Below are 121896 nucleotides of genomic sequence, written 5' to 3' on the forward strand. Positions count from 1 at the left end.
GTTTGAAGTCTTTAGACTGAATTGAAACAGCGAAGTTTTGGCGTTTAACACCATTGGCTGCAATAAATCTTGCTGTGAAAGTAAATTTTGTAATGTTACTTCTAAAGAAGAAGAACAAGAAAATTTATTAATCACATTAATTTCAAAAATCGAAAACGATGAGTTAAAAGATGAATATCTTAAAAAACTCAAGAAAACAATGAAACATGATTTTCAAAAACCTGTTAAACCCAAAATCTCTCTTGATGAAACTTTGGAAAGATTTTCAAAACAAAAGTCCAAAGTTATTTCTATCTCAGATTTGCAGCATGAGATAAGTAATATCAAGAAAGATAGCAGCAAAGGAATTTCTTCCTTCATTTATGGATAAGGGTCTTTCAACCCTTGGGTTGCCGAAACTAATTTTGATAGATCCATCCATGTATTGTTGGATGTAGTCAACATTAGCATCGTCTTGGGTTACTTTGGCTGGTTATATATATAATAATAATAATAATAATAATAATAATAATAATAATAAAGGCGGTTAGCGATTATAACCGTTAACCGCCTTTGTAAAAACCGCTAACCGCCTTTGTAGGGCGGTTACCGGTTACCGATTTTTTAGACGGTTTTAATGGTTTTGCGGTTATGGTCGGTTAGCAGGCTGTTATTTTCACCCCTAGTGAGAAGTTTGTAGGGGTGCCAATTTCTCTATTGGTGCTATCTTCCTTCTAGTGGGGCTTCCGGTGATATCCTGCTGATGTGGGATAGGAGGATTATGGAAAAGATTGAGGTGTGTGTGGGGGAGTATGTTGTGGCTTGCCTTTTAAGAAATATTGAAGACAACTTAACTTGGGCTTTTGCCGGGGTCTACGATCCTAATCCCGATAGTCATTGAAGTTCTTTATGGGACGAATTGGCTAGCTTGCTCAATTGGTGGGATTTACCTTGGTGGATTGGTGGTGATTTCAATGTCATCCGCTTTCCCTGCGAAAGATTAGGAGTGACTCGCCTTTCAACCGCGATGATGGAGTTTTCTGATTTAATTCAGAGCAAGGTCTCATGGACCTTCCCCTTGCAAGAGGGTCGTTCACGTGGTCCAATAATTCCTCTTAGTCTAGGCTTGACAGGTTTCTTGTTTCTTCGGATTGGGAAGCTAGATATCTTGGGCTCTTCCAAAAGAGGGTTCCTCGTTTGTGCTTTGACCACTTTCCTATCCTCCTTGTCTGTGGCGGCATCCAAGGGGGTGGGGGGAAAAGACTTTTTAAGTTTGAGAATATGTGGCTGCAGGAAGAAGGGTTTGTGAATAGGATGAGGCTTTAATGGGCGTCTTATACCTTTCAAGGATTCCCTAGTTTTGTCCTTGCTCAAAAATTGAAGGCTTTAAAGGTCAATCTCAAATTTTGGAACAAACAGGTGTTTGGAAATGTGGACTCTCTTTAAGAAGCTCGTCTTGAAGATTTGCGCATGCTTGATAGGCTTGAGGAAGAGAGAGGTTTAGACTCTAAAGAGTTATTGAGGAAAAGCCCGATTGTTAGTAATTTGGAAAGAATTATTCTTCAAGAAGAAATTAGTTGGAGACAAAAATCCAGTGTCCTTTTGCTAAAAGGTGACAAATGCACAAAGTTCTTTCATCGGATTGCAAACTAGGACAGGAGATCCAACTCCATAGAATCATTGTCTATTAACGACTCAATTTCTTCAGAACAACTGTCCATCAGAGAACATATTGTTCAATTTTATGAGTCCTTATTTTTAGAGCAATACAACTGCTGGCCTAGGTTGGATGGCCTTGCTTTCAACTTCTTTAGCTACGGAGGAGACCTCTCGGTTGGAGCTTCCTTTTAAGGAAAGGAAGGTCCTAGAGGTGGTGAAAGGTATGAATCGAGATAAGGTTCCAGGTCCCGATGGCTTTCCCATGGCTTTTTTCCAAGACTGTTGGGACATGATCAAATCTGATATCATAAGGGTCTTTTTGATTTTCATGCTCATAGTAAATTTGTGAAAAGCCCCAACGCCAGTACAACTGGAGGCCTAGGTTGGATGGTCTTACTTTCAACTCTTTAGCTACAGAGGCCTCTCGGTTGGAGCTTCCTTTTGAGGAAAGGGAGGTCCTAGAGGTGGTGAAAGGTATGAACCGAGAAAAGGCTCCAAGTCTAGCTTCCCAATGGCTTTTTTCCAAGATTCCTGGGGCGTGATCAAATCTGATATCATGGGGGTCTTTTTGATTTTCATGCTCATAGTAAATTTGTGAAAAGCCTCAATGCCTCATTCATTTCCTTAATCCTCAAGACTCCTGGGCCGATTGATCTCGCAGACTTTTAACCTATTAGGCTCGTGAGTGGTGTTTATAAGATCATTGCTAAAGTCCTTGCTAATAGAATGAGTCGTCTTATGGAATAGAACCTCAAAGCCTCAAAACGCTTTTGTTAAAGGTAGACATATTTTGGACTCGATCCTCATAGCCAGCAAATGTTTGAATAGTCGTATCAAGTTTGGTATTCCAGGAGTGCTTTGCAAGCTAGATATTACGAAGGCTTTTGATCACATCAACTGGAAGTTCTTATTGTACATGCTGAAAAGATACGTTTTTGGGGGAAAATTGGTCTCTTTGATATCACACTGCATTTCTTCGGTGCCCTTCTTTGTTTTGGTTAATAGTTCTCCATCTGGCTTCTTCAATAGTTTTAGAGGGCTGAGACAGGGCGATTCTCTATCTCCTCTTCTGTTTGTAGTCGTCATGGAAGCTTTGAGCAAAATAATTTCTGTTACTGTTGACAGTGGTCGTCTCTCATGCTTTTATGTGGCTTCTAGGCTTCTCATGGTTAACATCTCATACTTGTTGTTTGCGGATGATACCTTGGTCTTCTGTGAGGCTAACCCTAGCCACCTCTGCTACCTGCGTGTTCTCTTATTATGTTTCGAAGTTGTCTCTGTCTTAAAGTTCAATCTGGCCAAATCCCTCTTGGGCTGTAGGACTTCCTCGTTGCCCCTAAAGTACCTTGGTATGCCGCTTGGCCAGTTGGAAAAGGTTGTATTTGTCCAAGGGTGGCAGGGTAAACGTACATGTATAAAAATAAGTTTTATAAATATAAGATTCTATAATTGTAGTGTATAAATATAAATATAATAAACATAATATATGTAATACTACAAACATTCCATTTAGAACGTGAAATATAGATCAAAGTTAAAATTTTGATATAAAATAAGTTTTAGGTGATCCTCTCTCACTCTCTCTCCCCCTTCACCTTCAACACTGTTGCATCTCCATCAACCACTGGCAATCGGTGGCAAACCATCACGGGAGCCCCCGCCACAACACTTTTAGACACCTCTTTCCTCAGATCCCTTGCTCATTTTTTGTTTCCTGGACATCCTTAGTTTGCATTGTGTGTCTCTGGAACCATGGGTAGCCTACGACACCATAGCTAGCGGCTATGTGAGTCGTAACGTGGTGGCGTAGGTGTCATGTCCCTTTTCGGGGGTTGCCGTGTGAGGTTGGGGATGGAGAGTCGTTTCTTTGTGGAGGCTAAATCTTTCCTCTACTCAGTGGTGAATGGGTTAGATGAGCTAAGGGTGGTGGAAAAGAGGAAAGGATTTTCTGGGTCTCTTTTGTTGGGCTCACGTTGCACTGCTTGGTTGTTTCCATTGTAGAAGAGGTGTTGCGTGATACTATTTTTGAGGATTTTGTTAAATCTTGTAGAGGGTTCGAAGGTGAAAATCATCCAGAGAGGTGGGAATAGATTCAGTTGGTTTTTGGAGGTGGTGCTCTACGTTGTGGGACTTAGAACGTGAAATATAGATCAAAGTTAAAATTTTACTTAGTTTTAATATTAATTTTTTTTTAAGTAAAAAATATTATAAAACCTCAATCGAGCTCAAGCCGCTCGAGATCAATTGGAGGCTCAGCTTGATAAGTTAGCCAAGTTCGAACTTGGCTATGCTTTTAACAAGCTAAATTCGAACAACCCTTCGAAACTTGGCTCAAGCTCGAGCCCATTTTCTATGTATTTGAGCCAAATCCGACAGCCCCAAGCTTGGCTCGGAATATAGCCCTAGATGTAGGAGTGGAAGTGGAAGAGAATTTTGGAGGAAAGGCAATGAGAAATAAAGGATGTTTTGTTTTGTTGTTTGTTTGGCAATAGGGACAGGGTGTAAACGAGCCGATCTTGAGAGTAGTGCTTACTCGAGCTCGGCTCGTTTGATTTTTCCTCAAGCTCGAACTCGAGCTCAAAATGAGCCTTATTTTTCTGTTTGAGTTCGGCTTGTCGAGGTGGATCATTATACGAGCTCGAGCCCGAGTACTCGGGGGGTCGAGCTTAGCTTGAGTCGGATTATTAAACCTTTTTTTATTTAAGTATAAAATAAAATTAAAAACAAAAAAAATTAAATTAAATTAATTCTATTGATGATAATTTCTATAAAATCACTACACAAGAAACGAACATGACGAACATCATAAAAAATCAATCTTCACAACATCAAGTCGATCCTCTCTCTCCTCGTAACTGCCTATTCCCGCCATGCTCCATCACCAAGTTGACCAGCATCTCGTCCTTGTTGTCTGTGAACATAGTCATGACCACCGCTGCATGAAGCGGAGTTGGGTGGGCTACAAGTAGAGTTCAAAGAAGGAGACATGATGAGGAGACGGAATTCAGAGAAGGTTATGGAAGAGAGTAGCAATGGATTTTAGGGTTTAAAACAAATGAAGGGTGAGGATTTTGTCTTGATATCTAATGGTTGGAAAAAGGCTTTTGGAAAATGGAAGGTTAGACATGAAATTCTGTTAGTTTTCTTTACGGCAGATGGATGGAGGTACTATTTGGGTATATGCCCATAAGCGAGGTACCACCTGTGATTGAAAGTAAAACCGACGTGGAAAAAAAAAATATAAAGTTGTTAAAACACAATGGCCAAAAAGATATTTAATCCTTTTAATAATTATTGCAGGTTTACTTTCAAATTTAGGAGTAATCAGATTATCAATTTCTGTTTTCATAATTGTAATTTGCTCTTTATGGTATAGTGATTGGCTGAAAGCTTCCTGTGGTAAGTAAATAACACAAATAGGTATCAACATCTAACTTCTATCCAATTTTTTTATAAAAACTTTTATATCATATTGTGACTTGCCTCACATAAATAAAAGAATTTAAAATTTAAAAATATGAAATATAAAATACATAAAGAAAGAAAAAAAAAAAATCATCGTACCCCTTCAAACTATTACTCGATTGTTATTGTTCCTCCAAACTATAGATTGCGTAAATGTCCTAGCTGGGGATATCACACCCAACCTCATGTGAATTCACTAAGTGTAGAAGATGACCCATACCTAAACACACCATGAACAACACCAATGCAAATCACTAAGCTTAAACATCTAAAGCTGACTTTAAACAAGATAAAATCAATGAGACTAATTGAATTCAAGACTAAGTGAAGTACATCCTAAAAACATGAGTAACCAACTGACTCTCATGCAATACTAAGTAAAGAAGGATGCAAATCATGAACATGATGATCCTAAACGACTCCAAATGTATGAGATAATACAAAGGAATGCAATTGATGCAAAGTGATGAAAGAAAAATGACTAACTTTTCATTGAAGCATTTTATCAAACAAATGGAGTGCATTGTGAAGAGTGAAAGATGCAAAATTATATAAATTATGCAAAACATTCTCAAATACATGAGGGAAATGAATAATGTAACACAACCTAATATTTTCAAAGTAAATACTCAAGTTGTTCATGTGAAAATTTTAAGGAAAGAGATGCAATGCACATGAAATACCAAAACTCAAAATACGCATAAAAAACTTGAGCAAAACATAAAATTCTCATACATTGTGAATTGGGAAGCTGACTTTAAACAAGGTAAAATCGATGAGACTAATGCAATCCAAGACTAAGTGAAGCACATCCTAAAACATGAGTAAACAAGTGACACTCATGCAATGCTAGGTGAAGAAGGATGCAAATCATGAACATGATGATCCTAAACGACTCCAAATGTATGAGATAAGACAAAGGATTGCAATTGATGCAAAGTGATGAAAGAAAAATGACTAACTTTTCATTGAAGCATTTTATCAAACAAATGGTGTGCATTGTGAAGAGTGAAAGATGCAAAATTATATAAATTATGCAAAACATTCTCAAATACATGAGGGAAATGAATAATGTAACACAACCCAACATTTTCAAAGTAAATACTCAAGTTGATCATGCAAAAATTTTAAGGGAAAAGATGAAATGCACATGAAATACCAAAACTCAAAATACGCATAAAAAACTTGAGCAAAACGTAAAATTCTCATACATTGTGAACTGGGAAGATGAAAAATTTAGAGGAAAGATGGGTTTGAAGTAAAAAATTCAAAGAATGATATCTAAACAAAAAAAAAAAAATCGAAGAATGATGAAATTTGAGTATTTTTTAAGATCACTAATTTGGTGTTCGAACTTGTGAACAAGGGGGTGGTAATGGTCGGATTTAAGAATTCACTTAAAAACGTGACCTTTTGATCCCGTTCGAACACACAATATGGCTGTTCGAACGCGATACCAAAAAATTTGTGGCAAGCAGTGTAAAAAATTTGAAAATCAACACTCATTTCCACAAAATTTTAAGGCACTAAAATAATCCCTACATGATATATCAAAATAATTTTTCACACCATGGAATACATCACAAGACATTTGATACATAATAAAACTAAATCATGTACGTGGAAGATCAAATTGTGTTTCAAATGCATTAAGGGTCCAAAAGTTTGATGGATTTCAATTCACACACAACGCAATCATTTTGTTTAACAATTAAACAATGTGCATGATGTGTGTGAGCAATTTCCAACAAGACCTAAAATTTGTGAGGAGGTCTAGCTTTTCACCATAGGTGCATGATAAATACATTTTAAAGTCCAAAAGTCCAACCAAAGTCTAGTGCCTAGGAGCACTTCAAATGTTCTCCCCTAACTGCACCAAGCACTATAAATGGTGATCCTAGTCCATTTTGATTGTTCGATTTTTTCTGCAATGAATGAAGAATGACTATTTCTATAAGGACATAAGGATTTGATCCATTTGAATCTTTGATATTTAGTTCACTTTTTGGTGCTTTTTCGGTTTTTCACCTTTCGGTTCTTTTTATACTGCATGTGTGCCATAGTGATTAGGCTAACATTAAATTAAGCCCTAGGTTCAACTAGGTCTGATCAATTTTGTCTTTAAAAATGTATTATCCCTACCAATGATTGCCTACCCAGCACTCACAAAATGACAAATTAACATGTCGGAATTAATAGGTGCACAAAAATTGCAAGCATAGAAAAGAAGAAGAAGCCAAGGTTTTTTTTTTTTTTTTTTTGGTGCAAAATAACGAAAGTTATGCAATAAAAGATAAAGATGCAACATGTAAAACAACATACAAAAAAAATTTTAATCATTCAAGAGATTTGTTCTCTTTTTATTTCAATTTTAATTTCTAGTTTTGAAAAAAAGAAACCAAAACTAAAATGAAAAATACATAGATGCAAACGCAGACAAACCAAAAAACAAGCAAACATGCAAAATGATAAAAAGAGAACGATAAATGTATGTAGCAAAAGAATTAAACTTTTATATTTCCTCCTCGGACTGATTGCACCTGAGGAGGCGAGCCTTTTTTTCTTGCCTTCAACTCTTCGAATTCTGCATCGACTAGTTTATCAAACCTATCCAAGGACATCTGATCGTCTCTGCACTGGTGAGCAAAATGTACCGAGATAACTGCACCAAAACATAAAAGAGCCAAAAAGACCCATTACTTGAGAAGTCTAAAATAGGTTCTAAAAAGAGGCACGAAAGAAGCTCAAACACTAAAGAGTCCAAAGGGCCCATTACTTGAAAAGTAGTTAGCGGTTAATAACATGCATTCAATAATTGCTTAACTACCGGTTGCGGTTAACTACTAACCGACTTAGCAGTTGCTGTTACTTAAAAATGATAACCCCCAGGTTGGGAGGAGACAATTACTACACCAAGTCAAGATGAAAAACCTTACCAAGACAATATGTAGGATAACTTGCTCCTCACGTGCCTCAACTCTAACTCCTTAGTTGGTCTTTCTTCAGAGAGTGACCTCCTTACCGATCACCACTAGTAGTGTTTAGTTGTAACTTTGATTGTGTAGTCACAACATGTTGACTTGAATCCCAGTCCAAAAATCTTCACACAAACAAGTTCTTGGAATAGGGGTGTAAACCCAGAGCCCGTTCCAAGCTATTGGGTAATAATCGGGAACAGGCTCTGGAACCGGGTACCCCGGGTGAAACCGGTTACCCTGATTGGGTAGTATTTTTTTAAAAAAATAATAATAATTTTTGGGTCTATTATTGAGTGAAGTGCCACTCATAATGTCCATATTCTCGGCCAATGGCCAACTTCGTGCACCGAATCCAAACTTACCAAAACAATTCATTAAGCAATTTAATGCTTGACGACCATTTTTCCCACAGGTTTGGCATGGAGGCTTGGTAGGAAAATGAGAATTTTTCGTTGCTGGTGGTTGAGCTGGAGAGCTATCCCGTGGAACAGGTGAGCCATTTGGTAGTTGTTGCATACTCTGCTTTGAAGAATCAAGGAAACTTATTCTTTCCCGAGTTCTGCTTTGCAAAGCTTCCTGTTTCAGATTCACATTGCTGTCAATGGTTGGTGGTCAGCATTTCAAAGTTTGGAAGCTCAATTTGAAACTTATCAAAAGAAAGCACAGCAGTGACATAAGATCAAAATTAAGTCATCATCATTGACTGGCTGGATTTGGCGAGTTGAGCAACTCTGGAACATGGTATTGGTTGAGAGCAAATCGCGATGAGAGATAGCTCCAGACTTGCTTAGAGGCTAGATGTATTGAGACCATAAACAGATGACAATTAATACACTATCATCAACAAGTACTGGTCTTTCATTTTCCACAGAACAAATTCTAGATTTAAGCTAGTCGTAGGTTTGTCCTGATCATCTATATATATACACCCGGAGTCGGTTACCTGGTTATAATCGGGTGTCTAAAAAATTAATAACCGGCTCTGGCTCCAGGTACTTGGTTACTCGGTTATATATAACCGGGTATCAAACCAGTTTTTCGGTTACCCAGAGCCGGTTAGTGCCCGGAGCCGGTTTCCCGGCCGGTTATAACCGGTCCGAAATTACACCCCTATGGAGCAACACTCAAGAACCTTATGTTGTATTTCTTGTTACAAGACTCTCAATATTCTCTATGGAAGCTCTGAAAAGTGTGTATGAGAGATGTATAAAAGATTGAGACAATGGAGTTGTCTTTCTCATTTTGAAGTTTCAAAGGCCTTGACAATCTGAACTTCATATTCTGAAGCAGCAAACAAGAGAAACAACAACCTGTATACATTCTAAAAACGAAGAGACTCTTTAAAAAAAAAAACGAAGAGAGGCTGAGGAAGAGTCTGGAAGCTGAAAAAAAGGAGGGATTTTTTTTCACTCAAAAGTCGCGTCGACCAGCACGTTTTCGGGGATTTCAAAATGCAATAACCATAGTCATCCAATTAAAAGTGCTCGAAATTCTAACCGTTGGATTCGAAGGTGGATGACAGCTAGAATGCATGACCTAGGTTGTGTTAATCCAGTGCTTCGCATTCCACATGAGCTCACCACTTAATTGACGCGATTTGAGATTAAAAAAATAGTAATCGTAATCAATGGTCATGATGATTTTCGATGCAGAGATGGCACCGGTTTCAGCCATAGCTCACCGCCACACGCGCAGAGGATCATTTTTTTTAAACCTAAGCATCGTCTCAGAAAAGCCTTTTGCCGACAGCCTCATTAATTGTTCTCTTCAGTCGTCTTCTTTAATGCTTGATCTAAGCCGTTGAAATGAATTGGTTTTATCAAAAAACCAATCAAGCAGTGAGAAAGGAGAAAATCTTATCAAAAAAACCCTACCATCGCTCGATTCACTTTGTAAGCATTAATGGCAGTCAAGCGAAAATTGAATGTTCTCATTCAATTTTCCCAACAACCCATTCCTCAAATTTCTCCATCCACCATTAATGAACAATCGAGGAGAAAATCCATTGGCAAATATATTTTTCCAATCTTCCATTTTGTTCTGGGGAATTTTTGTTCTTTAATCTCGTCGGGTTCAAACCAAAAAAGGGCAATGATCAATCTGCCATGCCATCCCATCCTATCCCGATCCCTCCAAAGGCTCCCAAGCCTCACATCTCACACTCGCAGCCAGAAGCCCTAAATGATCTTATGGATTTGTTACTACTACTAGACACTCTCCCTCTGTGCATTTTATTTTATTTTTGGTTGTTCTTTATTTCTCTAATGCTCCCATATGATATATCATACTCGCTCTTGCTCACGGCTTTGAGTGTTTTTATTTGGTTGTTCATCCTTTCCCGAATCCCCCAATATGATACATCCCCCCATATTTGGTTGTTCATTCTTGCACCCTGGGTCTATGATTTGAGTTTCAAATACTTGAAGGCTGAAGCTGACTACATCTACGTCTACAAGTATAGAACTTGGGTATGTAATCCTTGCTTTGCTTTGTTTGTTTTTTACAATATTTTTTTTTTTTAGTTTTAGTTAGTTATCAATTCTAATCTTAATGTTTGGATTTGTTTCACCTTTCAGGTGATAGAATCACGGATTTGTTTTCAAATCTGGAAAGAAAAAACCCTATTAGAACAATATCCGGTTCAAGGTTTGTTTGAAATCTGTAATCTATTATATTTGCTTTATTTGAGCAACTAAGTTCTTTAATCTATTATGCTTTGGTTTGTTAGCAGTCTGTAATCTATTATGCTTTGCTTTGTTCTATTAACTGAGTTCTTTAATCTATTATGCTTTGATTTGTTAAAAATCTGTAATCTAATATGCCTTGCTTTGTTTGAGCAACTGAGTTCTTTAATCTATTATGCTTTGCTTTGTTAGGATTCTATAATCTATTATGCTTTTCTTTGTTCTATTAACGAAGTTCTTTAATCTATTGTGCTTCAATTTGTTAGAAATCTGTATTCTATTATGCTTTGTTTTGTTTGAGTAATTGACTTCTTTAATCTATTATGCTTTGCTTTGTTAGCAATCTATAATATATTATGCTTTGCTTTGTTCTATTAACTGAGTTCTTTAATCTATTATACGTTGATTTGTTAGAAATCTGTAATATAATATGCTTTGCTTTATTAGCAATCTGTAATCTATTATGCTTTGTTAGACTGTTTAGTTAACAGCCATAGAATCTGCAATTCTCGTTGATAGTCCACATTCTATAATCTTAAACGCTAAACCCTAAGAGATTCCCACTTTCCTATAACTCTAATACAGTAAAACCCTCAATCCCTAAATCCTGAAGCCCTATAACTCTAAAACCCTAATAATCCCTAAAAAACTTTAAAACCCTAAATCCCGAAGCCCCATAACTCTAAAACCCTAATAATCCCTAAAATTCTCTAGAACCCTAAACCTTAAAACCCTAAATCCCGAAGCCCTATAACTCTAAAACCCTAATAATCCCTAAAAAACTCTAAAAAAAACCCTAAATCCCGAAGCCCTATAACTCTAAAACCCTAATAATCCCTAAAAAACTCTAATACCCTATAAACTTAAAACCCTAAATACTAATATCATAGAACTCTCACGTTTCAGTCTATCATGAGTGCCTAAGTTAGACCTTTGGTAATGGGACTTGCATTTTAAGAGATCCTCATTTGCTTCCTATGCCTTGTGAACTTTAGTCTTGCCGAGCAAAGTGTGTTATATATAACACACTTTGCTTGGCAACACTAAAGTTCACAAGCATAGGAGGCAAATGAAAATCTCTTACATGCAAGTCCCATTACCAAAGGGCATAGGCCTAAGCTAGGCACTAATGAGAAGACTAAAATGTGAGAATCTAAAATCTGTTCTGCAATTTATTTTATCCCTAATAGTCCTATAATATAATCTAGTCTTTGTTAGTTAACAACCCTGAAATCTGACATGATCTTTAGTTAACAGCTCTAGTTTTGTTATAAAGAAAAAAGTCTAATATAATTTATAACTTATAAAAGTTATGGAGAACAGAACTCAACCTATGGAAGTCAATGAAGTTGAATTAGTCAATGAAGTTGAGTTAGGTGATGATACAATTACTCCTTCCATTGCCTCTGGAGTTGGTGGCAGTAAAAATGCACCCGATCAACCTCTAACTATTGATACTCCTCCTTCGGATCCCCCAACTTTGGGTACTATTCCTGCTGATTCTCAAACTTTGGGTAGTGCTCCTACTCCTGCTGATGTTAGTAGTGGTACTAGTGCATATGAAAAGAAGCATAGGCAAAAGACTTCTAAAGTTTGGGATGACTTTTCACAAATAGAAGTTTGTGGTGTTAAAAAATCACAGTGTAATTGGTGTAAGAGGCTGTTTGTTGTTTCCAAATCAAGTTCTACCTCAACACTTGGTAGTCATTTGGGTGCTTGTGTGAAATATGTGGAGTCCAACAACAAAAAACAAAAGATTCTCACCTTTGATAAAAGTGATGGGTGGGGGGCTACTTTGTCAAATTTTTCGTATATGAGAAGAAGGTTAGGGAACTTGCTGCCCACATGGTGCTCTTCCATGAATACCCTTTTAATAAGATGGAACATGAACTTTTTAACAAGTTTATAAGGGCATGCACGCCTTATTGGAAAAAGATTAGTCGTGCTACTTTGAAAAATGATTTCACAGCTACATACGTTAATGAAAAGAAGAAGATGAAAACAATGCTTAGCGGGGTTGACAAGGTAAACATAACCATTGATATGTGGACATCTTCGTAGAGGGTGTCATATATGGTGGTTATTGGCCACTTGTGGATTCAGATTGGTTCCATCAAAAGCGAATTTTGAACTTTTTTAACGTACCTCCTTCGCATGGTGGTGTTGTCATTGCCGATGCCATAAAGAAGTGTTTCATAGAATAGCATTGAGGATAAGGTATTTATGATAACAGTGGATAATGCAAAAGCAAATGATTCCACTATTAGAATCATTAAAGATTATTTTGAATTGAGGAATGAGTTGGCTGTTGGGGGTCAGTTATTCCATGTTTGATGTTGTGCACATGTTACTAATTTGTTGGTGCAACCAGGGTTTGCTGAAATTGGGGACATTATTGATTGTGTGGGGCAGGGAATCAAGTATGCGGTTGCTTCAGAGGGTTAGCTCAAGGAGTTTTGTGATATAGCAAAACAATTGCATTAGCCATCGAAGAAGCTGGTTTTAGATGTCCCCACACATTGGAACAACACCTACTTAATGTTGGCCACTGCAATAGGGTTCAGAGAAGTGTCCCAATGTATCATCAAGTTGATCAAGCATTTCAGTGGGTTGTGAGTCCTAAACAATGGAACAAGGTTGAGAATGTTAATCAGGTTTTGTCTATTTTCAGTGAAGTCACGAACATGGTATCCGAAAGTGATTACCCTACCTCAAATTTGTTTCTACTTAAGGTATGGAGAATGAAAGAAATTCTGAATTTGAAGTGTGTGGATAGGAATGAATACATAAGATCAATGGCAAGTAAAATGGCTCTGAAATTTGATAAGTATTAGGGTGAATGCAATTTGTTGATGTCCATAGCTATTGTCTTGGATCCGAGGTACAAGATGAAGTTGATCAATTTATGTTTTCCACTTATTTACCCTGAACCTGAATCTTTTATGCACATAAAAGAGGTGTTGTCCATTGTGCATGAGTTGTATGAAGTGTATGTCACCGCTCATAATTCTTCTGTTTTGAAACAAATTGCTAATGAGCAGGCGGCAAGTGTTTCAACTGTTTCTACCCCACATGTTTCCAAAGTTTCCACGGCTTGATCAAGGTATCGGGATCACGTTAGAAGTACTGACATCATTCAGCCCCTTAAATCTGATTTGGGTATTTATCTTAAAGAGGATGTCTACATATGCAAGAAGGATCACAATGGAGAAGATATTGATACAGAATTTGAGGCTTTAGCGTGGTGAAAATTCAATGCCTTGAAGTACCACATCGTGTCTAAGATGGCAAAGGACATTCTAGTTGTACCCATCACTATAGTTGCTTTTGAATCTTCATTCAATGCAGGTGGTAGAGTTATTGATCTACACCGAGTATCCTTATCAACTGAAACCGTTTAAATGCTATTGTGTGGCTCCGATTGGGTGAAAGCAATACATGGAATCAAGAAAAAATCTTCAGAAACTGTAAGTGCATTTTTATCACGTAATTTACATAAAATTACATGTGTTTAGGTATAAACTAACTTTATTAACTTTGTCTTTATGCTTATTTTTGTAGAAACTGGTTGAAGTTGACTTGCCAACAACATTTTCATGAATGTGATTCAGATATTCAGACTTTATTAAATCCTGTAGGGGGGTTCGAAGGTGACAATCATCCAAAGCGGTGGGAATAGATTCAATTGGTTTTTGAAGGTGGCGGTCTACGTTGTGGGACTTAGAACGTGAAATATAGATCAAAGTTAAAATTTTACTGAGTTTTAATATTAATTTTTTTAAGTAAAAAATATTATAAAACTCCAATCGAGCTCAAGCCACTCAAGCTCAATTGGAGGCTCAGCTTGTTAAGTTAGCCAAGTTCGAACTTGGCTATGCTTTTAACAAGCTAAATTCGAACAACCCTTCAAAACTTGGCTCAAGCTCGAGCCCATTTTCTATATATTTGAGCCAAATCTGACAGCCCCAAGCTCAGCTCAGAATATAGCCCTAGATGTGGGAGTGGAAGTGGAAGAGAATTTTGGAGGAAAGGCAATGAGAAATAAAGAATGTTTTGTTTTGTTGTTTGTTTGGCAATAGGCTCAGTGTGTAAACGAGCCGATCTTGAGAGTAGTGCTTACTCAGCTCGGCTCGTTTGATTTTTCTTCAAGCTCGAACTCGAGCTTGACATGAGCCTTATTTTTCTGTTTGAGTTCGGCTTGTCGAGGTGGATCATTGTGCGAGCTCGAGCCCGAGTACTCGGCGGGCTCGAGCTTAGCTTGAGTCGGATTATTAAACCTTTTTTTATTTAAGTATAAAATAAAATTTAAAAAAAAAAAAAAAAAAAAACAAATTAAATTAATTTTATTGATGATAATTTCTATAAAATCACTACACAAGAAACGAACATGACGAACATCATAACAAAGAGAAATTTAATAATATGCACATCCTATATTAACATACAGATAAATCAAAATTCAGCTTGGAGATTGGAGCTTCAGCCAATAATAAGGGAAAGATTCACTTTTTATCAAATGAAGTTGATAGATGAACTTAACTATGGTGTAACGAGAAAAGATAAAAGTTAAGCAGTTGTTAGCAAACTGGGAAAAAAAAAAAAAGAGAGAGAGAGAGAGAAATCAAATCCTAGAAAAGGTTTCGAGTTCCAATGAACTGTAGGGAGCAAAAATAAAGTATTTAAATCACATGGGGCAAAAATGTATTTGACCCTTATTTTTATAAAGCAGAGGGCGATTTGTAATTTAGTCCAACTCAAGTACCGATTTTGCATTTAGCACTTTAATTAATCAAGTAATTTTATATATTCTATCACTTGAATCTCACACTTTTATTTTGCAACTCTTTTGATATTCATTGCTTTATTCTTGACCAGCATTATTTTTGTGACAAAACTCACTCTCCATGCAAGTAGCATGAATTATAGAAATCATATCAATGGTGCTTCCCTTCTATTCCATTGATTTACATGACTATATGCTATTTAAGAACTTGATATTCATTTATATGGTTGAAAAGAACAAGTACTTTGAATTTTCTTCCATACTTTAAAATTTTAGATAAAACCTAAAAACGGCTATCTTCTTCACATGTTCATTCTTGTATTTTTCTTCAATTACTTAATCTAATTCTTTACCGTGTCTTCTTATGTAGTCTCTATCTTATTAGGGGTAAAAGCAAGCTCTCTCTTCAAAAATATATAAATATTATAAAGACAATCTATTGAAATAGTGGAGGAAACCAACAAAAAAATGCAAAATAAGTTGGAAGAAAAGCAAGTTCGTCTTCTCTCACAGCTGCATCTTCTCCGACTGCCACGGCTGGTCACTCTTGGTGGTTTGTATTGGTGATTTAATGTAAATATTCAACACCATTATGCACACAGCATACATATCCATCACAAAAAGTATTCATCATGCATAAGTCACACAAAATGAACTCACATGTGATTTAAAAAAAAATTAAGCACAAACCACTTACACATGCAAAATGATAAAAACCAAATTAAAACAAGCAAATTAAAATGATAAAAACCAAATTAAAAACAAGCAAAATGATAGAACAAGATTCCAAGAACTCCCCAAGCTTCTTCTCTCTCAGCCCCGGCCCCCATATAGACCTTTGGGACCCCAACTCAAAAACAACAGATTTGCGAGTCTGAGGCTCTGGCTCTAGCTCCGGCTTCGTATTAGATATACGGACACACCTCACGGTAACCATGCGCAATAAGGCCAGTTTCCAATCAATTCTACAGATAATCTCAATGAAGGTCATGATTCTGAGACAACCAAACTTCAAGGCAAAACAAGTGCTGACAACAAGAAACGTGGGAGATCATCTCTTCCTAATTCCAAGACATGCCATTTCGCAAATCTGCATGACATTCCTTGTTGTAGCTAATGTGTTCTATTTATCTGTAATTAACGTGTTGTATCCTCTGTAGTTAACGTGTCTCATAGTTAATGGCTGTATTTTATTTATTCTCCTCCTCTGTATATTAACTTCTATAAATAGTGAACAAGTGTGCTCAGTTCATGCATGCCCCTAGTGATCTCTACTAGACAGCCGTCAAGCGTATCCTACACTACTAAAAGTTCTCTATTTCACATGGTCTGCTCATTCGGCCCTGTGCATCATTTCATCTTGCTGCCTTCTCAGATGTAGATTGGGCGGGTTGCCCTGATGACCGCAAATCCACCTCTGGCTATTGCACATTACTTGGCCCCAATATTTTCTCTTGGACTTCAAAGAAATAATCCACTGTTTCCTGCTCCAGCACTGAAGCTGAATACAAAGACCTTGCTAATGCCGTTGCAAAATTACAATGGATCAAATATCTGCTTCACGAACTTGGTGTTTATCTTTCTCATCCGCCTACACTGTTTTGTGACAACATTGGTGCTACCTATTTGTCTTCTAATCCAGTACTTCATGCTCGTACAAAACACATTGAAATTGATTATCATTTTGTTAGGGAATGTGTGGCTCTCCAAGCTCTCATTGTTAAATTTCTGTCCAGCAAAGGTCAACTTGCTGATATCTTGACAAAGCCCCTTGTCTCCTCCATACTCACTTCTCTTCGCACCAATCTCACTATCAGTACCAGCTCGTTTCAATTGCGGGGGAATTTTAGATATCTGGACACACCTCACGGTAACCACGCGCAATAAGATCAGCCTCCAATCAATTTTGTAGATAATCTCAGTGAAGGTCATGATTCTGATACAACCAAACTTCAAGGCAAACAAGTGCTGACAACAAGAAACGTGGGAGATCATCTCTTCCTGATTCCAAGACGTGCCATTCCGCAAATCTGCATGCCATTCCCTGCTGTAGCTAACATGTTTTGTTTCTCTGTAATTAATGTGTTGTATCCTTTGTAGTTAACGTATCTCACATTTAATGGTTGTATTTTATTTATTCTCCTTTTCTGTATATTAACTCCTATAAATAGTGAACAAGTGTGTGCGCTCAGTAAGGCAATTTACAACCAATCATTATTGTCTTCAAACTCTAATACTTCGCAACAGCAACGGAGTTCCTCTCCCACTCCCATCGTCTTTCTGAATGTCGCTTGATGACCGAGACCAAAACATCATGAGAGAGAGAGAGAGAGAGAGAGAGAGAGAGAGAGGGAGATGTTTTGTCAAGGGGTGATTGGTCGAGGAAGAGGTGAGGCAAACGTGGAGGAAAGGTGTGGAAGAGATTGACTTTTAGACTAAAAAGATTTTACGGCTTCTGATTTGACCTAAATGGAGTAGTTTGGGCCGTCAGATCCTCATTTAGGTCGATGATGTGGATTTATAATTGGGATGGTCATGGGACTGCGTTAAAGAAGGGATACAGGATGACGTCCATTTAAGTCTTTTGCCCTTTGAAAAAAAAATATATAATTCTTATAATTTATTAGGCCTCCCAATTTTCAACACATTTGATAAATTTGACAAGAATTCGACCCGAAATTAATAAATTAAAATATTATATAATCGAATTTTTGTGAATTCAGATTGACTTGATTTAACCCTTTCACATGAATTCAAGTTACCACACCTAATATATATATATATACATAGTAAATACATTGTCATGTTATTTAAATTTTTTAAATAACATGGCATGATATAAACTATTAGATGTCACAACATAAAATATGAATCATTCCTATTTCACTTGAAATGAAGATCCTATTCCTTATCCCTCATGTGCATTCGTCGTTCATTTTCTTCAATAAGTTAAAGTATTAGGTAATTAAATGCTTGTTACTAAAGGTGAAAATGCGAGCGGATAATAAACATCTGCATCTGCTATCCGCACCTAATTGCTATCAACACATGCGAATGATATATATATATATATAATTAAATTCACTAAAACGACATCGTTTTTTGTTTGGTAAGTTTAAAACTTTTAGGTTATGTTAAGCTTTTTGCACTATCATTTCAAAGTCATACGTCATTCATTTTCTTTCTTTTCTTTTCTTTGGTAATCCAAATCTCAATTATTCTATGAGACAATAACCCTCTATAGCTGATAATCACAAATTGTGTTACAAGTTAAATCTTTATTTATTTAAACTTGCATATAGTAATAAACACATTATTTAATCTTACATATAGATTTAGATAGTAGTCCAAAATGCTCATTACCTCATATGCGGATAGCGGATAATAACCGTATTTAATAACTACAATAACCACTCGGATGGGGATAGTAATCATATAATGCGAATGCAGATATTTAAAAGTGATCACCGCATTTTGCATATGCGGATATTGCTAATGACCACATCCGCTTCCGCATTTTCACCCTTACTTGTTACTACAATTTTTCCTATAATTCCTTTACAAATTCACATAACAATTTACATTTTATAAAAATGAGTGTCGCATGGACTACTATGTAATAGTCCATATTTTAATGTTTAATGCTATAAGTAGAACTCATGTCTCCCTTTTTCCCCCTAAAGATGATGTGCCTTTTAAAATCACGTTAGATCAAAATTCATAGTGATCTATTCCAAATTCAATGGTGATTTTAAAAGCTCACATCACATTTGAAGGGATAAAAAGGGGACATGGGTCCTACTTACAGTATTACTCTTATTTTAATAGTTGACGTGGTAAATACCACGTAAATTGTCACATCAGTTTGTAAACATGTAATTGGTAAGTACCGTGTTGACTGCCATTAGACATTTCACATTTAGTGGATAATGTAATAAATGATACATGGATTATCGCATCATTTTGTAATATATTTGGCATTTTAGTGATTAACATAATAAATGTCACATATATCAATGAAAATGTTGTGCGGGGTACACTGTTGATACAATGAACGCTTTCCTAACTTCCTAAACATTTCTTCTGGGCCACCTCTGGAGGGCCCAAAGTCCTTCCCCTTCTTCTCCTAATATGTGAATTTGCTCGATCCTGAACTCTATAGGCTTTGAGAGTGTCCTTTGCATACATAAACTTTTTATTCTTATCAATCAACTCTTACAAAGTGCTTGGCATGCCCATTGATAAGGCTTGCATGAAAGAGTTGTTCGACCAATTTCCTCTTATGCTTCGTTTGTTTTGACGTAAAATGATTTTCGTCATAAAATATTTTCGGATAAATCATTTTCAGAAAAAATGATTTTCTTGAAAATATTTTTCGGCATTTGGCTCACACAAAAAAATTACGAAAGGCGAAAATTAAAGTCTGGCAACTGTCGCCAGAATCCGGCAACATCCGGTCGCTGTTGCCGGATTTCGGCAAGTAGGTTTGGCCTGATTCCGGCCGGATCCCAGCCATTTTGGCCAGATCTGCCGAATCCGTCGAGATTTGGCCAGATCCGGTCGGATTAATGGCCGGATCCGGCTAGAGCTGGTCGGATTCCGACCTTTTTCGCCAGATCTGATTGGCTTCTGACCATGGCCGGAATCTGGTCCGCCAGTGACGATGACCGGATTCCGGCGTCGGCAGGATTCTGGTGGCCAAATATTGCCGGATTCTAGCGCGGCTGAATTCCGACTACCGACTATTGCCAGATTCTGACAATTGGATATCAAACGTGCATGCAAGGACGAAGAATTTAATTTCGAAAAACAAAAAATTGTAAATCGTTTTCCAAAATGTAAAGAAGCTTTTATGGTCAAACTGAAAATGATTTCCGTTGACTATTTTTTTCGCCCCTACCAAACACCATAAAATGCCGAAATCATTTTTCAGAAATCATTTTACGCCGAAACAAACGGAGCATTAGCCAAACTGACAAAATCAACTTCTCGCCCTGGTTATCCATCAACAATTTCTCTCAATTTAATCGAGATATGAACTCTTTGAGCGTTTATGTTTCTCATTTTTTCAGTGTTGGTAGGTACACACATGGTCTCTTGTATGTTCTCCCACTAATGAATCGTTTGGATAGCTCTATGAAAGAGTCAATCATTCTCAACTGCAAGTTTCCGAACTAGTGGCATGCGGATCCTTTTAGAGTGGTTGGGAAGGCGCTGCACATAATTTCAACAGGGACCGTTTGCAAGTGCATATGGGCCTTATAAGTCTTAAGATGGTCCAATAGCCAGGTCTTTTGAGCAGTTGTACCTCTATCCAGGGCATTTTAAACTTCAAAATAAGGGGAAGTTGCATCACCTTGGCTGAGAAGGGTAAGTTCGTTCCCTAGACCACGCCCTCAATGACAAAGGTCCATTTTCCGTTGAGTGTCTTCATAACACTATCTATCTTGGCTTATGAAACGTCAAGACACGCCTCTGTAAGGCTATCTGCATCAGGATGTTCTATGTGTTTCTCTTTTAGATTGTATTCAACTAAGACTTCTCTTGATTTCTATCGCTCCAGTTCGGAATTGCACTCTCTAACCACGTCATTTTCTTCACCGTCAAGATGCGTGCTCGGTCTCCACTCACTGTGATAGGATGTCTCTGCGTTACGCATGTTGAATTGCATTGACAAGGCGTGATTATGATGCATCATTTGATTCATGTCTTGCACTGTTTGTTTCAGCTGAAGCTCGATCACAGGAATCCGCTCATCTTAAGGATTCCGCTGAATTGATGGTTTGCGTCATCTATAGTATCCCGAACTAACACGTGACAATTTATAAAGAAAAATTAACAACACATATAGTAATACCCCAGAAAATCTTAAGTTTGTAGAAATGATAATTCAGGCAAAGAAATTACTTGATTATGAAGAACTAATAATTAAAATAGAAACAAAGAAAAGAGACCTTAAAACAAATAAAGGCTTAGAAACACTTAAAATGTCAAGATTCAAATTCGTCGTTCGAATAGTTCAAAAAAAGTTTGAACGATGACACATTAGAGCGTGAGAACTCTTGGACTGCTGTTCTGACGAACCGCTTCAGCAACCTAATTTGGATCGACAGTATTAGTGGAACGTGAACCGTTCAAATGATGACATCCTGCATGCGAAAATAATACATCCAAAAACTTAGCAAACACGGGGGAACTCTCTTTAAAAGCCCCTATAAACCCTAGCTAAGCCATTCTCTCGTCCACCCAGCAGGAGAGAGTGAGAATAGGCATTTTTAAATTGTTTTGAAACTAAAGAGTAGAGATCTACACCACCAAAGGTAAGAACACTAAACTCTTAACTTCTATTTCGTGCTAATATTTATGCTTAAGTATGTTTCGTTAATAAGTATTTTTAGCATATTAAAAGGGTACGTAGATCAAGTTATATATAGTTGAGTCTTTTTTCAAGAAAGGTTTTAACTTTATGAGCTACACGAGATTTTAGAGCAAGATGACCTGTTATTTGGACTAAAGCAGTATATTCTTATGGACTCTTAACCATTGTGTAGACCATTTGTTGTTGGGAGTAAAAATGAGTATGAAAGTGAAAAACTTTTAAGTGTTTCTTTTTTTTTTTTCTTTTTTCTTTTTTTAATGTAAATTTATGGGTTTTAAGACTTCAACAGCATTGAGGCTTTTAAAGTAGGTAACTTTGTGACTTTAGGACACTTAGAAAACAAGTATGAGGTAAAATATTGGACCTTGGACGGAGAAAAGCTCCGAAATAGCATTATGTGCAATCATCATTAGAATGGTACCACCCCTATTTTGACGATACATGTGGACCGTTATAACGCTCTCTAGTAATGTTCGAACGATCTAGGTCAAAATGTCGGACTAAGGGTTTTAAGTCATAATTAGGGTTTTAATGACTTAGAAGCTTGATTAATGAGTTAAAAATGCAGATTTAGAAGCAGGAGTTCATATTTGAAATTTGTATCCAAGGTAAGTAATCACCCATAAGAACACCTAGACATTTAATTGTCGAGCATGATTATTTTCAATACTATGAAGGTGCACTTCGAACATGCATGAAACCTTTTTAATTATATGTTATGAGCCCCGTACTTTTAGAGAAACTTGTTAACTAAATTGCATTATTTATTACTTATTTCCTTCAAGAAATAATTTTATGTGAAATTGAAAATAATAATAATGGTATTACATGCCGCCAAGGGAAGAAGGAATGAAGCATGTTTATACAAACTTGATTCTATGACCCAGTTGTTGAGATGAGTGAATGATTTACCTATATTCAAGGGCTATTGTGATTGGCGCAACCACCTATGGGTGGGGTCACCAATTGCGGTATCACTAGTTGAGTGTCATCTATGGTATCAGCTCGGTCGAGCAACTAGGAGGTGGCTGCCTATGTGAATCTCTCATTAGCCGTGGAATTGTACCAGAGGTCCTACAGGACGCGCAAGCCTTATCGTAATTGGGTTAAGGACACATATAAACCATATAGAGAATAATTATGGCTGTTGATAAATGTATTAGTACTATAATGTGCACTTCCTCTACATGATTTTTTTTAGTATAAAATTGTGAATATTTTGCGAAACACATTGCTCATATTTAACAAAGATCAAAGTGTTGTTTCCCTTTAGCATAACTTGTTAAATTATTATGTATTTTAGCCTTATTTATGTTATAGTATGACTTGTATTTCTCAAGTCAGACCCATCAACATTAGAAGAGACATTTTCTATTGATAACTCATGTAATGTAGTTCTAGTTGCTTTTGAAATTTTTTTCCTTATAAGAGTGGTATTAGGACTTGGACTTTGACTACTTCTTCAAGTTGGATTAGGAGTTGGTTTTGCTCCTTATAAAAGGAGTGGTGCCCAACATATTGTTAGATATACCAAGGGCAAAGGGATTTCTTTGTTCTCTTATAGTTTTGTGTGCTAAAGCACTTGAAAAAAAAAAAAAAAAAAAAAAAAAAAAAAAAAAAAAAAAAAGAGTTTTATTTTGTTATTCTCTTTTCTATGAGTGAGATTTGGGTGTATTGGGGTTTTGGGCTTTGAGTGATTTTCTCCTCGTAACCGTCTTCATAGTGAATTTCTTTGTGATTGCTTCCTCCAGTAGACGTATCTCATATTAAGGGAACCATTTAAATCTTGGTGCCGTGTGTGATTGATTTAATTTTGTTGTCTTCTTATTTTTTGCATCTCACGGGTACGGAGAAATAGGATAAATTTCCTAACAATTTATGCAATTGTTGAATAACTTCCTACTATGTTTTTTGCGCATATTTACATGTCTAATCTCCTAATACCGACACAAAATGCGCTCACTACAAGGACTAAGATTTGTTTCCAATTTACGTATAAAATCATGGACTTACACAAAATAATCTTGTTTAACATATTAGCTGACGATAGTATTCAGAGAGAAGGCTAAATGTAATTACAGGATTCCAAGGCCGCAAAGCGATGTCATGTAGATGTAAAGTTAAAATGTTTATAAATGTATTGCTTTGTAAATTTGAGAGACAAATGCAAAGTTGTAACGGAAAATGTACTCAGAGGCTCTTGTGTCGTATTAATGATAATAGTAAAATTAGATTTGTTGTGGGGAATGGTTTCAATATTGGTTTTTTTGCATGATTTGTAGTGTGAGGACACGACTCTTAAAGTAGCTTTTCCAGCTTTATTTGGTTTTGCCAGTGTAAAGGACACTGCTGTTGCGGATAATTTGAAATTTTTGGGCGATTCCAACCAATGGAACGTGAGCTTCACTAAGGAGGCTCACAATTGAGAGGTGAACGACTTTGTTTCTTTCTTCCAGGTGTTGCACTCAATCAAAGTGAGCAGAGGTAACGAAAATAAGTTGTGATTGGTCTCCTCCAAAAAAAAGGTTTGTTCAAGGTTAAGTCCTTCTTTTACTCCTTAGCTTGCTCTGGAAGTAGTCGCTTTCCCTGAAAAAGTGTTTGCCGCACTCAAGCTCCCTCAAGGGTTGCCTTCTTTGTGTGGTCCGCGGCTCTCGACAAGATCCTCACCCTAGATAACCTTAGGAAGCAACATGTTATCATGATAAACAAATGCTATATGTGTAAGAAGATTAAGAAGTTCGTGGATCATCTCCTTCACAGTGATGTAGCTTCTGCTTTGTGGAATTCTCTTTTCAGTCTTTTTCAGAATGTCTTGGGTTATGCCCAGATGGGTTATCAACTTACTTACTTGTTGGTGGTCCTCCAAGACGCGTCACGATTTGAAAATTTGCGCCTATTTGACTCTTTTGATGCTTATGGAGGGAAAGCAACAATAAAAACTTTAAGGATTTGGAAAGTACCTTGGAAGAGATTATTTCCTTGTTCTACCTTACTTTGTACTTTCGGACTATGGCTTATGTCCACCCTTTGTCTTTTACTTCTGTTAACTTTCTCACTCGCTTTTCTCTTTATAATTAGGTGTTTCCTTGTATACTCTTAGTGTACTAAGGTAGGCCTTACGCTTTTTTAGTGAGATTGGTTTCTTACTTATCGAAAAGAAAATATACGAGCGAGCTAACGATTATGTCTCATTTAATAAACAAGCAGATTATTGCGTTCACGAACAAGTCATTTATTTTTCGAACTGAGACCGAATCGAGTTTAAGCAAGTCGATCGAACCGAGTTCACGAGCAGCTGAGCTCATCTAACACCCCTACCCCATCCTCTGAAAAACCAAAAACAGAAAGAATGGTTGGTGACTACATCATCTCTCACCGACTTTCTCCAATTTTTGTCCAGGGAATGACACTATCATGAAGGCAGCCTAATTTTCTTGGCAACAAGAGGTTCAACTCGAACAGGCCAAGGTCGATCACGCAGCCTTCCAAAGCTCAAGTACAAACCAAAAACATATATAGCTGAGGAACCCATCTCCAAGATGCATTTTTCCATAGTTGTCATTCAAAACAACCACAAAAACACAGCAGAATATGTGGCTTCCAAGAAACAGCATGTAGGAGCAGTTTATTACTACAATCTTTAGATTTGGAAGAGCCCAAACCTGCCACTAAGTATTCTCCTCCTGCTAACCTCTGATTAAAACAGTACTATGATCACAATTCATAAGATGCTTCCCAAAAACAAACACCCATTTGAAGGATCCTGTATGGCAATGGAGACCAAACAGAATTCGTAAATAAAGAACATTGGATTACCAAAGACCTCATTCAAGCTATTCAACATACAATTATTCTTTCTTCTTGAACTAGATAAGAAACTCAGACCCATAAATAAAGAACATTGGTTTACTATCTTAATCATAATTTGACATATCAGTAACTGATCCATTGTTGGGAAACAGTCAAGATGATTGAACATAAAAAGAATTTCACTGCTTATTCTTCTAGCAAACGTAGCTCAAGCTAAACCAGAAAATAATCCATCTACTTAAAGTGATACAAATTTTCCTTTTCTGCTTTTTCCAATAAGACAACATATAGAAGAAAAACTGCATGCAAGCAGAGAAACGTGCTAGATCAAGGACACAACAACCGGTACAAGTACAAAATATAACATATACATAACATTTCATAGGTCACAAGATCGTCAATTGATCAACGGCAAAACACAATTCCACATATTGCAATAAAAAGCTAAAAACTACTCCCATGTTCAGAACTATTAGCAGCTAATACACATCGTCAACTAGAAAGTAGAACTCTGGAAGATATGTACAGGAGTGGGAGGCCTGCTTGAAATATGGATAAATCGTGCATTATACAGGAGGTATGTTGGAGAAAGAGAAGCCTTTGTATCCCTTATAAGCATAGTATGCAATTCGTGTATAGTAAAACCCTGGAATGAACAAGATCGCACCCAGTATTGCAAAGAAGATCCCTAATCAATCATCACCAAAACGAAATCAGTCTCAGAGCCAAAAGCCACAAACAGAAAACCCTACTCTTAGTTCAATTAGAGTGAGTTTGACATTCTGATTTCACATGCTAGAAGTGCAACTTTAAACTAAATTGCAAAAAATGTCTTGTTTGGAAACGCACCCCTTGCTTACGATTCTAAAGGTCAGATTTGACTAAACACTTAACCGTATTTTTTAAAATCGCGTTTTCGAATCACACATTTTGAAATCACTCGCATGTTTTGTACTAATATCCCCTCATTTTCAACAGCCCAACAGATCCAAATTACACAAGAACCTCCACAAAAAGCATTACTTCGCTTTGGGATCTGTTTCGCTGCAAAAACTCAAAAGTTTTGTTTTATTTTCTTCCTTTTATTTAATATCATTCCCAGTAATTTCTCATCAAACCCAAGCCTTAGCGTAGGATGTCTTTGTGACATTATACCAGGCTTTAAGCTCAATTTCCCAGTTTTCTTATTCTATCATTTCCATTTTCCACTAATTAAGCATCAAACGAACGAAGCAGAACTAAAGCGAGAAACCACAATCTAAAACCCTGTTTCACCAAACAAAAAAGAAAAATTCAAACCATACCCTCGGATCAGGGTCCGCTCAATTGCCTAGAATAATAGCAAGAACAATATAGAAAAAGAAGCAGTATGTTACCGTGAGCACGGTCGCCGCCAACGTGGTTGAAGGCCATGACGAGGCCGATGACGATGCCGAAGGCACCGAAGACGAGGAGCGCGACAGCGAGAGCGATCTCCTTGATGGGAGGCCTGTCGTTCACCGCATAAGACGTCTCCATCATTATGTCCTCGTCCGTTATCGAGAACGCGTGGTCCACGTAAGCCATCCCTTCCTTCCTCCGATCTCTCTGCTAGATCTTCGATTGGCGCACAGGTTAAGGTTTTCTTAGATAGGGTTGAAGAATTGAGCGATTGAATCAGGTGGTCAGAGGTTTTCTTGGAGTTGAAGATCTGGGTAGAGGAAATGCTTTCCAATGGGTTAAGAGATCCTTTTTTGATTGAAGTTCAAGCTAGGCTAGGTCGCCCAAAGACTTTCCTTCCTCTTTGCCGTGTGCGCCCAACTTCCTGCTCCCTCCGCTCCGTAGTTTGTTGAAAATGTCAGTCGGTTTTATTGGATAAGTAGTTGATAAAATTATAATATTTAGTATTATAAATAAAAATAGCGTCCGAAACTTCTAGATAGAGAGAGAGAGAGCGCTTAGTGTGAGATGTTTTTCGCCCGGAAGGGGAGGCGTTTTTCGCTGGAGGGCGCCTCCCCCTCCCGGCGCTGGTCTTTCCCCTAGCCTCTGTGGGCTACGGTGGCTTTTGTCCCTCTGACTTGTTTCCGGTTATGATTTTTGTCCCCCAAGAGCTAGATTCGATAGTGGTTATTGGTTTTTCTTTGTTTTTGTTGTTGTGTGTTGGTGCAAATAGGAGATTTTCTAGTCCAAGTCCGTGGAGAACGGCGGGTGTTGGTGGTTTCTAGTAGAGATGTTGTCAAAACTAGATCTACAAGACTCGGTTGGAATTTCTTCAACAATGATCTTTCTATTGCAGTCGCCGACCTTCTCCGGTCATGATGGGTGTGGTTCGCTCATGTTCAGCGCGTGACTTATCTCTCCATTGTCTTGCGCATGTGGGTCACTGTTTGCTTCTCCGGTCTCTGAAGGTGACGATCTGGACTCCTAAAGGTCATCCGACGCAAGGGGGTTCCCGAAGAAGGCACGTGCTCTACACGCGCCGACTCCGGCGATAATTTTTCCGATGCTTGTTTCCGGGAGTTTTCTATTTGTATTTGATTGTATATTCTTATATTTGATTACAGTCTACCGTAATGATAGTTGCTTTAAGCTAGATTTTCTAGCTTTGTAGGTAGAGAATCTTTTTCTCTAATCACTCCTATGGCCTTCGGGCTTTGTTGTTCTTCACCAATGGACGTTTGTAGCCTTGTATTTGGTACTTTGTTTTCTCTATATTGGTTTCCAGATTGTATTAGTTGTATTACCTCTTTGGAGTGGATTCTCAATAATGAAGACGGCACTATGTTTCAAAAAGAAAAAGAAAAAAAAAAACAAAGGTATTATAAATATTTGAGATAGGTTATTTGGTATTTTTTGTCCTTTTTAATTTTTATTTTTTTTAATATGACATTGTTAATTCATTTTTGGATCGATCTTAATTAAAAAATAATAATAATAATAATAGTAAATTAACAATGACATATAACAAAAAAGAATGGGATAATGACAAGAGAATATAAAACAGCATTTTTTATTATATTTTTATTTTACAATTGTTCAACTATATTAATGCGACACTTTAAATTAAGAAAAATTGTATTTTTATTTTTATTTTCTTGTTCTTCTCCCATTTGATGTAGCATTTTCAATTCACCATTATTATTTTTTTCTTTTTCAATTAAGATTGATGTAAAGGTAAATTGAAAATGCCACATCAAAAAAAAAAATTATAGGAGAATGACAAAAAGAATATTGAGTAGCATATATCTTAAATTAATCATTGAATTTTTTTTAATTTAATAAAATTTAATTCAATAATTAATTAAAAATGCGAAGTCAACCTTATTAAATCGAATTATAGTTTATCTCCTAGTATTCTTTTTGAATCATCCAAAATCCAAGCCTTATTTTTCCTTTTCTGCGTGCTGGTCAAAAGTCCAATTCCAAACCTCACACGTCTACAGGCAATGGGCCAAAATGTTAGTTCTTTGATGAAGTATTCTATGTTCTTTTAAGATACAAAATTAGTAAACTAAAAATTTGTTCTGTATATTTTTCAAAGTTTATCAAATTGAATAAATAATCGGTCGTGTAAAACAATCAATATCGAGTAATACACACAAAATGTTCATTCACCTCTTACTAGCTATACCTAGTTTTTTCATTTTCTCTTGCAAAAACTAATGCAGTTGTGTAATATTCCGAATATTTATTAGGGTTAAATAAACCTTAATCAATGTTAATATAGGAGTAGGATTAGATAAAGAGGTAATTTTTTGTTTTCCGTCTTGGTCAAACGTTTGACAAGGTATACTAAGCGTTTGATATCATGGTACATCGAACGTTCAATCATTTGACGTATGTCACTGTTTATGTATTAGCTTTGTCTCAGAAGATACACCGAGCGTTCAATCAGGGACCCCGAACGTTCGATTTGACCTAAAACCGCTAGGTAATACAGTACACCGAATGTTCGATGTTCTGCAAAGTTGTGTAATAACCAACTCATTCTTACCCACAGTTGGCCCAAGTCTATAAACACCCACCCCTACGCCCCTTCAACTTACTACCCACCATTTTCCTCAGCCTAACCCTTGTCAATGTGTGAAAGGTGTTTTGAAGGAACTATGAGCTCTTTTCATCCTAGGAATGTAACCTTCATTACCTAGTTCATTTTTTGTGTAGTTGTTATATTACTTGTTTACCATTTAGGCCATCTCTTTAGCTGGTTATGCATCGTCGCTTAAGTTTTGACCTTAATGATGGTTTAGCACCGAATTGGTGTTGTGTTTAACATATCAAGTTATGCATACCAGTGTTATTGTGGTTTAGGACTCTGTTAAGGACCATCTTAACGCCTTAATACTTGCTTAGAAATAGTTGTGTGGCTTTGAGGTTCAAAAATGTAATTCTGCCCCAGCGCCGAACATTCGACCCTACACTGGACGAATGCTCGATGTCGATGCCGAACATTTGAACCCTCATGTTCGAACGTTTGACACTCGGAAAGTAAGCCTATTTTGAGCTTTTAGGGTTAAGATTTAGGTTTAAAACTAATATTAGGTCTTTTCTCAGATTTCAATAAGCCTCATGAGAATTTTGTGGAGGCACCCTACGACTTAAGTGAGTAAAAACTTACATAAATACTTGTTATTAATTTTCCTGCATAGCATGATTATTTTGTGTATCAAGATAATATTACAATTAACATTGGTGATGTATTTATGTTATGATGCTTGTGGTTTTAATTGCTATTTATATGCTTTAAGTAAAAAGTTTTCCATTGTAGACTTTCTCCATAGATGAAGAGATCCCTATGGTCTTATTTTTCCTCGAATAAGAATGGGAGACGAACCATAAAGTTAACTACCAATTAGTTAATTTTATCGGGTCAGTACAAGCTCACACACATCAGACAAAGCACTTTCTTCTGCTGTTTTAGTTTTCTTTCGCTTTCTTGAACACTCATATACAACCCATGTTTTCTACACCCTCTCTTTCAAATGTAACTCTTCCTTCAATTACTTTTGTCCTTTTGCCACTTCAGCTAATTTCTTTGTAGTAATTATCTATTCATATTTGTTGCAAAACAAAAGAGCTTTGTCACGTGACCATGTATTTTAGCTTATGCCACGCGTGCTACTCTCTCCAACATTGCATATGGCAGTTTTTCATTTGCTTTTTCTTTTTTTAACAAAACTGGCAAGGCCAGCAAATTCCATAACTGGAAAAAAGATCGTAGTAAATTGAGATACAGTATCTGTAACGATCAAAGAAAAAGCGCTAGTCACATCTGCACTATCACCCTAAAAGGATTAGTCAATTTGGAGCTTTCCTAGAATCCATTATAAAGCTCAATCTCACTTAATAACTAAGCAATGTGAGACTTAGTACTCATGATTGTCTTTATAAACTACCCACTCTATGTGGGCTAATCATCTTCTCAATATGGGACCGAGGTGTTACAAACTTTCCTCTTAAACTTATTGCGTCCTCATCAGGACCACATCATGCAGGGTTCTAGTACCACATGGCCTAACGTTACTAGGTGGCTCTGATACCATTTGTAACGATCTAAGGAAAAGTGCTAGCCATATTTGCGATATCACTCCAAAAGAACTAGTCAATTTGGAGCTTTCCTAGAATCCATTATAATAGAATCCATTATAAGGACTAGTCAATATAGGTGAAAAATAGACGACTTCTAATTTAACAAGTGTGTGTAAACAGTGTGCAACAAAATATTAAATGCGGAAATTAAAGGAGACAAATATTTTGTTGACGAAGTGAAAACTCAATAAAGAGAAAAACCACTCCGGGGCAATCAAACCCAGGATATACACTATTTAGAAGACAAAGCTAGTTACAAAGCAATAGCACTCACATACGCCCGATGCAGTGGTTGTACTATGAACTCTGACGTGTAACCCAACACGAACGCCTCCCAACCAGGTCTCCTAACTGAAGTGATCTTCAATGGAATCATTTACCTTAGGGCCAACCCCTAAGATAGACTTCACAGCTGATCAAATCACACACTGGCAAAAGCTAGAGAGCTAGCAGATCTTCAATATCTCCTTAAACGCCCTATATGAGCTATAAGGAATTTACTACCGAATTCTGTACAAAGTGCATGCCTAGAGCCTTTTATTTATAGGCTTTAGAAGCCCTAATTCTAGTCAGAATCGAAGTCTCTGGCACGCGCGTCTGGATGGCAGACTTGGGTGTCCGGACGGTCAACTGTTTCTGTGTTTGAAAAACAATTCTGAAAACTTCTCGAATTTTGGCGGGCCGTCCAGACATTTCTATTGGCCGTCCAGACCATTAAGTTACAACATTTTTTGTTATCTTTCCAATGACGTCAATTTCGTCCCAATCCGATATTTGAATAAAAAGTTATGATCAAAATACCAGAGAGTGTCCGGACGGTGTTGCCCTAGCGTCCAAATGATTGCACTTTTGCTGCACACAATTTTCATAATAAGGTCTAAGTGTCCAGACCATGGAGTTTAATGTCTGGACGGCTGAGCTTCTTCTACATGACTTGCCTTATTAAGGATAGCGTCCGGACGGGAACACACATCGTCCGGACGATTGTAGCTATCTTCCCATATCTGTGTCTGAGAGAAACCCTATTACTTGTCGAACACTGAATGGCGTCCGGACGGTATTGCCACGTTGTCCGGACGGATGCACTTGAACGCTGGATTCTTCTCGAACTCTGAATAGCGGCCGGACAATTTTCCATTACGTCCGGACGGATGCAATCTTGAACAGTTCGAAGTTTCTAGACACTGATAGGCGTCCGGACAAAAAGTTCTCATTGTCCGAACGGATGTTGCTGACTGATGAGCGTTCGGATGGAATACCACGTTGTCCGGACGGATGCAAGGGAACTGAACTGACTGATTTGAATTCTGCACAGAGTCTTCTTGAAGCTCATAACTGAAGTGTAGACTCTGAATAAAACAGCATCCCTGTGAAAGCAGCAACATTACATAGAAATGATTTTGTCCAACAAAATGCAGCCAACACAAAAACTAACAGTAGGATTTAGCACTGATAAGTCTTGAATTATTCGATTCAAGACCCCTTAATTTGCATTTGTTAGACCTAGTTCGTATTGTATATATAACGTTTTGTTGTAGTTTTTGTGTTTTATCTTATTTTCAGGTCTTAGTTGAAATCTAATTCAAAACTCTTGAATTAGACCTGGAAATACATCAAGGGCATTTTGGTCACTTCCAGAGTTCGAGACTGACCCTGAAAAGATGGAAAATCTTCCAAGGCATTTCGATCAATCTACTATTTGTACAGACAATAATTCGATCGATCGACTCTTCGATCGATCGACATATTTTCGATCGATCGAATTCGCCGACTTCCAGAAAATCAGATATTTCCAGATCTTTGCATTCTTTATGCAATTCAAATCATAAGTTGGATTTTGTGGACAGAAATGGACGCCGACCAGCTCTGTTTGTGTGGCTAGGATTAGCTCTTGATGTTCTTTTGTAAATCCAATTCTCTATATATATGAGATTAAGGTTTTAGGTTAGAACATGCATCTTTTGGGGTTTATTCGGATTTGCTCAGGTGTATCACTTCAATTTCTTGTATTTTCATTCACTTAGATGCTACTCTCTGGACCAAAATCCAGAGAGTTTGTTTCCTTGTTGTTTTCCTTTGTTCTTCATATTCTAGTTAGTTTTCTTCTTCCTCTATTGTAATCCGAATTTCTTTAAGTTTAATAGAGTTGATTTCAATTCATTTCTCCTTTGTTCCTTTACTGTTTTCATTCATTTCCATGCTTAGATTAGTTTAAATTCATGTCTAGCTAATTTAGTCTTAGGGTTTGATCCAAATCCAATCCAAAAACCATGAAGTGTTCTTGAGGTTTTTAGGGTTCTCTTTAGATGTTTGATGATTGCTAAGGGCTAGAGAATATCAAAATTCATGCTAAAAGGTTTTGATATCAATATTCCAATCCAATTATTTATGAAAAATAGATTAACTTGTCTATGAGTTTTTCTTGAAGTCTTGAGTAAAACCAACATTCTTGGAAACAAGAATGATGTCTTTTGCAATGATGCTATTTGATATGATGTATGATTTCTCATTAGGGTCACCTTATAGGGTATGCTAGGGAACACCAATCAATTCACCCCTTTGGTAGTCTAATTGTTTTTCAATTGTAGTTTAACTTTATGTGGAATGAGTTGGTGTGAAACTAGATATCTTATCATTGTGGACTAATTAGGGTTTTCATGTATTGTATATACTCATTAGGATGTGTTATAGAGTAGTAAGTTAGGGAATATTAGTCACTCCACCCCTTGGGTAGTCTAAATGTTTTTCAATTATAGTTTAGTATTTATGTGGAGTAGATTAATGTAAATCTAGGTGCTTTATGATTACGTCTTAACTAAAGTGTTTTCATGTCGAGATCGTCGTAGTGGTTGACGCCCATTACGCGCTCATATCAAGCATGTTAGGAGGGTCCATATAGACTTTAAGCATTTCATTGGTTGAGGATTGGATAGGATCAACACCCTAAGTTTTCTTTACATTTATTTTCATTTCCGCTTTTACTTATCACCTTGTCGTTGTAGCTTCAATTCTACAACTTTTGCTTTTACTTTTGTTGATAAATTAAGTTAGATACGCTCTTTAGATATTCCATTATGCAAAACAACCAATAATCCTTGTGGTTCGATCACCCTTACTATAATACAATCGATACGTACTATTGCGAGTGGTAAAACATATATAAATTTAAAATCCACGTGTAGCCGGTTAGTCCCGAGCTATCACCAAGCACTTATGACTATCTTTATAAACTACCCATTCTATGTAGGGTACTCATCTTCCCAATATAAGACCGGAGTATTACAGAATCCCCACACACAAAGCCAGAAAAAATCCTGACTTAAAGCAGATACCAAAATAATAAACAAACATTACAAGAACAACCATTTGAGCCTCTCCTTACAATAAAGCACATTCTATCTAAAGAAATGAGAGCCGATCTAGCTCCCAAGCCATCTGAATGTTCAAGTAAAATCTAATCATTATAATGGTAGACTGTGAAAAGAGACCAAGAATATACAAAACGACATGGAAACCACTAAGCAACCGGAGTAAAGAAAATCGTTGCCGGAGCCAGCGCATGTGAAACACGCGCCCTCTCCGGGAAACCTCCAAGTAGCAGATAGCCTCCATAACCACGATCCTCACTAGCCAAGACCGGAATGTATAAGCCGTGGCCCACACGCGCTGGTCCAGGGAGGAAAAACTCCTCGGCGCGTGTAGTCCACGCGCTGATTAGGACAGAGAAGCACAACCATGTCTTGAGCTTACCGGATCGGAGCACATCGACGACCAACACAAGGAGGCGCGTGTCGATAAAAACCTAGTCAAAGCGCATAGATCTAACACCAAGAAAAAACACTCGAAGCAAGCACAGCTAGATAAACTTTGTCGGAGACACACCCACAACCAACCATCCTTACAAACCAGAAACAGAGAAGTCTTCTGCCAAAAGATAAACAACAAAGAAAAGAAAACAGAAAACAACTCCATAGCCAAAGCTAGGAGAAAAGCCAGCCTCTACCGGAACAAGCCGGGAAGAACAAAATCCACAAACAACCTTATTGGCTGAGAGCCTCCACTGGAGCAAGACCAGGGAGGAAACAAAACACCCTTATCCTAGAAGGCAAAGGGTAAACCAATATCGGGAGGGGGAGGCGTGAAGCCTCCCCCCTAGCGGCAAAACTAGCTCCCCGAACTCTTTATCTCTCTAAAGCTCTGGAGACTCTCTCTCTCTCTCTCTAGACTAAAGAGAGTCTTGAACTTCTTGCATCAATAGATTCAATACAGTATTTTCACTTGAAGATTATAATTAGACAATTAATACTCCACAATTAACTGTAAAATGTAAGAATTTGTATAAAATTAAGTATGATAATGCTTATTTTATTATTTTTTTTAAAAATGTACATTTAACTTATTATCACTTACGCAGTTACTTTCTTCCACTTGTGGAACACTTCGATGATTTGCAGTTTAGTAGGTTGCCAGGTTGTAGAGTGAAAAATTTGTCGGGATGAAGATGTCAAGCAAATAAATCGCATTGTCGGGTTTGCTTGGATAAAAGTTAGTTGTTAATGTTATATAATTTATTTTCGCTTTTCGCTATAGTATACTCTAATATATTAGTGTTGTGTAGTGAATTCGGCTAATTAGTTGAAAGGCACTACGAGTAACACATCAAGTTAAGTAAATTTAAGGAAAAATTACAATTTAGCCCATAAACTGCCAACCGTTTTACAAGTAGTCCTACAAACTATTAACGCTTGGATTTTAATCCCCCAAACTACCAAAACGTTTCAAAAATGCCAATTTTGTCGAAATATGCCTATAATACTCCTGCTACGTGTCATTTTTCAATAGGTGTTTTAGCAGCCACCCCCCTTGGGGAGAGAGGTTGGCCTGCGTGCCACGTACCCCGAGAGGTGGCCGCGCGGCCACCCCTAGAGGTCAGGGGGTGGCGTTGGCCACCTCTAGGGGTGGCTCGTAAGCCACCGAGCCACCCCCTCTAACACCCATTTTCTTTTTTCTTTTTAAAAGTTTTTTTAATTCTTTTTCAATTGAAAAATGACATGTGTCAAGGGTATTATAGAAATATTTTGTCATAATATTCATTTTTGAAACTTTTGGTAGTTTGTGAGGTTAGAATCCAAGTATTAGTAGTTCGAGGGACTATTTGCAAAACGGCTGGTAGTTTGAGGGGCTAAATTGTAATTTTTTCTAAATTTAATTATTTAATTTTGAAGACGTTACAAAATCATCAATAGTGTGGTGATATTTGAAGAATTACTTTGCTCTGGATTCCCATCCCGAGGGATCTCCATCATCATAGCTTGGGAAATCCAATTTCATACATGGAGCTCCATACTATTGCTATGTTCGAAATTAAATTTTTGGTGACTCTCGATTTTGGTCTGACCTAGCGTCTAGCCCCTTTCGTAATCGAACTTCTGATGACTCTCGATTTTTATATGATCTAGAGTTCACCCCTTAACTGTCTAGGGCTTATTTGATCGTTCTTGCAACAAAAAAATATATTAATTCCTTTAAATGTACAACAAATTCTGGATTCATTTTCGATTCCAACGACACCTCCTTTAGTGGAATGTTGCTACTGGAAGCTATAGCGTATTGACTTAAGTTGGTAATGCCAAGTTCTCTCTTTTGACTTCATGGGAAGCAGGGACAGAACTAAGGGGGGCCGGTAGGGGCAATCCCTCGGCCCCGCCCCTACTCCCTCAATTCCAAAACAAAAAAAAAAAAAAAAAAAAAATAGGTAAAAAAAAAAAAATTAGCCCACTGGCACTTACCAACAATGTTTTTTAGCCATTGTTCATTGTCTATAAGAGCTTCTGACTCCGTCATTGATGTGAAAGGCATTAAGGTAAAAAAAAAAAAAAAAAAAAAAATAGCCCACTGGCCCTTACCAACAAGATGAATGCTAGACATCCAAACACTTTTTTTTATAATTTGGTTATAACCTGATGTGTCATAATCCCATGAGATCTATCATTTTAAGAAGTGTGCCACAATCTCATAGGATTGTGACACATCAGGTTGGAACCAAATTCTGAAAAAAAGTGTTGAGATATCTAGCATTTCTCTACCAACAATATTTTTTAACTCTGGCTCCTGCCTATAAGAGCTTCCGGCTCCGTCTATGATGAGAATGGCATAAATCTTTTTTTGCCCTTTGTCTTGATAGGAGAAACTCATAATACAGTAAACTAAAACAACAGCTATCTTAAACATGCTACCAAACAATCAGAAATTCTAATACCAAGATGGAGTAAGAGAATATCCGTATGGGAATAAATCTATTCGTGCACTAGAATAGGAACTCCACCAAGTGCTGCAACCAAACAACCATCTTCTTCCAAAAAAAAAGAAAAAACCCGAACGCACAACTCACAAATTCTCAAAACAAAATTGCAACTCTACGGTTGTTTCCGACGGCTGCACACCGCCACGCTTCTCACCTCGCAACCGTTCACCGGAGAAACAACACCCATCGCACCACCGGAGTAGCACTGCACGCTGTTCAAAGCGGGTCTAGCCCCAAAAGAGCGTCCAAAAGAACAATCCTTCACTTCCTTCCCCTTCTTCCTCTCCACCGTGGAAGCCTCATCAAAGAGTAGCGACCCAGACGTGACTTGTAGAAGATTCACCAACTTTTTTTTTTTTTTTTTTAATGACTAAGAAAATAAATAAGGAGTTTAACATAAATAAACTGTATTTATTAAATTAGATAGAACTAAATTTTAAGTAATCATGATTATACAATTGAAATAATAAGGGTTTAAAGTAATGTAATAAGATTAGAATAATATTTCCAGTGATACTTTTAAGTTTATTAACATTTTTTTTTTTTTTTGTTAAGTAAGTTTATTAACATTTTTATTTACTTTATTTATATTAAAATTGAAAAGAAGTAATTATAGGATTGGTGTGGTAAAATCACACTAGAGTATTTTTCTTCTTTCTCCTTTCTTTCCCCCACGTTCTCATCTCCCTCTCCTTTCTTTTGCCCAGCCGAGCGACAACCCGTGAGAGAGAGAGACGCTGAGTTTGAGAAGAAGATGCAACCGGTTGATGGGTGAATTCATGGGTTCCGGCCATGGGTTGTTTGTGAGGTAAAATCTCTAGCTTTTCTTTGTGATTTTGCTATACCCATTGTGTATTGAGCATGAAATCCATGCGGGTCATTAGAGATTTCACTGAGGTCCGAATTTAGGTTAAAATGGAGTTGGGTTTGTTTTGATTAAACCATTTCATGGGTATTGTTGTTTTGAAATGGGTTTCGATTTTGTGAAGATTATAGTTGATTTTTTGAGTGGTTTATTAAGGGATTTAATCCATGGAAACTAGAAGGGTAAGGTTTGAAGCTTTTCTTTGTAAATTCATTATACCCATTGGATTTGTAGCTTGAAATCATATTGATTTATGGAACTTCTAATTGGGTTCGAAATTAGGGTTTATGTTTGGGAATTTTTGGGGTTTCCATGATGTGCTAGCCAAATGGGTATGTGTATGAAGCTTGGGTATTTGATTGGATATAATGGATGACTTTTGGATAATGTAGTTTTGGTTATGTTTTCTTGTATAGATTGTTAGTTGTGTTGCTGATGGAAGAGATTGAATTTATTTGTGTTGGGTTGATTATGAATTGTTATGAAGTTGAATGGATATTGCTATGTGATTTTGTAGAAAAACTATTGGTGTCCCCACTTGGGAATAAGGAATCATTTCGGTATTTAGGGATGGAATGTTATGTAGTTTGTTAATGGATTATTGGTGATTGTTGTTATGATATTCTAGTGGGAGAAATGTGGGCAAATTCCATTTAATAAATGGGTTGATTTTAATATGCAAATGAAGATTTTAAAGTATTCATTGATTTTAATATAATGAAAGAATAAATCAATGAATTGGTAAAGTGATTAAATAAATAGATTATGGGATTTTAGTCTAATATAATTAAAGATATTAAGATAACCTTTAGAGTATAAATAGTTAAGGCTCTAGGTTGAATAAAAGTTTGTGGTAGCTACTCAAGTAGGACGATAAGTTAAGGGTTAGATCGTGACACGTTACTAGTACTAAGATGGATAACGGTGCTTGTCTAATCTTTGGGAAAGTGAGAAATGCTACATGAGAACGGGTGGGTAGTTTTATGTGAAATGGGGTCTAGGGTTTGATAGTTTGACCGAGTCTAACAATGCAATAATTGCATGTACAAAACATGGGATTGAAGGCTTAGGACTGAAACTAGTCCTCTAATGTATCGTACAAGGTAATTGGATCAATGGAGATTTTCGAGTTGAGCAAATGAATGTGAATATTTAAGTTGTGAGTCCTTCACATTCTACAAAGGTAAGTATAATTACTTGCTGAGAATGATACTATCTCTTTTAAATGCTTTAAGGATTTAAATGTTTTATAAATGAAATGCTTATTGAAAAGAGAATGTGTTTGACATGCTTTATATGTGATGTGAGACGTGTCAAAAATAAGTTAAAGAAAAATGTTGGATGTGGTATGATTGTGAAAGTAAAGAATGATTTCTTTTAATAAATGGCATGATGTTGCATATGATTGTTGAAATGTGAATGTAATGTATGATGAGAATGTGATTAGAAATGATGATGAAACAAGAACGCAAAACAAGAAGTTAAGACTACGTAAACGAGAATAAGAGACAAATGCATTGGGACTGCGGACCCCAACATGTGTGGAGTATGGGCCACAGTTTTGTTAACTTAATATTAATATTGGGTGCATGGACCCTAGACTGGGGAGTACGGGCCCCAGTGCCGTAATAAAAGTGATAAAGATAATCGTGGGGAGTACGAGCCCCATTAGCCGTAAACGCAGAGGAGTACCAGCCTCTGGTAAGCGAGCCCTTATGTGAGAAAATAAAGAAACATAACGAGAGAGAATGAGAAGAATAAATGAAAGCATTGCATATGTTATGTGTTCATATATTATGGAATGGTTTTCATGAGATAGAGATTGATGTTTATGAATTGTTCTTGCTTAGATGTGCACATATGCTAGTGTTTCGCTCAAGGATGTAGAATGCATGGTATAGGTGTATAGCTGAGTTATATGTTATATTTTTATGACTAAGGTAATATGTGAAAGATTAATTTCTCTACAGTGTTTACTTTATTAGTTATGGTGTGCTTTCATGAAACATAAAACCTAGTGTAGCTATTATTGTAAACTCACAGTAGAAAACTTAAAAACGGCTTATTGTTTAAGGTTAGTAAGTTCTTATACTGCTGAGAAATGTGGACTCATACATCCGCCTATGTTAGTGTGGTAACCCTACAATTGTATAGATGTTGCTTTGATTGCAGGTGTTTGTCTTTTGATGTTGTAGACCGAGTGCGTGCTTAGATGTCATCGAAGGGAGTACTTCGAGTTGCTTGTTGGCAAGGTACTGACTTAGACTAAGTCAGTCTCTCCTTATGTTGTATTGATGCCTAGTGCGTCATGTTTTAGTGACTTATACATAGTGATTGTATTTATGTTGTATTGTCGCTGAGTAATGATATAGAAGCTTTGGTTAGTTTTAATGATATGTTTATAAAGGTCAATTTATAGGTAAAATTTATTATCAGTTTTTCTACTTCGTTGATTTATTTATAATATAGAAGTAGCGTCTTGTGGTTAATTGAGAAAATTTTCAGTTACGACTTGTTATTAAGACGGGGCATTACATTTCTCAACTCATCCGCAACTTGCCTCCAACCCCGCCCATCACAACACTCAATGCTTTAGGATTCAGTGATGGGAATCAGTAAAACGGAAGTGAACTTGAGGAGGTTGCTTGCAGCTGCACCTCAGCAACAAAATCAAGAAAAGCTTGTACATGTATGTCTAAACATCTCTGGAATGAAGTTTTAATCTGGTTATATTTCTTTTTCTTTGGGCTGTAAAGTTTCTGAGGTCTTGTCTTTAGACCTAGGAGTTCTAATTATGGTGAAATAATTTATGGATGGTATGAATCATGTGACTTTACAGTATGTTGGCACATTACGAGAACAATTAGAACAACTGGCTGAAGAGAGAACTCCTGAAGGCTTACCAAGGTCAATAAACTCATTTTTGTTCCCTTTTCATTTCTTTGCTTCTGCTCTTAGTTCCTTGTAGCATTGATGTACTAGTCTATGTGCTCATTTTTAGAGGTTCTATTATTTCTGCCTATTTTTTCCTAACTAACTCCAGAGTTTTGATAAAGTTGATCAAAGTGTCAAAAGTCTTTTTGAAATGCTATGTTTGAAGGGAAATGTGATGTTAAACTATGTGTAAATTTGGATAATTTGTTTTGACATATCAGCAGCCAGTTTATTTTTCTCCTTAATTAGGAGTCTCTCTTGTATACTTACCATGGACTTGGGTTGTGCTCCTTTGCGCTTTAATGAGATTGAATTACTTATCAGAAAACATATCAATAGCCAGATTTTGGGTGTTTTGAGTTGTTGACTAGAGAGGCCTAACTAGGTGAATGATGGGATCTCATCAACTTGCACATCTCTCTCTCTCTGGCTCTCTCTGGGGGGTTGATAAAGCTGAAAATCTTTCTTTAGGGTGTATTTGAAGTTGGGGATTGCAACCTCTTTGCAATACCATGGCCGTCAAGGATATTTAGAAGATTAATTCTTCTATAGCTTTGAGTCATGTATCTCTCTGTCTCTCTCTCTTAGAGTAAATGGTCATTCAGCTGTGTAAAGCATAGTAAATTATAACTAGACTTGGACTTTCTTAATCGGTATTTTTATGTACCTTTGGAATTTTTTTGACTCATGTAAAAGGTCGTTGATGAGGTTGGTGATGCCAGCGATGGTAAAAGGTTGGCTATCCCACATGCTTCTTTAGTAGCTCTTATATTTTGAGGCAAGGGAACCCTTTGTCTCCTTTGTTGTTTGTAATAGTGATAGAGGTGTTGGGTAGGAATGTAGGATGATTTCATTGCAGTGAGTGGAAGTTTTTGTCCAGCTTTTATGTGGGGACATGGACTGATATCTCCCATATTCTGTTTGCTAATGATGCCTTGCTTTTCTGTGGGGCTGACCCAAATCATCTACGCAATTTACGGAGCTTATTCTTATGTTTTGAAGCTGTGTCGGGTTTGAAGACGAACTTAGCCAAGTCGAAATTGGTTCTCGTGGGAAATGTAGATAATGTGGCTAGGTTGGCTGGAATTCTGGGGTGTGGGGTCGCGTCTTTGCCGTTGATGTATCTTGGTCTTCATTTGGGGGCATCCTATAAGGCCAAGCATATATGGGACAGATGTGTTATTAAGAAGATAGAACGTCGGTTGGCTAGTTGGAAAATGTTGTATTTATATTTGGGTGGTAGGATTACCCTTATCAATAACACCCTATCCAACTTACCTACTTCATGCCTCCCTATGATTGATGCAAACCCTATTGAGAAGCTCCAACATGATTTCTTTTCCGGTAGGCTAGGTGAAGAGTTCAAATATCACCTGGTAAGATGGTCCAAGGTTTGTACGCCAATCTTTGAGGGAGGGTTTGGGGTTAGGAACTTGTTGAGGTTCAATCATGCTCTCTTAGGTAAATGGCTTTGGCGCTATGGATTTGAATGAGAGGCTTGGTAGAGAGTGGTGGTGGACTCTAAATATAGAAGTTCATGGGGAAAGTGGTGTACTAGTGAACTTATCGGGGTGTATGGGATGAGTTTATGAAAGAATATTAGGAGGGGTTGGGGAAGTTTTGTAGTCATACTAGATTTGAGATAGGAGATGGATCAAAGGTTAGATTCTGGCATGATCTTTGGTGTGAGTATATGGCCCTTAAGGAAGCCATATATTTGTTGGTGGACTGCGGGTAGGATTGGCAATTTTTAACATAACCCACAAATCCGATACGAACACGACACGAAGTTATAGGATTTTGGGTTTAGGCTAAACGGGTTCGGGTCATAGACGGGTTGAACTGTTTATGACATGTTTATAAACGGGTCAACCTGTTTATGACTCGTTTAACTAATTGTGTCGGGGCTGGGGTTGGCCTAAACGGGTTGGTGTGTCAACCAGGTCGATCTGAACCCGATTCGGCAACCCGTTTTGCCAATCCTAACTGCCGGCATCACTTAGAGTGTTGTTGTGTGGAAGATAATGCTCTCGTGCCTTTTGTTGTGTCTATGGAGAGAAATGAATGATAGAAATTTTGAGGAGCGTGAGAAGACTTTGGAGGATATTAAGTCTTTATTTTTAAACACATTATATCTTTGGACAGCTACTTTTATTTCTCATTTGGTGATTAGTTATCATGATTTTCTTATTCTTTTTGCTCCTGCTAGCTAAGTGGCTGCTCTTGTATACTTCTTGTGTACTTGGGAGAGCCTTATGCTTTTAATGATATCTCGATTAGTTTTATATAAAAAAGAAGGAATACCTATAAAAAAAAATATAAAAAAGAAGGAATAAATATTATTTGGGAAAAGTACACATACCCCCTCAAACTACAACCCCATTATCAATATCTTCCCAAACTACCAATTATATCAATGTTCCCCTTAAACTACCAAAAATGTCCTATAATGACAAAAATACCCTTAATTAAAAAAATCTTTAAAAAAAAAAAAAAAAAAAAAAAAACCAAGGGGTGGCTAAACCACCCCCAACACCTAGGGGTGGTTGGACCATTCCACCTCCCAGGTGGTTTGGTGTGGCTGATCCCCCAGACACTAGGGGCGGTTTTCAAACGACCTTTTTTTTTCAGTTTTTAGTTTTTCTTTTCTTCTTCTTTTTTCTTTTATCTTCTTTCCTTCTTTCTTTCTTCTTCTTCTTCTTCTTCTTCTTTTTTTTTTTTTTTTTTTTTTTTCGAATTTATAAGGGTATTTTTTTTTTTATCAAAAAAAAAAAATTAGGGTCATTTTTTTTGACACTTCAGGGTCATTACTGCAACGATTTCTTTAATAGAAAATGCTACTTCATAAGATTTTAACACTTCTATCTTGTGATGACTTGTCTTCCTTTTCATAATGGTTGATTCTTCATTGTTAGTTGTCCTAGATCCAAGCAAAACACTGTTGTTCAACAAGCATTGTTTCGGAATTGACCGACTTTGAATTGGTAGTTATCTTCACTCTTGATTATTGGGATGTGCTGGTTCAGACGTTCTACTGTTGATTTTTTAGTGCTTAGGGTGTGCTTTTATTTGTAATGAGAATATCTCTTGAACATGTTTGTACAGGGTTTCAAAGGCTATGGTGAATGATTATTCGGAGAAGATTGAATCAATTGCTTCCAAATTAGCTGCTCCACTGGTGCGTGCATATTATTTAGCAAGCTACTTGTTGGTTTCCATGGTACCTAAGATTATGGAAGTCTAAAGAGGTTATTGTTTAATTACTGATATTTTTTGTGCCACCCCTAGAGTTCCTACTTATCAAAAAAAAATTACTGATATTTTTTTAGGTCTCATTTTTTTGTTGTGAGTTTAGATAAAACTTTGCTTGCGTGACTTAAATTAATTTTGCTAATAACAGATTGGATTTGTAAATCTGAAATTTTTATGACAAATAATGAGGTAAATTGTTTTATTTTTTTATTTTACTTCATACATTATAATTGGAAACGTATTTGTTAATACCAGGTTTAAGTTTTCAATTCATATGAACCTAGTGGGCCCTGAACCGAGTATTTTCTTGTATTTGCTGCTATCCATTTCTATTAACTGGTGTGAAATCATGGCTCTGATCAGTATTATTTGATATAAGTTTGCATCTAGGTGGTTGGTCTATCTCTGTCTCTCTATCTTTGTTTCTTTCTCCTTCTTGAGGTAGTGTTGTATATCTCTTCTGAAATGTTGTTCTTGCTTGACCAGACTTGGATAAAGAATCTAATATATATATATTTTTGGTACGTGTCTGATCCAGTGATTTCTCATCGTTTTCTCTCTCTATTTCTGTCTATAATCTCAATTTTATGAGATTACCTTGCTTCTTTGTTTGTATGGCAAATATACATGTTACACATCGAGGATTCTTATACTTTAACCCCTAAAACTTTTTACAGATTACTAAGCGTGATACACAAGTATCTGAGGAGCCCTTTGCAAAGACTACCATAAATGAAAGCCGTTCTAAAACAGAAGCTGAAAATCATGTTCTCCCTACTCCTGGACTAAGAAAAAGATTTGTGTATGTGAATATTGTAGTTGGAATTAATATGATTTGGTGAGCTAATCAAGGCTGACTCCTTGGCTCTTTTCTGTGTCATGATTTGTTAACTTTAGATGGTATGGTTCATTGACCAGGCCTGCATCAAATAGTCAGGATAGAATTCCTGACAGTACTGAAACTGCTTCATTGGCGCCTGTCAAACTCGATGCTGAAGCACAAGCACACATTGAAAAGCACAGGTAAATTTGTAAATTTTTCTTGTTATGCAATTATGAAGATGTTCAAACATTAGAAGTCATTACATGGTTCTGGTTTTGCCAGAGCAGTGTCCAAAAATGCAATTTTTTTGTATTATTGTTCGAGTCAGTGAGGTAAAACGAAAGCTGAGTTTACCTAGGCCCTTGGGCAAGCGCAGTACCATTTTATGGATTTAGTCAAGGAGACTTTAGTGAGATGCTTGCATTTTTGTGCCTAGTGAGCGACTTGACCAAGGTTACTGCCACTAGAAGTGTACCTCATTAAACTAACGACTCTTACGGTCTTGTCTCTAATTTACTATAATCACCCTAAATTTATAAAATAGGATTTCTCATTAAATTATATTGGACTTTCCAAAAAACACTATATGCATGTAGTGCTTGCAAAATGAAGACTTTAGACCTAGGTCAAAATATAAGCTTTAAGAAAGACATTGTTGTACTGTACATTCATCTGGCCTTTTTAGACAGTCCTCTCAAGTTAATTTTTCCCTTTATTTTTTTTTTATTTTTTTTTAGAGGCTAATCTGCTTACATTATTTTATTCATTTTGTTCAAGATGTGCTTATGCTCTGTTCTAAACTTTATTATTTGCAATAAAAAGGTTAAGAGAGTGAAAAAAATTTGTTTTTGTTGATGATAATGATGATAAGTTTGTGAATATTGTTGTACTTGATCGCTTTCTGCGTTTTAATGAATTTTCTCTTACTTATCAAATATATATATATATATATATATATATATATATATATATATATTGTTTATTGTATATATGACATACGTTTAATCCTATTTGAGGCACCTTTTGCCTTGGCTTCCTTGCTGCAAATATGTTCATTTTTTTGTTTAAAAAAAGCTTCTTTCTGCACAAGATGAACTGAGGACATTATTGGGTGACTTGGTTGGGGTTTGAAAATTGTTGTCAACTCAAAAACCTTATGCTAGTGGTTTTATTGCTCACTTCCCTTAGAGATTTTTGTAATGCTAGGGAATTGTGTGCCAAACTGGATAACTTTACAACTGCAAGGATTGTTATTGGCCTTCAACCTATTTGAGGGTTGAACCAAAGTGGCAATGAGCTTGAATTCAATTATGAGTGAAATTTTACTTGAGTATCGTACTTCAAATATTGATAATAAAATTAAAACTTTTTGCCCTTTCAAGTTCTATCCTAGTGCAAAGTTACCTGCTGTGAATCTGGAGGGTAAAATATCCCCTTTATACTGTCCTTTTGCTATCCTAGGAACTCTGATCACTGGTTGAGCCATCCATCAATAAGCGTGTGTTTCTCGGGGAAATTAACTCTTTTCCTGTTTGGGAAATTAACTTTCCTCTTCAGAGAACAACCCTTGATAGCCACTGCATGGCTTACTTAATTTTAATTTAAAATATGTTCTTTTAATTTTAATTTTCTGCTTTGCTGGTTATATGGAAGAAAATTAATGTTCGATGGATGTCTGAATTGAATTTGAAAAACTGGACAAATGCTCAGATTTGAATGTGAATCAAGAAATTTTCTTTATTCAGAGATTTATCATAAAAATATATTATTTTTTTGGAGAATTAAACGTTTGATCTGGAAGGGAAAATGGGAAATAAATAATTCATCAAGTTTGTTCTACTTTGGAGAATGAAGTGGTGTGGAAAATATTAAAGCTGAGTCTTTTTTTGGTTAAAAGAGTTTGCTTTTCTGGTTGTATTTCCTTTGCTTTTCTTTGTTACGGTGAAAGGAAGAATTTATCCCTAATTGGGATGCAGAACTATCAGTTTCACAAATTTATTGGGTTATCATTGCATTCAGCTTTAGGATGTTCCATAGTCATTAGGTTGTTGGTTCGTTTTGCATGTTGATTGTGTAAACTAACTAGTAAAGGTATATACTACTATTGCTTGTGGAAATTTGAGAAATGCTTTGGAGTAGAGCTGAAAAATCTTTGATGTCAGTAATATCGATTATTCCACATATTTTTCTGTTTTATATCTTTTTTAATTTTTCTCTCCTGCCATAGAAACCTTCAGGAGGACTTGACTGATGACATGGTTGGGCTGGCACAGCAACTTAAGGAGCGTAGTCTGATGATAAGCCAGTCCCTGCAAAACACTGAAAAAGTAAGAATCCATATTTTTTGTCAAAGTCTTGCATCACGTCGAATATTTGTAGTTGAAATACATGAGATGCATTGTTTCATTACTTGTTTAAGGAGAATTTTGGAAGAATTGATCTTGCTTGTTCTGTAGGAGGGGGTGGGCTGGTAATTCATTGTTCACTTGTGGACAACGTAGGCAATGTTGCGATTATTCCCAGAAATCTATAATTTTTTTTTTTAAAAAAAAAAAATTGCTTTTAGAAACTTTTTATCTTTTAATATGCAATGGGGGTTAAGGAGCTTTTCTCTTCGACAACAATAAATTGCAAGTTGATGTGAAGCCAGACAATTGTTCACTTTTTAGGTAGGGAGGGAGGGAGGTCAAGGGCTACAAAATCCATGCACAACCCATCAAACAAGTAAACAGCACTTTGAAACCCACCGAAACAACTGTTTTTTTTTTTTTTTTTTTTTTTTTTCTTTTTTCTTTTTTCTTTTTTTCTTTTCTTTTGATGAATAAGAAAGCTTTCATTCAACAAAACTAAACCAATACAAACAAAATAGCATTAAAGCTGAAAGACAACAGGAACCACAAAAACAAAGCAGAGAAAAGATTGTTTTCAAAACCCCTCAAAACAAAACACAGAAGCTAACCAACACTAGCATCAAGCCAGTATATCAACCAGTTTTGATAAAGAGTAAGATTTGCCCGAGTCATTTAAAATCTACCCTTACCCAAAAGCCTAGAGCGCACCTCCCAAAAAATAATCTTTAGGATTTGCTCCTCTGTTTTAGGATGGCCATTATGTTTGATATCATTTCTAGAGCGCCGGAGATTGTACACAGTGGAGCTCAACACTAATCTGCACAAAACATAACTCATGGATTTTGACTTCCAATCCTTGCAATCGTCACTAATCAAATCATTCCAGTGGAAAATTAGAGAGTCCACGCTGCAGCATTTCATACCTGCCTTCCAAGTGTGAGAGCTAAAACTACATTAAAAAAAAAGGTGGTCCTGGCTTTCTATACAACTCCAAGCCCCTTCTTTCTTAGGAAAACACACATCTTTCCAAGCCACTTTTGCCTTAGCAACACCAACATCTTTCCCATTCTACAGAAACCGATTGAATTTCTGCTCAATAGCCTTAATAATCTGCTTTGGAAGAATGAAAATTCCAGACCATAAAACTTGAAAACTATAAAGAACAGAAGACAAAAAGCTGAAGCCTCCTAGCAAAAAAAGAAAATACTTTGAAGTCCAAGAATCAATGCGGCTCATAATCTTATCCAACAACATAGTACAATCCGCAGAAGACAATCTAGAAGGGATAGGGGAAACCCTAGGTAACAAGCAGGGAGATGCCCCTCCTTCCTCTGCAACTTAAATTTATGCGTGTCATCCTTGCTCAGGGGCCATGCTAATCTTCTCTATATCGTTCCTATTTTATCTAATTAACTTCGTACTTTATGAACATAATGTTATTGCAACTCTACTACTCAAGTCATTTGTGTACATCAAAAGTTGCCACATATGACATACTGAAATACTAGAACTTAAAACTATTAAACCTGACTTCAAATATGTCAGCCCTTCCAAAAAGTGGAGGCTGAATTTTCGTTGACGCGCGTCATGTTCGAACGGGACACTCCCCGTTCGAATGAGAATCTTTTCTTAGCTGTTTAGTAAGTTTGACGCATATTCCGTTCGAATGCAATCAACCCAGTTCAAACTAAAAGGTCAATTTTGCACACAAGTTAGTAAATTGGTCATAACTTTTGTTACAAGTGTCAGAATTGTGCATATGATCTCAATCTGTAAAGCTCTCTTCGGCACACACGCCGTGGTCATCAGCTACGCTCAGTGAGCATATTTTCGAGCTCAAAATCTATTGTTTTCACGTCCAAATACCTCATTTTCTTCCATACTTGATCTCAAAGTGTTTTTAAGGAGTATTTTATGCATTTTATTATACTCAATTATTATATTGTGTTTTATTTTCTTGGGCGTTATAACACCGGCAGCAAAGGACATAGTCTACTAATAGTAAAATAATTGAACATTCTCACCAACCTTTCTATGCTTGCTTTGATCATTCATAATACTTGCTTTGATCATTTATAAAAACTCTGATCAACTATTAGTTTTTGATTTGGATTCTATTGGGGTATCAAGTATCAGTTATTCCTTCAGGAATCACACCACAAGAAGTACCCTTGCTCATCATGATTACATCACATTTCTGATGAAAGTTTTATAGCATGATAATATGATGATCCTTGTAGAAGTTGGTTGACTCTAAAGTTTTACTTTTCAATATTGGTCTTAGCAAAAGTAGAAGACATTTCTCCATTACTGTCGTAAGAAAGAATACATTTTCCCTTAATAGTAATGTTATATTACTAACCGAAGAAATGATGGCGTAATGATATAGAGAACTGTCCAGGAAATCAATTTATTACACAATAGTTATTAAACTCCCATATAGTGATTTGCAGTGCATACTATTGTTGAAACTTTTAATTTTACATAAAAGTATCACTTTTATGACCATCACAGTTCTGCTCTGCATTTATGCCCCTCGGTTAACTTCCTGCCTCCACAACCTCACCTATTTCACTGCATCGTTGCTACCATCACTATGCATAAGCTAACAAATGGGTACATGTGATCATGCATCATTGCCGCCAAAACCATCAATTCCACCATTTCCAAAACAACTATGTCAAGCTTATGAATGGTACTCAATTAATATTGGATATTATTGCCTTGGCCTCGGTAGAACTTCAACCATTGCCTCCACTGACGTACAGTCACTACAGCAATTGCCACCACTGCACAACACTACTAAAAGTCTAAAACAAAAGCCATATAGACCATCCTAAACACCTTTGTTTCAACTAATGAAGCTCAAATAGAACTTCCTGCCGGCATAAAAGTAGGATGGAAGGTGAGGTCATAGAAAATTACTTTCTTAGCCTAATAATTTAAACAGTAATGATTGGATTCTTAAAAAATTGTTAAATAGCTTCTACTTTTGTCTTTTTCATGCTTTTGGTGTTTGACTGATAAGGCTCAATTGTGGTTGAGTGCAGATACTTGATTCTACTGAGAAGGCTGTTGAGGATAGCTTGGCAGGCACTGGCCGCGCCAATGTACGGGCCATGAAGATATACTCTGAGAGTTCTAGGACTACCTGCTTCCAATGGCTAGTGATCTTTGTAATGACATGTATTTTCATCATGGTTGTGCTTCTAATTCGCGTCACCTGAAGCTTCTTGAGTCAGTTGTGCTCATCTTTCTTCCCAAGGTTTGCTCTACCATCTTGGAGATGATATTGAAGACCACTCCGGATGTGTAAGACTTCCACATATGTATGTCAAAATAGAGCGTTGTGCAGCAAGCAGCTAATTTTAAGTTTTCCTTTGGCACATCAAAGGAAAAGAAAATAAAACAAAATAAGAATCAAGTTTCAGCATAGTTACAGATCACCATTACATTTAATCTTGGAATATCTCAATCCATTCGACTGTGAGACTTTGAAAGTGATATTCTTTTTGCTTGTCCTTTTCTTTTTCCTATATCATCGTTACAATGCCAAAGCTTCTATAATATATTGTTCCTTGCAATTTGCCTTTATCTCTCAATTTACAAGTACATCAATAAACAATAGACTACAACTACGAGATTCTGAAATCCCGCGAAAGCAATATTATTTTATGGATGAAAGAAAAAAACATTTGAGTCTACAACTTAATAAGTAAATTACAACAAAGGTTAGCCTATGCAATTTGCATTGGTAATAGGTGGTGTGACTATAAAAGTAAAAAACTAATGGAGTGTCATTAAAAATGGTCTTAAGCGGGAAATGATTGTTGGGGGACGGTAAACCGTCCTCCAACCGGTTTTTTTAATAAAAAAAATAATTTTTTTTATAAAACAGCAACTTTTGATGTGACATTAGAAATTATTTTTTGATTAAAAAAAAAAAAAAAACTCCCTTTAATTGAAAAGGGGCGGGCAGGGCGGGCAGGGACGGTGCCGATCATTGCTCGTCTAAAGCATGTGGGAGGTGCATATGCATTTTGTCCTAAAAGAAAAGCATGAGATTATAAATTTATAAGCATATCCTTCTAAAAGAATCCCAAACCCCTTTAGCTATTGGATCCATCTTCTTTCAGGCCAGATCAAGCCCAGTAATAAGCTGTCACAGATATTGGCCCAAGTTTCCATTTATCCATTCCTTTTCACAATTCCAATTCCTTGATCCAAACTTAAGCTTTAAATTCAGCCCAAAAGTGCTACTAAAATTAAGCATCTCCAAGCAGTTGCACTAAATCACAACATTTTTTTACTAATGTTTAGCCACTCTTATCTAATACACTCCCCCTAAGTCACAACATTTTTTTCTTTTAAGGTCCGTTAGTGATCGTCTCTTTCTGCAATGAATTGATCAATTTTGAATTCCCTGAACGTGTATATACTATTCTCATTTAGGCTATCAAGTCTAATGGCATATAAATTTGACAAAATTTTGTTTGGAAATCATCTAGTAAATGGAAATAACAAAAAATATATAAAAATGCCAAACAGTTTTCTATTTTCTTCTTAAGTGAAAATTGTTTTGAAAACAATCACCTAGAACGCCGATGAAGGATGGCCTAGTAGAGGGTGGTCGACTGTTGAGAGGGAAGCCGCCAAGAGAGACGGGGATGACCGACGAGCGAGTGAGCATGAGAGAGAGAGAGGGGGTGGCAGTTTCGGAAGGAGTAGACAAAATGTCGGTGAAGCGGCGAGACATACTTGATTATGACCGGGCTACGACCAAGCTGATGTGGCACTGCAAAGTGCCACATCAGCTCAATTTGCATTGGTAATAGGTGGCATGACTATAAAAGTTAAAAACTAATGGAGTGCCATTAAAAATGGTCTAAAGCATATGGGAGGTGCATGCGCATTTTGTCCTAAAAGAAAAGCATGAGAGATTATAAATTTATAAGCACATCCTTCTCAAAGAATCCCAAACCCCTTTAGCTAGCGGAATCATCTTCTTTCAGGCCCGATCAAGCCCAATAATAAGCTGTCACAAATATTGGCCCAAGTTTCCATTTATCCTCATCCAAACTGAAGTTTAAATAAGCATCTCCAGGTAGCCGTACTAAGTCTTCCTTGTATTTAGTTAATGTGAGGCAAAAATTATGTCTAGTAGGCTAGTAGCTTATATTTAGCTTATGAAAAATACCTCTTCTTTTTTCTTTTCTTTTTTTTCTTTTTTTTTATGCTGCATTAATTAGTAATCTTTGGGCAATCACTACAGCAAAATGTTCGTTTATTTTATTAATCCTCAACAACTCTTTTTGGTTAATTTATTGTTTCTCTTCTCTACAACACATAATGAGAGCATGAACGATAAAACGAGCCCGGTGGATAGATGTCCTGTGAATGAAAATGAGTAAGACCTTGCCCTGCATCTTCTCATCAGCTGGGTTTTCACTTCTAAAATGTTTAAATAAAAGACATTTTATTTAAACAACGATGCAAGTTAGCTGGGTCAGATATTTTTGTTCTTGAAAGTTGGAAATTTTTTGTTGTGAATTATGTGTTCATTCGTGTTCTCTACTTGAAGCTTATACTATACGCCCATCTCATTAGCTTAGATGGGTTTGTATTTTTTGGATTATGTATTTTGGGAATTGGGTTTGAATTCAATACAATTTTGATTTTTGAGCCTTTAAGCTTACATCGGTTGTTGATGGTGAAAACCCACAAACCAAAAAGCCTGAGAACGGAAGACAATGGACGGTCAAAGTTACTGTCGATGGCGAACCCAGAAGCAAAACCCAAAAACCTGGTATTTGATGGTTGTCGACAGTGAAGAACAAACGGTAGTAACTTATTGACGATAGAGAACGGACGTGAAAGTTAGGGATTTTGAATCTAAATGGAGGCTAGGAAAAACGAAAAAGAGGGAGAAGAATGAGAGTTACTAGGATTCTGAATCTCAACAAATGTTTTCAGGTTTTTTTTTTTTTTTTCGTTTTCCCTCTTCTAATCTCAAATGCTTTCAGATTCTTTTTCCTTTTCCCCCTTTTTTTCTTTCTTTATTTTTATTTCCACATTTTTTTTTAATTCGCTGACGTGGAACGATGCCACATCAGCAGGGTCGTAGGACGGTTTACAAAATACGGACTCTCTCTCTCTTTTATTTTTTTTAATATTAACAAGTAAACAGACCGCTTTCGCCTTTCACAGTCTCTCTCGCTCTCGCTCTCGCTCTCGCTCTCTCTCTCTCTCTCTGTGTTCAGGGTTCAGGTGACCATGTATTCTCTGATCAAATCGCTGTTCAAGTTCTTGGACGGAGTCCATCCCAAGAATCCTTTCGAACGGCTCGGCAAGGCCGAGAAGGCGAAAGCCGTTCCAGTTCCGAAAGGCCATGTGCCGATGTATGTGGGCAAAGAAGAGAAGCTGTATGAAGTTCCGGTGAAATTTCTGTCGTTCCGATCATTCCAAGACCTGTTGGCCCGCTCACAGCCGGTCGTCGACGATCTTGATATTAAGAATGACGGCCCAATCGTGCTTACGTGCAGTACTGACGTCTTCGATCGGTTACTTAGGGAGGCTAGGCGTAGTGTCGAAATTGATGATAATTTGTATTTTTATTTCCTCCACCCGCTCTAATTTTATTCTTTTCTTCAAGAAAAGCCTAAAGATCGCCCCCAAACATTTTCTTTATGATCTTTACCTAATTCATTTAAAGATCGCACCAGCAGCCCCGCCGAACGGCGTTCCCGCAGAGGCCGAGCCGCCTTTCAGGTGCGATCTGTCCGACGAAGTAATAGAAAAGTTTAATTCATTTATTATTTTGCATGTGTTTTTGTTTGTTTGTTTAATTACTTCCATTAAGTTGTAAACTTCTTCCCTAATTCTCGATCGATTAATTGCAGTATCATTTGTGAAATGAGTTGATTTACCGTGTGTTCGTGAAAGCAAAACATGGAAAGGGTTGTGCTTCAGCGGCTCAAAATGTCTTCGATCAGTTACATTTTTTATGATCTCAGCCAACGCCAAGATCGCCTAAAGATCGCAGCCTAACAGTTTCTTTATGATCTCCATGCAGTCTTTAATCTTTATTAACATTTTTTTGTCATTTTTCATGTGTTTTTGCTTGTTTTGTTATCATTTTAATTCGCATGTTGGCTTGTTTTTTGGTTTTTTCAGATAAGATGAGAAGTTACTTACAACTTGAAAAAGTATGGTGGTACTTTTCGTTTTGCATTTCTTTTTACTTTTTACTCTATCGTTTTCTTCCAAAAGTTTTAGTTCTATTTTCAACGATTCTTTTACATGGTCCAGGTCTTTCTTTTAGAGTATTTTCTTTATCATCTCTGATCTCCGTGCAGTCTTTGTTAACATTTTCTTTATGATGTTTATGTAATTCATTTAATGTTGCCTTTTTGTTGTAGGAAAAACGTCTATTTTGGCACGTGATAATTCTCAGGTGCAATCTCTCTTATCATTCTCTTTTTATAGTTTTGCATGTGTTTTTAACTTGCTTTTTATCATTTTAATTCGCATGTTTGTTTGTTTTTTTTTTTTTTTTTTGTTTTTGGTTTAATTGTCTGCATATGTTATTTGTCATTTCAGTTTTGTTTTTTTTTTTTTAAAAAAAAAAAAAAAAAAAAAAAAAAGAGAAGAAAAAACCTCTTCAATGACTAAAATCTTCTTTTTTAGTAAAAAAAATATTGTATTTGTATTTTGCAAAAAAAAAAAAACCCTTGGGTTCTTTTTTTTTTTGAGTTTTTGTTTTTATTTACTAAAAAAATTGGGGGTCTTTGGTAGGGGTGGGCAACACCCGCCCGCACCAGCTTGTTATAATTTTGCATGTGTTTTTAATTTGCTTTTTATCCTTTTAATTCGCATGTTTGGTTTTTTTATTTTATTTTATTTTTGCTTTTTGCTTTTTGCTTTTTGTTTTTTTGTTTTTGTTTTTATCATTTTAATTCACATGTTTGGTTGTTTTTAATTTGGTATTTCTCATTTTGCATTTTTTTTTTTTTTTTGGTTTAATTGTCTGCATATGTTATTTGTCATTTCAGTTTTATTTTTTTAAAAAATAAAAAAAAATAAAAAAATAAAAAAATAAAAAGAGAAGAAAAAACCTCTTCAATAACTAAAATCTTTTTTTTTTTTAATTTTTTTTTATTTTAAATATTGTCTTTGTATTTTGAAAAAAAAAAAATTCTTTTAAAAAAATAATTAAAAATAATTGTCTGCATATGTTATTTGTCATTTCAGTTTTATTTTTTAAAAAATTAAAAATTAAAAATTAAAAATAAAAAGAGAAGAAAAAACCTCTTCAATGACTAAAATCTTTTAATTTTTTATTTTATTTTAAATATCGTATTTGTATTTTGCAAAAAAAAAAAAAAAAAAAACCCTTGGGTTCTTTTTTTTGAGTTTCTGTTTTTATTTACTAAAAAAATTAGGGGTCTTTGGTAGGGGTGGGCAACACCCACCCGCACCTGCTTGTTATAATTTTGCATGTGTTTTTAATTTGCTTTTTATCCTTTTAATTCGCATGTTTGCTTTTTTTTTTTTTTTTTTTTGCTTTTTGTTTTTGTTTTTATCATTTTAATTCACATGTTTGGTTGTTTTTAATTTGGTATTTCTCATTTTGCATTTTTTTTTTTTTGGTTTAATTGTCTGCATATGTTATTTGTCATTTCAGTTTTATTTTTTTAAAAAATAAAAAATAAAAAATAAAAATAAAAAGAGAAGAGAAAACCTCTTCAATGACTAAAATCTTCTCTTTTTTTTTTAATTTTTTTTTTATTTTAAATATTGTCTTTGTATTTTGCAAAAAAAAAAAAATAATAATTAAAAATAATTGCCTGCATATGTTATTTGTCATTTCAGTTTTATTTTTTAAAAAAATTAAAAATTAAAAATTAAAATTAAAATTAAAAAGAGAAGAAAAAACCTCTTCAATGACTAAAATCTTTTTTTTTTTTTTTTTTAATTTTAAATATTGTATTTGTATTTTGCAAAAAAAAAAAAAAAACCCTTGGGTTCTTTTTTTTGAGTTTCTGTTTTTATTTACTAAAAAAATTGGGGGTCTTTGGTAGGGGTGGGCAACACCCGCCCGCACCTGCGAAACCGCCCCGATCCGTGAATAACAAATTTAAGATGATTTTTGAAATGTGCGGATCCTAAATACTGCAACCCGTGTTTTATGGGGCAGGTTGCGGGATTAAAATTTTCCCCACCCGCCCCGCCCTACAATAGCTATACTTCTAATACCCATTAAAATTTCCTCGAAAAAACCCTAAGAGTCACAAACTATCTCATATTCTAGTGAAAGTGTGAAACCCTTCGAGTTTGAAAATTGCAATGCGCCTTTGAAGATCAAGCAGCTGCAGGCAGCGTGAATCGCGTGATTTATTGATTTTGATTTGCTTTTTGGTGTGTCTGTCCAGTTTGTGACTCTGATTTGGTGATTTGCTGTAGTTTCTCCCATGGGTATTTTATGTTCTGGATTCGAGGGTTATGTTGTTTGTCATGGATTTGGAGAGTGAATTCTTGGGGGAGTTTTGCTTTAGTTTTTGTGTGTAATATGTTGTTTTTGTCTTTTTTTTCGTTGCCAATGAGCTGATGACTTAGACTAACTATGAAATTGTCTGGCATGGGTTACAGAGTAGAATGTATATGGATTTTAACAAGTTAATTTATTTAACTATTCACTTGCTCTATATATCAATTTGAATTTTGATTGTAATTGTAATTGTGATTTTTTTTTTTTCATTCTCCTTTGTATAACTTTGAAGAAAATCAACATTTTGCTTGATGATGATTAGTTTTTTTTTTTTTTAAAAAAAACAAATGGAATACCCGAACCCGTAGAATCCGCTCCCGATCCATGCTACCCGAGGTCCAGTGGATTGACCATTCACCATGCGGGTTGCGGATCCTGATTTTCTAACCCGTTCACTATAGGGTAGGTTGTGGAAAACATGTAAATCTGGCCCAATCCGACCCGCGCCCACCCCTAGTCTTTGGTGTTTTGGTTGTTTTTATTTTGTTTGTGTTTTATTTTTTTTAACAAAAATAAAAATAAAAAATGGAGATGCAGTACAATTTTTTTTCTTCTTCTTTTGTTTTGCTTTTCAGATATCTTATGTGTTTTTAACTGATATCTCAATCATTGTGCATTGAGGAAATATTCTTATATATAATTGAGATTTCTTTGTCTAATATGTGCTGAGTTTCTCTACTGCATCTAAAAGCTAGATAGTTTATTCCTCTCATGCGATGAATCTGTGCACTATCCAAAGCTCCCTTAAGGTAAATTCTTTTATCTTTGGTTTTTGACACTGAAGATTTTATTAAGAGATAAATTTTTGCCTAGATGGTTAAATTGACCAACTCGCTAGTTGAACCTAGAACCTATAAATTCTGGCATTCTTTCTAGGTTGCAGCACCAAGTATTCAAAAGCAAATAAATTCTCAGAAAATAAGGATAAATAAAAAAAATCCACTGCTGATTGAGATGTTAAACTATTCTTATACCTGTCCCTATAGAAAGAGTCAGTGATCAAATCATTGCGGAAAGAGACGATCACTAACGGACTAAGTAAGAGAAAAAGAAAAGGTGTTGTAACTTAGGGGGCAGTGTATCAGATGAGGGTGGCTAGGCCCTAGTAAGATAAGGTTTGACTTTTGACTAATCAAGCAATAATTTTCTCTTTTTAGAAAATTCAGTTGTCTTAAACCTTATCAGTGAACATGTTGCCTTATTGAGAAAGCTTTCACACACGACACGCATGGCATGAGTTGAGTAAATTGTTTAAATTTCTTATCAGCGGTGAAATTTGTAGCTCATAAATTACTTGACTCTCAGTTATATGTTTGCATATTTTTTATTTGCTATTTGGCTGCTTTATCAGTTTTAAATACATGCGTGATTTGGAGCTGACATTAGGAAAAATTCTTTTTCTGCATTTTTCTCCAAAAAATTCAGTTTCTATGTGATGCGTGATTTGGGGCTCTCATTGAAAAAGTTCACTCTGTTTTTCTGCCCTTAATTTTTTTTTTTTTTTTTTTTGGTGTGTGTGTGGTGTGCCTGGCCGGCTGTTTAGTGTGTCAGTTTTTTTTAAAAAAAAATTGCCCATTTTCTTCTTTAACTTGTTTTTGCTGTGTCCGTTTTCTTGGATATTGGATCTTACATTGAAGTGCTCCTAGGTCCTAGAGTTTGGTTGGACTTTTGGACTTTAAAATGTATTTATCATGGACTTGTGGTGAAATGCTTAACCCCATCGCAAATTTAAGGTCTTGTTGGAAATTGCTCACACGCATTAAGCAAGCATTGTTTAATTGTTAACACTATGATTGCACTATGTGTGATATGAAATCCATCCAAATTCTGACCCTTATTGCATTTGAAACACAAATTGATCTTCCACATGATTTAATTTCATTATGTATCGAATGTCTTGTGATGTATTCCATAGTGTGAAAAATTATTTTGATATATCATGTAAGAGGAGAAATTATTTTAGTGCCTTAAAGTTTGTGGAAAGGAGTGTTTGATTTTCAATTTTTTTTTTTGCGCTGCTTTTCACAAATTTTTTGGTATCACGTTCGAACGGCCATATTGTGTGTTCATACGGGATCAAAAGGTCATGTTTTTAAGTAACAATTCTTAAATCCGACCGTTACCACCCCCTTGTTCACAAGATCAAACACCAAATTAGTAATAATTTTAAAAAATACTCAAATTTCATTATTTTTTGAACTTTTTACTTCAAACCCATATTGACCTTAAAGTTTTCATCTCCAGAGTTCACAATGTCTGAGAATTTTACATTTTGCTCAAGTTTTTTATGCGTATTTTGAGTTTTGGTATTTCATGCGCATTGCATCTTTTTCCATAAAATTTTCGTATGATCAACTTGAGTATTTGCTTTGAAAATATTGGGTTGTGTTATATTATTCATTTCCCTGATGTATTTGAGAATGTTTTGCATAATTTACATAATTTTTCATCTTTCACTCTTCATAATGCACAACACTTGTTTGATAAAAAGCTCAAATGAAAAGTTAGTCATGTTTCTTTCATCACTTTACATCAATTGCATTCCTTTGTATTGTCTATACATTTGGAGTCGTTTAGGATCATCACGTTCACGATTTGCATCCTTCTTCACTTGGCATTGCATGAGTGTCAATTGGCTCCTCATGTTTTTAGGATGTGCTTCACTTAGTCTTGAATTGCATTAGTCTCATCAATTTTGCCTTATTTAAAGTCAGCTTTAGATGTTTAAGGTTAGTGATTTGCATTGGTGTTGTTCATGGTTTGTTTAGGCATAGGTCATCTTCTACACTTAGTTGCATTAACATGAGGTTGGGAATGATACCCTAGCTAGTAATTATAAGAGTTAAGTTAGAACTATATGGATTAAAAGATTTAATGCATGATCTCTTTTGCTAGATGGAAAGAATAGTTAATTTTGGTTGCTAAAAATGTTTAAAAGTATGGTGCTAAGATTTGATGAAATAAGTTGATTATAAAAAAAGTATCAATAAATGACCATAGAAATTGCTAAATTTTTTGTAGCTAGTATGAGTATTGAAGTATGTAAATTCTGATAGAATATCAAAATCTCTTATTAACACTTGAGTTTTGGCCAATTAGGTGATAAAATTTTCAGATAAAATTTTTGTTAAGTGATGATAAGCAATATATGATTGATTATAAAGTTAATAGATGAAAATTTTTACTGTATGGAAATTATATTGAGTGGTAGTTTTGGCCATTGAAGTATTTAGCAAAAGAGACCAAAGGAACTTTTTTTATATTAATTTATTTTGAGGTTGAAGTTGTATAGGTATGAACAATGTTACGGTTTGAGGTAATTAGTAAGAAATATTACTATTGGACAACAATGGAAATTTCAGCTTGAGTGTTTAATGGAACTAAGTGTGGCCAAACACTAGAGATTTGATCAATTCTTTATCAAAGGTCAAAATATTGATTCAAAGATAAATTGTGATTTGTAAACTGTCATTATTAAAGTACAGAGAAGGCTTTGTAGGTTTGAATTGAGGTATACTATAGTTGAATGATTTGATTAACACCTTAGAAATTTGGTAGGGAACTTCTTATTGGTGTTTGGGAAGCCTTTTAAAATTGAGGAAAAAAATATTTTATGACATGATAGGAACGAGTAAAGAGCTCCATTGACAAAAGAGAAAATTTAAGCATGGATACATGGTGACGCTTAGAGTTTTTTTTATTAATATAATCTAAATTGCAAGATTGTGAGGAATTATAGGATTGCGATTATTGAAGTGTTGGAATCCCAAATTGATATGTACACTTCAGGTATGAAAACATAGGCAGTAACTTTTGAGGATGGTAAATTTTGGAATATTTGAAATTTTATGATTTAATTCGATGGTGACAAAGCAAGAATATTAAAGGGACAAAAAGTTTCAATTTGGTTCCCCATGTTATTAGGATGTGTTGCACTTAGACTTAGATTGCATTAGTCTCATCTATATTTCCTCATTTAAACTCAGGTTTAGATGCTTTTAAGGTTGGTGATTTGCATGCTCATTTTCTACACTTAGTTGCATTGACTTATGGTTGAGAGGTTACACTTTGTGTCGTACACTTAGGAACTGAAGTAAGTAATGTAAGGGAGTAAAAAAAAAAACTTGCCAAAATCCTTTTCAGTATGTATACAGGTTGTTGTTTCTCTTGTTTGCTGCTTCAAAATGTGAAGTTCAGATTACCATTAAGGATCTTAAATCAATCTTGTGTTATTATCAAACCTCCCTTGACATGTTTACCAAGGTAAGAGAACCAAAGTAAATAATGCAAGGGAGTAAAAAAAAAACTTAACAAAATCTTTTTTATTTTGTATACAGGTTGTTTCTCTTGTTTGCTACCTCAGAATGTGAAGTTCAGATTGTCAAGGCCTTTGAAACTTCAAAATGAGAAAGACTGCACCATTGTCTTAGTCTTTTATACATCTCTCAGACGCGATTTTCAGAACCTCCATAGAAAATATTGAGAGACCAGTAACAAGAAATACAACACAAGGCTCTTGAGTGTTGTATGGTGGTACTTTTCGTTTTGCATTCCTTTTTGCTTTTTACTCCATCGTTTTCTTCCAAAAGTTCCTGTACCTGTTTGTTTGTATGTTTTTTTTTTTTTTTTAATGCATAGTAACTCGACGGTTCTCTCAAAAAGTTGATACAAAATTTAATTAATATTTTTTACGAGCTTGATTTAATTTAATTTATCTGTTTAGTTCTATTTTCAACAATTCTTTTACATGGTTCAGGTTTTTCTTTGAGAGTATTTTCTTTATGATCTCCGTGGAGTCTTTATTAACATTTTTTTTAATCATTTTGCATGTGTTTTTGCTTCCTTTTTATTTATTTTTTGTATCATTTTAATTCGCATGTTTGCTCTAATTTTATTCTTTTTTTCTTTCTTTGATTATCTTGTTTCTTTTTCAAGAAAAGCCAAAAAATCGCCCCCAAACATTTTCCTTATGATGTTTACGTAATTCATTAATTAATGTTGCATTTTTGTTGTAGGAAAAACGTCTATTTTGTAACGCGGTAATTCTCTGGTGCAATCTGTCATATCATTTTCTTTTTATCATTTTGCATGTGTTTTTGCTTGTTTTTAATTTACTTTTTATCATTTTAATTCGCATGTTTGCTCTTTCTTTTTTCTTTTTTTTTTTTAGTTTTTATCATTTTAAGTCGCGTGTTTGCTTGTTTTTAATTTGGTATTTCTCATTTTGCTTGTTTGCTTGTTTTTTACGTTTAATTGTCTGCGTATTATTTGTCATTTCAGTTTTTTTTTTAAAAAAAAAAATATATATATATATATATATTAAAAATTAAAATTAAAAATATTATTTTAAATTTTTCATCTTCAGAGTTCACAACGTTTGTGAATTTTACATTTTGCTCAAGTTTTTTATGCGTATTTTGAGTTTTGGTATTTCATGTGCCTTGCATCTTTTTCCTTAAAATTTTCACATGATCAACTTGAGTATTTGCTTTGAAAATAAAGTTAATCATTTTTCTTTCATCACTTTCAATTGCATTCCTTAGTATTGTCTCATACATTTGGATTCGTTTAGGATCATCATGTTCATGATTTGTATCATTCTTCACTTAGCATTGCATGAGTGTCAATTGATTACTTGTGTTTTTAGGATGTGCTTCACTTAGTCTTGGATTGCATTAGTCTTAAAGTTAGCTTTAGATGTTTAAGGTTAGTGAATTGCATTGGTTTTGTTCATTGTGTGTTTAGGTATAGGTCATCTTCTACACTTAGTTGCATTAATATTAGGTTGGGTGTGATACCCCGCTAGTAATTATAAAAGTTAAGTTAGAACTATATGGATTTAAAGATTTAATGCATGAGCTGTTTTGCTAGATAGACAGAATAGTTAATGTTGGTTGCTAAAAATGTTTAAAAAGTAGGGTGCTAGGATTTGATTAAAGTACTTAATTTGTTTATCAAAAAAGTATCAATTAATGACCATAGAAATGGATGGATGTTTTGTAGCTAGTATGAGTATTGAAGTGTGTAAATTCTGATAGAATATCAATATCCCTTATGAACACTTGAGTTTCAGCCAATTAGGTGATAAAATTTTTAAGATAGAAATTTTGTTAAGTGATGATAAGCAATATGTGATTTTTAGAATTTAATTATTGATTATAAAGTTAATAGATAGAAATTTTTACTGTATGGAAATTACATTTAATGGTAGTTTTGGCCATTCAAGTGTTTAGCAAAAGAAGACCTAAGGAACTTTTGCTACATTAATTTATTTCGAGGTTGAAGTTGTTTAGGTATGAACAATGTTACTGTTTGAGGTAATTAGTAAGAAATATTACTATTGGACAACAATGGAAATTTCAGCTTAAGTGTTTAATATCACTAAGGATAACCAAACGCTAGAGATTTGATCAATTCTTTATCAAAGGTCAAAAGATGTGATTTGTAAACTGTCAATATTAGAGTACACAAAAGGCTTTGTAAGTATGAATTGAGGTATACTATAGTCGAATGATTTGATTAACACCTTAGAAATTTTGTAAGGAACTTGTTATTGGTGTTTGGGAGCCTTCCAAAATTGAGAAAAAAATATTTTATGACATGATAAGAACGAGTAAAGAGCTCTATTGACAAAAGAGAAAATTTAGACATGGATACATGGTGACACCTAGATTTTTTTTATACGATTTAAATTGCAAGATTGTGAGGAATTATAGGATTACGATTATTGAAGCGTTGGAATCCCAAATTGATATGTACACTTGAGGTATGAAAACATAGGTGGTAAATTTTGGGATATTTGAATATTTATGATTTAGCTTGATGGTGACAGTGTAAGAGTATTAAAAAGACATAAAGTTTCAATTGATTCCCCATGTTATTAGGATGTGCTGCACTTAGACTTAGATTGCATTAGTCTCATCTATATTTTCTCATTTAAACTCAGGTTTAGATGCTTTTAAGGTTGGTGATTTGCATGCTCATTTTCTACACTTAGTTGCATTGACTTATGATTGAGAGGTTACACTTTGTGTCGTACACTTAGGATTATCGTCCCTTAGTATTCACATTAAGTTGTGTCTCATCATTAAGGATCTTCAATCTTGTGTTATTATCAAACCTCTCTTGACATGTTTACCAAGGTAAGAGAACTAAAGTAAATAATGCAAGGGAGTAAAAACAAAAAAACTTAACAAAATCTTTTTTAGCATGTATACAGGTTGTTGTTTCTCTTGTTTGCTGCTTCAGAATGTGAAGTTCAGATTGTCAAGGCCTTTGAAACTTCAAAATGAGAAAGATGGCTCCATTGTCTCAGTCTTTTATGCATCTCTCATACACGATTTTCAGAGCTTCCATAAAGAGTATTGAGAGACTAGTAACAAGAAATACAACACAAGGTTCTTGAGTATTGTTCCAAGAACTTGTTTGTCTGAAGATTTTTGGATTGGGATTCAAGCCATCATGTTGCGACTACACAATCAAAGTTCCAACTAAACACTATTGGTGGTGATCGATAAGGAGTTTATTCTCTAAAGAACGACCAACTGAGGAGTTAGAGTTGAAGTACGTGAGGAGCGAGTTATCCTACATATTGTCTTGGTAAGGTTTTTCATCTTGATTTGGTGTAGTAATTGTCTCCTCACTATAACGGCGGGGTGTACAAGCGTTTCATAACCGCAACCGCTTTAGGTGGCCGATTATCATTTTTAAGTAACAGCAACTGCTAAGTCGGCTCGTAGTTAACCGCAACCGGCAGTTATGCAATTGTTAAATGCATGTTATTAATGGTTAACTGCTTTTCAAGTAATGGGCCCTTTGGACTCTTTTAGTGTTTGAGCTTCTTTCGTGCCTCTTTTTAGAACCTATTTTAGACTTTTCAAGTAATGGTCTTTTGTAAACTAAAATGAGAAATAGGGTAAAATGCCTTTAGCACTTGATGCTAAGGTATTGTATTAGAATTGTATATATATTGTTTTTACAGAGGCTGTGTATCTTAGTATTCTATAATTACATAGGTTAGATATGGTAAGTAGGATTCTGTCCTATAAGGTAATATAGCCGTTGGGGTGTATATGAGGAATGAAGTTAATGAGAGGAACTAGAGGTATGTAAGGTATGCTAGTTGTAGGTGATGTGCGAGTATTCTATTGAGGAGAGATTCCTTGAATCACGGCTGTAATTTCTGGATGCTGCTTGCTGTCATTCGGTGAGAGCACTGCTGGAGTAATAGCTTGATTTGCTGAGTAGGATCCGGGTGTGTTGGGTGAGTTTACTATCTTATCCTTAACATCCCCCACAAACTGATGGGAGGGACGACTGGAAGTTTTTCACACAAGTAGCAGAAGCGATCGGCGGTGAGGCCTTTGGTGAAGAGGTCAGCAACTTGATCAAGTGTGGAAAGGTAGCGGAGCTTGATATCTTTGTTGAGAACTTTTTCTTGAATGAAATGAACGTCGACTTCGATGTGCTTAGTGCGAGCATGGGATACGAGATTTGTTGTTAGGGCTAGAGCACCAGAATTATCACACCAAATTGTGGGTAGAGAAGGTAGTGAAAGCTGTAATTCCCGGAAGAGCATGCGGAGCCAGTAGAGGTTGGCAGTGGCGAGGGACATGGCGCGGTATTCTGCTTCGGTGCTGAACCTGGAGATGACATGCTGTTTCTTGGCGGACTAGGAGATGAGGTTAGGACTGAAGAAGGTACTGTACCCCGTGGTGGAGCGGCGATCGTTAGGATTGCCAGCCCAATCTAAGTCGCAGAATCCTGTGAGGGTGAAGGAGCCTTTTGTGTAGAGGAGGCTTGAGTTGGCGATTCCTTTCAAGTACTAAAGAACCCATTTGGCTGTTGTCCAATGAACTAAAGTAGGGGTGTACATGTACTGGTAAAGCTGATTGACGGAGTAGGCGATGCCCGGACGAATGAGTGTGACGTATTGGAGAGCACTGACGATGTGGCGATATTTTGTGGGATTGGGGAGAACTTCACCGGCAAACTTGGACATTTTGGAACCAGAAATGCAAGGTGTGCGGTAGGGCTTGGAGTCCGCCATTCCAACATGGAGGAGGAGGTCTTGTATGTATATTGATTGCCGGAGATGGAGGCTAGTGGAGTACCAAATTGTTTGAATGCCAAGGAAGTAGGAGAGAGGGCCAAGATCCTTCATGGCGAAGTCACCCTGAAGTTTGACAATGAGGGACTGCATGGTGGCTGCATTGTTACCTATGACAATTATATCATTGACGTAGACTAAAATAAAGACGTGAGAGCCGTTAGTATGATAAACAAATAATGAAGGATCAACTTGAGAGCTAGAAAAACCAAGTTCAAGTAAAGAGTGAGAGAGACGTGTGAACCAGGCCTGAGGAGCCTATTTCAAACCATAAAGAGCTTTGTGCAATTTACACACATGGTTAGGAAAGTTAGGATCCACAAACCCTTGGGGTTGTTCCATGTAGACATCTTCATCAAGGAAACCGTGAAGAAAAGCATTGGAGACGTCCAATTGCTTGATGGTCCAGTCAACTTGGACATCCAATGTTAAAAGTAACCAGATTGTAACCGGTTTAATAACAGGGTTGAAAGTGTCATGATAATCAATCCCACAAAGTTGGTCAAAGCCTTTGGCTACTAAACGAGCTTTGTATCGCTCAATACTTCCATCGGGGTTTTGTTTAATTTTGAAGACCCATTTGTTGCGAACGACATTGTGGTTGGGAGGGCGAGGGCGAGGGCAAAGGGACCAGGTTTGGTTGGAGAGGAGAGCTTCGAATTCTGTTGTCATGGCTGCAATCCATTTTGGTGTGGATGGTGCCTGGTGGTATGTGGAGGGTTCAGGGGGAAGGAGGACATTGTTGTAGGTAAGGATGGGATACTTGTTGGCAAGGAAGGTGGTGAAGTCGGGGAAAGAGCGTGGTTTGGAGGAGCCGGTTTGGGAGCGAGTGACGGGACGATTGTTGGGAGTAACAAGGTGGGTAGGGAGGGCTGGGATTATCAGGGGTAGTTTGTGCGGGAGGGACAGGTGGGGGGAGGTCTGGAGAGGAATTAAAGGAAGGAGAACCTAGAACTTAGCCAAGTCGGAATTGGTTCTCATGGGAAATGCTAATAATGTGGCTAGGTTGACTGGAATTCTGGGTCGTGGGATTGTGTCATTGCTGTTGAAATATCTTGGTCTTCATTTGGGGGCATCCTATAAGGCCAAGCATATATGGGATGGACGTGTTATTGAAAAGATAGAATGTCGGTTGGCTAGTTGGAAAATGTTGTATTTGTTTATGGGTGGTAGGATTTCCCTTATCAAGAGCACCTCATCCAACCTACCTACATACTTCATGTCATTTTTCCCCTCTCTACGAGTGTTGCAATCCGTATTGAGAAGTTCTAACATGATTTCTTATCCGGTAGGCTAGGTGAAGAGTTCAAATATCACCCGGTGAGATAATCCAAGGTTTGCATGCCAATCTTTGAGGGAGGGTTTGGGGTTAGGAACTTGTTGAGGTTCAATCATGCTCTCTTAGGTAAATAGCTTTGGCGCTATGAATTTGAAAGAGGGGCTTTGTAGAGAGTGGTGGTAGACTCTAAATATGGAAGTTCATAGGGAAAGTGGTGAGTTTATGGAAGAATATTAGGAGGGGTTGGGGAAGTTTTGTAGTCATACTAGATTTTCTCATTAAATTATATTGGACTTTCCAAAAAACACTATATGCATGTAGTGCTTGCAAAATGAAGACTTTAGACCTAGGTCAAAATATAAGCTTTAAGAAAGACACTGTTGTACTGTACATTCATCTGGCCCTTTTAGACAGTCCTCTCAAGTTAATTTTTCCTTTAATTTTTAATTTTATTTTTTTAGAGGCTAATCTGCTTACATTATTTTATTCATTTTGTTCAAGATGTGCTTATGCTCTGTTCTAAACTTTATTATTTGCAATAAAAAGGCTAAGAGAGTGAAAAAATTTAGTTTTTGTTGATGATAATGATGATAAGTTTGTGAATATTGTTTATTGTATATATTAATATACGTTTAATCCTATTTGAGGCACCTTCTGCCTTGGCTACCTTGCTTCAAATATGTTCATTTTTTTGTTTTAAAAAAGCTTCTTTCTGCACAAGATGAACTGCGGACATTATTGGGTGATTTGGTTGGGGTTTGAAAATTGTTGTCAACTCAAAAACCTTATGCTAGTGGTTTTAGTGCTCACTTCCCTTAGAGATTTTTGTAACTCTAGGGAATTGTGTGCCAAACTGGATAACTTTACAACTGCAAGGATTGGTATTGGCCTTCAACCTATTTGAGGGTTAAACCAAAGTGGCAATGAGCTTGAATTCAATTATTTGTGTCGTACTTCAAATATTGATAATAGAATTAAAACTTTTTGCCCTTTCAAGTTCTATCCTAGTGCAAAGTTACCTGCTGTGAATCTGGAGGGTAAAATATCCCCTTCATGCTCTGTCATTTTGCTATCCTAGGAACTCTGTTCACTGGTTGAGCCATCCATCAGTAAGCGTGTGTTTCTCGGGGAAATTAACTCTCATCCTGCTTGGGAAATTAACTCTCCTCTTTAGAGAACAACCCTTGATAGCCACTGCATGGCTGGCTTAATTTTAATTTTCTGCTTTGCTGGTTATATGGAAGAAAATTAATGTTCGATGGATGTCTGAATTGAATTTGAAAAACTGGAGAAATGCTCATATTTGAATGTGAATCAAGAAATTATCTTTATTCAGAGATTTATCATAAAAATATATTATTTTTTTGGAGAATGAAACGTTTGATCTGGAAGGGAAAATGGGAAATAAATAATTCATCAAGTTTGTTCTACTTTGGAGAATGAAGTGGTATTTACTACTATTGCTTGAGGAAATTTGGGAAATGCTTTGGAGTAGAGCTGAAAAATCTTTGATGTCAACAATATCTATTCTTCCACATATTTTTCTGTTTTATATCTTTTTTAATTTTTCTCTCCAGCCACAGAAACCTTCAAGATGGCTTGACTGATGACATGGTTGGGCTGGCACAGCAACTTAGGGAGCGTAGTCTGATGATAAGCCAGTCCCTGCAAAACATTGAAAAAGTAAGTATCCTTATTTTATGGTATCCAATTTGGGACACAGAGAGTTAAGAAGCTTTGGGGGTTGAGGTGTCCACACTCATTATCATTGTTTGCTTATAACACCGTTTTTTTTTTTTTTTGAATAATAATTTATTAGGAATTTATTAGAGAAGGTGAATAAATAGGTAGCTCCAGCTTTCTGGTACATGGACATAAATTTTGGATTCATTGTTATAAAACCATTTCTTTGTCCTGCAATTCTCTGTTGGCAATATTTACCCAGTTCCCCGTGAAAATTAATCTTTGTAATGACATGTATATTCATCATGGTTGTGCTTCTAATTCGCGTCACCTGAAGCTTCTTCAGTCAGTTATGCTCATCTTTCTTCCCGATCGGAGATGATATTGAAGACCACTCTGGATGCGCAAGACTACCATATATGTATGTCAAAATAGAGCGTTGTTACCGATAATGAAGAAAATCTGGGAGAATGTTTTGGACATTTAGTTGGAAATTTCATGTTGTCAAATCTTTTATTTTATTTTGAGAGTAGAACACTACAACTAGACACAGTAAACTGTATTCTAAAATAGTATTCTTTTATTTTATTGTAGTTTTTTGTGGTCATGATTATGAAGGTAGAATTGATAAAAGGCATCATTAAAATGGTAATTGCTCATCTGTTGTCTAATGGTGATACCTTAAAACGACATTAGAAACATCTTAAACGTTGGCCAGGGTGAAGAAGATGGAGAACTTTCTTTTGTTCTTTATTAGTGAATCCTTCGATGCAACCAACATGTTCCGACGGTCAGTGTGTATGTATGTAGCTCTTGGATAGGAGTTATGTTAACAGATCGACAATATTTTGACGAGATTAGTAGAAGAAATTAAAGGTCAACAAAAGAACTTCTCCCCCTTGGTTGTTTGCTCTATGTGATCATCTGATTCATATTGTATATGTAGAATTCCAAACTACCATTCTATTTATTGATGTTTTCTTCCTCCAACACCAGTATTGTACCACCCTCATATTTGGTATAAGTTTAATAAGAGTTTTAGAAGGTTTTAAAAGAATAATAACGCTAAAAGTCCAAACTTGTGTCCATTCAAAAATGAAGTAACTTTTAAAATTAACATTGAGCGTGTGATTAATCACTATTAAATTTTGATCAAATTGTGATTTTAAAAGTCATCTCATTTTTTTATGGATACAAAATGGGCATTTAGAATTACTCCTAAAAGAGATCATGAAAAATGATTGATTTTATAATTTAATGTTTGATTCATATCATATGGCATATAGAATAATTAATAGGCAATAAAACCTTATAATTTTTCTTGTAGCATAATCTTTTATTAATTAAGTGTATTTCCTACCTTCAATCATACTTAATTAAGGAAAAGTCTTGCTAATTAATTAGTCTTGGTAACACCAACTCCTTTTTTTTTTTTTTTGAAATGCAAATGACCACCTTGCCTATGTTGTAGATCCTTTAAGCCCATAATTCCGGAATGGGATGGTCTTGGACTCTTGGTGGGATTTTCCCAACAAGTTTCAACTAATGTTATGTTTGTTTAGGCGTAAAATATTTTTTGAAGTTTGGTGTAGCCGAAAATAATGGTCAACGGAAATCATTTTCCATTTATACTCCGTTTGTTTCGGCGTAAAATGATTTCTGAAAAATGATTTTGACATTTTACGGGGTTTGGTAGGGGCGAAAATAATGGTCAACAAAAATTATTTTCGGTTTAACCGTAAAACCTTCTTTAATTTTTGGAAAACGAAACCGTAAATCATTTTCCGAAATTAAACTCTCCATCCTTGCATGCACGTTTGATATCCAATTGCCGGAATCCGGCAATGGTCGGTTGTCAGAATCCAAGCGGTACCAAAATCCGGCAACATTTGGCCACCGAAAAATTGCCGGCGCCAGAATTCGGCGACATTCGGCCACCATCGCCGATGCCGGCAGACTAGATTCCGGCCGAATCTAGCTAGAATTCGGCCATGGTCAGAAGTCGGCCAGATCTGGCCAAATTGGCCGGAATCCGGCAACGGCAGCCGGACGTTGCCAGATTCCAGCGACAGTTGCATTTTCTCCTTTAGTAATTTTTTCGTGCAAATCAAACGCAAAAAAATATTTTCGAGAAAATTATTTTTTTTGAAAATGATTTCGTCGAAAATATTTTACGACGAAAACTATTTTACGTCGAAACAAACGGAGTATTAACTGTAAAACTTCTTTAATTTTTGGAAAACATTTTTTGGATTTAAACTCTTCATTCTTGCAGACAAGTTTGTGGGAATTCGCCACCATCAAGCATTAGAGTTTGTTGGTAGCCCGAATCTACCGCCGAAGGTCCTTGAATTTTGGTATCCCATTGCCGGATTCCGACAAAACATGTCGGAATCCGAAACTAATTCGCCAGAATCCGGTGACGTTCGACATTGTCGTTGGATTTCGATTAGTTTGGCCGAAATCCAGCAAAAATGACCAGATTCCGGCCAAGCCAGGTTCCTGCTAGTATGGCCGAAATATGGTTGTATTTTATCAGATTCTAGCCAGTTTGCTGGAATTCGGTGAATGTGGCTGGAATCCTGTCGGCTAGTGACAGAATCTTGTCACCGGTTATTTTTTGCCGTTGGTGATTTTTTCGTGCAAGCCAAATGCTGAAAAATATTTTTAGGGAAATCATTTTTTAAATTTCGTTGAAAATATTTTATGATGGAAAATATTTTGCGTTGAAACAAACGGAGCATAAGCCTAACAATTTTTTATACTTACTGCGAACTCGATACAAACTCAACACAAAATTAACAACATGGCTTAAACCCAACATTTAGGACTGACAATTTTTTATACATATTTATCGACATGGCTTAAACCCAATATTTAGAATTGACAATTTTTTATATGACCCGCAAATTTAACATCAACCAAATATGAAATTAGTAGGTTAATGTTGATAAGTTTAACTCGTTTAATTAAATGAGTTAAATTAAAATTAACGTATATAATCTTATACCAATAGCTCAACGCAACCTAAATCCAACCCACAAATACAATTGTTATCCCTAATTTCAACCTAAAATTTATGTGGCCTCAATACCATCATCCTTTCTCTCCAAATCCGTTTGTATTAACAGACAGCACAAAAGACCATGCGTTTTAGGGCAGAGGCGATAAGGGAACGACGCCGCTTACTTATAATGCTTCCTGCATCAGCACATATACAAAACGTGACAAAATTACCCTCTTATCCCACCAAAATGACACTCCCACCCTCCAAGTACAACCACCCAAAGCACAATATCCCATATCCAAGACCTATATAACCCCAAACACAAAATTAGGGTTTTTGTGCTGCTTATAAGGTTTGCTCTCCATAGCCGTCGTCGCTCCCTCACCTCCCCAAGCTCCTCTCACCTCCTGCAACCATGGCCGTCGGGTACTCTCTCTCTTGGTCTATATGTACATATGTGTGTTTGTGTGTAAAATGGCATACATGGATTTATGAGACACTGATACATTGGTGTGTTTGTATGGAACAGAAAGAACAAGAGGATTTCCAAGGGGAAGAAGGGAGGCAAGAAGAAGGCGTGAGTATTATCTTCTTATTTTTGATTCGTTTTCGTTTTTCGTGGTATATATTTATTTGTATGTGTGTATCTACAGGACTGATCCGTTCGCCAAGAAGGACTGGTATGATATCAAGGCCCCTTCAGTGTTCCAAGTGAAAAACGTGGGCAAAACCCTTGTTACACGCACTCAGGGTACCAAGGTGAGTTTTTTTTTTTTTTTTTTTTTTTTATCCATTTGTTTGTTTGTTTGTTTTCATTTTATGGGTTTTGTAAGTTGTTTGGTTGCCGAGAAAAAGTCAGAAATTTAGTTGAAATTTGAATCTGGGGTTTCTCCGCTGTGTCTTGTTAAAGCTTTTTCTGGTGCTGAAGATTGAATCTTATTTGGGTTAGACGGGGATCGTTACTTGAACCTTTAATTGTTAAAATGGCCCAGATTGATTGATTAGATCTCTGCAAGTGTGGTCTTTGTGCTAGATTTTTACGTAAGACACAGTTTTGTGTGCGATTAAAGGCTCTGGAATGTATCGAAGAAAACCCTGTTTCCTATTTTCTGTGCTGTCCGGTTGTCAGTTTCATTCAATTGCTTGGTGGAGGTTCTTGATTTCTCTGTTCCGAAGGGTGAACTTTTTGAGTTGCTTTCGAAGACCTTTGTACTTTTTTCTTATCAACCAAGGTTAATCATATTTTTAAATTTAGTTCTAACAAAAAAATCATTATTTTTAAATTTTGTAGTTTTGTGACAATTGCATTTCGCATGTGAGCCCTTGCATCGGTAATGTTTTAGTAGAGTGCATCTTGAATTTTTTCTTGAGATGTTCACAACTTGTATAATGTTTCATTGTTTGTAATCCTATTTGCCTTTTCATTATAAAACTATGAGATTCTTCGAATATGGAAGTACCAATTTGCAGTGCCAAGAACACTTGCTGTTTTCCTTTCCAGTGTCAGTTTTTATTACCTTCTATTGTTTCTTGCACTTTAATAATTTAATTTTGCCCATTACATCTGTGCCCTATGTCTTCGATTCTGTGACCACTTTTGCTTTTGATACTTTGTGAAGTTATGGAACGATGTCAATAAATCAATGTGATGCTGCTCCCTAATGTGATTTTGCAGCGATTCTGTTGTCTTTTTTATTATGCTTGTTGATGGTGAGTGGATGTTTACTTGTGTATGCGTTGAAATATATGACCTCTGTTGTTTCTCTAACAGATTGCTTCAGAAGGACTCAAACATAGAGTCTTTGAGATATCAATGGCTGACCTTCAGGAAGATGAGGATCACGCTTACAGAAAGATCAGATTGAGAGCTGAAGATGTTCAAGGGAGGAATGTTCTGACAAATTTCTGGGTATGATTGCATTATATTGTTGCATCTGCTGCCAACATTGTTTGTTTGATGTTTCTAATGAAAATCAATCACACCTGCTTTTTTCATATTTTCTCAAAAATTTCAGGGAATGGATTTTACGACAGACAAGTTGAGGTCTTTGGTAAGGAAATGGCAGACCATGATTGAAGCTCATGTGGATGTGAAGACTACTGACAATTACAGTTTGCGGATGTTCTGCATTGGATTCACTAAGAGGCGTCAAAACCAGGTCAAGAGGACCAGTTATGCCCAGTCCAGCCAAATTAGACAGGTGATATTATAGTATCATGTTTTGGCGAACTAAATATTTATGACATTATTTTCAGCTGCTTGGTTTAGTATCACTTCCACTGTTTTGTTCTGTAGAGATTTGATTGTGTTTGTTTCTTGTAATTTCTGATTTTTCTGTCTTTACTGACAGAATCAAGAGCAATGTATTTTGGATTAAATGGTTTGTTCCGATGTTATACTTCTTGATTAATGTAATAACAGAGAATATAAAAAAATTAGTAATTGAGCCAAATGAATCTCATCCTTGGCTTATATCCCAAGTAATATGTTGCTCAATGTCCATTTGCTTTACATTAAAATTGGTTTTGAACTCTCCATTTGGTTGAACTGCAAAGTATTTTGATGATTGTCTCATCATCTGAATGCCATATTTTGATATATCTTTACCTGCATAATACAAATAATGTTGCTTCTGTTGTTAGATCCGTCGCAAGATGAGGGAGATAATGATAAACCAGGCTTCGTCGTGTGATCTGAAGGAGTTGGTTCGCAAGTTTATTCCTGAGTCAATTGGCAAAGAGATTGAGAAGGCAACAACCGGCATCTATCCTCTACAAAATGTGTTTATTCGGAAAGTCAAGATCTTGAAAGCTCCAAAATTTGATCTTGGAAAGTTGATGGAGGTAAGACTCTCCCTCCCTTTCCTCCAAAATGTTTAGTATGTGTACAACATCAAACCAGTTAATAAGTTACACTCTGGGGCTTTCGAATTTTTGTCGTTTGCAATTTCAAGCTTTTGCAAATTAAAAACACTATGCAATGAAGGTTATCAAATCGTTCATAAAAGTTTTCACCCTGTGAAGACAGAGCATCTTAAATTTAGGTTCTGAAGTTGTGAGGATGGTCGGATTTAGTTAACTCAGCACATTTTGAATTAAGAAGTTGCCTTCATGAAGCTACTTAGAATCCCTGTACTTGTGGTTTTATATCTTCTTCTGAAGTTTTTGAGCTCCATCAAGTTTCTGTATCCTGCATTCATTATCTCTCCATGTTTTTGGACCTGTTGTGGTCTGTGTATGTAGGTTCATGGTGACTACTCTGATGATGTTGGTGTCAAGGTGGAGAGGCCTGCTGACGAGACAATGGCCGAGGTGCCTGCTGAACCAGTTGGAGCTTGAATGAGGGATTCTATTGCATTTTAGCTTTCCCTTTTTTTTTTTTAAGTCAGTTTTGAAAGTTGTTTTTCTCGGTTTTGTTTATGAAGAATGGTTACTATCGGTTTTGTTCATGTGTCTCATTCGAGAATTAGAATGGTTATTAAAAAAACACATTTGTCTGTTTATTTAAGACTTCTACCCGAATACAACATAACGAAGATATGTGTTGGTCTTTTTCTCATCCTCTTACTTTTGACAATTACAATTGGATCCTGAAGTTCATTTAAAAAAAAAAAAAACCCAGAAAACCAAACTTCTAACCAATAAACCCAACAACATAAAGTAACAAAAAATAATTACCAACATACTCAATCCAAACTTGTATTAGCTTTTAATCTTGGACCCGTAACAGGTGCAAGGAATGGAAGCATAAAATTAAATGTTTTCGGATTTTTATATCCCAATTTGATTCTAAATTCAACTCGATCGAAATTACAAATAAACAGCATATGAAAACATTATCCTCAAGCACAAACATGTGGGAAAGTTTAGTCTTCAAATAGGAAAGCTCAATTTTCATTATTGTCATTTCAGAACTAAAATCTAAGTTAGGCTTTTTTTTCATCCCTTCATAACTATCAGAACTAAAAATTGTGGTTTGATGACTCATTGGATAAGAATTAGGCAATTGTGGTGGACAATGGGGATGTTGGGATAAATAGAATTTTGAGCTTGGTTATACTTATATGAATTACTATAAAAGTTTTTTATTCCTTACGAAGAAATAATGGATTTTGGTTATAAAGGATGGAGAGTCATGCAAAATCCACAGTCCTTGGTGGCAACGGTCCTGAAGGAAAAATATATTCCTAATGGCTCCTTTCTGTCTGCCTCTCTTGGGAGAAACCCATCTTATGTGTGGAGGAGCATTATGAAGGCGAAGGACCTATTGGAGAGAGGATTGGTTTGGAGGGTTGGAAATGGAGAACAGATAGCTATTTGGGGGGATAGGTGGCTTTCCAAACCCACCCTCTAACCAGGTGCATTCTTCGGTTGGCCAACTGCATAGGGGATCAAAGTGTCTGCTTTGATAGATCACTCCACTGGTACATGAGATTATCCTCTAATCCAATCCAGTTTCGTGAAATATGAAGCCGATATAATTTGTAGCCTACCTCTTCGTTCTCTTTCTCAACCGGACCGGTTAATTTGGTCAGGAACTAAACATGGATGTTTTTCGGTTAAAAGTGCATACCATATGGAAGTGACTAACCGATCCCAAGAAAGGGGGGAGAGTTCGAATGCCAATGAGCTGAAAGTTTTTTGGAAGAGGATCTGGAAGTTGGAAGTCCCTGCAGTGGTGAAGAACTTTGTTTGGAAGTTGGGGAACAATTTGCTCCCTACAAAGGAACTCTTGGTCCAGAAGCATATAGGTCAAGATCCCTACTGTCCTTTTTACTTGAGCAATACGGAATCAGCTAGTCGCATTATTTGGGAGTGTCAATCTTCCAAGGGGGTCTGGCAGGAATGTAGCAGGAGAGTTCAAAAGTTATCTATGCAGGTCAGTGATGGTTTTGATTTCCTTTTTCAGCTTTTTTCCAAATTAGAAGATGAGGCAATTGTGGAGGTAGTTACAGTGGCAAGGTTGATTTGGATCGTCGGAATTCCTTTGTCTTTCTCAATGAGTTCTCTACCCCCAATCAGATTGTTAGTGTGGCAAAGGAGCAGATGGAGTCTTACAAACAGTCCATAGAGAGGGAGACCCTGGATGGAAATTCAACTAAACCTCCGTGCTCTCCACCGTCCCATGTTGGCTGGCATAGACCACCTTCTGGTTGGTTTAAATGTAATTGGGGGACAACCTTTTCAAAGGAAAATAACACGTGGGGTTTGGGAGTGGTTGTGCGTGACAGTGAAGGACTGGTGGCAGCAGCGATGTTGAGCTCTGGCCTTTTTCCACAGGACTCTGATATTGCAGCAGCACTAGCAGTGTGGTGAGCAATTGGGTTTTGTAAGGAAATGGGATTCTCCCAGATGATCTTTGAAGGGGATGCTTTAGTGGTGATCAAAGCTCTCAACTCTGATGCTGTTTGCTGGAGCAGGTATGGTCATGTTATGGATGATTCCAAGATCCTGTTGAAAGACTTTTCACAGGTTTCAGTGCAACATGTGGGCCGAAGTGCCAATCGAGCAGCTCTTTTGTTAGCTAAGTATGCTTTGAGTTCTCCGTCTGATTTGTTTTGGGTGGAGGATAATCCTCCTATTATTCAATTTGTAATCCTTGCTGAGCAAGGTTCTATTGCTTGATCAATAAGATTGCCTATTTTTACCCAAAAAAAAAAAAAGGATTTTGGTTATAGAATTTGTTTCATCATATGGGTCAGCAGAAAACGGGTTCCAGAAGAAAAAAAAAAGGGGGGGGGGGGGGGGGAGGGGGTTCACTTTACTGACAATGATTGGTTGTTGAGAAAATCTGAGACAATGTTTTGGACATTTATTTGGAAATTTCACGCTGTCAATCTTTTATTTTATTTCATTCTCAAAATTTAAACTTTGTTTTATGGGAGTATAACTAGACACGGTAAACTGTATTCTAAAATAATAATAAAATTATAATTGTTTATTGATAGTTTCTCTTTCAAATAAAAGAACAGTTTCATAGAGAAATATAAGTCTCTACTTGACCCCAAGGAAAGAATACATCACTATGGGTTTTGCAATTTTTTGTGGTCGTGATTATAAAGGTAGAATTGATAAAAGTTGTTGGGAATAATCCCACTCGGCCCATTATGAAAATTACGAGCCCCTGAGTCCACATTGGCTCGCTGGCGATTGGCTCCAAATCCACCCAGTATGAGCCCACAGGTATAAATTTAGATATCTTGGAGCCTTGGGAACCAATATAGCAAACTAGGGGTGTGCACGGGGCGGGACGAATTTCCTCCCTTTTTGCCCCTACCCGCACCCCTACGGGGGATGAAAATTGCACCCACGAATCGCACAAAAAATGGAGAATCCGTGCAATGCGAGGTGATGTGGGGTGGGGGTGTGGGTTGTGCAGGGCGTGACGAGTTCCAAAGAAAGCCTAGATCTAGAAACATGAGAATGAGAAACCAAAGCCAGATTTTCTCAGAAACCAAACAAAGGATAGAGAAATCACAAACAATGAAACAAATCAACGATTTTCGCAACAACCAAACCAAATAAAAATGAACAAAATTTTAAAAAACACTCACCTTAATCACCATCGTGCTCACCCCTAATTGCGTAAGAAAGTCCCTGGTTGGCTTTGTTTTTGTAATTCGGTCTGCAATCCTTTTTATGATCTGTAACCTGTGGTATAAATGGACCAGGGGAAAACGAAGAAGATGAAGCGTGTAACGACCCACTTTTTACAAAAATGCGTAAATGAAAATTTCGATTTCCATATGTCATTACGACGTCATCAGAGTTAAATAATTGGCAGCGGAATATATTTTTCTTTAAAAACTTAGGAACATAATACTTAAGAGCTGACTGAAATACCTCATTATATTAAATACGGACCATATGTTCTAATATAATAATTACACTTAAAGCAGTAACATATGTGCCACATATGGCACTTAATAATAAATAATCATTGTTTTAACCAACATATAAATATCACAAAAAGCCTTAGCCTAAAACATAAATACTAATAGTTGCACCATTCCTTTTATCTGCAAAAACTTGTATGTGATTGCGGTTAATACCACAATCTCATACTGTCGGAACAGTGAGTCAATTGTTTCCAATAACATAATGAAATACTGAATCATTTAAAAGTACATCACACAATATTATGATGACAGTTATATGTATGCATAATTCCTATACTCATTTTTTCCTCAAGACTTAAACCCTTAGCCTTTGTCTTAGGATTTTAACCTGCAATCTTATTCTTACTTATTGCCTCAAGATTTAAGCCGTTGGTCTTAATCTTGATTAGTGCTAGAGGACTCTGACCTTGGTCTTCTCATTATTGGTGATTACTGATCAGTGCCTGAGGACTCTAATCACCTTTGGTCTTATTTGAACCAATGATTCGAATCAGCACTGCCATGGGACTCCAACCCATCGGTCTTTCGCCATGGGACATTAACCTTCAGTTTTCAGCGATTGATTGATACCTTGGGACTCTAACCCGTAGTCTATGATCCATTAGTGCCTTAGGATGTTAACCATTGGTCTTTCTTATTAACGAGTTCATATTTTCTCATAGTAAATATACAATGATAATTTATCAGCGTGTTCATCTTACATAACAATAAAATATGTATAATAACCCAAACAAAACATGTAAAATGCCAAACAACTTATATACAATTAAATAAAACAAAATTCAAAACGTCATCAAAGAGCACCACGTATCATCCCCAATGAGTAAGAAATGCTCACAGTTATTTTTTTGCTTAAGAAAAATGTCCACACAATTATTAACTGCAGTATAATTTAATACCAATAACAGTGAATTAGTACAATCCACTAATAAACTCATGTTAATACTATTTTCATTTTCATTCTTTAAACCTTAACATAATCCCTAACATTATTTAGACATAATAACGATATATAAAATGATTTGATTATAATGCCATATATTTCATGTAAACATTATAACCGTATTTTTAGATTATGACTAAAATGGCCTTTTACATTAAAATGGTTAGCTACATATTATTAACATAATATCCTTTATAAAAATAGACATAATATTTTCATTAATATAATATTTAAAGCAGGTACTGTTTCAGTTATTTTAACTGAAACAGTGAGATACCAAAATAATTTTAAACCATCTATGGCTTATTTTTTATATCAAATTAATTTAATAACATCATTAATATAATTAATGAGTTTTATATTCTAAAAACAAGTGAATAGAATATTAACATAAAATAACCTTATTTTAATCTTTATAAAATTAGGCAGAATAACGGCATTAGTATTAACAATGCCCAAAATACTATTAAAATGTTTTGGCGGTGCAACATAAAATATATCATTTTTACTCGGGCATCACAACGACGTATTTATTAACTAAATACTCCGCTTTGAAAACCTTGTTTTCAACACAACATTAAAATGTTAGATAACTTAACTAATAACTCATAAAATCACAAATATTAAACAACATTTTATTTAAATATCCTTTTCCTTTTACTTATTCCTTACTTTTTCTTCTCTTTTCTTTCTTTTATCTATTTCTTATTTTCTTTTCTTCATCTGTATCTTTTCTTTTTATTGTCTTTCCTTTCTTTTCTCTTTTCCTTCTTCCTACTTGCACCGACTGAGAGATAGAGAGGGAGAGAAAGAGAGCTCGGGGGAGAGAGAGAGAGAAAGAGAGAGAGAGAGAGGCTTACCCACAGAGAGAAAGAGAGCTTCTATTATGATCTTCTTCTTCCTTTTCTGTTCTTCTTCTACTTGGATGGAGCTACTCGCGAGTGATAAATAGAGGGGAAAGAGTTTATTTCCTCTAGTTTTATGCTTACTGCCGAGAGAAACGAGAGAATTGAGAGGGTTTGAGAGAGAGAAGTTTATTTTGCTGTAGAACTGGATCAAGAGAAACAAAAAGATGAAGCTAGGGTGTTTTCTTCTTGTTGAAAAACCAGGAAAAACAGAGAAAAGAGAGCTAGAGAGGAACCGAGAGAGAAAATGGAGAATTGTGAAGAAAGAGATGCGTGAGAATTGAACTGAGGGAGTGGGTTTGTTTTATAACAATTTGGATGGTCAAGATTGCTTGATTTTGAACAAGCACCCCGTGCTTGGTTTATCCGCTTATCTCAGACATTGCTGGAGCTTGGGTTGTTAGAATATATAAACATATTATGCTCAACTAACATGCGCAGCAGAAAATAAAAGACAAGGATCTAAGCTTACCTCTAGCCATATTTGCTCAAGTGTTTTCATGATCTATCTGAAGAGCAAGAAAAAGTTATCTGAGGGATCTTCTAACCTATGCCTATGACTGTATTGCCGTACTGATGGTGTATACAGGCTATTAATTTATAGGCTAGGTCAGGAACCCTCAAATATGGTAAACACCATATTGTTCCTCTCATCAAGGAAACAATATTATTAATTGATTTTAAATCAATTAAACGATTTCATTACGGTAATCTAAATTAATAGAAATTACCATAACCATAATACCGTATATTATATTTATTTATTAAAATATAATTAAATATAATAGACACCGTAATATGTGATATAAAGTCCACATAAGGGAATAATATTTTATATTCTCCCACTTGGCCTTTGTGACACATAACCTTATAGTATTAGGTTCTTTAGTTTGGTCAATCACTTATGGAATCCTCCCACTCAGATAATAAATGTTACGCATGAATCATGGTGGTAAAACCATTACAAAAGAATGTCGTTCTTTCCATGTATCACAATGTAAAACACTCCTTACATGAATACTTTATGGATAGTAAAGCTTTATGAATGAATTTCCCATAAGTCATTCGGGTCCAACTTTATTTATCCTCATGGATAAAATAACAAATGTGCACAAAATATTTATTATAATAACTTTATGTCTATAAACCAAAAAGAGACAAAACAAGCATAACAAATGAATTAATGAGTTTCATATATTCCGCATGACTTTATACTTTCTTTACCAGTAAACTTTAAGTCATGGGATCCGCAATCATTAATTCAGTACTTATTTGCTCAATAGACCCTTTATGTCTCTTAATGTTATCTCTCGTACTGAGATACTTGATTTCGATTTACTTATGCTTCTACTCTTTATTCTTATAAAAGAAAATTATAGTAGAATTACCATAAAGTATCTTTATGGTCTAACTGTAAAATCGACAATATTGAGACTTTTAACAAAATGTCTCATCCATCATGCTTGTGTACCAAATTCATAGCATGTAAGAATTTTAGCTTTCTTGGTAGACGTAGCAGTTATAGTCTGCTTACTGCATCTCTAGGATATATCCCTCAAGAAGAAAATATATACCCTAAAGTGGACTTTCTACTATCTACACAATCAGCAAAACTCAAATCTGAACAACTAACCACCTCCAAATGGAAAGTATATCTTTACGTTAAGTTGTACTTCTTGGTTCTTTGCGTATACCACAAGACTTTATTTACAGCACTTTATTGACCCAGTATTCTTACTGTCAGTCCATTGGTTGAGTCTAGTGCAAGCCTACGCTTGCTTTAGGTTACAGATGCTTACAAAAGACTTTTCATCTGCCCTTGTTCCAATACATTTTGGGACACTGATAAGTCTTGAATTACTCAATTCAAGACCCCTTAATTTGCATTTGTTAGACCTAGTTTGTGTTATATATATAACGTTTTGTTATAGTTTTATTTTATGTCTTATTTTCAGGTCTTAGTTGAAATCTAGTTCAAAACACTTGAATTAGACCTGAAAATACATCAAGGGTAATTTGGTCATTTCTAGAGTTCAAGGCTGATCCTGAAAAGATGAAAAATTGACCAAGGCAAATCGATCGATCGATTATTTCTTCAGTAAAGAAATCAATGATCGCATTATCAGTCGAAGAAAATCAATCGATCCAAAGTCGATCGATCGATTATTTATGCAGCCACGAAGTCGATCGATCGAACTTGGATATTTTCTGAGAAAATCTTCGGATGTCGACATGCTTTGTGTGGATGAAATTAATCCAATTTGGACGGTTCACAGAAGATGTCGACAATATTTTGTGCGGCAAAAAATCGATCTTTGATGTCGCCTTTGTAAATTAAATCTTTATATATATGAGATTAGGATTTAGGGTTTAAACATGCATCTTTTGGGGATTTCGGATTTGCTCAGATGTATCAACTTAATTTATTGTATTTTTAGTTTCCTTTGATGCAACTCTCTGGACCGAAATTCAGAAAGCTTAATTCCTTTGTATTTCTTCCTTAAATTTCATGTTCTTAGCTTAGTTTGTTTTTCTTTTCCTTTCTTTTCTTGTAATCCGAATTTTATAAGTTTTAATCTACTGTTTTAGTTCATTTTTTTATTGTTTCTTTACTGTTTTTCATAGATTACATGCTTAGATTAGTTTACTTCATGTCTAGCTAAATTAGTTATTAGGGTTTGATCAAAATCTTTTCTAAAACCATGAGGTGTTCTTAATGTTCTTAGGATTTTCTAGATGTGTTTGATGATTGTGAAGGGCTAGATGATTGCAAAACCCATGCTAAAAGGTTTTGTCTTCAAGATTCCAATCCATTTATTCATGAAAAAGGGATTTGCTTGTATATGAGTTTTCTTTGATTCATGAGTAAAATCAACGTTCTTGAAAGAGAACGATGTCTTTTGCAATGGTTCTATTTGATATGATGTGTGTTTACCTATTGGAGTCACCTTATAGTGTAAAATGTCTTTCCATTGTAGTTTAAATTTTACATAGAATAGATCGGTGTGAAACTAGGTACCTTATCATTGTGGCCTAATTAGGGTTTTCATGTATCGTGTATGCTTATTAGAATGTTTTATAAAGTAGTAAACTAGGGAGCATCAATCCCCCACACCTTTGGTAGTATAAACGTTTTTTAATTATAAATTAATTTTTACGTGGTAAGTGTTTGATGTGAAACTAGGTGCTTTATAACTACGTCCTAACGAAAGTATTTTCATGTCGAGGTCGTCGTAATGGTTGACGCTCATTATGCGCTCATATCATGCATGTTGGGAAGATCCATATAGACTTTAAGCATTTCATTGGTTGAGGACTAGATGAGATCAATACCCTAAGTTTCTTTTAAGTTTGTTTTCAATTTACGCTTTCCTTTACTTTACTTGTTGTAGCTTCAATTCTACAACCTTTACTTTTGTTTTCTTTTCCAAAGTCAAGTTACATACACTCTTTAAGTATCCCGTTACGCAAAACAACCCACAATCTATGTGGTTCGATAACCCTTACTATAGTACAATTGATTCGTACCATTGCGAAGTTGTAAAACTTATAAATTTAAAATCCACGTAGTCGAGCTGACTACTAGACACTAATCTGCATTGAATTGGTCCCTCGTAATTGCTACTGAAGGTGCAAAATCCTTCATTCTAAATCTTCCTAAAACTTTTTTAATATGAGCCTTCCAAGACAATGTTAATATTCTTTATATCTATGTGAATCTCTATGTCAAAAGACATAAGAGGTTTCACCCAAATCCTTCATTTCAAAGTTTTGTGAAAGAAATTTCATGTAGCAAACCTGAATCACCACTTGCAAAAACAATATCTACATATGGGCCTAGAAGATTACTTTACTCCCACTGACCTTAAGGTATATATACTAATTAATAAGGTTTTCAATAAACAATGAAGGAATAACCTTGTAAAAAGTATATCACCAATGAGAGATCTGTTACAACCCATAAATAGAATTCTTTAATTTGTATGCTTTCTGACTGTTATTTATAAAACCTTTTAGCTATTTCATGTAAACCTCTTACTTAAAATTCTCATTCAGGAAAGTTGTTCTCACATCCATTTGATGTAGCTCTAGGTCAAAATGAGCAACTAATGCTATGACTATCTTGATGAACCATTCTTAGACACTGGAAAGAATGTTTCATGATAATCAATGCTTTCCTTATGAATAAAACCATTGGCTACGAGTCTAGTTTGACTTTTGAGCCATGGATTTATCTCTTACTTCATGGCATTGAACCACAATGTGGAGTATGGTCATTTCACCAAAAGAGAAAAAAATATCTCTGACCATTTAGGCAATGAGTATGAAAAGGTCAACATCTTTCAATGTGCATGATCTCAAAAATCTCAAAAGGCTCTTTTCGGCACCTTTAGTGGTCTTGTTAATATGCTTTCTCTTATGCAGTCCACACAAGTACCAAAGTTAATAAATTACCGACTTTTATTTTCTATATGAAGATGTATTTCAATCTCCAAAGCCATAACAAGAGCATTTTAAAATTCACAAAGACTCTACTTTACATCAACAACAGTATGCAGAAATAAACAAATAATTTTGTTTCAAAAGTTGGGCCCTAGGTCAATTTTAAATAGACTTTAAATAAACCCCCAACCAATATTCAACCCAAAATAAGAAAAATTGCAAGTTTAAAATAAAATTGAAATTTTTAACAAACTAAACTAGAAAAATAAATTTGTAAAAGATTATGGAATATAAAATATTTTGAGGTTAAAAATATAATTGAATTTTAAAATTAACCTATAGATCCCAACAACCTCCAACTATAAAAATACACGTGTTCTGCATTTGTTGACAATGTGGATTGTTAAACCATAATCAATCCACAACATATTTGAATAAGTCACTAAGAGAGATTCACGACACACTAGATATATGAGATTATCTTTATTTTTAAGTCATTTCTCATACTTTATGCAATCTTTCTTTATATGCTCTCAGTTTTCCTTATTGTAGAAGAAATAAGTGTCTTGATTGCCATAGTATTTCTTGGCACCTTATTCTTATGCTTTAACTGATGAACATGATTGCATTTATTGGTATTTTTCTGGATGATAATGTGAACACTTTATGGATTCTCTCATCTTCTTAAACACACATAGTTAGAAGTTCATTTACTAACCATTTATCTTTATGTGTGTTAAAAGATAAAATTCTACACTTGGAAGAGAAAATTCAAAAAATGAAATAGACCAATAAGAACTCAAAAAATCTCAACATTTAGGGACTTAAGCTAAGCTATAATATCCTTCATTCCCATAATGAGATTAGAAACACTTTAGAAACTGTAAAAGGTTTATCTTTAAAGCTTTTTCTATTAGGGTGCAAGCCAAGTTTTGTTTGAACTTACTAAATGTTCATAAACAACCTTTATAAACTTTGACCCTAAAACATTCAGGAATAAATCTCTGATGACTTTAGTGACATGAGATTTCATGAACATCTAACTTAGGTGATTAAATCACTTCCACCGTTCATACTTAATAATCTTACGTGGCGTACTTAATTCTGAGGGAGTAGGTGGTTTGACCACACGGAGCACCAAATTTTTAACACCCCCAAGTGAAAAAGCATATTAATATTTTTCCAGTCAGAAAAAATATTACTTTAAAATATTAGAACATAAAACTACCAAAAGTAGAGTAATATGAATAGCTGCAATGACCAATAAAATAAAATAAATACTTTAATACTATGAAATAACTTTATTTTAAATTCGCCAATGCCAATTTAAACAGTAAATTTCAATCTACCTTTGGGCAAATGTTGCATCACGCATGAAATTTACTATTTATTAATAAGACTAATAAACTTAAATATTAATAAATAAAATTCTCCGTACCTTTGGGCAACCGAGAGAAATTTTACTTTTAATACTAAATTTGTTATCTCATTCTAATCAAGTCATAAAAATAAAAACTTCCCTTTGAGGATAAGTAATTAAATTTATGAATTAATTACAACACGATGTTAATTTTTCTATATGAAGTTCGTGTGTACAATCTTTATGCAATTATTATAAAAATTAGGATGCTTTGGCTTTCCCAAAATCATAATAATCACGCTGTAATTTATGAACATTTAATAAAATTCTTTATGAGGTTCATGAGTGTAATCCTGATGTAATTATCATTAAAAAATGGGATGCTTTAGCTCTCCCATAATTATTATGATAATTACGTGAGTGATAAGTACCAAATATTGTATATGTGGACCCCTTAATTTGCATTTACTAAACCTTTAGTTTTGTTATTTTTTAATATTTTTTGTTAGTTTTAGTATTTTAGTATTTTGCAGGTCATTGAGAGATAGGGGTGTGCAAAACCCACCCGCACCCGCGAACCCGCCCCGCCCCGCACCAACCCGCCCCGTCAATAACGGATATAAGACATTTCTAAAAAAATGCGGGCCCTAAATATGCCAACCCGTGATTTATGGGGCGGGTTGCGGTATTAAATTTTTTCTCACCCGCACACCCGCCCCGCCCTGCAATCCCTTTATACTCATACCATCAAATTTTCCCCAAAAAAATTATAAGAATCATGACTAGGGAAGTGCCTTTGATTTCATCAAATTTTCTCCAAAAAAATTATAAGAGTCACGAATTGCCCAAATTGTGTACCTTTGATTTCATTCAATTCTGCACTATCCATTTCATCTCTATTCTTATTACATTCTTATATACACTTTCATCTCTACATTCTCACATACACATACCCATTCAATCTATAATCACATAAAAGAATAAAAAAGTTCTTTACAGTTCGGTTTGTTGGTAATTCTGGTTCTTTCTTCTTGTTATTGTTTGCTGGTGAGTTTGATTCAATTGGGATTTTCAAATTTTAAATTGGGTTAACAAGATTGTGAATTATATTTCTAGTTTTGGGCCCAGAAAAAAATAATAAAAAAATACCCGAACCCGCATGAACCCATCCCGATCCGCACTACCCAAGGCCCAGTGGGTTGACCATTCACTATGCGGGTTACGGATCTTGAATTTCAAACCCGTTCACTGCGGGGCGGGTTGTGGAAAACATGCAAATCCGGCCCAATCCAGCCCGCGCCCACCCTTATTGAGAGAAAACAATAGCTTTTAAGGTAAAAGAAAGCACACATTGAGAAGACCTAAATGATGTGGTTATGTTCAACCAAATCAAGGAGATGACTAAACTGAAATTTCTCTAATTGGAGTCAAAATCAGATTGGATTATAATTCAAATTCTGCACATGTTACAGTATTTTGGCCATAACTTTCAGCTTAAGTATTAGATTAAGGTGAATCGAGTGACATAGGAAAGCTAACTCAAATTTATACAAATCATTGTGAAATACGATTTCCCTAATTCAGATGTATACTATACCAAAATTACTCTGTAATAAAAGACCGCAAATCTGGACGAATTTGGAATCATTTTCCTTCTTGGATTGAGTTTTGAGTCTCCGACTCAAACTAGAAGACTAACCTCCGATTTTACTAGAAATTATAGGGCTTCTAGGGTTTGTTTTCTCCCTATAAATAGACCTCTAAGCTTCAAGAAAAAAATATGTGTGAAGCTAGAGAGCAAATTTTCTTGTAGTTCATGCGTCTCCCTTCTTGATGTTTTTAATTAAAGTTAGCTTATTATTTTTAGTCATGAGAGGCTAAACCCTCAACTAAGGTTGAGGATGAAGCCTCACTTATGATTATCAACATTATTCTCATGTGATGTAATATTTTTCAATTTTAATGAGTATGATTTTTCAATTGTTTTACTTCAATTCAATTTTGTGGAATGAGTCTTGAATATCTTTTGTGATTCAAGAATACATTTGATGTTTTAAGATAGTTTCATAAAAATTTTTGTGCTTGGTTTTCTTTGTTTAAAAAAATTGGATATCCCTTGTAATTTATTCTACGGATACAATTAATGTTTTGATTTATATTGGATATCTTACTGTGATTTACGGATACACTTGATGATTTGATTTAAATTGGATTTCTTTTGTGATTTGTGTAAAGAATGGATACATGAGATGGTTTTGATTAAATGTTTGAAGCAAAAGTAAAACATACTTAAGATTTTATTGTGAGAACTTTGAGAAATATTATTGATCATGGGAATATATGTTGCTATGAGTTTATAAGTGTGGGTTTCGATACCTTAGTGCTTTTTTTTATTTGATTGCATTCACTCTAGTTAATTTTGTTTATGCTTTTGATTTTTATTCACAAAAACAATCTCTTAATTTTTGGAACTAGGTTAGGATTAGATTAATTTAGTCATAAATTGTGTTTTCAAAAACACAATTCCCTGTGGGATCGACCTCGCACTTGCAATCCATTAACTGCAAACGATTCGTACACTTGCGAGTACAATTAAAATTCACATCAGTGAATACAATCCTGATGCAATTATTATTCAAAAATTGGGATGCTTTAGCTCTCTCAAAATTATCATAATAATTACGATTTCATTAACATCTAACAACTTTATAGATGCCCACAAATGGCCCCAAGAATATAACAAACCAATACCTAAATGGGGTAAACAACATTTTTCCAAGGTGCAACCAGGTGAGTTCCTAGGAAAGTAAGGGGGGCTACTTGGACACACTTAAATTCCAAGACTTTCTTAACCAGAACTTTTCTAGATATTGCATTCTTGGATATTACTATAATCACACCAGCATATATGGTATTGTTAATTATTCTTAGGTCTAGGCGTTAAGCAATTTATATTTAAACAATATTTCAACAATTAAAAATATATTCCCAAACTCATGTATTAAAGAAATAATAATATTAATACAGAACACTGTAAATAATAAAGGGAATAAAACCTTAATATGAAAGCATAAAATTAGGTCTATCTTGGTGGTTTGAAACTTGTCACTTAATGGACTCAAATGTCCCAAGCTCAAATCCCTACCTAAGCCCAATTTTTGCCTTATTTTTCACAAAATTCGAAACGGGTCACTGTATTGGGCTTATGGGTCTTTTTATAATGCTGGCTCAAACCGGGCCAACCCACTTAAATGAGTCCCTTTTTTTTTTTTTTTTTTTTTTTTTATTTTACAAACTGAATAGGGCCTCTTGGACTGACCCAAATGGATCAGCTCCTTGGTTCCTGGATTGGGCTAACCTATTTGTCAGCCCACTTGATATCCGGTTGGGCTAATGGGTTTTAAACCCTACCCGATGCCCAATCCCCTCGACCCGAAAACTGCAGCCGTCTCATTCTTTAGTTACAGCCCTTAATGAAGTAGGAGACATGCCTTCTCCTCTATGTCTCTAGCAACGATACCGAGAGAGAAGACATAATTGTGTTTCAAACTAAACACGTTGACAAGCTCCACAATAAACCAACATATTTACGTTTTAGGCACTCATAAGCAACAGTACAATAAACCATTCACGAAAATGCACCATATTTTTCCATTTCCCGAAACCCACTTTTTAGCATATAAAATAGATTGTTTTGGTATCAAATAGGTGCAGGAGACGAAAAGACTTAACAAAAATTATGAATAGAAAATACTCATATGCTTTTCAACAGTATGTGAACAATAGACATAATTTTAAATAAACTATGTTCACAAATAACATATTGGATTCAATATTATAACGCATAGCAAAACTTAACGCTAAACAAAATGGCATAAAAGTGGATCTGATACCACATGTTAGAACATATAAACATATTATGCTCAACTAACATGCGCAGCGGGAAATAAAAGACAAGGATCTAGGCTTACCTCTAGCCATATTTGCTCAAGCGTTTCCACGATCCATCTGAAGAACAAGAAAAAGTTATCTGAGAGATCTTCTAACCTATGTCTATGACTGTATTGCCGTACTGATGGTGTACACAGTCTATTAATTTATAGGCTAGGTTAGAGACCCTCAAATATGGTAAACACCGTATTGTTCCTCCCATCAAGGAAACAATATTATTAATTGATTTTAAATCAATTAAACGATTCCATTATGGTAATCTAAATTAATAGAAATTACCATAACCATAACACCGTATAATATATTTATTTATTAAAATATAATAAATACCGTAATATGTGATATAAAGACCACATAAGGGAATAATATCTTACATGGGTTTGTTTCTTCCAATGTTGATATCTCTTTATTTGTGTTTCATCAAGGAAGTATGCATCTTTACTTCTTGATATATGTAAATGATATCCAGTTCATTGGCACATCTACCTCCCATATTGCCTCAGTTATTGCTCAGCTTCAACATGTATTTAAACTCAAAGATCTCGGCAACTTGAATTTCTTCTTAGGCATCTAAGCTGTTCGGTCCTCTCAAGATTTACATATGAGGCAAGCTAAATACATTTCATACCTGCTGTCCAGGTTAAAAACATTGGGTGCTACGCCCTTTTCTTCCCCCTGCCTTACTGGTTCCAATATGTCAACTGCAGATGGTGATCCTTTATCTCCAATTGACATTACTACATATCGTCAAACAGTAGGTGCGTTGCAATATTGCACCTTAAAACGTCCATATTTTCCTTTTTTGTAAACCAGTTATGTCAACACATGCATAATCCTTTTATACTTCATTGGACAATGGCAAAATGAGTTCGTTATTTTAAAGGTACCATTGACCACGACTTATGATACACCAAAGGTCCCTTGATTCTTCATGCATTTTATGACTCTAACTGGGCAGGTAATCCGGATGATTGTCATTCTACAACTGGTATTGGTATCGTTTTGGGATCCTCTCTCATTTCTTAGACTGCCAAGAAACAATCAGTGATTGCATGTTCTAGTACAGAGGCTGAATATCGTGCCATGGCCCTTGCCACCACTAATCTCTCTTTGTTGCGAATGCTATTTAAGGATCTTGGTGTTCCTTTACTTTCTACTTATCATCTATGGTGTGATAACATTGACGTTCTTGCCCTTGTTTCTAACCCCGTTTATCATGTTAGGACTAAGCATAGTGAAGTCGACTATCATTTCATTCATGAGAATGTGCTTAATGATGATATCTCCATCAAGTATATTAGCACTCATGATCAGCTTGCCGACATCTTCACTAAGGTTCTAAGTTCAGCTCGGTTTATGTTTTTGCGTGACAAGCTTATGGTGTTTTTCGTCCCCATTAGCTTGCGGGAGCTTGTAAACAATATCATTGCCACCTCATCAACTACACGTGCAGATATAGCCTCACGTCCAAATTCAGTCTCATGTCTAGATATGTTTGAAGACTCCTCTTTAGTGCAGAACACTTCTCACTGTCCAACAACTTCAATCTACTCAGATAACAGAATCCTGACTAATAGATAGTATATAGAGATAGGATTAGGGTTGTCAATTTTTAACATGACCCGCGAATCCAACACGTACACAATACAAAATTATAAGGTTAGGGTTTAGGTTAAACGAGTTGATAGGTCAACCTGCCAACCCATTTAGTTTTCGGGTCAATCATCAACTCGCGGGTTGACTCGTCAACTCATTTACTTAATTTTTTTTTTTTTTTTAAAAGTTACTTGACTTACTTTTTCTTTCTTTCTTTCTTTCTTTTTTTTTTAAAAAAAAGAAAGTAAATATCTTAAAACAAAAGCCATAATTCCCCGACATCTAGGAAAAGAAAAAAAGGTAAAAATCTTTAAAAACAATTTTTTTTTTTAAAAGGAAAAAATTCATTTAAAAAGGTCAGATCATGTTAGGTCGACATGACCCATTAACTTAATCGTATTGTGTCGAGTTCAAGTTGACATAATCGGGTTGATTGTCAACCCGCTTAACCCGAACCTAACTCAATAACCTGAATTGCCGACCCTAGTAGGATTCTGTAATTTAAATTAAGATAGATACAACTCTGTTTTTTATGTTTGTAAACTCAAACTCTAGAGGTAGGTATTCCTCTGTTTATACGCTATTATACATATTGAATTTCAAAATCTATTATATTTAAGCCCACACACAAAATTAGGGTTTTTGTGCTGTAGCCGTCGCTCACTCACCCTCCCCAAGCTCCTCTCACCTTCTGCAACCATGGCCGTCGGGTACTCTCTCCTCTCGCTCTATTTGTACATATTTGTGTTTGTGTAAAATGGCATACATGGATTTATGAGACACTGATACATTGGTGTGTTTGTATGGAACAGAAAGAACAAGAGGATTTCCAAGGGGAAGAAGGGAGGCAAGAAGAAGGCGTGAGTATTATCTTCTTATTTTTCATTCGTTTTCGTTTTCGTTTTTCGTGGTATATATTTATTTGTGTGTGTGTGTATCTACAGGGCTGATCCGTTCGCCAAGAAGGACTGGTATGATATCAAGGCCCCTTCAGTGTTCCAAGTGAAAAACGTGGGCAAAACCCTTGTTACTCGCACTCAGGGTACCAAGGTGAGTTTTTTTTTTTTTTTTTTTTTTCATTTGTTTGTTTGTTTTCATTTTCTGGGTTCAGTAAGTTGTTTGGTTGCCGAGAAAATGTCAGAAATTTAGTTGAAATTTGAATCTGGGGTTTCTCCGTCGTGTCTTGTTAAGCTTTCTCTGGAGCTGAAGATTCAATCTTATTTGGGTTAGACGGGGATCGTTACTTGAGCCTTTAATTGTTAAAATGGCCCAGATTGATTGATTAGATCTCTGCAAATGTGGTCTTTGTGCTAGATTTTTACGTAAGACAGTTTTGTGTGCGATTAAAGGCTCTGGAATGTATCGTTGAAAACCAAGGCTTCCTATTTTCTGTGCTGTCCGGTTGTCAGTTTCATGCAATTGCTTGGTGGAGGTTCTTGATTTCTCTGTTCCGAAGGGTGAACTTTTTACTATTTAGAGTAGCTTTCGAAGACATTTGCACCTTTTTCTCATCAACCAAGGGTAATCATATTTTTAAATTTTTTTCTAACAAAAAAATCATTATGTTTAAATTTTGTAGTTTTGGGACATTTGCATTTCGCATGTGAGCCCTTGCATCGGTAATGTTTTAATTGAGTGCCTCTTGAATTTTTTCTTGAGGTGTTCACAACTTGTATGATGTTTCATAGTTTGTAATCCTATTTGCCTTTTCATTATAAAACTATGAGATTCCTTTCCAGTGTTAGTCTTTATTACCTTCTATTGTTTCTTGCGATTTTATAATTTACTTTTGACGCTTAAATCTGTGGCCTATGTCTTTGATTCTGTGACCACTTTTGCTTTTGATACTTTGTGAAGTTATGGAACGATGTCAATAAATCAATGTGATGCTGCTCCCTAATGTGATTTTGCAGCGATTCTGTTTTCTTTTTTATTATGCTTGTTGATGGTGAGTGGATGTTTACTTGTGTATGCGTGGAAATATATGACCTCTGTTGTTTCTCTAACAGATTGCTTCAGAAGGACTCAAACATAGAGTCTTTGAGATATCAATGGCTGACCTTCAGGATGACGAGGATCACGCTTACAGAAAGATCAGATTGAGAGCTGAAGATGTTCAAGGGAGGAATGTTCTGACAAATTTCTGGGTATGATTGCATTATATTGTGTCATCTGCTGCCAACATTGTTTGTTTGATGTTTCTAATGAAAATCAGTCACACCTGCTTTTTTCATATTTTCTCAAAAATTTCAGGGAATGGATTTTACAACAGACAAGTTGAGATCTTTGGTAAGGAAATGGCAGACCATGATTGAAGCTCATGTGGATGTGAAGACTACTGACAATTACAGTTTGCGGATGTTCTGCATTGGATTCACTAAGAGGCGCCAAAACCAGGTCAAGAGGACCAGTTATGCCCAGTCCAGCCAAATTAGACAGGTGATATTATATTATCATGTTTTGGCGAACTAAATAGTTATTTAACATTTTTTTTTCAGCTGCTAAGTTTTAGCATCACTTCCACTGTTTTGTTCTGTAAAGATGTGATTGTGTTTGTTTCTTGTAATTTCTGATTTTTCTGTCTTTACTGACAGAATCAAGAGCAATGTATTTTGGGTTAAATGGTTTGTTCCGGTGTTATACTTCTTGATTAATGCAATAACAGAGAATATACAAAATTTAGTAATTTAGCCAAATGAATCTCATCCTTGGCTTATATCCCAAGTAATATGTTGCTCAATGTCCATTTGCTTTACATTAAAATTGGTTTTGAACTCTCCATTTGGTTGAACTGCAAAGTATTTTGATGATTGTCTCATCATCTGAATGCCATATTTTGATATATCTTTACCTGCATAATACAAATAATGTTGCTTCTGTTGTTAGATCCGTCGCAAGATGAGGGAGATAATGATAAACCAGGCATCGTCGTGTGATCTGAAGGAGTTGGTTCGCAAGTTTATTCCCGAGTCAATTGGCAAAGAGATTGAGAAGGCAACAACCGGCATCTATCCTCTACAAAATGTGTTTATTCGGAAAGTCAAGATCTTGAAAGCTCCAAAATTTGATCTTGGAAAGTTGATGGAGGTTAGACTCTCCCTCCCTTTCCTCCTAAATATTTAGTATGTGTACAACATCAAACCAGTTAATAAGTTACACTCTGGGGCTTTCGAATTTTTGTCGTTTGCAATTTCAAGCTTTTGCAAATTAAAAACACTATGCAATGAAGGTTATCAAATAGTTCATAAAAGTTTTCACCCTGTGAAGACAGAGCATCTTAAATTTAGGTTTTGAAGTTGTGAGGATGGTCGGATTTAGTTAACTCAGCACATTTTGAATTAAGAAGTTGCCTTCATGAAGCTACTTAGAATCCCTGTACTTGTGGTTTTATATCTTCTGAAGTTTTTGAGCTCCATCAAGTTTCTGTTTTTGGACCTGTTGAGCTCGACATGTAATTGCCTGTTGCGGTCTGTGTATGTAGGTTCATGGTGACTACTCTGATGATGTTGGTGTCAAGGTGGAGAGGCCTGCTGACGAGACAATGGCCGAGGTGCCTGCTGAACCAGTTGGAGCTTGAATGAGGGATTCTAAAATTTGCATTTTAGCTTTTATTTTTTTCTCTTGAAAGTTGTGTTGCTCGGTTTTGTTTATGAAGAATGGTTACTCAAAAATTCCCCGTCCGTTTAAGCTGCGAGAATTAGAATGGTGATTAAAAAACACATTTTTGGCTGTTTAATTAAGGAGAGACATTTTATTATTTTCCCATCCAAATCTATCTGAAATGAGCATGAAATTCTTGTCTATAGTAATATTCGATTTGGGTGAGTTACATTTTTACACGCTAAGTTGGGTCTACGTTTTGATTGCATGGATGAACTTCTGTCATTGCAAGAAGTGTGGTTGGCGCACGATGAATATTGCCCTCCATTCTCGAATCGATGATTTTGTCCAAAAATTAGAACTGTTAAAGGCCGACCGCCTCCTTGGAAGTAAACCATGAACAAGGAGGTTTTCCTCCGTCGAAGTTTGTGTTTCGGTTGAGGTTTAGGTTCTGGACCCTGGACATTTTGATTAGAAGAAGAAAATTGTGCAGGATGTTTACCGGGAGGATTTCTAGAAATTTATGACGTCTCATATCGTGCCATTAATATCCATTGCATAGGCAGGTTCAACGTTCAAATCAAACCTATTGAATCAACTCTCTTCTCCTATGACATTGTTCCCATCCAATGCATGCAAGAAACGTGTGATAGATTCATCAATGTGGGTTGTATGAAGGGATTATCTAAAGCTCTCCTGCTTCAAATTCCTCCTGTTTGACGACTTGTAAAAACTACTTCCTCGCATTAAATGATGACTTTTGTTTTAATCATTATTCAACTTTTTTGTCTCTTGACTTCAAAGAAGAGGACCATGTTGATGAGGCTTCTGTCCTTTGACGGGCATCCACATCTTAGTTATACGATAATGAGCACAAAAGTCAACTTTCTATGGTTCCAACGTTGTTGAAAACTGTATGCTTCAAAATAGACAAAATGTGCGTGTCAATTCCATTTATCTTTGAGAACAAAATCATAATTGTAGAGGATAATGTTTAAAAAAACAATAACCCCTTAAACAGTTTATATATATCTTGCAACCCTTTAAGGATTAATGGAAATTTTATATCTTATTACATATCTTATTACACTACAAAACCAACAAAGTCATCCTGTCGCTGAGACATGACAGGACTTCCCATCTCCAAGGTGTTCAAGTTAAGTTCAGATGATAACCGTTACATCCATGCTTTTCTACTTTAGTTTATGTCAAACAATGCCATTCACATGACCCAACATCCCAGACATACATAAGAAACTGGTACTGCACTGAGTTGCTTCAGTGGTAATGGTAGTCTTGTGAAATTCAAAAATAAAAATGCTGGAAGCAGCAGCTTATTATAATTAGATCAGTACTAAATTCTTTTAGTTCTTGTAAGCTAAAAAGACACGGTTTTCTCTGATTACTACAAGAAATGACCCCCTAAACATATTATTGGGAACATCTCAGAGTGAAACTTGTAGCCAGGGAAACGTGCTTTCCCTCTTAATTATCACCTCAATCTCCATTAGTTGAAGGTCTTGTACAGCCACAAAGACAAGCCTTCCTACGCCTCTCGCCACTTCTCCCATCACTGTAAATAAAATCTCTCAGGAGAATGCCTGTTCTACTTTTTGAAAATCTGTATTTCCCTTTGCTGTTCTTTTCTTCAACCAATTTCAGCAGAACATACTCGATGTTTTGTAATTCAAACTGCAAACGTCCAATCTTCTCAGACCCTTTTCGTGCCTGTTCCGTTACTCTCTTTCGGCAGGTATCTCCAGCCTCCAACTCTACTGAAGGTATCCCATCCAAAGATGAGGAGCTATCTTCAATTTCCTTCGTCAAATTATCATTTATATCAACCAGCTGCAAAATAGCCTCCTCAACTTCTTGTAACCGTCTTTTGACTGTTTCATATTCGATGTCATTGGCCTTCTTGTTTCTCTTGTGCATTTCCATTTTCTTTCTCAGATCTTGTAAAGTTGTTTGAAGACTTGTCAATTTCTGGGCATCGGAAGCAAGTCTCTCCAGGATCTTTCCCTTGTTGCCATCTTGATTTGGCTCTCTAACACTTGTGGATACCTCTAGCTTGTCAATGCCCAACTCCTTCTCCACCTGTAATTCTGAGGAGAGAGAATGACTTTTCTTCTCTCCATGATCAAACTTGTGGCACGCAATAACATCTTCCACTGGTACAGATGCCTGCTTTTGTGTCTTATTGACCGTCGGATCCTGGCTGCAGTCCTGCTCTGCGGTTTCCCATAACTCGAGCATCTGATCATCAGCTCGAACATTATCTCTCCTGCATTTTCCATATAATGAACTATCTGAGGCTTGATCGAGTGGAATATCTTTCATCAAAGTCCCATTTTCAGGTTTAGTCTTCTGTGACTCCAGATCATTGGTAAGGTCATTCCCAAGTTCCATCTCTTCCTTTCTTATTCCCTTCTCCTGATGTGATGTGCTTTTCAATTTCAACTCTTCAGTCTCCATCATTACATCTTCTACTTTGATGTTGATTTTTATGCTTTCCTGTGTTGCAAGCCTTTCCATTTCTTCCAACACTGTCCTTTCTACAGCTTTAATCCTATTCTGCATATTCTGCAAATCTGCAACTCCATCAGGTATCACAGTACTTCGATCTTCTTTAAGCTCTCGACAGCTCTTCTCATGAAGATGAATTGCCATTTCCTTGTCCTAAAGACAGATGCAAATCAAATAAATATGAGATCTAGCAAAAGACCATATATAAACCCGATATCTAGATAGCAATCTTGAAGGGCCTAAGACTGTTGGATTTCTGGTTTGAAATAGGACCCCTCGAAAGAAAAAAAGAAACAAAAAGAAACATAATATACAAATAAGTGAGATCTCAGTATTCACACAACATATAAGATAGATGAACAACAGTAGTCAAAATAAAAGCACAAACAACAAATCTGTGACCCACTATGATAAGATTAAAGATGCCTTCAACTTTATATCAAGTACTCAACCTAACATGTCATAGTCAAAATAAAATTCTCACTGGAAAGAATGTGATTATCAATTCAGTTTGAAAAAATCAGAAAGATATAATCTGCGGGCACTTCAAAGACAATAGGATGCGACACCATAATACTGAGTCCACAGCCATGAACATTACAAACTTATTGTAATTTCCCAATAAAACAATGAACCTGTAATAAATTATACTTTTGCATCAGTTAGCTATACATGCCGAGTTAAGAATGTCCTAATACTAATACAAAATTAGGAAACATGGAACCAACACATGGAACATATGGAGATTAAATTTTCTATTACCGAACGCTAGTATTAAATATGAATAAATGCCTGTAAAAAACACTAAAAATGGTTTTTTCCATCACCTACGTGTAGTAAAATTCAGTTTAAAACCCATGACTGTGTGCATAAGTTTGAATATCACACGAATTAAAATTCAGCATAGTCTGTAAGGCAGCAAACAGTTTGCTATAAACAATGCATGTGTGCAGAAAATAACTATCAGGGATTTTACTTGAAGTGAAATATATCTAGAAATCAATCATAGAAAGGGGGATTTAGATTAGCATGAAAAACATTGATCAAGGCATGCGAAAAACAGCACTGTCCTTAGAAAAGAAACATCCCCTTCTCTAGCGGGCTTGCTAGCATCCACTCCAAGAGATACAACGATCCTCCGGAATGTTTCTATGCAATGACAACTCCTACGAACCCTAATAGCCCAATGCTCAAAAGAAAATACAAGCAGAAAGCATGATACATATGATAATAATGGAGAAGAGAGAAATGGGGGTGACAGCTCAACACTTAGGAGACAAATGTTGCAGCAAGAAACAACCGTTATGTCTCTTTGTAATCCTATTATAACCAAATCAACTCAATATTGGAGACTGTTTAGATGTGCTGAGATATATGAGAACCTCCCAAATATGTCTTTACGACTAACTAAAGAGTTCAAAATATAGAGAAACAAAAGGACATCAGAAAGAGGTGACAAATGAAATCAAAGCTATTAAAATTAATATAATTTAAAGAAAAATAATGTCACAATCACCTTGTGCTTTCGCTTTTTGACATTGAAACCCTAGTTTTCAATTTAATGCATTTAAGACTCTTGCTTTGGACATTTGTAGTTCGAGATCTCCCTTAAATTTTCCGTCAAATTATTGACAAAGGTTACTTATGGGGACTCCACATTACCTGACATGTCATCTGATTAAGTAATGAAAATAAAAAGAAAAATAAAAGACCATGGGGGACCTCCATGCCGTGGAAGGCCACGTCTATGGAGGCCCATGGAGGACTGTGGCCAGTCATGGTCATGGAGGCCACTGACCTCCATGGCTCCATGGCCATGACCAGCCATGGTTCTCCCCGGGCACGGAGGTCCATGGCCACGACCATGGAAGGCAGGCCATGGCCATGGTCTCCATGGCTGTGGAGAGTGTGGAGGTCTGGACATGGAGACATGGCTGTTGCCTTCCACGGTCTTGGCCATGGACCTCCATGGTTTTTTTTTTTTTTTTTTTTTTTTTTTTTTTTTTTTTGGCTTTTCTTTGATAAATTAGATGACACATCAGACAATATGGTCCCCACTTAAACAGCCTCTGTCAATAATTTGACGGAAAATCTAACAGAAGTATCGATTTACAAATGTCCAAAGCATGGGTCTTAAATTCATCAAATTGAAAACTAGAGTTTCAATGTCGAAAAATGCTAAAGCATTAGGGGGTCATGACATAGTTTCCCTGGTTTAAATATATTTATTCATAAAAAAATAAAAAATAAAAATAGTTTCCTTGGTTTAAAATTGAAAATTTTAAATCAAAGCCCAACAATAAGTTGTCTAAGATACATTGCCATAAAACAAAACCAAGTAAGGACTATAAGCCACAAGTATTGCTTATTAAAATACCATTTATCCCAAAAGCTTAAGCTAATTAGAAATGATGAATTTAATATTTATGATTAATATCCTAACACTTCCCTTTACGTGTGGGCTAAAACTCTTCCTTAATAAGTGTGACCTAACACATGGAATATTTTAATTGAAATGAAGGATAAACTGTGAAGTTAGAGTTTGAAATTAGGACTACTATTCTGATATCATGTTAAATTACCACTTGTTTTTGAAGTTTAACTAATAGAAAAAAAGTATATTTAATCATTTATAGTTAATATTCTAACATTGCCGCTTTTATTTTTTATTTTTCTTATTTGAGGGAGGAATGGAGGGCATTGTGCTCATGAGGAAAGAATACTACCTTTTCTTCTAGATTTCCTTCCATGGACTTGTGAAGAAGCGCATTGTGCTCAAGAGAGGCTATATCATCTCCCAAAGAAGCTATGATGGGAACATATGCAGATAATTGGGCCTTCAGTCCTCCAATTTCACTTTCCAAGAAGCTAAATCTTTCCTTCATCTGTTCAATCTCCATACTTTTTGTGGCAGTTTCATCTTCAAGAATCTCACAAGCTCCAGCAAGCTCTTGAACCTTATTTTCAAGTAGAGCCTCACGAATGGCAGAAATTTGGAGATCAAAATAAAATGTTGCAGCCTCAACCTCCCAGAGTTCAAACCCATCTCTCTTCTCTTGCAGCTCTGAACTCAAATTCTCTTCTCTAATCCTATGTTCTTCAATTTCTTTACGTAGTATTTCTACTTCAGACTCCATACTTTCACTCACTTCATGAAGGCATTCAATTTCCTTCGCCTGAATTGAGTTATCTTCCAACACTTCAAGAATCTGTTTCTCTAGATTGTCTCTGATCAGTTTTGATTCTTCACATTCCATCTTCAGTTCATCAACATTTCTGTACAATTCAGCATTCAAGTTCTCTGTAGCCTTAAGCTTCTGTTCTGCTTCTGAAAGCTCTGTTGCCTTCTGTCTCAGAAAATCCTCTCCAATGGAAATTTGATTGCATAATTGGTAATTTAAGTCTTTTGCTTCATTGAGCTCCCTCTTCAACTTCTCTACAGACCCATTCAGATGTAGATTTTCTGCCTCTTTCATCTCTATCTTCTTCCCCAACATTCCAACCTCCACCTTGAGGTCACTGTTGACCCCATGGAGACTGCTGATATTTTCAGCAAGTGCTTCTAGTTTAACAGATTTCTCAATTGAGAAGCTCTCAAAAACCAAAGACAGGTTGCTAAGAGCTGCTGTTTCATGGAGAATGAAACTGTTTTCCTCTTCAAGCATATGATTTTCCTCATTCAGGTCCAAAAATTTCTTAAGCATAGATTTCTTCTCTTCAAGCAACATGAAATTTTCTTCCCGCAATGCCAGGTAAGCACCCTCCAAATTTATCAGCTTTACACCCAGAGTTTCCAGTTCAGCCTTTAAAGCGTCCTCTCGTTGCTCGCCCCTGCCCCTTTCCAACATCAACTGCCTACTCATCTCTAGAAGCTCGTACTTGTTCTTTTGCAGCATAGCACACTGCTCTGTCATGACTTCAAACTCATGCTCAATGAACTTTTTCCCTGACTCGAGCTCTGCACCCTCTAATCTCAGTTGCCCAAGTAAACTTAAGAACACTGATTTCTCAACCAGCAGCTGCTGCTTTTCATCCTCGCTTCTCAACAGAGAACCTTTTAAATCCTCAATACCATCCAAAATATGCAACACAGATATATGCTCCTGCCCAATCTCATCGACATACCCATTCTTTCGATCAATTTGAATAGCCCTGAAAACTTGATGGATTGCCATCCTCAACTTTTGGATTTCGTCTAACAAGAATTCTGCTTCTACCTGTTGCTCAAGATTCTCACTCTCCAACTCTGTAATCAGTTTATCTGAAAATTTGGATGTTTCAACATGTTTTTGGCATTCAATTAATAGAGAGACATTCTTTTCTTCCAAATCTTCTATGAACTTCTGCAGGATGAAAATCTCAACCTGCGCGATAACTGTTCTATCTAGTTCTTCTTCAAATCCCTTCTTCCCCAACCTACTTGCTTCTTGCATGACATGGACTTGGTTTTCCAAACACGCCAATCGATTCTCACTTGACTGCACATAACTTGCACGCTCTTGTTTTTCTGTAATGAGGGAACCCTGCAATTCTACCACTTGGCAAAGTGTTAACTCTTTCTCCTTCTCGAGATCTGAATATTTTTCTTCTAATCTTGTAAACCTCCTTTCCAGGTTGCTCAGTCTCTGTTCAACATTTTCCAACTTACATACCAGGGTGCTTCTCTCATTTAGAAGATTGGACTTCTCATTACTGAGCAACTGGCATAATTCTTCTAAGCTCTTAGATTTTGCCCTCAGACTTTCAACCTCAACTTTTGCACTAGAGAGTGAATCCTCCAGCAAGGTGTTCTTCTCCAAGAGCTTCTGCATATTCTCAGTGAGAATATGTAACTGTGAAAGCAGAGTAGCTTTTTCAGCAAGAAGTGTGGATTTATCTCCATGAAGAAACTGACAGGACTCCTGCAAGTTCTTAACCTTCTCTCTCAACCCTTCCAACTCGACGTTCATTCCTGATAGGGAACTCTCCAGAACAGCATTGTCTTTCAAAAGTTCATCCATATGCTTTAACTTCTCATGAAGAGCTTCTCTCTCGTCTCTTTCCTTTTTGCAGATCTCTTTCAGCTTTGAATTCTCATCTTGCAAGTCCTTCACATATGACTCAAGGCATTCAGGATTCAGACCTACAGACTCCAATTGCTCCATAATGGCCTGGTATCTTCCATTCAAGCCAGTGATTTCCTTCTTCAAATGGTAAATCTCCTGCTGGAGGGTATTGCTTTGGTCGGCTTTTAGTGTAACCTGCTCTTCAATTTTCTCTTTCATTGCCTTCAAGCCAAATATTTCATTTTGCAGATTCTTTATTGAATAAGTGGAAGAAAAGTTCAGTTCATTCAGGCTCCTGTTTTCTTCATTGACCCTTTGAAGTTCTTCTTCCAACCCATGTTTACAGATCTCTAAGTCCTTCAGCATCTGAAGCCCATTTTTGAGCTCGGTTACCAGAGCTCTCTGCTCCTCTTGAGATTGAGAGTGTAACTTTTGCAAAGCTTGGAGAGTGGCTTCAACTTGCTTAAACCGTGACTGCTCCTCCTGCATTAGGGTTTGAAACTTTTCCAACTCATTATGCTTTTCTGAAAGTTCCTGATCCTTCACTGCAATCTTCTGCACCAAATTGTTTGCCTCTAATCGCAGAGATTGATTTGATCTCTCCAAGAGAACACACTGTTCTTCCGTGCTCTTTAATTTTGCAGCCCCCAGAAGAATTTCGCTATTCAATCGTTTGGTATCCTCTTGGGCATGAAAAATTTCACTTTCCATCTTTGCTATTATCTCCAAGCACTGCCTGTACTGAAGGGCAGCAGCTTCTTTCTCCTCATTTAGTTTCGTAAGTGCCCTCTGAAGTGTTTTAACTTCAGTTTCTGCTCTTTCAATTTGCTCATTTAGCATTCGAGCATTTTCCTCAGCAAGTGAGATTTTAGTCTCCAAAACAGATATCTTCTCAAGACATTGTTTGTAATGAAGAAGACCTGCCTCCTTTTCAGCCTCTAATCTAGAAAGTTCTTGCTTGAGACATTGACTTTCAGTTTCTGCTCTAACAGCTCGCTCATTGAGTCCTTTCTCATTTTCTTGGGCAACAGATAACATATTTTCCAGGCTAGATATCCTTTCTAAACACTGATTGTATTGAAGAATACCAGAATCCCTCCCAGCTTCTAACTCAACAAGGGCTGCCTTCAGTATTTTAATTTCGATTTCGGCTTTGCTTGCTCGTTCATCAAGCCCACCAGCATCTTCTTGTGCATGATTAAGTTCTCTCTCCAGATGAGATAGCTTCTCCAAACTCTGCTTGTATTGAAGGTGGATAGCTTCCTTTTCAACTTGTATCTCTGCTAGAGCCTTCTTTAAGGTCTGAACTTCGGTTTCTGCTTCATTAACATTAAGGCCTTTTCTCATCCTTCCTTCAGCAACATCTGAATTTTGTGGCACTGCTTCTCTCGATCCAAACAGCTCATTCAGCTGTTTAAGACCCCTTTTGCTTATTCCAGAATCAAATTCTTCTGAATTCCCTCCATTCCTTTTCATTGTATGCAAGCTTGTCGAAGAGAATCCCAGTGCATCCTTGTGCAAGTCATCCGGGTCTACCAATGAACGAATTGGATGCAGTATTTCTGGCATATGAGGTTCAGTCTCAGGGCCTGACGAACTTGAGGGTGAATCATCAGCCAGTTCATAAGGCACATGGTTGGGAAATGCTTCTGCCATGGTTCGATGGGCCTGGCGAAGCTCCACAGTAGCATGATCATACCTCTCAGCTAATGCACGGTAAGCTCGGTAGAACTCCTCTACCAGTTTCATAAGCTCTGGGCGTTTCTTGTAGTACATCTCTGCCCTCCTTGCAAAAGAATCTGCATCTTCTTCAATGAGCTTGATCATTGCTTTGACTTTGGCATCCATGTCTGCAGGAACAGATTTAGGGACAGTTGAGAATGTTGCCTAAAAATAGCACGAGATGCATGTGACCAAAACTCATGCAAATATGTGCATAAACATGCATAATTGTTTAGCCATCTTAAATTTTTCTAGTGGTTAGTAATGCTGTTCAACCTTCCTAGATCATATCCCATGGAGAATCACTATAACTCTTTACAAATTATATAAGTGGATTAATTGCCTCCAATTCCTGTCATGCACAACTCAAGGGTGATTATTTATTGGATTGTTTCAGATTCATTTTTGTGAGCATAACATGTGCCAGGTATTACAGATGCAATAACAAGACCTGGGACATTTAAGTTGAATATGCACAAGGTGAAGTAAATTGCTCTAAATCTAGGAAACATTGTCATTTAAGTTGGTTTTAACTAGTAACTAGGTTAGAGTATTCTTAGTAGCCTCATCAAATTTTACTCACCAAAGTAGTTAAAAATCACTTTTCTCTATTCTGGTGAGCCACTTTTTTAAAATTCTCCAAACAGCCTCACTATTTTAACTATTTATTATCACTATTCCATTTAAATAATATTTTTTCATATTTCTTTATTCTTTCTCTATTCAATCTTTTTACAAAGAATCCTTCATGTCCATGAAATAAGGACATTACGTGTGAGAGAGATAGGAGATGGAAAAAGAAAATGAGAGAAAAAAAGGAAAAAAGTGTGCTGATCATGTGAGAGAGAAAGGTGAAACAAAATTGGTGAGTGGATATTACTCATCAGAATTGGTGAGTAATTTCACTCATAAAAACTTTTTGGTTAAAATGGTGAGGCTGCTGGGAGTGATTTTTAAGTGTTTTCATCAAATTGGCTCACCAAAATAACTAAAAAACTATTTTGATGAGGCTACTAGGAATGCTTATGAAGAAACTGACAAAAATGAAAGGGCAATATATAAGAAGCAAACGATTTATTTTAAACTACACAAATTCAAGTCAGACTATTCAAGTATTCCTCATCATTGGTTAAGTTCTTGGCCATGCTCAGTTAAAAGATTAAAAATTACAGTAGGTTGTTCCCTATATTTATTTAGTCCAATAAGTTCCTCTTTAAGTTGATTTCAGGCCTAGAGCAGTAACCAGTTTTAGTAATTAGAAAGCTAACACCAACAACAGTACATGCAAAACAACAGATCTAGCAAGAAACACAGCAATAGCAAATTAAGTCATAAGGAGAAAATCAGCACCTGTAAGATTTTCCTGAAGCCATTTTGAATTCTTCGGGCTATTGTGGCTGTCCCACCACCAAGAGTATAAGCGTCTGGACTCGGAATGTAACAAGGTTGCCATGAATCCAGCAACGAACAACAGAACAACTGGTTTTGACTTGGCAAAGGCCTGGTCGTTATACCAATAATAAGAACCCAAGTAATGAATCCAGGCCAGAATATCAACTTAATAAATCCCACCAATTCTAAATGCCGCTTTTCAGCTCTATATTTCTCGCTCCTTGCACCTAAACACCAAGATCATCAAAACAAAATCTCAGTATTAAGGCAAACTTCGGAGTTTGATCTTCAAAAACCTGTAAATTACTTATAAGCTTCTTCAGAATATAGGATGAAAAATAGGAAAGTCCTTAGACTACCTGCTCAATTGGACACAAGTCCAATATTTGAGGGAGCGCTACTCCTCACTTTAGTAGCTCAGACAACCAAATCAACTGATCCAGAGAAAGGACAAAATACGATTATTAATAGCTCATCATGAAGTAACAATTAAATCATGGAAGTGCAGGGGGCCAAAAACACGAAAACCAGGAATGCATAACTTGATCCCCCACAACCTAGTAAAAAGTAAACACGCACACACACACAATATAACAGGTGTGTAACGTGTGTGTGCATGTATACATAACAGTAGGAGCCCCAGCCCATTTGACAGCAAAAACAACGTACATTGAGTGATCCACACAAGAGAGAGATAGAGAGAAGGAGCAAATATATGCAAATGGATCTCAACAAAAATGCGACATATGCTTTTCTAATGAAGTATAAGACCAAGAACTTACCAAAAGGACGAATTCCAGTGATGGCTTATGATCCGCAAGCGAAAACTACCATTCAAAAGGAACACCAGAGCAACAATTATGAGCAGATGTGTCTCAACAGAAACTAATAAAAAGACAGAACCTTTATTAACCATAAAATCAAGAATTTACCAAATGAATGAAATCCAGTGATGGGAGCTGACCCAGCAAGCAAAGCTACCATCCAAAGAAGGCAAACTCATAAATTTTAAGCAAATAAGCCTCAACCAAAACTGCAAAAACTGATCATTACGAAACCATTTGGATCAAGTACACACCAGAAGAGAAGAAAACTGCTGATGGGGTTTTGGGCAGCAGCTGTGATGCTAAAAGTCCAGCTGCCTATCATTCTTCTCACCCCATCTTCTCTGCCAACTCTCAGACTCTCTCCTTTCTCTGATGGGTCCTGTGCATTATATTCTGAGATTTGTCACTGAACTGTTTTGATGACGCATCATCTGCAAAGGAGACAGAGACTGAACCAAAAAGTACGAAAAATAAATATTGAAACTTTTCTTCTTTTTTCTTTTTTTTTTTTTCTTTTTTTTTTTTTTTTTAGAAATTTACAAAGGCAAATAGGATACTATAATTACTTGGGATTGTGTATGCGCATCTAAATCCAAAAGAAAAATACTTTCTTTGCTTGTTAATAGTGTAATTAAGATTTAATTGAATGCGATTCTTAGTAAACGATCATTTTCTTCAGGTTTTTTGCTGTCTTGTGTCGTTACTTTAAACTGTAGATTTTGGTGGGTGGGAAAGCTGCCTAGGGAACTCAAAATGACTAATCCACCCCTGATTAAGATCCTTTTCTCTGTCATACCCTTCCTTAAGATCTCAAACATGTCTTTTTATTTTTATTGGGCTTTCAAATTTCTTTTATTTAATCTCTCTTATTCTACTATTTTTCTTTCTTTTTTTTCTTCTTTCCTTTCGCTCCTATTTTATCAGACTTGTATGGCCATGCTCATCAGTATTTTTTTTCTGTTTAATAAAGATTAATAAGCATTGTCACATTAATATAATGAGATGATGATATAGTATTACTCTTATTTATAATATTTTTAGTAAATATTTTTGGATAAACATATTTTCACGTTCATTGTGATAGCTTCAACTGATACCTCGGCATGCTCCCTACATTATTTATCAGGGTTTTAATCATTTACTAACTTAGTGTTTGTTTGGCCTTACGATTTCGAAGATTAAAAGTTCATTTTCAGACAAAATTATATATATAAAAAAATAAAAAAATAAAAATAAAAAGAAGGTGTTTTTAAAAAATTGGGTGTTTAAAAATGTACGATTTTAAAGATGAACTCACGATTTAACTAAACACTTAACTACGTTTTTAAAAACTGTATTTTTAAATCACATGTTTTGAAACCGTAAAACCAAACAAATACTTTATACTTGGATGAGAAACCGCTCAAATATTTGGGATTTATTTATGCATTGGTACATTATAATTTTATTGTTGGCTGTGCATAAAGAAATTCTTTTCCTTATTTTAAAAAAACTTATTTTATTTTTATTATTTAATTGAGATTATGAAAGTAATTTTTCTAGTGTTTGATTTTACTAAAAGAAATCTACGTTAAAACCACCAAAAATACTTTAAACGTTGATAAGCAATGATAAACCGATAGTGCATAGGATGGAAGCCAGAGGCGGCGGCGGCGGCAGCGGCAGTGGCGACAATGTAGATGGGCAGTTGCCAATGGTTTGCTATTATGGATCAATATGAGATCTAAACTTGCCACTAGATTGTGCAGCAAGGGTAGATTGAGTTAGGACGTCCATTTCTCCATCCTTAAAAATACATAAAATAATTTTTTTTTTTTTATAAAAAAAATGTTATGAAGATAACAATAAGATTAAAAAGAAAAGAAAAGAAAAAAAGTCTCAATCAAATGAATGGTAAAATCATTTCACTACTGTTTGGTTTAATACAATTTTTTTTTTTTTTTTAAAGTATATTCAGTAAAAGTGAAAAGAAAAGAAAAACATAACAGAGGGGTGAATCTTTTTCACTAAAGATGGAAATAGTGAGAGTGCGAGAAACACGTGTGGGAATGCAAGAAATATTAGGCCAAAAACTTTCTCATTTTTCTTTATCTTTTTTCTAGATTCGATGATGACATTGACCATAAGATCCTACCCACAATTTACTAGTCAAATTATAAAAACAAATGCTAAATATTAAATAATACACCCTCAACTTAGCTACATTTTAAATGCCACGTAAGTTTTATGAGTATTGCCACGTCAATTTAATGAAATAGTGACGAAATAGGAACGTAATATATATCTTTACTCTTATATCAATTGTTTGAAAAATGAATTCTTCTAATAAGACAAATTAGCCCTCCCAAGCCTCGATATACTTTCTAAATTACAATTTAACGATTAGGTCTATTTAGATGCAAGAGTGAAATTTTGATTCTGTTCAATTTTTTGCTAGTGCTTGCTTTTTTTTAAAATAAATTATATTTTAATCAACTTTTTCATAAATAAATCATATTTTATTCAATTTTTACTAATTTTATTTTACAAAGTTAAATCTCAAAATTCGCTTACAAAAAAGAATTAAATTCTGATTTCAAAAATTGAGCGCATGCCCAAACAGAAAAACACTTTAAAAAATTATTAAAAAAGAAGAAGAAAAAGAATGCTATTGGATTCCAATTTCATTATATCTCTAAAAAGAGCCGTTGGGAGCATCAACTCTTAATCAATAGTTGTTGGTTTTTTCTTATAATGAAAACTTTTTGTTATGTTCAAAGCGAAAAGAATAAATTAATTATTAAAATATGGTTTTGTAATTTTTTAAGCAAACTTCACATGCAATTCATTCCACATTCCATGCATTGCCTGTCCAACATGTCTAATGTCTTTGTTAAGATCCATATATTTTTGCATTGTTCTCAAGTTATCTATAGCGTTATTAGATTAATTAGCTCTTAGGGGTGTGTCGATCTGCCACCAATACGGTTCCGACCCATGTGGGTTGGCTCTCAAAGGTAGGGGTTGAACGAAATCTTTAGTTTTCGACAAAAGTCGGAGGCAGCGCGGCGGTGAAAGAGGTTTATATTTTCTGATAGTTTCTGACCCGATCCGCATCTTTTTAATATTTAAAAGAATATTTGCAAAAGGGCTTAATTTTCAGTTTTTCCTTCTATTACCAATAGTGAGAGTTAAGGATAGAACCATATTAGTCTTAGAAGAGGAAATAAAAAAAGGTTATTGGACCATTGGTAATAGGTAGTGCTGTTGTTGTAGGCTTGTAGTGTATAAATGGCAGTGAAAAGGCTGAGGAGGTTAGTGGTCGGTGGTAGAGTAAAACAGCAAGTATGAAGAGGGTGGCACGGACGAAGAAAAAACCTTAAGCCATCATCTTTTATAGTTTATGTCGTGACTTGATTCGCAGTTGCATTACGTACAATCCCATTTGAACGAGAGTTACGCTCATTCGAACGAACGATCCTTCATTTAACTCGACACACGTCCTGCACGTCTCCTAAATTTCCTCTCGTTCGAACAAGATCAAGTCTCATTTGAATGAGGTTTCGCACTATGCATTATTTTTAAACTTTTAACACTTTCTTTGCTCTAATAGTCAAATATACAATTATAGTTGCACAACAATCAAAAGGACTAATCATAAAATACAACTAATATCGATCTAGCATACATCCAACGTGAAAAGTACATTTGTCCAATGCCTTCAACAACCTATTTCATACCCCAAATAACATTATTGGAATTTAGAATCTCAATTAGATTAGCGTAGGGGCATAATTGGAAATAGTATGATTCAACTTTTTAGGGTGGGCCATCACCCTTTAGTGGTCGGCCTTTTGGCCGGTGGTGCCACCCTCGCCGTCACTTAATTACGAACGTTGACGCCTCAGTGGCCTAAATTTTTCCATTAGAATTTTATATGATTTTTTTTATTATATAGTATTTACAAAGAATATCCACATTTGATAAAGCCATCAAAACCATGATAGTGTTGGGTTAGAACTTTCTATCTCTTGTAGATGATGATGATCATATTATTTTGTAGTTGTACCCTAGGCGATGGCTGCATCAGCACCGTCGATTTAGTTATGGGCACATGTTGTACTTCTTTGAAGGCTGAAATCATTCTGGGGTCCACTAATCACGTGGGTGATTGGCCAAGTCAGGCCTCAATATCATGTGTCATGGACAACCATGGTCCCAGTGGTACTCCTTGTGGGCTAGATCATTGAATATTTAACTTAATTATTGCACGATCAAATTCACTGTTTTTTACTAGCGGTGGATGGCTATACTACTCACACGAGCCTAGCTAGGGAGCTCAAGAATCCCCCACACCCGACCCGACCGACCCGACCTGATGGCCCCACCTTTCGGCCTTAGACCTAAGCATACCTTCGCTCAAGTGAAACATTCTGCAGTCGATTCCCTCGTTGCCAGCTCACTCAATTTCCTACTCATACCATGCAATCCCATGTCAATGACAAACTAATGGTAAGAATCACTAAAACCCTAAAGACCAATGATGGAGCATTTACTAACTTAAACGTCAGAATGCCACCGATCCTTCGAGATCGGGAGTATTTTTACGACCTCTTCCTTATTTTGCAGGAGCTCTATTGCCGGCATGACTATCCGAAAAATGCTTCAACAGGTTGAAACTTTTAAAACAGTACGTTGATAAGGAGTGGAATTTTAAAGGCTCTTTTAGAACAAACACGAGTGAAAAAAGTGAGGAAATCTTGGACTGCTCTTTTTCCTAACTCATCAAAAAAGGCAATCTAGAATTAGATTTTGTGGGTACCTTACTAATAATGACAGTAAGCAAAGCCTTTTAATGGGCCAGGGAAACCGATAGAGAGAATAGAATATGAATTTGGAACATTAGAGTTGTTAAGGGTTAACAATGAATATTCATTAGTACAAGCTTCACTAGCGATTTTCTGTCAAAATTGCTAGCAATTTAAACAGTAGTACACTTGAGATAGCCCACATGAGGCCCAATCAAAGACCGAACTAGAAAATGCATTTTTGACCCTTTTTTTTGATAGACGGCCCCGGCCACCAGCCCCCCCTCTAGTTCTGTCATTGGGCGCAATTGTTCGAATAAGTAACCGAACAATTCAAAATTTATTTAGACAGATAAATCGTAATCGAGGAACTTGAGTAGCTTAAAAGATGTTGCCTGTTTCATTTTTGCTCTTTCTTTCTTTGTCCAAGAAGTAAATGAATTGATGTTTTACTGGCGACCGGCCCACCAAAGCTTGAATTTGCTTGTAAGATAGTAGAGCTGTAACTCAACTGGCCCATATGATGTGATATTGCTCACTCTCACTCTCTCTGCATAAAATAATTGGGAGGGGAAAAAGTAGGTGAGAGGAATATTGAATGGGGAACACATTATTATCTACCAGTCTTAATTAATTAACATTTACGCAACTAATGTATACCTTCCAACAACCACAATAACAATTGGTCTTCAAAGTGGCCAAAAAGCAACGTAGAGAGATCCAATGGTCCCAGCCGAAAGATAGAATTCCAGATTGTGTTTTCGTTTTTTAGTGTCAAAGCCAGCTATGCCACCACCATGTTCAACTGAAAGGCTCTGAAAAGTTGACAACCGACACTATTATGGATTTTTCTGGGCTTTCTCCTAGAAAGTGCCAAAGGGAAAAAAAAAATGATGAAAAAGGGGCAATATTTGTTTTCCCCTACAAAAATGCCTTGCTCAAAAGAAAGAGACAATGCTCTGACTCTCCATATGTATATCTCACCCATGTGCAGCCTGTTTTTGACTTGATTTCCTGTGGCCAAGGATTTTAGCATTGTTTTGTGGCTCAATTCCATGTTTGGGTTTTCCTTTTTGTTCTGGTTTGGGCCTCAACTCACATGGTCTCATACGTTTTAGTTTGCTTTGTTTTGGGTTTCAAAGTCTTGCATTTTGGGTTTCAAGTCCGCTTAGAGGCTAGCAAGCGGCAATGTATATTTGAATGAGAAATGTTTTTTCTACGTCACATTACTATATATCAACTCTACACCAAAACACATAGGGTGTAGGACTCATGCATGTGGATCTCATATACATAAGTCTCACACTTAATATGTCTTGATATAGAGTAGATGTAAGATAATGTAAAGTAGAAATAACACATTCTTTTATATATATAAAATCGGTTGAAAGTGTCATGTCAACGTTGGATGTCAGCATTGTTGGATGAATAATAATATCTAACATTTTTCTGAATGAATTAATGCAACTTCAACTTAGGTCTCTTAGGGCCATGTTCTTTTCGGTAGGAGGAAACATAAATGATGGGAAACCAACATGAGTGTTAATTCACCTCTTAATAATAGACAATGGCATCATTAATTGCATGATGATAATGTTCTGGGATATTCAGAACGCTGAGCAATATTTAGGATTCCTTCACTACCATGGCTTCCACACATACTAAAATGGCACAAAATACTTGAAGAGCAATTTCCATTATAATCTTTATAATCCTTTATAAACTTTAAGCTTGCTCATGGCCTTTATAATCCTTTCAAATTTTAAAAACGTTTGCGGCTAATATAATCAATGAAACAGTTAGAGAATAAAGATGGAGAGACGATAGTTGAAAAAATCTACCAGATTAAGCTTGGAGAAACACAAAACCACTTAACTAAAATATCATATTATACAAGACAAGTATACATTATGAGGGCAAGATAGATACCATATTATTACACAGGTACACAAGGAAAGCTCAAATGACATGAACTAATATTTTTCAACATAATGAAGATTGGGAGAATATAATTTGATATTTAGAGCAAAACCAGCATTTTAGTGCTGGGGTGTGAGAGAAGGAAACGAAGGAATAGATTGTAATATCAACTTCCGGCCACTCCGACGACTAGGAGATGACCCAAAGTTGCTATGAGGAGGAGAAACCCTCTTACTGTTGGGAGAAGCAGACTTGATGCCAGTGCTAGGAGAGCAATTGCCACGGAGAATCTCCGGAATTTCATCTTCTGGAGTGGTTTGGAAATGCTTCTCAAACTTGGGTAGAGATCGAAGAATATTCGGCTTTCCAAGCTTTTGGCTGGTATACAATCCAGAAGAGGATCCCACAGTAAGAAAAGAAGATCGTGGTGGTTTGCCATTTGATGAAAATGGCAGTGGAACCAACTGTCTGCACGCCAAATTATCATTTTAGATCTATTCAAATTGAATGTGAACTTCATTAGCCAAAAAAGGTTCAAAGATTAAACCTGCTAAGCCGTAATGGAGTTGTAGGAAGAGCAGAAGCTGGATTCTGCTCTTCATTATTTTGAATTTCAGATTTCTTTAAAGCCTTGTCCACCACACTATTTTCACATGCTTCTGTTTCTTCTTCTTGTTCAATTTCTGCACCTATTGGAGTAGATCCAGAATTTCAAAAGAAAAGAAAAAGAAAAAAAACTAAGGACGTAGACATTTAAAGCTCAAACAGTATCAGCACACACATTTGCAGGTTTTTGATGGAAACACTATAGAAAAGATAGCAATTATTATGAAAAAGGATCTTTGATGGTTGTAACTTGTAAGTAGCAACATGCACTAAGGTACGGACTCACCATCCTTTCTCCCAAATGCATTCTTACAACCTTCACATCTGCAGCCGATAGAGCATCCAACGCCACCCTTCAAAAGAAAAAACACCATTTGTGAATTAGATTAGATAGGACATTTTTTTTTATATAAAAAAAAAAAATTGATTAGATAGGGCATTCAGGGCAAACAGGCTGTGCCAAGGGGAAAAACCTGATAGCATTCGCAGTACTTCTTGAGGCAGTTTGATTTCTTGCAGTTGCATCCCCTTTTATGCCGTGCTGAAGCTGGGGTTTTACTGGATTCCTCCTGCAAGCGAAAACAACTTTTGCAGGTTAACTTGCAGTCCAACTTGCTTATCAAGTAAAGTGCAAGGTCAGGCTTATTATCTAACCCCAATTTCAGCTACAGAATCAGAGCTCCTGATCACTTTTGGAGCAAATGCAAGAGGGTTGCGAGATTCAATCTGTTTGCGAGTTGCAAGAACAGTATCTTCATGAATAGGCTTGTTGAAGCATTCTAGACATGAACATGGCTCTATGCAGTATACACCAGCAGCAAAGCATTCACAGTACCTGCATGGAAAAGTATGAAGAGCAAAATAGCGCTAAGCATGACATGTAAAATACAGAAACCTAGCCAAAACATTTATACATTGATACATGTAACCTCCTACAGATTCTAACCACTAGCTAACTGGCCCCTTCAATTCCAGACATGCTTCGTGCAAAATGCGAATATGAAAAAAAGGGGGACCAAATTGCAGATGCTTACATTTTGGATAAGTTAGTGGAGGCAGTTCTAATTACATACTCCAATGACACATAGGTCAAGCTGGGCATGTGGGAAATATTCACCAGTAGAAAAGAAGTACTGGAAACATGGGTACTTGGGGAGTTGATTAATTATGACAAAAACCTTTTAATTTCGCTTTACATAATAGTTGAAAGAGAACCCTTAGTCTCCATCACTTTGCCTCATTGGTCAACACCTTTTTTTTTTTCCTCCACTTGACCTTATTTGTTCAAAACAAATAAACTTCATCCAAGCATTTTAAGCCACAAGTACGCCCTTTCTGGTATATTCCGAGGCCTCTGTAGCCCAATTTTGGACCTGGGCATTTGGGCAGATGTCAAGGCTATTAATTCACTGAACAGGACACCCCTCAAAGGTCAAGGTAAACCCCTTTGGAGGCTTTAGTAGTAATCATACCATCATCAAGGACTAGACTAAATTGGTATATTATCAATTTAGACAGTATTTCTCACCTTGATAATCGACAAAGAAACAAGATTAATCTATCAGATACACTTGGACTTAAAAATGAAAGTCTAGTCTGATTACAACTGATCAGCAAGCATGGTACATCTTAGGTTCCAGATTTAATTTTAATAAACAGAGAAAATGTAACGACTTACAGTTTCAAACACTTGGATTTCTTACAGTTACAACGCTTGCAAGACTCACTTTCTCCAGCATGCTCCAACCTACGCCTGCAAATCCCATTCGAAATTATCAGATAACAAATAAAGAAACCAAAAAGGAGAAAAAATATAGTACACTAAACACAAAATGAAAACAAATAATATATACTTAGTTTCACATGCCTCTTCTTTTTGGGGCTGTTCTGATTGAAGTCGTCACTAACTAAATATACAGCTACCTGAGAAGCATCTTCCACTTGAGAAAGCCCACTTTCAGGAAGATCTGCGTCTCTTTCAGAAGAGGCTGATGTTAAGGATTTATTTAGAGGTTCTTGACTGTCTGTAGGGGAGGGAAAGGAAGCAGTGGAGCTGGGCAAATACAATTGTCTTCCTGAGGACAAATTTTCAAGCTTGACATTTTTGTGGTCCTTTGAAGTTGTTGCAAGAGCATTTAAGTGCAAACCAATTCCCGGTAGCATGCACCGAGAGGAATCTCCACTAGGTTTAATTGGGACCAGCTGCTTATCATGACACGCAATCTTCTCATCAGACGGTGACAGGATAGAAGAACTACAATTTGAACCATCACCTAAGTTCTTTCTACGAGCTCCAGCGATCTCAAAATCAAGGCAGCGCCTTCGCATACCACGGTGCAAATTAGAGACAGACTATAAACAGACAAAGCAAACATATCTGTTATTAGGCCATCCAAAATACTTTTTTAACATTACAGCTATAAGAAGATACAAGTGGTGCAACAACATCATAGAATCAACTAAAGACGAATGCCAAGAACTACAAAAAGGAATGATTAGTAATTAAAACTAGTAAATGTGTAAAGGTTACTTATACTGCAACTTCAAAAAGTATTGATTCTCAAAAAGAAATACCGGGGGGGGGGGAGAGAGAGAGAGAGAGAGAGAGAGAGAACAAACAACCTACAAGTTTAGGCTACTAAATGAATTCTGCACCTATGCAACTAATGCTGCAGAAGTTGGCAATAGACCCTAGTGGTGTCATTTACCTTAGATGCATATGGAATGCACGTTCCCACTTCACTATCCATTTTCTCACTCGTGCTGCTAGACATACACTTATTCAGATTAGTATCAGCGGGGTTGTCCTGTGTCTGGTCTATTTCCTGAAGCTCACCGGCTTCTTCATGTTCAGCAGAAGGATCATCTAATTCATGTTGCTCACCAGAACCAACTGGATCAACAATTTGCATTGTCTGCACATTATCAATGTCATTTCGAGAAAGTTGTGTCATAACAGAAGAACAAAGTCTTGTCATGGGGTCCATTGATTTCTGAATTAGCCCCTTAAAAGCCTCTGAGTCATTTGGAGAATTGAAGATTAATATATCAGTGGCATCAGAAATCAAACTCTCCCAATCACATTCCACTGTCTTTTGGTCAATTTGGCACATCTCAGATAGATTGACTTCACCTTCAAACGAATCATTTGCAGAGGCATCTTGACCATATTGAATAAGTGACACTGACTTTCCAGCCAATTTCAACATGCAACTTGTCTCAGTACCACAATGAGGTGTTGGGTCACATTCAGGGCTACCACAATCATATTTTAAGGTACCTGGCAGCTCAATTGCAAACTTTGAATGTTCAGTAGATGGCTCAACAGAAGATTCTCCAATGGAAACCCCTGAATCAAAATTTTCCTGTAGCTCAACCGAGTTATCATACAACTGAGCCGCATCCGTACCAATTCCTTCATTCGTACAGACTTTATTCCCATTTTCAGAAGAAAACTCAGGTTTTGACGGATCTAAGCAGTTGTATCTGAAAATAAGAATATTAACATAAAGAAAAAGGTGAATAACAAATAACTTCAGATAGCATCACTTATAATTTGTAGGAATAATAAACTAAGATAATAAGAAATGAAAGATGTAAGAAAAACTCACCTTTTTAAGAACCTAGATTCCTTGTGAGAATTGACATGGGGTGAAGTAAAAACCGATGAAAGAGATGCAAAATTAAGCGGGTTGAAGGTATGAGTTATATGTATGGACTGGACTGGCTTGATAGGAGAAAGACTGTTGATATAGTTGAAGACAGGGGAATCCTACATGCAGTGGAAAAGAATATATTTTTAGAGCATGGAACAGACAAGTAAACAGAGAAAGCGAATCAATTCAAATTCAAAAAATAGACATTAAAATGTCCTCGAGCATACCATTATTACCTAACAACCACCTTTTTATCTAAATCAGATATCCATGAGACGTATAAACATCAGAAACAGTCCCATCAAAAAGTAAAAGGAGACTAGAAAAAAGAAACAAATATATAGATGTACAAGATCAAGCAAAGGTTTGCCAATGGAGATTAAAATATTGTAGAAAACAAATTATTAGCTAGATGGAAAATTTTAGGAAAATGAGTGTTAACAGTAAATCTGGGGCCACAAAAGATGAAAATTTAGTCAAAATTACAGGACTTTCCATGAGTACTACACTGCACACACGAATAAAATTTGGTAATAGATTCACTAGAACTAACATTGCCACCAGATCCTTCTCTCATATCGTTCTTATAACATGATTTTTTTTTTTTTTTCCCAGAAGGGATAATGAATTAAAACTGACCCAAAAAAAAAAAAAAACAGTATTCCTGATATGTTCAACCTAAATAAAACACACCCTTGCATATTACAAATAAGCTTAAATCTTTTTTTTCTTTTTTCTTTTTTCTTTTTCTAAAAAAAAAAAGAAAAAAAGAAATAGTTTAACAAGTGAATTTATCTTTCAAGGGGCTTCCAGTAACCAAACTTCAAAAGCAAAAGACAACCCAGAAACCAAAAATAAACCAAATGACCGTTAGAATTGCAAAAACTGAACCGAACTTGGAGATCTAAGCCAGATGGAACTAAATTCAAAAACAAATTTTCCAAAAAGGCTGACCCAAAAAAGAAAGTCAAGAACTAACTTTGAAAACAAATTATGATATTCATCACTTTAAATTAAAACAAAAACACCCAATTCGCTGACAAAATTCATAATTCCACTGAAAATCAGCGATCAAACCAGTGAGAAGCCAAATCAATCACATGCAGTGATGCAGAGCGACCAAATGGAGAAACCAAGCCAACCTCAAAAATGTACAAGCTCTCCATGACCAAGAAAACCACAAAACAAAACCCAATTCACAAAAAGAAACCAAATCTGAAAAAACCAAGTCGACCTCCTAAAAAATGTACAAGCTTGTCATCACCAAGAAACCCACAAAACAAAAACCAATTCATCAAACCACTCAAAGAACAAAAAACAAAAATCAAATGGGTAACTGCATCTTACCTCGAACTTAGAGATGGGAGCGCCGATCTGGTTCCTTTCTGGCGTGTCCATGTCTAGAGAAGAAGCTCCTCCACATTCCTCTCTACCCTACTCCCTCTCTCTCTCTCTCTCTCTCTCTCTCTCTCTCTGTACTTTCTCTCACTTTCCTTCTCTTTCCATGACTTTCTAGTAGATGAGATTCAAGAAGAAGCGGGAAGCTGGGAGTAAGAGTAGATTTTCTCGTGGGGATAACCCGACCCTACCACCGAAAACCCCCCCTTCCCACACACACACACTCCCCCACAGTTCTTTGTCTATTATTAAAGGGACCATGCGTCTTCCTTTGGGTAGTAAATAGTAATGGTGTTGTAGTATTCTAAGCCAAACCCATTGCTTTTTCTTATAGGAGTAACGTTCACTTTCTTTTTTTCCTAGGCAAACTGTAACGTATACTTGAATTGCTGTTTCGTCCTCTTGTCCCGGATCCTGTAACTTTCTTCTTTTCCCAAAACACACCCCTTCTTTTTGGGATATCTGCACAACTACCCCTTATGTTTCCTTTTTATTTCCATTTTTAAGTTCAATTTGTGACTTTTTACATTTATAATTTGGCCCCACTCAACTGTGTATGATTACAGTGTGACCACAGTTGTCTTGAATCTTGATCCCATTTATCGGATTTTTGTCTTAATCCTAATTAAGCTTTTCTCCTTAATTAGATTGTTCTCCTAGCTAGCTGCAATTAACTTCCAAAAGGAGAATGAAAATTGAAGAGAATTAAAAATTAAATTAAGGAGCTTTATTGTCCATAATTGAAAATCGCCAAAGATGCTAATACCGTTAGCAAGTGTTAAATCCTAGATTATGAATTGGTGACAATGAGGCAAAGTAGGCACATAACGTCTAAACAATCAATTATATATTTATGGCCTAAATGAAAGGACATTAATTGAATGGTTTGATCATATATCTACCTAGTTTATGACTGATTCAGATCCCCATTCTCAAATTATCATGATTTTGGCCGTTTCTAAGCATTCAAATTAAACGCTAAAAAAATACCACCTATTAAAAATGTGGCATGTAACAGCTGCGATCGAATTGAGTATATTTTCATCAAGAATACCTCGATAATATGTCACATTTTTCAAGCGTTTTAATACTTAAAAATTGCCTAAATTACGTAATTTGAGAATCTACAATTATAAGGAATCATGATCTGTCGATGACTCTATATGGTATATAATGTAATAAATAACAAATTACAGCATTAGATAACATGTACGTACCATGCATTGAAATTATGGCACATTTCATATGGAGAACCTTTTTTTTTTAAGTAATATGTAAAACTTATTATGTTCTTCAGAATATTATTGTGAACACAATGTCATCATCAGAAAATGATTACTGAGTATAGATTCCACTGTGCCTATGCTAAAGACAGTAATATGTATGGGTGCATAATTTATTTTTTACCAACAAATTTCACTTTATGTTAATGTCACTTTAATAATGACGGTGTGTATATATAGTAGTGTGAAAGAAGTTATTATGTCTTCCTGAAAACAAGGGCAGCACAGTGTGAAAATAGTTACTGTGCACTCTTGAATATACCCGTGAATTTGAAGGAGGAAAATGCCCGGAGGCTCGTATTACTTTTTGATTGTGACGTGACAAAAAATAAAAGTAATTTTGAGAGTTTTGAGAGCGTGTTTATGTGGAGAGTTGGCAACGAGCCCTACACGGCTAAGGGCCTCTTCCATTTTTGTCCTGGCCTTCGTTTTACTCTTTTTTTTATTTGGATAAAGTTTTGTTTTAAAATTGAGTCGGAGGAAGCTGATCATATGTTTAAAATGAAATTGAATTAGAGAAAAACTTTTTATTTTTTTAATTGCATAAAAATATTATCTCATAAATACGTTAGATGGGT

At 36.0% G+C, this 121896-nt stretch overlaps 7 protein-coding genes, 1 long non-coding RNA gene and 1 other non-coding gene across 25 annotated transcripts; 5 read left to right on the top strand and 4 right to left on the bottom strand.

Moving 5' to 3' along the window:
- Nucleotides 1-26087: 26087 nt before the first annotated feature.
- On the bottom strand, nucleotides 26088-27578 carry LOC133875215 (uncharacterized). The gene is made up of 2 exons (XM_062313262.1): nucleotides 27114-27578; nucleotides 26088-26425 (listed from the first exon to the last, which is right to left on the bottom strand). The coding sequence occupies exons 1-2, from the start codon at nucleotides 27301-27303 to the stop codon at nucleotides 26304-26306; spliced, it is 312 nt and encodes a 103-aa protein (XP_062169246.1). The 5' UTR covers nucleotides 27304-27578; the 3' UTR covers nucleotides 26088-26303.
- Nucleotides 27579-37694: 10116 nt separating this feature from the next.
- Nucleotides 37695-51418, top strand: LOC133875225 (uncharacterized). Of its 14 annotated transcripts, none has more exons than XM_062313304.1 (11): nucleotides 37695-37939; nucleotides 38317-38417; nucleotides 39539-39657; nucleotides 40647-40726; nucleotides 40980-41163; nucleotides 41314-41381; nucleotides 44514-44586; nucleotides 45338-45462; nucleotides 45558-45683; nucleotides 47711-47810; nucleotides 50885-51418. In XM_062313304.1, exons 5-11 carry the CDS (start codon nucleotides 41080-41082, stop codon nucleotides 51059-51061), a joined length of 753 nt encoding a protein of 250 aa, XP_062169288.1. In that variant the 5' UTR covers nucleotides 37695-37939; nucleotides 38317-38417; nucleotides 39539-39657; nucleotides 40647-40726; nucleotides 40980-41079; the 3' UTR covers nucleotides 51062-51418. The 14 variants fall into 14 exon arrangements, with proteins under 14 accessions (XP_062169288.1, XP_062169281.1, XP_062169297.1 ...); XM_062313297.1 differs by having other exon boundaries at nucleotides 39578-39657; XM_062313313.1 differs by having other exon boundaries at nucleotides 37695-37918; nucleotides 39578-39657.
- LOC133858975 (U6 spliceosomal RNA) lies at nucleotides 49157-49259 on the bottom strand. Its single transcript, XR_009898645.1, has one exon. It is a non-coding gene; the product is annotated as a U6 spliceosomal RNA (small nuclear RNA).
- A 2689-nt stretch (nucleotides 51419-54107) lies between the features above and the next one.
- LOC133879992 (auxin-induced protein 15A-like) lies at nucleotides 54108-54467 on the top strand. The gene has a single exon (XM_062318875.1). It carries the CDS (start codon nucleotides 54108-54110, stop codon nucleotides 54465-54467), a length of 360 nt encoding a protein of 119 aa, XP_062174859.1.
- An 8594-nt stretch (nucleotides 54468-63061) lies between these two features.
- Nucleotides 63062-70040, top strand: LOC133875299 (uncharacterized). 2 transcript variants are annotated; one of them, XR_009901442.1, is made up of 3 exons: nucleotides 63062-64980; nucleotides 69347-69452; nucleotides 69790-70040. It is a non-coding gene; the product is annotated as an uncharacterized LOC133875299 (long non-coding RNA). The 2 variants fall into 2 exon arrangements; XR_009901441.1 differs by having other exon boundaries at nucleotides 63648-64980; nucleotides 69799-70040.
- A 2722-nt stretch (nucleotides 70041-72762) lies between these two features.
- On the top strand, nucleotides 72763-76018 carry LOC133875308 (small ribosomal subunit protein eS1-like). The gene is made up of 7 exons (XM_062313405.1): nucleotides 72763-72885; nucleotides 72989-73036; nucleotides 73113-73218; nucleotides 74231-74368; nucleotides 74475-74660; nucleotides 75103-75303; nucleotides 75703-76018. Exons 1-7 carry the CDS (start codon nucleotides 72875-72877, stop codon nucleotides 75796-75798), a joined length of 786 nt encoding a protein of 261 aa, XP_062169389.1. The 5' UTR covers nucleotides 72763-72874; the 3' UTR covers nucleotides 75799-76018.
- A 17126-nt stretch (nucleotides 76019-93144) lies between these two features.
- On the top strand, nucleotides 93145-96327 carry LOC133875317 (small ribosomal subunit protein eS1y). The gene is made up of 7 exons (XM_062313417.1): nucleotides 93145-93266; nucleotides 93369-93416; nucleotides 93501-93606; nucleotides 94566-94703; nucleotides 94810-94995; nucleotides 95443-95643; nucleotides 96038-96327. The coding sequence occupies exons 1-7, from the start codon at nucleotides 93256-93258 to the stop codon at nucleotides 96131-96133; spliced, it is 786 nt and encodes a 261-aa protein (XP_062169401.1). The 5' UTR covers nucleotides 93145-93255; the 3' UTR covers nucleotides 96134-96327.
- A 1133-nt stretch (nucleotides 96328-97460) lies between these two features.
- Nucleotides 97461-108077, bottom strand: LOC133875327 (protein NETWORKED 1A-like). 3 transcript variants are annotated; one of them, XM_062313444.1, is made up of 8 exons: nucleotides 107920-108076; nucleotides 107774-107818; nucleotides 107624-107668; nucleotides 107201-107275; nucleotides 107022-107068; nucleotides 106800-106950; nucleotides 101409-105577; nucleotides 97461-98835 (listed from the first exon to the last, which is right to left on the bottom strand). In XM_062313444.1, the coding sequence occupies exons 6-8, from the start codon at nucleotides 106900-106902 to the stop codon at nucleotides 97654-97656; spliced, it is 5454 nt and encodes a 1817-aa protein (XP_062169428.1). In that variant the 5' UTR covers nucleotides 106903-106950; nucleotides 107022-107068; nucleotides 107201-107275; nucleotides 107624-107668; nucleotides 107774-107818; nucleotides 107920-108076; the 3' UTR covers nucleotides 97461-97653. The 3 variants fall into 3 exon arrangements, with proteins under 3 accessions (XP_062169428.1, XP_062169412.1, XP_062169420.1); XM_062313428.1 differs by having other exon boundaries at nucleotides 106800-107068; nucleotides 107920-108077; XM_062313436.1 differs by having other exon boundaries at nucleotides 106800-107068; nucleotides 107774-108053.
- A 6249-nt stretch (nucleotides 108078-114326) lies between these two features.
- Nucleotides 114327-120267, bottom strand: LOC133875346 (protein tesmin/TSO1-like CXC 3). Its single transcript, XM_062313456.1, has 10 exons — nucleotides 119985-120267; nucleotides 118593-118753; nucleotides 117690-118467; nucleotides 116849-117333; nucleotides 116660-116734; nucleotides 115636-115816; nucleotides 115455-115550; nucleotides 115268-115334; nucleotides 114923-115064; nucleotides 114327-114843 (listed from the first exon to the last, which is right to left on the bottom strand). The coding sequence occupies exons 1-10, from the start codon at nucleotides 120033-120035 to the stop codon at nucleotides 114495-114497; spliced, it is 2385 nt and encodes a 794-aa protein (XP_062169440.1). The 5' UTR covers nucleotides 120036-120267; the 3' UTR covers nucleotides 114327-114494.
- Nucleotides 120268-121896: the final 1629 nt, after the last annotated feature.

Source organism: Alnus glutinosa, chromosome 1 (assembly GCF_958979055.1).
Source record: "Alnus glutinosa chromosome 1, dhAlnGlut1.1, whole genome shotgun sequence".
NCBI classification, from domain to species: domain Eukaryota; kingdom Viridiplantae; phylum Streptophyta; class Magnoliopsida; order Fagales; family Betulaceae; genus Alnus; species Alnus glutinosa.

Coding starts and splice junctions, on each gene's coding strand:
- LOC133875317 (XM_062313417.1), top strand. Junction 93,607..94,565: donor CTCGCACTCAGGGTACCAAG/GTGAGTTTTTTT, acceptor TTTCTCTAACAG/ATTGCTTCAGAAGGACTCAA. Junction 94,704..94,809: donor ATGTTCTGACAAATTTCTGG/GTATGATTGCAT, acceptor CAAAAATTTCAG/GGAATGGATTTTACAACAGA.
- LOC133875346 (XM_062313456.1), bottom strand. CDS start 120,035: ATGGACACGCCAGAAAGGAACCAGATCGGCGCTCCCATCTCTAAGTTC. Junction 117,334..117,689: donor GCATTCCATATGCATCTAAG/GTAAATGACACC, acceptor GTCTGTTTATAG/TCTGTCTCTAATTTGCACCG. Junction 114,844..114,922: donor ACTCCATTACGGCTTAGCAG/GTTTAATCTTTG, acceptor TTTGGCGTGCAG/ACAGTTGGTTCCACTGCCAT.
- LOC133879992 (XM_062318875.1), top strand. CDS start 54,108: ATGTATTCTCTGATCAAATCGCTGTTCAAGTTCTTGGACGGAGTCCAT.
- LOC133875327 (XM_062313428.1), bottom strand. CDS start 106,902: ATGGCAACCTTGTTACATTCCGAGTCCAGACGCTTATACTCTTGGTGG. Junction 105,578..106,799: donor GCTTCAGGAAAATCTTACAG/GTGCTGATTTTC, acceptor CTGTTCCTGCAG/ACATGGATGCCAAAGTCAAA. Junction 98,836..101,408: donor AAGGAAATCTAGAAGAAAAG/GTAGTATTCTTT, acceptor ATCTGTCTTTAG/GACAAGGAAATGGCAATTCA.
- LOC133875215 (XM_062313262.1), bottom strand. CDS start 27,303: ATGGCTTACGTGGACCACGCGTTCTCGATAACGGACGAGGACATAATG. Junction 26,426..27,113: donor TGGCGGCGACCGTGCTCACG/GTAACATACTGC, acceptor ATGATTGATTAG/GGATCTTCTTTGCAATACTG.
- LOC133875225 (XM_062313304.1), top strand. CDS start 41,080: ATGGGAATCAGTAAAACGGAAGTGAACTTGAGGAGGTTGCTTGCAGCT. Junction 45,463..45,557: donor GGACTAAGAAAAAGATTTGT/GTATGTGAATAT, acceptor TGTTAACTTTAG/ATGGTATGGTTCATTGACCA. Junction 45,684..47,710: donor GCACACATTGAAAAGCACAG/GTAAATTTGTAA, acceptor CTCCTGCCATAG/AAACCTTCAGGAGGACTTGA.
- LOC133875308 (XM_062313405.1), top strand. Junction 74,661..75,102: donor AGTCCAGCCAAATTAGACAG/GTGATATTATAG, acceptor TTCTGTTGTTAG/ATCCGTCGCAAGATGAGGGA. Junction 75,304..75,702: donor ATCTTGGAAAGTTGATGGAG/GTAAGACTCTCC, acceptor CTGTGTATGTAG/GTTCATGGTGACTACTCTGA.